General features: G+C 43.2%; 1 protein-coding gene, 1 non-coding gene and 1 pseudogene across 2 annotated transcripts; 1 reads left to right on the top strand and 2 right to left on the bottom strand.

Moving 5' to 3' along the window:
* Positions 1-12,217: 12,217 nt before the first annotated feature.
* On the bottom strand, positions 12,218-107,991 carry LOC147885004 (ephrin type-B receptor). The gene is made up of 23 exons (XM_087397902.1): positions 107,866-107,991; positions 105,788-107,033; positions 101,492-101,604; positions 58,637-58,845; positions 45,409-45,528; positions 45,016-45,144; positions 44,776-44,901; positions 31,639-31,694; positions 31,452-31,551; positions 31,221-31,338; positions 30,917-31,126; positions 30,359-30,671; positions 27,112-27,205; positions 24,928-25,036; positions 20,645-20,916; positions 20,394-20,521; positions 19,949-20,183; positions 19,565-19,753; positions 19,180-19,466; positions 18,559-18,751; positions 18,218-18,460; positions 13,012-13,103; positions 12,218-12,898 (listed from the first exon to the last, which is right to left on the bottom strand). Exons 2-23 carry the CDS (start codon positions 106,636-106,638, stop codon positions 12,751-12,753), a joined length of 4,335 nt encoding a protein of 1,444 aa, XP_087254028.1. The 5' UTR covers positions 106,639-107,033; positions 107,866-107,991; the 3' UTR covers positions 12,218-12,750.
* LOC147885005 (U6 spliceosomal RNA) lies at positions 41,073-41,175 on the top strand. The gene has a single exon (XR_015543603.1). It is a non-coding gene; the product is annotated as a U6 spliceosomal RNA (small nuclear RNA).
* On the bottom strand, positions 47,197-48,342 carry LOC147885006 (uncharacterized; annotated as a pseudogene).
* Positions 107,992-144,179: the final 36,188 nt, after the last annotated feature.

The raw sequence follows: 144,179 nt of genomic DNA on the forward strand, positions 1-144,179 counted from the left end.
CTTAGCCTCTCGGCTATGCTTGTGCTTATGCCTCCCTATCTCTCCCTACTGCGCCCCTCCCGTGCCCCTCTTTGTGCCCCTCCTCTTCCCTTCCCTTTTCCTATCAGCACTCTTTCTCTCCCCTCCCTCCCCTCACCCCTCCCACTCCCTCCTCCTCTTTGCCTCTCTGTCACTCCTCTCCACCTCCTCTCCGTTAGCCCCCCTTCCCTCTCAGTCTTCCCTCACCTCGTACCTCCCTCTCCCGTAGCCCCGCTACACTCACTCCTATGCTCCCTCTTCTCTCCCTCACCCCCACCCACCCTCCCACTCCCCCCCCTCATTCCTCTCCTCTCCTTTCGTCTCCCTCTCCCTCCCCCTCTCTCCCCCCTCTGCATCCCTCCCTCCCCCACTCCCCTCATATACTCACAAGAGGCAATTGACGCACAAGGATCTAGAAGACATGACATTTCACATATTTTACCCCATGGCGAATTCAAAATTCAGTCCAATTGCATAGTATTAGTGTTTAATCAAGCCCATTCCTCCCCCCCCACACAAACAAATTAATTAATGGGGCATTTCTCCTCACGTGGGGGCCCTATTCTCTTTAATGTGTGGTCCCTCCTCCTCCCCAATCTCCCATCCCTCCTTCTGTAATGCCCCTATCCTCCATTATTCCTTAATATATCCCTCCCCCTTTATACCTTAGTTTAATCATGGCCTTGCCCTCTTCATTTTCACCCCTCTTCCTTTCTCCACAATTACTTAATAGGAATTTCCCATTTTTCATATGAAGGGGCACCTATCCCTATTAGGGATCTCTCTCTCTCTCTCTCTCTCTCTCTCTCTCTCTCTCTCTGTGCGTGCATGTGTGAGTGCGTGCATGTGTGTGTGTGTGTGTGTGTGTCTATTCATACATGTGACATTTCCTTGCATCTTCTAGAAGTGTCTTCCCACTGCGTCTACACACCACACTTAGTGCAGAAGATTGTAAATTCTATTAATCAATTTGAATCAGTGGTTTCACCCCAAAAGTAAGTGTGTGTGTGTGTGTGTGTGTGTGTGTTTCTTCATTCCTCCTTATATGTAGCTCACGATAACTAGTTTTTCAACATGAATGCTTCTCTCTCTCTCTCTCTCTCTCTCTCTCTCTCTCTCTCTCTCTCTTTCATACTTGATTTGGATTCAATGCACTTGGCCTCCTCAACAATCTACAAGCCTATGTGCAATATTTTCTTAATTGAAGGTGCCTCACGACAAGTCTTCAAATTCGTCAATAGAGTTTTTTCCTCATGCACTAGCATGCATTAGTGTTCAGCTTCCTCCATGATTTGATGTGAATGGATAAAAACTGATTTCTTCCCTCATGCAAATGACAAGATAACACTAGCACACATTATTGTTCAGCTTCCTTTGAATATTATTCCACCATGCTAATGTCTATTCTTGCAACTCTTTACAAAGAAGCATAACCTTAAAAATATCCTCTAACACAACAAATATGATCTTACATTATTTTATGTAGACTTTACGTTTGAATATGCTCCACCATCTCATATATAGTAGATTCAAAACCACGACCACCTACAAATATGTTGGCAAATACAACGCATAGGCTTTTAGAGAGCTTCGTTTATGTTTACACATACAATACGTTTATAATAATAAGCATCTTCAAATTCCTTCCTCTTATAGATGCCTTCGAGATTATGAATTTATACATGCCTCTAGCAATGTGTGCATGCCAATGTTTATTAGAGTATCTCTCAAGATAGCCTTAAGAAATCCCATCGCACAAAAAAGATTATTTGAAAGTGCCAATTATCAATCGTGCAACAAGATTTCACACATTCAAAAATTTGCATCCTTTTATAATACATGCACCATATCTTTGTGTGTGTGTGTGTGTGTGTGTGTGTGTGTGTGAGAGAGAGAGAGAGAGAGAGAGAGAGAGAGAGAAAGAGAGAGAGATTTCTCTTCTCCTTCTTGTCTTCTCTTCTTCTTCATGCTTTTGTTAGTTGTTGCTCGTCGGATTGTGTAGTTTAGAACTAATCAAAGAGAATTAAAAAAAGAAGAGGAGAGAAAATTTGAGGAGAATAATTAGAGGAAGAGTAAAGGAGAGAGCTATTTTATCAATGACTTTGTGAAAGTACAAAAAGAAGAAAGGGGAGGACGATGAGGAGAGTAATTAGAGGAGGAGAAAGGGAGAGAGCTATTTCATCAATGACTTTGTAACGTAGAATAAGAGGAAAGGAGAGGAAGAGAGAAAGGATAAGAAGGAAGAGAGAAGGTATGAGGGGAGTGAACTTGAGGAGAATAATTAGAGGAAGAGAAAAGGAGAGAGTTGTTTGATCAATGATTTAGTGAAATGAAAAAATGAGGAAATGAGCGTAAGCCCAAGACAATGAGGGAGAGGATGAGAAGGAATAAGAGAAAGGAGTTTATGGAAGAAGGAAGGGAAGAAGTTAAAGGAAAAACACAATTCTATCATGAAATACAAGAGGAAGAAGAAATGGAAAGGCTAATGTTGTTAAATTTTCATATTGATTTCACTTTAAAATATATGTATTTTCCACTTATTTGAAATTAGAACATTGAATTTAGTACAAACTCTTGATGACTTCTGGGTGCCAAGGTTTATTCCTCTTGCAAAATTGTAAAGAACTGGTATGCCTTGTCACAACATAGTTCTTCTCTATGCAAGAAATAGATGGCACAACCCACCACACTCATTTAGCAACCACCAAATCACTTCAAATGAGTCAATACTACTTTCTCACAATCATTTGCCTAGTTTTACATCACATTCCTCCATTTTAAACTAGTTGGAAATTGATGCCACTATTCATGACATCAGCACCACATAATAAGCTTCCCAAGTCCATGGAAAAGCTATGGGACTTCGAATGGAATAAGTGCCTTGTAAAACAGATCTACCAACATGATGCTAACAAGAAATTTTTGCAACTCAACCAAGTCTTCATCAACAATTTTAGGAATGAAAATTAATATTTATGTGTTTCATTCATTTGTGGAATGAATCATCATTTAGATGAAGAAGCAAACATCTTAATTATCCAAATGGAACAACACTAATCATGCAACATGTGGAACAAAGTTGGTGATAAAGCACAACCTCACGTGTTAGCATGACACCAAAAAACCTATTCAACCTTAAAGTTGAGAGTTTAATGCACTCTTTTATTTGGGATGATGAACTCATGCGTCTCCCTACTCACTTGAACACATAGCCAAATGTTGATTGTGTTTCACTATCCCAAGCCTAGTTTGTGTCCAAATGTTGATTTGTGCTTCACTATCCCAAGCCTAGTTTGTGTAATAACACGCATACAAATTGAATTCTTGTCATTCATACTTCATCCTTAAGGCATCATCATCCTAAATATAGTATCCTCTTCAAGGAAGCTACATGAAGAGGATGGGATTGAGGTACAAGCCAACTAACAAACTTACAACAAAGCCCAAATTAGGGCAATGGATTAAATACCATATATTAAACCTCCTAAAACTTCATAGTATGAAAATTAGTCGTCCACATATTCTTGATATGAACTAATAATATACTCTCTAAGGGAGTTTGGCATCATAACATCCCTATTCTAAAGGAGAATCTCCATGTAAGACTCTTGCAAAAGGTATGGTTCTCTAGTGAGCTCAAGTGATACATATGGTAAGGATAGAATACAAGATGGTATGGGTTGGAGTATCCCAAGGATGGTGAAATTTTAGTACACATATATTTTGACGTAGATTCTTTGAAATAGTGTAGATCATCTAACATATTCAAAATGTTATATTTTCTTTTTAGACACAACAGTGATTGTTTGATGAAAAAACAAATTGCACTTTTTTGGGTATAGTGGAAAATCCCTGAGGATTGCTTTATTGTCCCTGGAATCTAAATGCATGATAGCTTGCAATGGTTTCCATGAATGTATTTGATTTTGAAGTTGTCAGGTTTTTCCATAAGTTGGACATACAATGATTTCCTTTGATAAAAATTATTGTAGTGACTTCTCAAAGAATCGTGTATTTTATGATATAGTATAACAATTGAGACCAGATCATCATTTTTTGGAGAATTAAATTGATAAAAAAAATTTACAGTTGGTGAGATAAAAGGATGAGGATGTTGATATCTTTACAAAGACTCTAGGAAAAGATACGTTTATTAAATACTTCTTGTCTATACTAAGGATGGTACCACTTTAATTGATCATTGTTCAAGATCATGGAAAACCATGCTACTTTTTTTTCTTCTCTCAGGGCCATGGATAACCATGCTAATTTTTATTATTATATTGGCACTCGCCATCTTAATATTCTATGTTAAAGTATTGGAAAAAGCTTTAAGGTATCTCGTCGTCCATTGAATTTAGGCAATTGGATTTTACCAAAATGTATTCTCCCATTGTAGCTGGTGCTATTTCATTTTAGATGAAGAATTTTCCTGCATCTGCATCATCATGTATATCTCCTTCATGTGTCTTTAATCCAGCATGTTGCTTGTGGAGGGATAGCGGTTTGATTGTTGAAGCATTTACAGGGTACAACAAAGTTTTTGAAAGCAGGCAGGTTCTAGCCTTCTTTGTGATCTGAAGTGCATACCTATGCAATGTTGTTGCTTTCACGGTGGTGATGATTGTTGTGAAGCCAGATCTTAATTTCAACCTCTCTGGACCAAAAGGTGGTAAAACATGTGGGAGCCATTGGTCAAATCATTGCCTGAATCTTGATGATTTTTGAGGTCCATAATGTATACAATTAGCTTGAAAATTTTCCTAGAGACTAGAATTTTGCACGTGTGATATTTAGGTCTAGACGAGGTCCAATTTGGTGCCCAAATGACCAAGTGATGGGTCTCAAAAGAAGGGTCCAATTATTACAACAAAGGGTCTCAAATTTTTTCAACAATCTCCTTTTTTTGAGAGGGGTAAAAGCTTAAAATAACCTTTGAAAAGATTTAATTTAACTAATAAAGGTTAGTTAAGAAAACTAACTAGTATTTAGTTAATATTTAACTAGCAACTAGTATTTAGTTGATAGTTAACTAGCAACTAGTTAACTTAGTTAGCTTGCTAACCAAACTAGTATCTCACAATTAACTAGAACTAGTTATTTTGGTCAACTGTGGTTACTAGGTTGCTTAGTTCGTAGGCTTGTATAGTGTCTTAGTAAGGGTTAAGTTTAGGGTGTTTAGCAAGTGGTGGTGAGAGAGCAACGGTGGTTGGCAAGACTGCGAAGGTAGGGTTTAAGTGGCAAATGAAGAGGGTGTCAAAAGGGAGGTAGGGGCCAAATTAGAGGACCAAGGAGGGTAAAACAAAGGGGTGCAGGTCAAAACAGATGGCTAAGAAGGGGGCAACAAAGGAGTGGAGTCAAAACACAAGGTGAGGGGGGTCTAAGCAATGAGAAAAGGAGGGGGAAATGAAGGAAAAAGGGGGTCAAAATGGAGGCAAGGGGGGAAAGGTGAAGGAGATGGACAGGTGGGTCAAAATGAATGGTGAAGGGGTGGAAATAAACGGGCAAGGAGAGGCAAACAGAGGAGGGGGGGGGGGGGGGGTTCTAAATGGAGGGGTGGGCAGGTTAAAGGGGGGGGAAATGAAGGAGCGGGGGGTCAAAATGGAGGGAAGGGGGGAGAGGGGTGGGGTGAGTCAAAATGAATGTTGGGGTGGGGACAAACAAGCAAGGAGAGGAAAACGGAGGAGTGGGGGGGTCCAAATGGAGGGGTGGGTCCAAATGGAGGGGTGGGAAGGGGAAAATGAAGGAGCAAGTGGGTTGAAACAGAGGGGTGGGGAGGGAAAATGGGGTGAGGGAGGGGGTCGATATAGGGCAAGAGAGGAAATACAAGGTGGGGGAGGGGATAAAATAGGTCAAAGGAGCAAGGGAGGGGCAACAAAATGAGCGGAAAGGGAGATAGGGTGGGGGGTGAGGGCACCCAATGGGGCAAAGGAGGAAAATAACGCACAAAAGAGGATTCAAACAAAGGAGGGAGGGGTAGCAAAATGAGCGAAAGAAGGAGATATCACAAGGTGGGAGCAAACATAGTGAGGGAGGATGCACAAATAAGTTCAGGTTACAGACAATGGAGAGGGGAGAAGTCACAAATGGAAAGAAGAAATTCTAATATGGAGAGAGGGGGAAGTTGCAAACAAAGAGGAGGGCTATAGGAATGGTGAAGAGGGGACATCATGAACAGAGAAAGGGATTGGGGGGGGACAAGAAGGGGGGGAAGCCATGAATAAAGGAAGAGATGTGGAATGGAGAGGAGAAAAAGGAAATTGGAATGAGAGGGAGGAAGAGGGGAGTAATGAAAGAGAAAGGAAGTTGGAATGTGAGGGGGACCAAAGTATTGTAAGGGGGATTTTGTGAGCAGAAAGAGAAAGGGGAGAGGGTAATAAGAGAGGAAGTGGGAGGGGAAAGGAAGGGAAAGAGAGGAATGAGATAGGGAAAAGGGTATACTTGAGTGGAGATGAAGGTGCAAGGGAAAAAAGTAAAAGGAGGGATGGTGGAGGAATGGAGGTGGAATGGTGGAGGGTAAAGTGGCGATGGATAGATGTGGTGGAGGACAAGTGGAGAAGTGGTGGTGGAATGGTGGAGTAAAAGGCGGGGACAGAGAGGAAGATGAATGAGAGATGGGAAAAGGTATACATGAGTGGAGATGAAGGTGAAAGGGTAAGAAGTAAGAGGGAGTATGGTGGTGGAATGGTGGAGGGGAAAGTGGTGGTGGAATGCGGGAGTAAAAGGAGGAGAAGAGGGGAAGAGGAATGAGAGAGGGGGCAAGGTATACTTGAGTCAAGATGAAGGCAAAAGGGGAACAAGCAAGAGGGGGGATGGTGGTGGAATGGTGGCGGGGAAAGTGGTGGAGGATGTTACAGAAGAAAAGTGGAGGAGTGGTGGTGGAATGGTGGAGGAAAAGTGATGGAGAAATGGTGGTGAAAATAACACAGGGGAAGCATATGTAGTATCGGGAGTGTTTTAAGGGCTTCAAAAAGTCACAAGGGGTGTGCAAAAATGAATGGGGAAGGATTGAGGAGTAGGGGGGTGGTTTTAGAAGAGGTGGTAGTTAGAGAGTTAATATTTTGGTGTGAATTTGTTTCATCGATGTCACCATTTTAGACAATGTAACCAACAATAATCAAACACGCCTTATTAATTTAGGAATAATCAAAAGCATTTTCATACTCCTTTTCCTTGAGTGATTTTCAATAATTTAGTGGTGGTAATCAAAAGCATTTTTACAAACTCCTTTGCCTTGAGTGATTTATAGGGGATTCTTTCTCATGCATTCAATGGGTGATTGGCTTTTGCTTAAGGTATACTAATCCCCTAACAAGTAGCAATGGCACCAAAATGTTGTCATTTTCTCTCTCTTTTCCTTTTTTGTGAGGTTAATATCACCTATAGTTACATTGTTGAGATGTTCACAAACACTAGTGTGGCATAGGTCCCTGGTCTTGTATGAAAGAAGAAGTCTTATTCATGAGTTTTGATTAAGGTTCTCACCGCCATAGAGGTTCAAGGGTTTGAAAAAGTTTTAATGGGTTTATAAGGAGATAGGATTGAGAAATTAAGCTAGGGGTTTAAGGTTGAGAAGTCTCCTTCGTGGATCAAAGGGGTTAAGGGTTGAAGAGGACTAAACAAAAGAGAGGAGGAGGAGGAGGAGTGGAGGAGGAGGGGAGAAGGCAGGAGGAGGAGGAGGAGGAGGACAAGTGTAACGGTATGGTTGCAAGGGTGAGGGCATGGTAGCACTTGTTGATAGTGTAAAGGAGCATGGACACAAGGAGATCAATCACAAGAACACCTGAAGTCAACAATACAGTAAACCCCAAAGACCTTTCATTAAGGATATTTATACATGTTCTTGAGTTTCTATCTCTATGGAAAGTATATGTCACTACATAAAATGTCTAGGATCTCTACACACTGTGCATGTCACTACACAAAATGTATGACAAGGGTCTCTACAAAAATTCTATGTCACTACACAGTCTATGTCAAGGGTCTCTACATAAAGTGTATTTCACTACACAAACACAAAGTCTATGTCATTACATAAACACGGTGTGTATTTCACTAACAAGTATCTCCTAATCTTTTCTAGAGAGAGGTTTTGCTAATCCTATCGTATTAGACCCATCAAATATACTTTTAAGTTATTACAAGAGGACATACTTCTGACTATGCTTTTGATCCTTGTGGTCACAGGTTTAACATTTGTTAAATAAGATAGGCTTGGTAACTTTGGTTAGCTATGGTTATTCGTGCTAAGGGACTATTCCCACTACTAGCTAATAAGAACAATTGGGATTAAAAGGGTTACAATTATGTTAAATCTTTAATAACATCGTACAGAAAACTTGAAAATTGAACCTCCTTAAAACAGATACTATATCGTTTTATAAAGAGGAGGAGGTTGAAGTATAGAAAACACCGTTGCTCAATGGGCATTGGATATGCTACTTGAAGCAAGGTATTTGAAGATCAAGAAACTCATTTGGAAGTCCTTGAAAATTAGCCTTTATGATTGTAAGCTCAAAGAACCAACTTGAAATGCATCAGTAAATCATATGTTGTCACGCAAAGGATCCAGGGTTTTTTGTTAAGTTCACTTACTACTTGACATAATGAAACTGGAATTGTCTTTTTAATATAACTGAACTAATTATGCCAAGTCTATTAAACTATGATAATAATATGTACAAAAAGGCCTTAATTATGGTTAACCAAGGGTGAAGTGACCATGATGATATGGTAAGTGACATGTCAAGTTGACACTTAAAGATCCTAACTTGCAACTTTTGCATGTTTGGAGGCTGACATGGAATTCTAGCAAGCTCCAAGGATGACATGTACTTTTGTATATTTTGGGATGATGCACGCAACCACAGATTCCAAATAAATGTCAAAGGTACTGGCACTAATGTCATTTTCAAGCTTGTAAAATAGTCTTGTGTGTCTTTTGTACTAGAATTGTGTAGTTCCAACTAGATATGGTTGCTTCAAATTTGCGTATGACTTTGAAATATAAAATGTGTAAGACTGGATTCAAGGATACAACAAAGGCGTATGTTATCGTTGCCAATGTATAGCAATGGTTGGCATACATTGCCATGGACATGAGAGTCGAGATGGTTTGGCCATGTGAGAGAGTCTTTTCATTCCAAGAGCATCACAATTACCTTGGTACAGCAGATCCACTTGATCTACAAATGACAATGGATTCAACAGTACAACAAATTGAAGACCTAGGCTATGGTTCCCAATGAGTGACAGGCTATGGTTGCCAATGAGTGACGTTGCCACAAACATAAGTGTGGAGATAGAATGGCAACATGACACCATTCTCGTTTTGCTGTCATGACAATGATCTTAGCACCATAGCACTGTGTGTGCGCACGTGTGCGTCGTTCATGTGCACGTTCGAATATTGCCCAAGACAAATTTAGGAGCTTCTCCAAACTGGTGGGGCTAATATTTACAGCTTCAAATTTGATAACATAACTTCCTCGTATGAGGTTGAAGTTTAACCCTCCAAGTACTCAATCGATCAGCATAAGCCATCTAGAGCCATCAATAAGGCTAGACATTTCAAATACTAACTTAGTAAAAGCATGTAAATTAACTTTAATTATACTTAAACCCATTGAAGCCTCAAAGATGGTAGCATGGCTAAGATTCACCCAATGACCTACACTTCCATAACATTATAGGGAAAAGATTCGCCCAACCACCTACATCCATAATTATGTTCCCCTGTTAGAGATTACCCTGATGCCCTCTCTCTCTCTCTGCACAATTGTCCGCTATGTATGTATGTATGTAATACATATCACTGTGTGCACAGATGTATGTATGGATGGACGAATGGACGAATGTGCATGCATGTGTTAGTGTGCGCACATGCGTGTGCATGCAGACATCCCTCCATGCCCCTTTTCTACACTAATAAGACTTTGCACTTTGAAGACAGCTTTTCTTCAAATTCAACCTTGTGAATTATTCAACCTTTGGAAAAATGTTCTCGTCTTTCATAGTCCATGAAAGTATTTCTTAAGCACTTCCATTTTAGCTTATGCCATACACATCCATTAGCTATAGCTTTTTCAGCCTTGTTATGAAATTTATCTCGCATGGGCATGATAGTTACTATGACTAGTTGAATAGCCTCTATGAGCTAGAGAGCACTCCATCAAGAGTTGGACATTCTAAATGATTGGACAAGGAGTTTGGCATTGATTCTTTGGGGGTGCATGTGCTCTTATATAATCTAGAAACTAGAGCTCACCAAAGGCATGAAATGTGAGGGATTGGGCCATTAGTTTAGAATGGATTGCTTGGGGATTGCATGTGTTCGTAATGTAAAAACTAGGGTCACATACAATAATAATGTGAATACATACATATAATCCAAAGACATTCCCATACGACAACACAACAAATCGTGCAATTTCAATCTTGTAACAATCACAAGGTTGAAAACCATAAACTCATCAAGAATATCAAGGACTAGCTACAATAGCATTGCCACCCACATAATCAACACCCCATGGTCAATATAGACTAGTCTAAACAAATGCTCTCACGCATACATATCCACACCCCCACGCACAATTGAGCGTCCATTATACACAAGTTCATATTAGCAAACTCTCCCAAGTTAAGATAGAAAGCATTTATTGATTTCTTGGTTGCAACTATGCTATTGTATTCATGCTATTCATGCTACACATCTTTTCGAGGTTGCAAGGAATGCTAGAGTATGCTTGAGATTTCAAGTGGTTTTTCAAGAAGAAAGATTCAAAGGTTCTCTCAATCCAATCTCTTGTGGGATAGAGGCGTATATCATATGGGATGAACTTCAATTATTTTGTATCATTTATCATATGATGAACTTCAATTATTTTGCATCATTTATGATACAATTATAATATTCATCTCTCTAGCTACCTTGTGTAATTTCAATAATTGTTTTTTGGTGAGTTATGTAACAAGAGAGCATATGATGTGCTCGACTACACTACCTTCAATATTTGATTTTTTATGAACCTTAAGGGTTTATTGATAGAGGACGAGGATGCTCATGAGTTGATTTAGCGCTTCGAGCGAAGGGGGGGGGGGAGAGGGAGAGAGAGAGAGAGAGAGAGAGAGAGATTAGAATGGGCATGGGATGAGTGGCAAGGAGGTGGCATAAAATAATTAGATGCACACTTCTTGGAAAAAAGCGTTGAGAGCATTTCTTGCGAGTACTAACAAAACAATCTTTCATTCATTTCTCCAACTAATATTGTTTCCATCATCTCATTTCTGCCTTACACGAGCTTCACATACAACGATGATCTGGTACTAAGGATGACCACTGCTTCACAAGACTGCTAAACTTCATGCTGTGTATGTCTATTAAGACCTAATGAGAGCTTCACACTCCATCATGCTTCAAAGTAACTACACCCCGAATTCCCCATAAGCTTAAGGGGAGCACATACAAGACGAGGATATTAATGAGTGCTCAAAAGCCAAGAACAATTAATTAACTCACCAATCACCCCCCCCTCTCTCTCTCCTCTCTTGCCCCTGCTCACCCACAACACTTTTTTTTTTTGGGTGAAAATGCGCTCTCTCTCTCTCTCACACACACACGTATCCGTGCATGCACATGCACATGCACATGTATGTACATGTAGACATACACAAGAAGGAACTAATGAGCGAGCATTACATAATATGAGTAGATATAAGCAAGACTGAGCGCACATACACGTGTGCACGTGCACGTGGGTGTGCTGCAAGCATATCCTTTGGTTTCTAGAGGAATTCCATCTAATAAGACCCAGCTTACAAGCAAAACATTCCATCGGGATGATAGGCCCCAACAAAGTTGTACCACCCACTAGCATCACGAAACCGGATGAGTATGCATCAGGCACTTGACCAAACAGCTCACGCTATTGTAAGGATCATGGCTACTTTTATATGGTTTGCTTGAGCCACAGAAGTCCAGAATATATACAATGCTGAAATTTCACCTCATGAAGTTCTAGAGGCATCTCTCTCTCTCTCTCTCTCTCTCACACACACACACACACAGACACACACACACACACTTTTTTTTTTTGGGTGAAAATTTTCTCTCACACACACATACTCTCCCCTCCCGCAGGGGTCCACACTAAGCTGACATTAAGAATAATCACAGGGCAGAGTCCAGCCAATAGATTGTACATACTCCAGATAACTCCACTGCGCAAGAATTGTCCTATATAAAATTGATTTCATTGAAAAAATCCTTACATCTGCATCTCTATCCTTCTTTGAAATGTACAAAGGGCAAGACACCTTAATGTACACCTTCCAGAGGAGGCTAAACTAGATTACATGATGCCCTGAGTGGACAAGACATGTGAACTGCTATGCATGATATATACAGTATCAGAAATTCTCCGATCATAGCCTACTTCGGTGACAAAAACGAGTATGCTTCCCTTCAAGGGCTTTACAGACTATTTCTATGAGTAGGTCTGGAGGATCATTGTATCTAAAAATATGGTGAAATACATTTTTGAAAGTACTGTAGAGCAACCCAAGAATGGGAAACTGAAGAAGGGAGAAAAGCAGGGAGGGATAAGACGTGACGAGGGCTTGGGGGCAGGGGCCTGCGCGTGCGGGGGGGGGCAGGAGAAAGGGCTTGCTTGGTGGTAGAATCCTTCCTAGATGATGCTGAAGCATTAGAGTGGAATACGCGATAATAATAAATCAAGAATCCCAAAATTTTGCAGGGTCTTTGCTGTAAACTGTACGATTTTGGATTTCTAAATTTGCAATATGTCGATCAAGAATTCGAGCTTGTATAACTTTACAGATAAAAAGAGCACTAGGAAACAGCCACCAGCCACTTTCATCACTGCAAAAACAAGGTTTAAAAAGCCTTACTTAACAGATGTGGGATGCACAATTCCTAACAAGTAAACAGCAAGAACAGTTCAGATGCCTTGCATTTGCAAAGAGAGTACATACATTGTAAAATTGAAGGCATGCATCGTTCCCGTGCCTCCACTTGACGATGACTGAACCTTGTAATGGAACAGCCCAAATAACAAGGCTACGACCTGGTAAGGTAGATATATTGTTTAGAAATGGCTGCCAATGACAATCCCTCCCCCCACCCCCTTTCTTTTTTCCCCTTGTCTCTCTCGCTCTCTCTCTCTCTCTCTCTCTCACACACACACACACACACACACACTTTTTTTTTGGTAAAAATTCTCACACACACACACACAGAAGAGGGGCCGAAGCAAAATCTAGTTTACGAGGGCCAACGAAAAATCTATATACACATCGACAATAGGAATCCCCTGTCTCAGCCTCCAAATCAGTGAAGAGAAGGGTGGGATGCATCTCTTCTTTTACAATTGCAGGGATACCCTTGTAATAAGGAAGCTGCTTTGTCACAGGAAGCAGACAGATTCTCAGGAGAGACTCAATGATCTCTCTCTCTCTCTCTCTCTCTCTCTCTCACACACACACACACACACACACATTTTTTTTGGGTAATATCCAGTGTAGTATATTTATATGCTCATAAATTTACATGATGGGAGGTCTCCGAAATGGAGAGTATCCCAAAGATCAGAAACATAAAAAGAAAAGCTCTATGCAAGAAGCATCCATATCACTCTCACGGCAGGCATCATATAAGGATTGCCGCAATGAGGCTCGGAAAGATTCATATGACTTGTGAATCTGCCGACCCAAGTATGCCAAATTATGCTCACTCCAGATTGTCCAAAGAGCCCAATATCTCACCCAAGAGAGAAAGAGTGAGTATTGAGACAAAGACCTCATAAATCTGCCAAAGAGCCAGAAATGTTTCCCAAATCTGTGACTTGGGAAACGGAGCCGAAGATAATCTGAAATTCTCCTGAGGAGGATCCTAGAACACGGGCAGTGCCAAAGCAAATGAAGAACAGTCTCTGAAGGAGCCTGACATCTTAAACATGTGGATGGTGCAATGCGACGTTTAGCAAGTGTGACCCCCACTGACAATGTGCTTGTCATACATCTCCAAAGAAAAAGTCTTTGTTTCAATGGCATTTTACACTTCCATAACATCCCGAGATTCTTCCGCCACCATGAGAGAGGCTTCCTTATATGCCACAGAGAATTAGCATATTGCTGAATCCATGGAGCAGGCTGAAGAAGCCTATAGGCTTTGATGGAGGTTAAGGCAGGAAGAGGAACAGGATGAGTGCATGTAGCAGAGTGTCAACCACAGGAGGAACAGGTAGAAAAGGATGTAATAAATCAGCAATTTTCTTCCATATAGACCTATGATGCATTCCCAATGCATAGGAAGCAGTGGCCTGAGGAAAAGATAAGACATAGCCCTGATCATCTACCACATCATGTATGTATCTAATTCCCAATTTCATGAGATTGTATGCCCGAACAAGTTCCTGTAAAGCGAGTGGAATGTCAAAGATGGCACTCCAATGAATACTTTCTTTCCTCATTGAGTTTGTCCCCGAGCAATTATCAGGAGCCCATTTGACCTTAGAAAGTACTTGTTTCCAATCAAGTATCAGAGCAGTAGAGAAAGGACAGCCAGGTATCTTCCCTACACACACACACACACACACACGGGGCTGAAGCCATTTCTAAAGTGCACAGACAGGAGCTAAGGAGATATTGGCTGAGTTACTTGCTGATGTTTGACAAATTATCGTGCCCTCGAAAGCTATCAAAAGCTGGGAAAAAAGTGTCTCCTGTAAGAGAAGCAATCTTGAGAACATTTATGTCATTCATATCTTGTCCGAGTTGGGTCTGGTGAAGTCTGCCCATCTCACTATGCCTGTTGTCACAATTCCAGGACTATTATTGCCCTCTGTTGTTTTGACCTCATGCACATCCTTGCTCTTTATCTTCCTTGATACATCCTTTACTCCTATAGCAAGGGAGTTTGTTTGGGTTAGGTGTTTAGTCAGTCATGGGAGACCAGCCTTCACCATTTCCAGTCATGGGTGTTTAGTCAGTCATAGGTGTTTAGTCAGTCATGGGAGACCAGCCTGCACCATTTCCAGCCTTTCCCATGGATGTTCAGAACAAGCTACATCAGGTGTGTCTTCTTACTCAATGGCTTCACCAGGAAAATAAATAGTTTAATCATGCTAAAGATGAAGCCCCTAGGAGCCGTGGCCTAAGCCAGCAACTACAATTCGTGGAGGGCATAATTTATCTTACTGTTCAGCAGGATCCTCCAAGCATGCACAATGTGGTTCGACTTCTTCATTGTCATGATCTGCTGACACTAGGTCTTCCACTCACGTACATAAAAGAAGAAAGGTACAGTGCAAGATCCGTATTTTCCAAGCCTGATAGATATAAAGAAAAAGCAAAAATCTGTTTTGTTGTGGTACTGTCTTAATCTCCTTTCAGCTCCTTCCTCTCCCAACCTGCATCTCTCTCTCTCTCTCTCTCTCTCTCTCTCTCTCTCTCTCAAATTTGGTTGAACCTACGAACAAAAAGTCTTTGTTGAAAATCAGTATGTCTAGACTCTCAAAGATGATTTTTCTGGAAAGATCGTGTCACGGGAACATGGTGGTGGTGGTGAAGTGTCCAAACTAACCGTCACTGAATTTAGCCTAAGGTGCCAGGCTAGGGGCCTTAGTTAATGCCCAAAAGGTACCTATGATTTCATGTGCAATAAATGCAACTCCTAGTGCTATTAGAGTGGTTTCAATTGGTTTGGTTCAGTGGGGTCATCCTTTAAAAATTGACCCCCTAGAGATCCTACAAACTAGGGTCATTGGTTCCCAAGCATTAGGGTCATTGTGTGCCAATTGACCACCCTAGGGGCATTAAATTCCCACGCCTCATTTTGCCATGTGTCTGTGTGTGGAGCTAGAGTGGCCTCTCTGCTTGCCTTGTGGCACCTAGGTGTCACCTCTGAAAGCCCCTGGAGCCCTTCCTTTCCTTTCCATGCTATTTTGAGTCTTCATCCCTACCAGAAGTCCCTAATTCTGAAGATGGCAGATTTTTGCAGCTTCTCTCTTGCTGGCTGAAGTCGATTTTGGAGCTTTCTTTGCGACAGTTCTCCTCCCCTTGCTGCTCTCTGCTGCTTGCATACTGCCTGGACCTAATCCCTCCCCCTCTCTCTTCCTCCTCCCCCCCTGCTGTACTTCCCCTCTCCAAGCCTGCCATGCCCATGCCCTGCTTCCCCTCTAGCCCGCGGCTCCCCTGCCCTGCTCCCCCTTCCTCATCCCGCCAGTTCCCCACCCTGTTCTCTCCATCTCTCAGCTCACCATTCCCATGCTCTGATCCCCCTCCTTCAACCCACCATTCCCCTTCCTTGCTCCCCCTCGCTCAGCCCGCTGCTCCCCTGCCCTGATCCCCCCCTCTCAGCCCACCATTCCCCTGCCCTGCTTCCCCTCTCTCAGCCCATCAATCCCCTGGCGCTCGTCTCCCCCACTCTGCTCATCCGCCTCTTCTCGCCCTGCTTCCCCTCCCTCAGGCCATCAATCCCCCTAACAGCTCCCCTCCCCTGCTCTGCTCATCCACCTCTCATCACCCTGCTCCCCCTCCCTCAGCCCACAATTCCTTGGTCTGATCAGGCTCAAAGAACTCCGTTATCATGCTCTGGAATAGGCCTGCCTTCATCCCCCGTCCCTGTCTCACTTAAACTTGGACCTGCGCTGCTACAGGTACCCAAAGTAGCAGGGAAAACAGCACGGTAGAAACCTGGATGAGTGGCAAATTCCAATCTGCTGTACATTGATGTCTGGACGAGACGTGATATGTTTCTCAAGAGCTATGAAATAAAGTTTTACAATCAGTTCCGGAGACGAAAACGATTAGCATCTATGGCATGCTTGAAATGGAAAACAACGTTTGCAGAGTGCCAACGAGGGATAAGTAACCTCATGCCAATGACAATGCGATCAGCCTCTTGGCTTTAGAAAGAAAGAAAAAGTTTATTAAAGTATCAAAAGACCGATGAGTCTATGAAACTATAAGAAAGCTGATACAACAAGCTGAAAGACTGAAATGAGCATCATGATGCATGTTAGATCCTACAGAAATGTCACATAGTCATATAATGTACCAGTACTACACAGTACTAACATAAAAAAGCATCTACATCATCATCATCATCATGTCAAATCAGAGCCAGTCCCGATGATTGGCGTGGCTAAGATCAGAGATGGAACGCTGATGGCTGTCTATGTGTGTGGGTCGGCTTGTCCTCCTAGCTGTGGCTCTACGCCTGACAAGGGCCATGGTAACTCCTATGGGTCGCGAAGGTCGAGCCGTAGGTCTAAACATGGAAGGGATGTCCCCAAGCATGATCTGTACATCCTCTGTCTGTCTGGTGTGCCGTGTCGCTGGCGCTGGATGTCTACCTCGCTGACCACCCATGGGACCATGATCTGTGTGGGACTTCAGGGTACTATCCTATGCACCATGCGCTCTCTCAGATTCCAAACTACGAAATTTGTTTTGTCTTGTTGATGTAGACATGAAGGTCTCTCAGCTAGTTGGGATATAATACTCCCTGGTTTTGCCGCAGCTGCAAATTTTATAATAGTAGCTAAAGCTCTCTCACATATGGTGGAACACCTACAACTCACAGTCTCTCGGATATTTAGGAAGTTCACTGCAGCTCCAAAACTTCTTAGCTAAGAAGAGTAGCTAAATCCCTCATACAAATGGTTTCCTACAGAGTTCTCCCCATTGTATCACTGCAGCTGCAAATCACTGCCAAGGTCTTTCTTATATGCAGTGGAGTTTATTCCATGCAGGCACATGCTCCTTTTCTCCAAAATGTCCATCAGGACGGATCCACAAAAGTTTGCTAGCATGCCCTAACAATATAAAGATGCACAGCCTACCATAGTGAAAGAAACAAACAAACACAATCCTGCACTCTGAGAAACTCAGTTGTTTATCCTTGACTGCTGTCAATTCAACCATGCATCTCTCACACTGGTTCAAAAGGGTGTGTAAAGATCTCCAGCCATTTTTAAAATCGTCTCATATTTTCCTTGAAACCAGCATTCAAAACAAGTAAGATACATGCCTATACAATTTCTACCAGAAAACAGACTTTTATGGACCTACACAATTTCATCTAAAGGTAAGAGTACAATCAACAGGTAGTTATTACAACAGCACAACAATGCTAACCATAGCAATCACATACAGGGATAGGCTAAAGGAAACTTACAATATTTGCAAGGGAAGTGACGTTCCAGAGTGCATAAATACGAGCATGATCAGCAGACCTTTGGGGCCCATGACTAAAAAGAGCAAAAATTCCCGTGAAAAAAGGTAGCAAGGATGCTAAAGGCAGAACAAGTAAAACTACAAGGAATGCAGGTATAGATATAGAATAGAACTGCAACAATGTGAGTAAAGTCAAACTGAAATCTCCTAGAAGCAAAATTGAAATGATCAAGCCCACTAGATCCTGCAAAAGAATAAGACCAAATGTTGTCAGAAACCATTTCTGACTTACCTTACAAACTTCTACACCAAATCTCAGTAAATTGAGGCTACATATCTTACCTGATGACCGAAAGGGCGAACATTATGCAGTATAAGTGAAAAGGGAAAGAAAAAATCTCTTCTATCTTCAAGGGTTCTCAAGGTGATTCTATCAATCACACCACCACCTATTCTTCTAGGGGAATTGTTTCCAGGGCTATAATTTTCATCCCTCTCCCATAAAAGAGGCTGGTCAATATGACCATTATTTACCCTGCTCAAAAACCAAAAAAAGATCAGAGTTTGGAAGGAGAACAATGTTCTCCCTTAAAAGATAGCATGCTCATGCAATTAAAAAATAACATTTTCTAGCTTGTAAGATTCTAAGAGACTTGTAGGGAACAAGTAAATTTGTGGCATCATTCATGCCCCGCTTGACTGACCAAAACTAGTGTTAACAAATTAAGTGCTTAAAATTCTTAAAAGATGCCTAAAAACATAGCAGAAATGTAGGGGTATATGTTAATCACACTTTCATTGGCACCATTTACATATCTACCATACAGCTTCCATTGAACACAACCCAATTATGTTTTTCATTTTTCAGAATCCAAGAGAGCAAGAATTTCTTGATTTCTCCTTCTATAAAGGCATTGCAAGATTATACAGAAAATCAAGGGAAATTTGGGACAAAAGACCAACCTAATGTCTTGGGTGGTACAATGACTATTTAAATCCAGTAGTGGCGTTGGCTGTGGGATATCACTTGCAGAACTGATGACTAAACCAAGCTGAAAATATCCAGAAGCAGTTGCTTGGAACCAAGCAAGGTCAACACGAACACCTTGGGAGCACAGCCGAGGATTGGCATGGGTAGCCAACCAGTCAACAACTGGCACCAAGGTTCTCCGCAGGCACCCCTGGCGAACTGTACGAAGATGGGCATTTAATCCAGCAACCATACGGTACCACATTGTAGCTGGAACAGCCTGCAATGACAAGCAAAAGAGTGAACCTGCTTCCAAGAACATCGGTGCACACACAGACACACACATTGCAGATACAAAAAAGGGCATCCTTCACTGACCTGACCAAGAAGGCTTGTCAGAAGATTATCACTATGAAGGTAATAAGCAGCCATATAACATCCATTTCCACCAAAAATAGCAGAAAGAGGCAGCCTTTTTAACAAAGGAGGGGGCAAGTCAGGCCTCTTCTCATCACCCCCTAGGAAAAAGTCAATATATGCCAACATCAAATCAGGGGTAGCAGCCACCTGTGAAACAAAAAAGACACACACAAAATTACACCCACTCTGTTGATGACAATCCTTACTAAGCAAGCATTCCTGCAAAATCACAGAAGCTAACAAACAGCTACACAGAAACAAAGGAATATTTGAAGAATATTAGTCTCTTCAGGCAGAAGCCCTGTAAATCCTCTTCACATGCAACATATTGCAGGTACTTGCCTTTAGACCTTCATATAAAGCACGTGAACGGCAAGACCGCAGACAGGCATGATCATATTCTGACCGGACATATTCACGCAGTTGCTGCACTTTTTTCCTTCGACACCACTGTTGCCATGTATATGCTAAGGGATAAGCAAGCACTGCAAGTATTCCATGTACAGATCCTTCCCACCACTGATAAGCAGCTAGACGATTTATCTCATCAACAAATCTGTTGAAAGCATCCTCATATCTGCAACCAAAACACTGCTGCTTCAGCATGCAACATCAAGACTTTTGCTAAAAAGGCTCATAGGTTTTCCAACTGCTATATGTTTTGATCTCAGCATACTTACTAATCTCTACCCACAGAACTCTTTCTCTAGAGGGATATCACAGAAGCATCTACCAGAAAAAAAACACTAGATCTATTCTCAACCGGGAGAAAGACAGAAAAGCAGACATGAGTTCCATGATCTGATTGGGAGGCGAATGTGGCAGATGCCATGGTTCTGAAAAGGAGTTGCTTCCCATGAAATAGAGTCTATGCACATGATTCTGAGATTCTTCCACCCGTGTTGTCTCCAATACCTGCAAACACGTCCACAGAATCTAAGTGTATTCATCAACACACACATGGCTGGCCCTAGTAGTTTGGACTATCCTATGATAAGAATGGATTGGAATACTAATGAACCAACCTAGAAACCTTACCTCGTTTAAAGATTCCAAGAAAGGGAGTGAATGGTCAATATGCCCCCCTGGTGGAGTTGGTGCTGGGCCTGAGAACTCATCTGTCCCTATAAATTTTATTCTGGCAACACTTAACACTAGAGCCAATAACACAAGTAGGCCAGAAAGTAGAAATCCAAAAATCCATGGACCTCCAAAAGTATATATCAATTCCTCCAAGGGTGTGTAACAGTGGGGCATGCGGTACTTGTCAGAGACGCACTTGTATGGACAAGATGGGAAGGTTACTCCTCCTGTGAAGATTTGAAATATCAATTAGCAGCATCATCACTTTAAAACCAAACTTCTTGAGGGAGCAACTCGCTTGATTATTAATACATCTATGAACCTCTGAAAACTAATTATATACGCCTAAATAAGCATAGGAAAAAATAAAGTAAGATCTGCAAATGCTAATCCATATTTCAGTAATCAAAGTCCCAACAAACATTTCAAGATCAACATCTAAAACACCCACGTGCACACATCCCTACGCATGCATGCATGCACAAAAGCATCCATTTACAAAGGCCTTGTACTGAGAGGCAAGAGCCCAACTCAATGATGATGGAGACTAGCACTTACACAAAACATCAATCAAAAAGTAGTCCACTTTGCTTTCATTCAATGTATATAGATGAATCCAGCAACATGCCCAAACCCATCTTCTTAAAACACAAGACTAGTGCCGTGCAGTGTGATAGTACAGTCATTCATAAGGTTGGAAACCATCAATTGAAAAAAGCAGTGAATCGACTTCAAGGCTCAAGAGGAATGAGATGGAGGATGGTGATGGAGGCTGCATCAGTGATGGGACTCTCCATCGGTCCAGGTCACATTTTCCTTCCCTCAAACCAGAGTACGGCTCTATTCCTGAAGTTTTCAAATCTTTCTCTTGGGAAAAGGACGTGGCTGACGAGATCAGCTTTCTACGACGAAGGAATTGGACCAGTCGGCCAAGAATGCGACAGCAAACTTAAATATTCAAAGTAGGCATGGAAGATTTGTAAAAAAACTATTCTCCTTCCAGGGTGACCATGCACGTCGAGGAGGGAGGCCCTCTTACGCGCAGGCAGAAAAGGCGGCTACAGGAGGGCTTTTCACACTTCCTGACAGGTCGCGAGCGACGGCTTCTACTAGCTTTGCCTTCGGTGGAGAGGATGCATTCACTCCCACAGCAAGAGGATCAGGTGAAAGCTCTACAGGAGGGCACCAAGCATTGCAAGGAAGAAAGCAGGTTTTCAAAACTTCTACGGAGGACGACCTGAGGCATCAAAACAACCCGGGCAGGTGAAGGACTGTCCACAGCTGAACGGAGAACCAAGGAGGCCGACCATGCAAGAGTTTCTCCAAGCACGAGGAGAGGCAATATTGCTGCCACCACAAGCGAAAACGCCGAAGCTCCTTGAGGAGACGAGATTTCAGCAAGACCCAAGATGAAAGCGTACCACCTCCCACATTGGCTATCCACCGGTGGAGCCACTAGTGAGCCCAGAACGAAGGAAAGAACACAGCAAGTTGCTGAAGAGAGCAAGGAATATGTGGGAACACCGACACAATCTGCTCCAAGTACTTGTGTCTCAGTTTTCCTGGATGATGTGATATACATGGACTCAGTAGACTGGCTGAGAACACATGCATTAGTGGGTTTTCTCCCAGGACCCTGACCCCCAGTTTCAGTACTAGAAACCTGGATTAGATTCAATTGGATCAGAAGGGGGATTAATGTGCTGAATGTTAGATTCTTCAAGAAAGGGTATTTTGTCTTTCTCTTTGAAAAATCAGAAATGGCAGAGAGAGCTGTAGACCATGGTCTTTGGACCATTAGAAATCAGCTTTTATACCTTGAGTGGTGGTCTATAGATTTTTCCTCTGATAATCATAGACTCACCCAAATCCCAATTTGGGTGGAGCTGCCAGATTGTCCTTTATCTCTATGTGACCAGCTACCAACCCTCTGCAGTAGGTTGGGTAGGGTCTTAGGAAAAGCAAAACTTTATTGATCCCAAGGGGTAACCCAGCAGTATGTGTGCTGATGGACATGGCTGAGGATCTACCCAACACCCTTGTGATAGTAAATAGAAATGGCTCTATTTTTAGAGAGCAAGAATTATTGTACAAAAATCTACCTAATTCCTGCATTTAGTGTGGACTACAAAGTCACAGTGTCAAAAACTGTCCTTTAAAAAAAGCCAAAACAAAACCCACAGCAGCCCCTATATAGGCTCCAGCTGCCCCTACACAAGCTCCAAGTTCCAACTCCCCGAGGAGAAATGGGTACCCAAGGAAAAGCAACAGGATACACCTCCTTCTGTATCTCCTAGTGGATCAGAGGATCCAGCAATAACTCACAGGCTATTATTACAAGAGGCAAGGACAAAGAGGTCACCATTCCTATGCCTTTGATTCCTTGATTGACAAGGAAACTGATCACTTGATCAGATAGAATGAGAATAAAGAAGTTGACATGGAGCTGGAAGAGTCTGAGGATGATGTCAATAGAGAGGACAATATGGTCACAAAGCTACTACAAGAAGAAGAATCTTAAAAAAAACTCCCACTCAATTTCTAGAGAGACGGATTTTCACTCTAGGGTAAAGTATTTACCATTGTACAAAATAAAAGAAGACAGTCACAGATTAAGGGTGTGGTCCCTCAGGTAAATAGCCCTAATCCTAGGGCTAAGAAGGGTCAAAAAAAGAATGGTAAGTAAGCCTATTTCTTTTATGACTCTTAATGTCGGAGGTCTTACTCACCCTACAAGAGCAGATGAGCTCTCTCATTGGTTGAGAGCTAACTCCCTTTCTCCCACTTTGCTTTACAAGAGGTTAAGGTAACTAATCACATCCTAGAGGGCAGACTCAAATAGATAGATAGGAGAAGAGAATGGTTATACACAAATCACCAAGAGGGAAGAGATGGGGCAGCAGTAGGAATCCTACACCCTCATGGATCCTGCTAGTAGCTGGGTTTCAGTATATTGTGAAATCAAAGGGCAAGTCTTTAATGTACCCTCTACTGGTGTTCAGGCAAAAGTGCATACTTGGGAGTCCTTGACAATTTATGGTGGTAAATTTGCATGACTATTTAAATTCAAGCTTTCAAGATCCTTTCTCAAGTTCGGAGAGGTTTCAAAATTATAATGAATATATACAAGCATAGAGCAAATAAGATATGTTATATTCAAGTTTACAGTGAATAAAGAGAAATACAAGTCAGGCACCTAAAAAGGAAATTCAAAACACAAATACATTCTTCAAATTTATTTCAATTCAAGCTCTCAATCTCCTCTCAAGTTTCAACTTTAGAGCATTTAATATTTATGGAGTCAAAACTTAAAAGCATATGGATTCAATAAAAAATGGAGCAAAAACATGTATTTTGATTTGGGCGAAACAGAGGTTTCGTTGAGAGCGTTTCATCCTATTTCGAAATGTTTCGTCTGTTTCATTGTTTCAAGGTTTCGACAAGACGAAATAGGTTTTCATGTGACTATGCACTTGACGCAATTAATATTGAGACAAAGGGGTGTAATAGTGGAAATTTTAGAAGTGACAAAGTTTTAAAAAAAGGTCATGCAATACATTGTTTCTCATTTATGAAGTAACACACTACTAAAACCACTACATGAAAATTTAAGCTTGACATGACTTCCTTAGAAGTAAGAAAACTGCCTTTGCCACTTGTATAATCTGCACATATGGCTACCATCTTGAAGCATATTACCACCAGCCTCTCACTCATAAACTCTCATTAACTTTGCATGCAGCTTGCATCAGCTAAGGGCCATATAGGCCAACTCTAGCTTGATTAACTTCTTTAAAAAAAACGACAAACTGATGAGCATGATGCAAAAAATAAGAGCACAACATACAAATAGTATGGAAAGCATTTGGTGAAGCAAGAGTATGTACTTTAAAATACAAGATGACAAGTTAGAAGCAATGTTAGCCTTCAACCAATAGCAATGACATTAGGTATAAAATGTATCTTCCTTTAATCAATCTTGACCTTACAATTCTATTGGCAACAAGGTCGATTGCGATGTGACATTTACCTTTATGTCAGTAACTCGGGTGTTCTACAAAGTACAACAACAACTAGAAAGGATATTGTGTTATATGTATTGCCTCCATGCCTACATATGGCCTTGATGGGTGGTGTTGTGACAACTATCTATACCTTCCTACCAAATAAAATAAAAAAAAGCTTCAATTCAATTAAATATAGCATGTCAATTAATTAAGGCAAAAGAAAATGCCCACCACGAACATAAGTAAACTTTGCTCGGCGTGGCAGACTTTCAAGCGAGCAAGTCTTACACAAAGAATCATCGGAACCTTCTTCATCCTTGTATGTACCAACAGGACATTCCTGCATCAACAAAATGTTCATCATATCCAAAAGTACATAATACAAACAGACGAAAATCCAAAACTGCTTACATCTCATTTGAATGGAAATAAGATTACATCAACAAGTTCTTGTAAAACTATCCTATACAGCCTATACATCCTGGAAATGTTAGCTAACTCCTCTTTCAACATGACCATTGTATGGAATCAAATAGCTTCATATCTTCATCCAGAACTAGAAAGATTAAATTGCATGACAATAGTCTCCACAAATGAGAAAAGAGAGAGAGAGAAAGAAAGAAAGAAAGTCATATTAACGTCCGCAGGAGACCTCACGGGTCTATGGAACAAAGTACAAAATGTCAAAAAGACTTGGAACATTTGGATAAGCCAGAGGGTCAAGGAGAGCACATGGCATCTCAGCTCGATTATTATATCACACCAATACATACTAGGACTATAAAACTAATAGAAGTGGCCTTCATAATATCAGTTTACGACTGAGAGTCTTTAGGTTTAGATTTGAAATCTCTAATTTGTGTTGTTCCATCTCGATACACAACCCATTTTCAGAGAGAGAGAGAATTAAAGTCTTTGAAATATTGAAAAAACCAAATACAATGGGCGGAATGGGTGGAGCCTTTAAGCAGGCATCTACACAAGACAAATACCACATCAATACAAACACTACTACAATGACACCACATCGTAGCTCCCATCCTCTCCATGGGCACAGACACTTTGGGTGGTCCTATGCAAGCTATCTAAGGAACCAACTCCACATGGTGACTGAAAATGGATAAGAGAGCTTCAACAAAGAGATGCTTCCGTGGCATGCGGGGTTGTGGCCCGTGATAGAGCGCTAAAGTCAGTTAGTATGTGTGGTCTACTATGGTCTCCCAACAAATGGCCCTGCGTCAGACAAGTGCCACTATCACATCCATCGGTTGTACCTTTGGTCCGGTGAACATGGAGGGAAGATCCCCAAGTGTGATATGTGCATCGACATGACTAATAAGTATGGCATATCTCTCACTTAGAGCATTGGCTACCCCATCTCCTTGGGCCTTCTAGTCTGTGCTATCTGGCTTTAAAAAACTCAATGATCACACTTTGGGTGGGGTCTAACTAAGCTCTGTGATCTCGTCTATGTGCCTTGAGCAACTGCTCTCTATGTTGTACGGCCTCATGAATGAAAGTTGCTAAAAGTCTCAAATCCCAATGAGACAAGAGCATGGAGAGGTTTCGAATCTATATTTGAAAAAAAAGTGGTGACAACCTCGAATCTCATAGTATAGAAGAGATCTGAAAGCAACGTGCTCCTCTGACCCAATCTCCTGTAGATCACAGAGTGCGAATGTGGCCCTCTCTAGGTATGTCCTTACCCCGTCCAATCTCAATGAGTAGTCAATGTGAGGAAACATAGAACTGCCCGATCGAAATCCTCAAAGAGTGGGGGAGGTGGATCTCTGTGTAGCCTGGTGGATCAATGAAGGTATCCTCCGATAGTTGTCTGTACAAGCAAGCTTGTTAGGGGCTAACTAGGCTCAGAATGTATGTAGTTGTATAAGATGCTCCCAAATAACCTTGTTGGGCTTGTGGCAAGCGAGCGGAACAAAGGGGGACTCAAGGCTTTATTGAAAGAGGGGGCAATCAATTGTAATAAGGGGAAAAGGGGGTTAATTTAGGGATGCTTCACTTATTTCTGGGCCCTAGTGTGGTGTTTTGTCTTCTCTCCCCCACTCCCAGAGTTCCATCTATTGCGGATCAACTCTCTCTCCTCCAAGCTAATTGTGAATTACTCTAGCTCCAAGATCTTGTATCATCTGCATGTGTGAGTGCTCAGAGAGGGAGAACGTGCTGCGATTTCTGTTTCAGCCGCTAGCACTTGCTGCAAATTCTTTCCCAGGAGCCTAACACTGCTGCGACTTTGGTTAAAAGAGTGCCCAAGACCCTTAAGTCTCTCTCTCTCTCTCTCTCTCTCTCTCACACACACACACACACACACACACAGAGCAATGAAGAGCAGCAAATCACCAAAAAAACGCAATAGCTGTATGGCATAAGCCGTATTAGGAAAAAACTTGCACTCACCTTGCAAAACACACCATAGAGTCCACAAGGGCAACCCCTTCCCGTAACAGTGCCATTGTCTCCAACTGTAGCATCGTCGCTTCCGAAGCCACCGCTGTGACAATAAGTCAGACAGCATATCAATAGTCTAAATTGTAAATTGACACATGAAATCTTTGCTTTGTAGATCTTATATTACTTTCAACAAGGTTAAAACCTTAAGCATTATAAAAACTGCTAAAGCTATACACCTTCATAAGACTAGAGTATATCCAAACTTACAAATTAAATATTTTTATAGAACAAGCGAAACAAGAAAGGAAAGGGAGTTTGTAAGCGACTTTAAACAAAATTATGAGTAACAAAGAAAAATAGAAACTAATAATAACTTAGTAAGCAAAGCTATAATTATGTCCTGAGCATAAGCTGCCATCTTCACCACCACACAAATTACTCCCCCCCCCCCCCCCCAAAAAAGCAAAAAAAGAAAGAAAGAAAGCAACAACAACTAATGCTAACACAGTGAAACAAAGATAAACCAATGTACATGTAAGAAAACAAGGAAACACCAACACAAACACAAGGAAACCATGATCACTATTTTTTGATTAGTTCATTTTCAATTTGTTTATTCTAAATTTAAAATAATAATAAAATAAGGGAGTGGGAGGAAATTTATACTAAGCAAATCTTTTACACACTTTTTTTTGGGGTGAAATCCATGTATTTTTATATTACAAGAGGCGGTCCCCAAACTGAAGACCACCAAATATGAGATCAGAAAATTTCATTGTAAGACAAGTAAACAGTGTAATCTATCTGACAAACAAACGCTTCATAAAAGGATTGCCTGAGGGCCTGAGCGACATTCGGATATAGTGGGAGAAGTAGGCTCTCTAAAAACTCTTGTGGTTCCTATCTTTCCACTTTCCACAGAGTCCAAAGTGCCGATATCAAACGCATGTGAAAAAAGGATCAAACTCTGCCCTCCGATGGTGAATGCCGATGATCCAAACAAAGCAAGCAGTAGGAAAGCGGGACAAATCTTTGTGTAGACAATTTGTGTGTGAAAGATTTTTCTTGCTGCTAAATCTTTTACACACACACTCACTCAATCCCTCTCTCTTTTTTATGAAATCCTTTCGTATTATACTGTTAAACTGCACCCCAAAAAGGAGGGGACAAATAATTACAAAAGATCTCATTATAGGACAAAAAGAAAGGATAATCCAAATCATACAAGCAATCAAAGACTGATTGCCAAAGGGAAGCACGGAAGAAATGACAATTAGACATAAAAGGGTCACCAAAGACTTTATAATTACAGTCCTTCCATAAAGTCCATAGTGCCATGAAAGAAAATATCAAATCCCTTGACAATATGAACACCGAAGATCCAGAACACACACACTCTTTTGTTTTTTTAAAGAACTTGAGTATACAATAGAAACATACTGCAATACACATTTTATAAAAAACAACACATATCCTTTGAAAAACACATTCAAGCATGCAATATATTAATTGTCATTCAATCACGCTCGATTAAAATAATATAAAATATTCATTTAAAAGAAATTGTAACAATAAGTAATAAAAATTAAGACATTGATTCATTTCTATTGAAAGAATATACTCAAATTGAAAATTATTCATTCACATTCTATTAAAAGAATATTATATATTCATTCAAAAGAAAGTGAAAGAATTGAGTAATAATAAAAAGAGATATGGATTCTTTTTTTTTTTAAGAATACACTCAAATTGAAAATCATTCATTCACATTCTATTCAAAGAATATTAAATATTCATTCAAAAGAAAGTGTAAGAATGAGACAACTAAGTCTAATAACTTTTAAAACTTTCAATTCGTACACTTTAAAACTCTTCAGCTGGACCAAAGAAAGGCTCCAAGAGAATGCGCATCTAGGAGAGGCCGATGCAAGGATGAATGAAAGAAATGGTAAACAATGAACATACACCAAAGAATGCCCACAAACACACACACACACACACACACACACACACACACACACACAAGAGCTGAGCTGAACTAAACAGGTACCTAAGAGTAGAGGAACTCCATATATAGAACAAACCTAAGAACTAAAAAGAAAATTGGGCTAGATTTTCTTCATTACTTTTCTTGTATTATAGCCTTTTCTGAAAGACAAATGCACTCTTACGTGTGCAAAGACGAGAGAAACTATATTAAAGCTGCTCAAGCTCTCAGAAAAGAGGTAGTGAGTGATTTCTTGTTGCAGAGTTTTCAGCATTCCATAGTATACGTAAAATTTAGAATCTGCATACATTTAGCAAAAGAAGAACAATTAACTACATATTTTACATCTTTGAGAACAATGTTTAAGAAACTTTGATGACAACAGCAAAAGCTCCGAAGGACTGCCTCTTATGCACACAAGGAGAAAGAGAAGAGAGGAACAAGAGCCCCCCGACCTGGGGTCCATATATGCTTGCTCCCTTCATAAGAAACATCACACATGCCTTGAACCGTTCCCTGATTTTTTTCTCAGCTTTAAATGCCAAAATAACACAAGATCACCTCGAAACCAGGAAAGTACAATGCCACACTCTTCTAAGAAAAAATCTTTCAAGGTTTTCAGGGATTCCCCAAAGCTTAGACAAGTAACATCAACTCATCCCATCCATGAAGCAAGGGGCCTCTTGGACCCCAATCATTAACAAAGTATCAATATTGGTCACCCGATTGCAAAACTTCACAGCAATGTCCACAAACCTACGTAGACGAGAGGGCTTGACGCCATGGACTTGAAGCCAAAGGGAATGTGGAATTACGAGCACTCAATAACATGGCTTCCCCACTGGTGCTGTTATAAAGAAAGTATGTTCAGTTTCTAGGCAAATTGTTCCAACAAGGCATCTCAGTCACCTCTAAGAGATGTTAAAGGCTTGCTAAGCCTCTTCACCAGTGATCCAGACTGGAAGGGCTGGAATGAATCCTACCCATAGTCCATCACTTGGGATGGCCAAAGAAAAATACCAAAGATTGTGTCATGGGAATTAGAACAACATCAGAATATGCAGAATCTGTAGAAGTTTAAAAAATCTCTAAATTATGGAGACCAATCTCTTTAGTTTTCTGATCCATAATCATGAGCATCCCTCACCTTTCCCATTTATGTACCTTTCTTATAGTGACATAAGGATTAGAAGAGCACTGCAACATAGAAGCAACTTGAGGATTAGGCATATTAGATCATCAGAAAGCACAATCATATGTTCAAACCTTAATGCTATTGATCCCTTGACACTTGCCATGGGAATGAAATCTTCTCCGACAGCCATATTTGACCAATGAAAGTGTATGCGACCACCACCACCACCACCTCCTCCGATAGAACTTCCATGACCACCAGCAATCGATAGAAGAGAACCAATTCCCAATGTCAATGTTTGTAAAAAGAACAGGAGGCTTCCACCGGAACCACCACCTGCACCTCCAATATTGGAAACATTCTCGGAGGCATAGCTTTCACCATCAGAAGTCACTGCGCCATGAATGTCCAGACTTGATAAGGGATGCTCTAGGGATCCAATCACTGTCAAATCGCCAGTACAATAAATTCCTTTGCTTTAGTGCTAGACCAAAGAAATCAAGATTCCATACAGAAAAGATTGATAGTCCAAAAAGATTGAAGGGTCTGACTTAATAATCAGTAACAAATGAAGTTGGAGGGATATGAACTAGCTAAAGTCGTGCAAGACTGTCCCTTCCCCCAATAAGCAATCACCATTCAAAATAAGAGGAGCAAAGACGAGTAGGAAGGCATTTGTTTCTGCTCACCAATAATACCACCACCTGTAGTAGCTTTTCCAGAGGTCAAATTGCCACTGCCACTTCCCAACTCACAAGGCAAGGTTGTACTTCCATATTCTTTTCCACCTTCAGCCCAGCTCCCATTAAAGTAGCCATTGCCTCCTTTCCCTCCATGTCCAGCCCCTCCTGCAGCACCTGTCCTTGACAGGCTTCCCTTTCCTATGCCACCCTTGCATCCTGCAGAATTTGAATAAGTACATAGCATTCAACCATATGTCCCAGGGTAATTTCAAATCATATAATCTTGTTCCTAAAGCATTGTAGAATTTACCCCGCCCAGATGCAGTAACTAGCCCTCCTGCATTTATCGTAACTGTTCGAGCTCGGTGTATATGAACAATACTCCCTTTCACCAAGCCTTCCACGATCACATCTTCCACTCGGCATATCTGATCGTACCCACTCCAGTTACCAAAAAACCGATATCAACTAATTAACATCTGCTACACAAAAAGGAATTTATTTAAACATGGGCAGCATACACAAAGGCTAGGTCAATCACCTGAAGAGTGAATGGCAGAGAAGTATTCAAGTTGCAATCTTCAGGGGGCTGAATAATCTCGCTAGGACAGATTGTGCTGTCACAGTAAAGAGTTGTCACCCTAAAACAGCGCGCATATCAGTTACAAAGTATCAAAATTATGGCAGAAGTACAGTTTTTTTAAAAAAAACTACTCATTATCACTCACTCGTCTTTTGAAGAATCTTCCTCCAGTGGAGCCTGCAAAACAGCTTTTTGACCAATCTGCAGACGGTCTATGTGAATTAGTATCATGTGAAGATTTTATATGCAGTAGCAAAATGAAGAATGCAAAAAGAGCATCGTATTTCAAATAACATCAGATATATTTCACTAGAAACTTCAAAAACCTACCCCTTTGAAATGATCTTCCTTCCCACCTTAATTTGAAAATTTGCAATTCAGTGATCACCTTTTTTAATCGTGATGATCTCATTTCCCATCTTACAACAAATGGAATTGAGAGAGCAATATTCACATGGCCAAATAGCACCATATGTGGCATACACTTGTACAAAAACAATTTCACCCAGGAAAATACCAACAGAGCTGCATGTAAATTAGCAACGAAGACCCAGATATGAAAACAAGCATAATCAAACCAGGTAGGGTAATCTTGGTTTAGTTCAGTGGGATGCATATTCACAGCTGAAGGGCAGAACTTTCTAGCCATTGAACCAAATAGCTCAAAGTCTGAAGTTGTGGCCCCCACCGCCTCCCCATGAGCTAGACAATAGTGGTTGGAACATGCATGCACTTCACATCAATAGCCAAGGAGATTGAAACTCAACCCAAAGCTCCAACCGGCCCTAGTTGACAGTAGAACATAGTTGACAGCATGTGTTCTACGACTGATATTCACAGGAGTGGATGCCTTCTCCCATGACAGTCTCAAGACCTAGTCTCTAGCAACAAGTCTCAATGTGGAGGGGTATGCAATTCAATAGGATTATCACTAGCGGCTGAGATATTGTAGTGTTGCAGCAAACGGGCCCCTTTCGGCATCAGCTCACAAATTCCTTATCAAAGCCTGCAACACTTTAATCCACCTTGTTGGGGAGCCCAGCTGCATTCTCTTGCCTTGTCGTCCAAGAAGGTCCAATCGATCCTATCCGTAAGCCTTCTTAGAATCCAAAGTAGAACTCTGAGAGGTATAGATGACATCCTGAAATGCAAAACTGTTGTTGAGGATGCTCTGTTTTTGGACAAAACCTGTTTGCATCTCAAGAATAATATTATGTCGGAAAGGCCACACATGCAAACTTGTGACCTTGACCAAGATCTTGAGGGTTGTGTCTAGAAGAGAGATCGGCCACCCCTACTTTGTTGGAATTATAGATATAATTCAGCAGTGACCAATGTAATATAATAAGTTAGTTAGGGGCACTTTTCCCTCATTTAGAGGTTTTTCCCCCTAACTGCAGTTAGTTCACTAACTACCGTTAGTGACTACTAAGGTTTTGTCACTATGACAAAACCTTATCCTACTCACTTTGTGTTGTACTCTTTTACACTCTATTTTTTGCAACTACAGCTTCTAAGCTTTCGACTCTCTCACTCTCTCTAGCTCTCACTCTCTTCATTTCCTTCATTTGGTATCAGAGCAGGTTCAAGAGCTTGGTGCTCCTTGCTCCCTTCAGTTCCAACACTCAGCCTCGACTTTCAGCCTGCGCCAATCTGTCCGTACAGTCCGTACGACTGTACGGAATTCTGACGCCGTACAAGTGTCGTCCATTGACGTACATCGCCGTACACGAGCTCGCCGTACAATTTCGCCTGCCGTACAGCTCCGAGCTTCCGTACATCGACGTACCACATCCGTACCGTCGTCCGTGAAGTGCCGTACACCGTACGCCGTCGTACATACCTGTTCACCGTACATCGTCGCCGTACATCGTGAAGGCCGTACAGTTCCGTGAAGTACCGTACACCGTCGCCGTACAACTCCCGTACATCGACGCCGTACCGTATTTGTACCTGTTTTTCGTACAGGTTATCATTTCTGTATAGTCTACGTACCTGTCGACGTACTAGCCGTACAGTGCCGTACAAACTGTACGGCATTTCCGTACAGTATTCAGTACAGTAAATCTGTACTGAATCTGCTTCAGTACAGCAGCAGGTACTTCCTTGGTTTTGTACAAGAGAACTAGCAGGTGATCTTTGGCAGGCTAATTTTGCAGACAGCCATTGTTTGGCTAAGTATTCTGCGAGTATATTTGGGGCATTTTGCATATTGCAGACATTGCAATCATTGTGCAATTTTGGAGCTACATCTGGAGAAAAATTGGAGATATAGTCTCAAATTTGGGGCTTTTGTATTAAAATTGCAGATTTGGGGCTTTTAGCATTTTTACCCCTTTCTGGCTGCAATTTCTAGCCACAAATTGGGGCTTTTGTGTTTGGAGAGCATTTTTTGGAGTATTCAGTACATACTGCCTTTCTTGGAGTGTTTGGAACACTTTTGGCAGATTTTGGAGAGTGTTTTATGCTTGGACAGATTTCTGACAGCTCAACTGCAGAAATCTAAGTTGCATATACAGCCCGTGCTTGGCTGTGTTTTTGGGAGTTGTGCATTTTATTCCCAGTAAGGGAATTCAGCTTTGTATCTGCTTCAATCTCTTTTTCAGATATGGCCCATCAAAATCAGAATGAGTTCCAGTTCGGTGGTCTTTCACAGGAAGACAAATTGGATGGTACCAACTACTCCCTCTGGAGTTTCATGGTACGTAATATTCTGATTTCTCGCAATTTATGGGATTATGTCAATGGGGATGAAATCCGACCAGCAGATATTGCACCTGCTACCCCTCCTCAGCAAGGAGGTGGAAGAGGTCGTGCACAAGGTGCAGCTGCAGGACAAGTTGTTGGTGCAGCTACAGTCAATACTCCTGAGCAAAAGAGATGGGATTCACGGGATGCCTTAGCCTTGTCATGCATCTCTCTTTCAGTGAAAAGATCAATCATTCCGCATATCCGGTCGTGTAAGACCTCCAGGGCAGCGTGGGATATTTTGGAAAGCATGTATGCAGCACGGAATGATGCCAGGGTATCCTTTTTAAAAAGAGAGTTGAGCAATACACATATGGAGGAGGGTGACTCCATGTCAGCCCATCTCACTAAGCTACAGGATCTCAGAGAGCAGTTGTTGAACATAGATGAAATTATTCCTGATTCAGAGATGATTACAACCGCTCTGAATTCTCTTCCTGAGTCTTATCTCAGCTTTCACACTTCGCTGAATTTATCATTGAGGGGGGGTGCAAATCCTCTTTCTTTTCATGAGCTGATAGGACTTCTGCTTCAGGAAGAGCAGACCAGGAAAAATTTGGCTTCACGTGCAGGTGAACAAGCCATGCTCTCAAAATTCAAATCAAAAACAAAGGGACAGGCAAAAACAGCAGCAAATCAGCCTTCCAGTGGGTCAGGACAGCCTTCACAAAAGGCTAAAAGTGATGCAAGCAAGCCCAAAAAGAAGGGTTTTTGTCACTACTGCAAAAAGCCAGGTCATCACATAGCAGAATGCAGGAAAAGGATTGCAAAGGAAAAGAAAAACAGCTCAGGAATGGCTGTTTCAGATTCAGCCCCTTGTGCATCTGACAGTGGGGATGCTGCAGCCAACTTTGTTGGTCAAGATTATGCCTTTTTATCTTGCATTTCTGATTCTAGGTTGGCTGTTCCAGATGCTCGGGATAGTACAGCTTCTTGCAGTGATGATACATATGCATTTTTGACTTGCAGTTTTGACTCTCCTTCAGATGCATCTGCTTTCAGTGTTGATGAAACACTGAACACATGGTATTTTGACAGCGGTGCATCCAAGCACATCACTTCGAGGAAGTCTCTCTTTACTTCCTTGCATCCACCTCCTGTTGGTAAGAAAGTCACTTGTGCCAACAACTCCTCATATTCAGTACGTGGCACAGGAGAAGTTGAGCTCACTGCAATTGATGGCTCAATTTTCAGACTTTCTGATGTCTTATATGTGCCTGGCATAACCAAAAATCTCCTTTCAGTGTCCACTCTTAACAGAGGGGGATTTCAGGTCATCTTTGAGGATGACAAATGTGCTGTCCGGGACAGGGAAGCTAACTATGCCTTAATGTTATCTGGTACTCTGCTGCGTGGGCTTTTTCAGCTTGATATTTTTCAGAAAAGAGCAGCTCATGCTTTGGCAATTTCTACCCCTACAGTTGCCATGCAAAATGCAGAATTATGGCATGCCAGATATGGCCACATGCATTACAACAGCTTAATGACACTTCAGAAATTTTCAATGGTTGATGCATTGCCACCTCTTGAGATACCTCCTCCACATGCCTGTGAAGGGTGCATTTTAGGTAAAATGCATAGATTTCCCTTCAAGAAGGATGGTTCAGTTAAAGCTGTTCGCAAATTGCAGCTTATACACAGTGATGTCTGTGGTCCCATGAGGACTCCTTCATTGGGTGGTCATCTCTACTTTGTCACATTTATTGATGACTACTCCAATTTTACTTGGGTTTATGGGCTGAAAAAGAAATCTGAAGTGTTCACAGTGTTTAAACACTTTTCAGCCATGGTTGAAAATGAAACCGGGCTCAAGATCCAGACATTACGCACGGATAGAGGTGGGGAATACCTATCTGCAGAATTTGATGCTTTCCTCAAACAAAAGGGTATTGTGCATCAGCTCACAGTCAGGCTAACCCCTCAGCAAAATGGCAAAGCTGAGAGGAAAAATAGAACCCTCAAGGAGATGGACAGATGTATGCTGAAAAGCAAACACATGTCTCATAAATTCTGGTTAGAGGGTTTGATGTGTGCCAATTACATTTTGAACAGGGCTCCCACTAAGGCTTTAAAAACAAAAACTCCTTTTGAGGTCTGGAATGACAGGAAGCCTTCAGTGGAACACTTCCGAGTCTTTGGATGCCTTGCCTATGCACATGTGCCAGTTGAATTTAGGCACAAATTGTCAGATAAAGCCATCAAATGCATATTTGTTGGATACAGTGCAGAAAGCAAGGGGTATCGTCTCTACAATCCTGCTACACGCAAAATCATTGTAAGTAGAGATGTGATATTTTCTGAAAATTCAGCTCACACTTAGGCTGATTTTCAAATGCCTTCACCTTCAGAAGATGTCTTTCAAGGGTTGCTACCCATTGCTTTGGGTTCCCCTGCTGATTTTTCTGATCCAAATCAGAATTTACAGCAACCTTCAAATGCTTCAGTTCCGCCACAGGATGTCATGCCTCCTCCACAGGCAGTGGAACAAGTGGTGCAGCAAGAAATTGCAGACATACATGCAGCAAAAACAGTCCCAAACTGGCTGTTACAGACTCTCCGGGAGAGTAAACTTGATGCTCCGTTACCTGGCAGGACTCGCAGTGCAGCAAGGCACATGGAAGGTGCTAATTCAGTGGAATCAGCATATGCAGGTACTCTCCTTGATGAAGAGGAGCCTGCCACATTTGAAGAGGCACAAGGTAATGTGCATTGGATGAATGCCATGCACGATGAGTTGCAGTCCATTGCCAAAAATCAGACTTGGGATGTTGTGGACTTGCCACAGGGTAAACATGCTATTGGCACACGATGGGTATTTAAAGTCAAACGGAAGCCAGATGGCTCCATTGACAGATATAAAGCCAGGCTGGTTGCTAAAGGCTATGCTCAGAAAAAGGGCATAGATTATGAGGAGACTTTTGCTCCTACATCCCGGATGACTACCATCCGATCAGTAATTGCAATGGCTGCACACTTTGAGTGGAATGTTCATCAGTTGGACATCAAAACAGCCTTCTTAAATGGGGACTTGCTGGAAGAGGTGTATGTCAAACCACCTCCGGGTTTTGGAATTACAGCAAATGCACTTCAAGTCTGCAAGCTTAATAAAGCTTTATATGGGCTGAAACAGGCCCCTCGTGCATGGTATGCCAAGATACATGCCTTTTTGACCAGCAAGGGGCTGCACAATAGTCCTACTGAGAGCACCCTCTACATCAAGATGGATGGGGGGGAAATATTAGTCATCCTTCTTTATGTTGATGACTTACTGCTCACATGGTCCAATGACGACAAAATTGCAGATTTCAAAACTGATTTGCAGACCCACTTTGATATGTCAGATTTGGGGCTGCTTCACTTTTATTTGGGGATCCAGTTCTCTCATGAGAGACGTGGCACTGTTATGTCTCAGTCCAAGTATGTTCAGAAACTTTTGGACAGATTTAACATGCAAGAGTGTAAGCCCATATCTACTCCTATGGAACCGGGGCTGAAACTCACAATGCATGATGCAGGAGAATCAGTTGATGCCACACTTTACAGTCAAGCTGTTGGATGCCTCATATATCTCTGCAATACTAGGCCTGATATTCAGTTTGCAGTATCTCAGGTGAGCAGGTACATGCACAGCCCCAAAACTATGCATTGGCAGGCAGTTAAGCGCATCTTCCGTTATTTGCAAGGCACCAAGTCTTTTGGCTCACTATTTCCCAGGGGGGGTGACTTGCAGATGCATGCCTACAGTGATTCAGATTGGGCTGGTGATTATGACACTAGGCAGTCCACTAGTGGCAATTGTTTCTTTTTGGGAAAATCTTGCATTTCATGGCTGAGCAAGAAACAATCTACAGTGGCTACCTCATCATGTGAAGCTGAGTACAGGGCAGCTTTCACAGCAACAGTTGAATGTGTCTGGCTGAGACGTTTATTTGCTGATCTTCATCTGTCTTTGGAGGGTCCTTCTCCAATTCTCACTGATAGTCAGAGTGCCATTGCAGTGGCAAAGAATCCAGTGTTTCATGCTCGCACGAAGCACATTGAGGTTCACTATCACTACGTCAGAGAGAAGTTGCATGCAGGAGAGATCAGTATGATCTTTGTGTCCACACATGACAACGTTGCAGATATTTTCACCAAAGCACTACCACGTGAGAAGTTTGAGGCATTTCGCAGTGCCCTGAACTTATATCCGTTTGGTGATTGATCAGCCTTGTACATGACATTGGCACTGCAGGGGGGTGTTGGAATTATAGATATAATTCAGCAGTGACCAATGTAATATAATAAGTTAGTTAGGGGCACTTTTCCCTCATTTAGAGGTTTTTCCCCCTAACTGCAGTTAGTTCACTAACTACGGTTAGTGACTACTAAGGTTTTGTCACTATGACAAAACCTTATCCTACTCACTTTGTGTTGTACTCTTTTACACTCTATTTTTTGCAACTACAGCTTCTAAGCTTTCGACTCTCTCACTCTCTCTAGCTCTCACTCTCTTCATTTCCTTCATACTTGAAGTTAGTTCTATTCCCCTTGAAAGATTGTTGCTAAGGTATAAGATCCCAACCATCTTTGGTTTGAAGTTGTAGTTCTCCTTTGGAAAAAAGGCATATTCCATTCGAGAAAGGGAGGTTGGCATCCATCAAGAATCAAAGATCTCCAAGCAGCTCAACCCTGGTACCTAAAACCGCGTTGGGACCTGGGCGCAAACCTCCTTTCATGCTCCCTCTACCTTAGGGACTGCTTTGCCCCAAACAAATGTTTGTAGAAAGCGGTGGTCATCTCCAAATGAATTGGTCATGGTGAAGGCACTAGAGCTCTGTGCCTATTAATCCAGGCCTTGTAATTTCGAAGAATTGGCAGATAATCTTATCCCCTTCTATACCCATCTACCTCTCGGTGAATATAGAGAGAACTCTTGCTGTCTGACCTCTTGTCACCCAAGCATCTACTTAGGCACACTCATACTGATCCGCCAGCCACTGGGAAGTTGTTTATTGCTATTTGAGTCTCTCAATGGAGACCAAATCCTGTCGCAAGACCCACTCTTGCTCATATAACGACAGCCACTGTGATGTGGAGGATCTATCAAGGATCAGTGTGGCCATTCATGAGCAAGTAATAAGTCGACGGTAATTGACTCAATACTTGCCACTCACCGAGCTCGTGAATGGCCACACTGCTCCTCTATAGAGCCTCCACATTACAGTGTGCCCACCATACCTATTGGGGGGATCCTTTACACACCTAACGTGTGATATAGCCACCTTGAACACATCCTCCTGGTAGAGAAATTCGGGGGTCTGCACTCTTCATTGCTGTAATCTGAGTCGTGGGTACTCAATGAGAGGAATATGGGGAAGTGATTGGGTATTGACATACTTGCTAGAATCACTGTGGAGCCTCCCCATTGCATGGACCAATCCCCAACCCATGACGCATCATGCCTTTGCTTCTCAAAACAAAAAATAAGCTTGCCAAAACATCCATCTCCCGCTATAAAAATTGAGCTCCGGCTCTAGAGAAGATAAATTACTCCCATGGCCTCCTCTCCATTAGGGAGAACTATGAAAAGGATGTGCCCCCAAGCTTGTCCTCCACAAATCCTATCCAAAGTTTGTGAACAATAGAACCATGCTTATGAAGGGCCCGGGCATCGAGTACCAAACCAAAGAGGATACATTGCTTATCAAACAGAAATTGTGTACGTCACGGGCCAAGGTCAACTGGCATAAGTCTATAGGCTTCGTGTTCCAACAAAGGGATTATTTTTTCACTTAGGGGGTGACTTTGAGCTTTTGATGGATTTCCCACGGCCAAAGCACACACCACGAAGTATTCCAAGTTGGGACTGATATAGCTCCAACCTTGGAGAGCATCAATCTAAGTTGTTTTATTAGTACTCCACAAAACTCTCACTACCAAGCCAAGCTTTGTTGGTCCAACAAGTTTTGTTGGCCACGGTCTATTACATTGCCTCTTGATGTTGTTTCCATCAAGGATGCAAGCGATATCTTGTCAAGAGTTTCCTATCGGTAGGATCAGATGGCACACGGATCATATGGCACGCGCAATCTGGGGGGGGCATTAGCTGTCATCTATCTAGAGATGCAAACTCGTGCCCTATTGGGCCAGCTTATAGTGCATAGCCTCACCCTTGGGTCAGAACTGCTCCAACATCGTCTCCCCTAGAAGATGGAGGGAGCATGGGAGCCCTTTTACATGCCAATATTTTTCAGATGTCTCTCTCATAAGAAGGGCTCCTTGATGATGCCTAGTTTGACTAGGGTGTGGAAACAGTTTGGGCGTCCTTATGTGAGACCGCCTTATACCATTTTGGACTACAATTGATGATGATGAAGACTGGCAGGTGGCTGCTTAACTGAAAAACACATTTTACATACAAGCTCAAGTAATGTTATCCTTTTACCACACTCATGGCATGGGATCATCAAATGATTATTTTAGCTAAATCTAGCATACAAGTTGTAATTTTTACCAGACTCATCCACATAAACACACTATCATTAAGTCATATGATATAGCCCCATGGGTTCCCCCACTGGAGGGACATGGCAGTTTGCTGCACTCGAAATTCCCACCGTGATTGAGAGTGGGCTCAGCTATCTTGTATAGCAAAGGAATATTTTATCATATATATCAACCTCTAATCCTACGGTAGCTTGAGAAACTCTAAGATCTAAGAAAACACAAGAATCCCCTCTTGAATTGCAGTTCAGTCCACAAGAGTCACGAAGATAGATTCCTTCTCCAAAAGCATAAGCATCTTTGTACATAAATTCTTAAAGGTCACGAACAAGATCGATCATAGGTGTCTCTTCGGAGACATCTGATAAAATTGGAACGATACAGAGAAGATTAGCACGGCCCCTGCGCAAGGATGACACGCACAAATCGAGAAATGGTCCAAATTTTTGCCCCTAGACCCTCGTGGCTGCATTTGCAGGGAGGAGGTGTGGAGATCTACACCGCGGCTTGTGCAGCCCAGCATGAGCGACGCCCTTCTCGCCCCTTTCACCGTGGCGGAGATGCAGGATGCAGTGAGCGCTATTGATGGGCAGAAATGCCCAAGTGAGGATGGCCTCTCTAGAGCTTTCTTCACCACCTTTTGGGAGCAGATCCACCGGCCCTTGCTCGCAGCCTTCCAGCATATCTTCTCCAGTGGGCAGATGCCAGAGAGCCTTGCGACAGGCCTGATTTGCCTCATCCCCAAAGGGGGGGACCGTCAAGAGATCAGACAGTGGCACCCTATCACCCTCCTCCCGACCGCCTACAAAATCCTCGCCAAGATGATCAGTAGCCGCATCCGCCCCCTGCTACACGACTTGATTCATGACACCCACACTGGTTTTGTCCAAGATCGCAGCATTTTGGACAACATCTTCACTTTCTCAGAGGCGACGGAATGGGCTCAGCACAGTGGCCAGCACCTTGCCATACTCCTCGACTTTGAGAAGGCGTACGACAGGGTAGACTGGTCCTTCTTGGAAGGTACACTCTCGGTTTGGTTTCCCGGACGAGTGGATCAAAGGTATTGCTAGCCTTTACAGATCGGCCTTCAGTCGGGTTATCATCAGCGGCAGGATGGGGGAGAGATTCACACTCAAGCGCTCGGTGCGTCAGGGCTGTCCATTAGCACCATACCTCTTCCTATTTTTTGCGGAGGCCATGACCCACTTCCTTCGAGCCCGTACCACTGGTCTTCGCGGGATGCGTCTCCCTATTCGAGTTGATGCAGAGCTTCTGGACTCCGAGTATGCAGACGACACAGCCCTATATGTGCAGGATGATGTTGAGTCACTGGAGCGAGTGAGACTGTCCCTAGAGATTTTTTGCCTTGCGACTGGGGCGAAAATCAACTGGCATAAGTCAATTGGTTTTCTTACGGATTCGAGAGCCAGCTCACAGTGGGGTATTTTCATGAGGTTTCGCTGGATCCCTAGAGGACAGACGACACGTTACCTGGGATTCCAGATAGGCCTGGACATCACACCGGCTCAGCAGTTCTTGCCGATCCTAGCCTCCATACGACGGAAGCTTGCTTTCTGGAGCACGGCTTGGCTTTCCTTGGCAGGCAGGGCCCTTGTGGTCAACCAGGTCCTTCTTGCCACTGCTTGGTATGTGGCCTCTTGCTGGTGTTTCTCGAGATCATGTGTAGCCCAGCTGAGGAGACTGGTGCGGAACTTCCTATGGTCTGGTTCAGACGATTCCAGCACCACCAGAGCTAGGGTCGCCTGACAGACGGTCATTCTCCCTCAGACAAAGGGCGGCCTCGGCATCATAGATCCAGAACTGCAGAGTCAAGCACTTCTTGGCAAGTTAGTCATCCGCGGTCTGACCCCAGGAGGGCAGACGTGGAAGCTCTTGCTACAGCATGGTCTCAGCGCGTGTACTCCCCAGAGAGGGGGTGTTTGGCAGCCTTCTATCCGATGGATCTTCACTTCAGCTCCTTTGACTCAGCCCTGCTCCCCCTTCCTCCGTAGCCTCATCTCGGTCTGGAGGAAGTTGCGACACAGCCTTTCCCAAGTTCCCCCTAGCTGCCGAGAGGAGATAGACAGACAGCCCCTGATCTGGAGCAGCCAGGTGACAGATGTTACAGGTCGCCAACTTGGAGAGAGATCCCATATCCCTTGGGCGCTCTGGGCGCGTGGGCCCGCGCGCTCGCTCCGGGTTTGGAGGGATGTCTACAGCCAGCTGAGCCCAGGCGAGCTGGCAGCAGCAGTAGGTACGGCACGTGGGCTCCAGGCTCGGCGAGTGGAGATTGATGCTGCCATTCCTGCAGGTTGGAGGATTCCCATAGTCACCGGATAGCTCTTCCCGGGAGATGAGAGGTGGCTAGGACAGTTCACTCCACGAGGAATTCCTTTGGTGGTTGCAGACCTCTTCTCGGACTCCTCGGTACACTTCTTCTCCGTCACTGATGACAGTCGCCTACAGAGCAGAGAGGCCGTGATCGACCCCCAGCTTCCCTGGCAGCGCCTGCGCATTGTAGGGCTGCAAGGGAAGACGTGGCATATAGACCCCCTGATTATGCAGGACCAGGACAGGAGAGTGGCGCTGGCCACCATCGGAGACCTCAGAGAACCCTACCCCCTTCTTTTCTTACAGTGCGCGCACGGGTCGACGTGCTCTTGGGGCTCTCCAGCGCGGGCTACCCACACAGGCACATAGGTGGTATGCCCAGGGGATATCTTTGGTCTTTCTTCGCACTTTCTGAAAGACTCTTTGGGCTAGCTGGTGGCCGAGGAAGATCTCCTACTTCCTTTGGATGGTGGCACACAAGGGGCTTCCAGTTGGCAGCTGGCTGAGGCAGATGGGGCAGGAGGGGCTTTGCCAGATGTGTTTTCAGGAGGAGTCGTCCCTGAAGCACTGCCTTTGGAGCTGCTCGCATGCGCAGACGGTTTGGAAGGGAGTCATGGGGATCTTAGCGAGGGCTACACCCGAGCTAGGACCGATCACTTGGGGAGCCGTTTGCTGGTGCAGCACTGAGACGGGACATCACTTGGCCTATGAGTTCTCTAGACAGGATCCCGTCTTTTTCATCACGCAGCCACCTGGGCATACATGGACAGCTTCCCTTGACATCTGACAGAAACAGATGCAGGAGCGACGCCTCGGCACCCAGTTTGGGAGATCATAGGGAGCATTGCAGGCTGGCATATCTGGACTTCCAGATGCGCGCAGACTGTAGGAGATCAGACTTCTTCCGTTACCCAGACCCTAACAGACATTTGGAGCACGATCGTTCACACGCTCAAGGGTCAGTGGGATCAGATTCAAGGAGAGTCCCGGGCAGGGAAGGAAAAGAGACGACGTTTCCTTCGCGACTGGGACCACCGGGAGTTGTTCTTCCAGCACTCTACTCAGAGTCTTCAGTGGCATTACGCCCCTCCACCGTGGCTGTTTGTCCACTCTCCGATGATTATGCCCTGAGAGGCTTGTATTTAGCATTTTGATTCCTTGGTTTGTGATTGCAGCCCGCTGGCCTTTAGGCCTTCTTGTACTCTCGCTTTCAAGTAATATAACTAGCACTACTTTTTGCGCAAAAAAAAAAGATCGATCATAGGTTTGAAGGAGAATAGGAGACTCTTTTTCCTGAATGCTTCGAGAGGAATTAAAAATTTTAACAATAGGAATCACTCCTACAAAGTCATTTAAAATCCAGCTTGAATGCGAGGGAACATCTGCCTCCTAGTAAGTCCCTCCAAAGTTCATAGACACTAGGCAACATGGCTTTGAAGCAGTCTCAAAAGAAGCTGCAATAAATCTTGGCTTTTTTGGAATTTTGTGAAACTTCCAAACAGCACAACGGAAAGGGATACTTGAGTTGCAAACAAACCCTGAAGACTTGCAAAAACTCTGGTATTTTGAGATGAGATCCTTTCGAGAAACTAATGTAGGGGCGTAAGTTTTTGCTAACGAGTTCACTTCTCTCAAAAGACATTCAAAGTAAAACTTTTTACAAATAAAAACAAAATTATTGGAGCCTTTGTCCATATAAGAAATGGCAACTTACATTCACATTGTAAAACAACGAAATGAATAGTCTTTGTGCTTTAATAGCATCCCCTGGCCCTCTTAACTTGAAAAAACCTTGGCCATGAACTCCAAGATTGGAATTTGAAATGATCGTCGATCCCTCCTGCACACAGAAAGTCAGTCACTAACAACGCTAAAGAACAGTTGGCTTTTGTACTCCTTGGAGAGCTCCAATCAAATATTTTTAATGAACCTAAGCATCTTCAAGGGAACATACCCGCAGCAACACGAAGTTACTAGCATCCACAGTTGAAGTCTCAACCATGATTCCCCCTCCACCATCAATTTGCATAACAGAATTCCACATTCGCAGCACTTTTACAGAAAGCCTCAGTGAACCATATACCTACAGGTCCACTTACTACATTTGAGCAAGGTACTTTGATCAATTTATCACTTATTGAAGAAAAATCTCAACAGCTCTCATTGATTCCTAAACTTGGAATCATGAAATACATGCTGTGGTCCTGAAACTGTGACATCCTACAAGGCCTCCAAATCCATGAGCTTTGGCACACAATAGACTTGTATCAACATAACCAATCGTACCCAATCATCAAATTATGATTAATAAATGGGACAAAATAGACGTAAAGCAAAATCCACTCACCTTCATTGTCGAATCAGTCATCTCCACCTCATCCGCAACTAATTCAAATTCTGAGAATGGATAATGAGCCAAGCCAGAGCTGAGAGTCCCATGGCACTTCAAAATTATCTGGCCCCGAACCTGACTTCAAAAACAACCACTTGCTCACTGTCAATGTACAAATAACAGTACAAAACAAAATAAAAACACAGCTGAAAGACAATGCACAATCAACTAAGCTCCATGGAGCTGACAGATGCCTACATGGCAAATTGGGTTATGCAGATTTCTTAGCTGGTTTTCCAAGATTAAAGAAGGCCTGCACATTTCATCTTCAGCAAAAGAGGATGTCATCTTACAAGGACACAGCCACTTGGCAGTTCACACAAAGTTTGCCAGCAAAATGTGGGCTACCAAGCTAAACTGAAAGGGAAGCAATCTGTCTGTGAAGTCTCAAGCTCTTGAACCATTTGCATGTACGAGCATACCAATAACCTCTGATCGCCTTCAGTTGCTCATTTCATGGATGCGAACAAGGCAAGCCATGGTAACTTGTGTTGGCTTGAGGCCCAAGAACCAAAATCCTTTACAAGGAAGGCAAGTGATCACCTAGAATGCTACGCCAAGCTAGAGGAGGGGGACCCCAATCTCAGCCAAAATGATCTAGTGTGGAGTTGATGGCATATACGGATCATCTATGACTATAAGAGAACCTGGAGCCTCTCCACTCGAGCCCAGTCTACCTCTGATGGATCACGGTACATGCATACTAGAGCGACCAAAGAGTCAAAGAGTAGAGACTTGGTCAAGGGATCCTGAAAATGAGAGTGAAAGCATTGCCACTCAGGCCTAGCAAGCGCGGCATATCCCTCCCTTGCTCAGTGGAGCCTGCATCATTGCTCTCATTGTACAAATCAAGCCACAAAAAATTAACTCTCAAGTATGTGTAGGAAGCGACGATCTCCACCGTTATCATGTCTAAGGTGAACCAAAATCCCTTACAAAGAAGGCATGTGATCACCTAGAATGCTACACCAAGCTAGAAGAGGGGGACCCCAATCTCAGCCAAAATGATCTAGTGTGGAGTTGATGGCATATACAAATCATCTATGACTGTTAGAGAACCTGGAGCCTCTCCACTCGAGCCTAGTCTACCTCTGATGGACGACGGTACATGCATACTGGAGCGACCAAAGAGTCAAAGAGTAGAGACTTGGTCAAGGGATCCTGAACATGAGAGTGAAAGCATTGCCACTCAGGCCTAGCAAGCACGGCATATCCCTTGCTCAGTGGAGCCTGCATCGTTGCTCTCATCGTGCAAATCAAGCCACAAAAAATTACCTCTCAAGTATGTGTAGGAAGCGACGACCTCCATCGTTATCATGTCTAAGGTGCACAAATGGATGTACATGACTGCCCTGGACCTGTTGAAGATCATAATTGTCACGAGGGCATGATTTCTAGCGCTTAATGCGGGCTTGCATGTGGGCAAAACCCTATGAAAAATGAGGGGCAAGGCCTAGGTTGTTTTGTGTGAAAAAGGGGACTCCTGGGCATTAATTATGCCTTGCAGCAACTTGCATATTTTTTTCCATACGTTACCATACGCATACGTCATACGAGTACGGAAGTACGATTGGAGTATGGTTCAGCCCTTGGGACTGAAACATACGTGACCCTAATTTTACCCCCAAAAAATCAAAAAAATATAGATTGATCATTGTAATTTGTACACAATGCACATTAAATTGACATAGAGGTATTAAACTTTCAGCTTGAAACTTGAAACTTGTATTAATTTTAAAGTCATCACTCATGAGTTGTGAATCGTGATTCATCATTCATGAAAGACTCCAGCCTCCAAAGACCGTAGTCATCTGGATTCTAGATTTTGATACAGTGTCAAATGATGGAATCATAGATCATAGATCAATCATCAATACTACACCCAAACATCATGATCAAAGGAAGTAGGTACTAGTAACTACACCAAAACATGAAAGGCAAAACATCATAAAGAAAAGCCGGGAAATAAAGCCTGAAATGCATGACAATTCACAACCGATGAGGCTCAAGCCTCAAGCTACATCTTCATCCTCATCCTCTTGCTCATCCTCATCCTCATCCTCATCATCATCTGCATCAATGCTTGCACCCTCCTCATCCTCCTCGTCCTCCTCATCACTATCATCTTCATCTGCCTTGCCATGGGACTCCAAAAGACTAGAGCTGCTTGAAGCTGCAACAACATCCATCCTTCTTGTAAGTGTAACAATAGGGGCTGCAATCTCTTCTCCCTCTGTATCTGCTTGCAAAGCGAGCAGCCTATCAACATCCTTCTCCTTGTTGATCATTTCCAGGGTCACTTCTATCTTCTCAAATCCCCTTTCCTTGATTTTGGAGATAAGACGCAAATTAGTATGGATGTATACTAATTTCTCGGTATTCTTTGGAAACAGACTATTCCTTCTTTTAATATGAATAAGAGAGAATTTGCTCCAATTCCTCTCACAAGGAGAAGGACATGTGCCTTGCGAGCGAGAGCCCTCAAAGAGCTAACCGCTGCAAATTTGGTGTGTGAGCCCCAAATGTCTCCCACCATTTCACCCCTTGGTGCATTCTCTTTTCATCCTTTGCAATCGCACGAGCAAATGTGCCTGACATGGATTTGTAAATATCCAACTCATCACATAAGGTGCCCTGGCTGTCAACATCATACTTGGCGTACCGCTCTATGACATCCATCCACCCATCGTGCACCTCCTTGTCACCATCTAGATTTTTCTCTCTTCAAATAGGATGGAGAACAAAAGCTGCCGCATGCAATGGAGAATGCATTATATCCCACCTATCAACACATAAGGCTCTAACATCAGCCAGCTTTGAGGAGTCAATCCCATCAATAGTTGCTATCTTCTCGACCATCCAATCAGTGAGCTCATATACAAGTCCCATGGTAGCCCCTTCCCTATCAGCCAAGGGAAGGATCTTCAAAAATAGGTGCACAAAGCTTTGGAGTTCTTCGTGAAGATGATAAGTTGGATGGCACCAACTATCCGATGTGGTCTTATCTCATGAAACATATTCTTGTTGCAAAGCATTTGTGGAATATTGTTTCTGGGGCTGATCTGAGGCCAGCCAATGCTACAGTGGTTGCCTCTACTGCTGGTCCTTCTGCAGGGGATACTACTCTTGATGCCTCTTCCTCTAGCACTCCTGCTGCTGCTCTTCCAACTCAAGAACAGTCAAGATGGGATCCAAGAGATGCAAATGCACATTCATGCATTGCTTTATCATGCAAGAGAATCATTATTCCATACATCCGGTCTTGCAGGACAGCAAAGGATACTTGGGATGAATTGGCTTCTCTCTATCAGATTCGCAATGAAGCTGGTGTTGCATATTTGAGAAGGCAATTACAGGAAGTCAGTATGAATGAAGGTGAGTCTATGGATGCATACCTGACAAAGGTCAAGGACCTCATGGAACAACTTGCCAACATTGATGAGGTGGTGCCATATTCACAACTCGTCAGTACCACATTGAATGGACTGCCAGATACATATCAAGGGTTTGCTACAACCCTTCGATTAGTGGCCATGGGTAATCCAGACCACTATTCTTTTGATCAGCTAGTGACTTTGCTTTTGCAGGAAGAGCAAAGTAGAGCTAATAGACAAGCCATTATTCCTGATCATGCATTTGCTTCACAGCAGACAAGAAGAGGCAAGGCTTCCAAGCCTATGGACAAGCCAAAATCTGCGCATAGCAGCTGCAATTCCTCCCATGCATCTAAAAATACAGCAGATAAGTCAAAGAAGAAAAGATGCAACTATTGTCGCAAGCCTGGACATGACATTTCAGAATGCATGAAGCGCATTGCTTCGGAGAAAAAGAAAGCAGGATTGACAGTTAATGCCTCACATGCTATTGAATCCTATGAGCCAGAAGATGCTTCACATGCACATGCTCTTCAGGATGATTGGGCATGGGCTGTCCATTGCTCATTTGATCCCTCCAAAGCTGATGCATTCTTTACTACTAATGATGCTCAGTCCTGGTACGTTGATAGTGGTGCTTCCAAGCATGTCACATCTTGCAAACAGTTGTTTCATTCTTTAGCTGATGCACCTCAAGGGGGGACTGTCACATGTGCTAATAATCCTTCATATGCTGTTAAAGGAATTGAAGATGTGCAGCTCACATCCATTTCAAGCCATCCTGTTACTCTGACAAATGTTCTTTTTGTGCCTGGAATTGAAGTCAACTTGATTTCAATTTCAGCAATTGCCACTTCAGGTTTCAGAGTTATTTTTGATGGCTACAGATGCCTAGTTTATGATCTTCGTGATGACAATGCCATAGTTCTCACTGGCACTTTGCAAAAGGGGCTTTATCACCTTGATCATCACTCAGCTGCACTTTCTATTGAAGCATTTGCAATTTCAGATTCACAGCTTGCTGAAACTCATCTTTGGCATGACAGAATGGGTCATCTCAATTATAGAGCTCTTGCAAAGCTACATTCACAGCAAATGGCAAATGATGTACCTCAAACTCACACAGTTTCCAAACATGTGTGTGAGGGTTGTCTTTTGGGTAAGATGCATCGGTTTCCTTTTCAAAAGAATTGTCCAAAACTCTCACAAAGGAAATTGCAGCTAGTACATAGTGATGTCTGAGGCCCAATGAGGACAAATGCCATTGGGGGGTATAAGTATTTCATGACTCTCATTGATGATTTCACAAGATATTGCTGGGTATATCCTTTAAAAGCCAAATCTGAAGTTTTCTTATGCTTTCAGAGACGGCTGAATATGGTTGAGAATATGCAAGCTTGTCACCCTCAACACAGATAGGGGGGGAGAGTATATGTCAAAGGAGTTTGATGCATTTCTGTCTTCACGGGGCATTCTTCACTCATGCACAACTCCTTACACTCCTCACTAGAATCCTGTTTTTGAAAGGAAAAATAGGTCCAAAATGGAGATGGCCAGATGCATGCTTAAGGCCAAGTCTTTGCCCAATAAATTTTAGCTTGATGCAGTAATGTGTGCCAACTATGTGCTGAATAGATCACCTACACGCGCATTGAAGACTGTTACACCTTATGAAGCATGGAAAGCCTTCACTTTCACACATGAAAGTTTTTGGGTCTCTTGCATATGTTCATGTACCATCTCAGCTGAGACATAAGCTTGATGACAAGGCAATCAAATGCATATTTATTGGTTACAGCCAGGAGAGCAAAGGGTATCGGTTATATCAACCAAATACTGGGAAGATTATTGTCAGTAGAGATGTAATCTTTGCTGAACATTCAGCTTCTCCTCTTGTGGACTGCAAAGTAAAGCCAGATGTTGACATGTTTGATGCCTTTGAATCTTGGTTACCTCTGCCATCATCAGAAGAGGATTTTGACCAGCAACATGAGCCTCCTGCAAGCCCTCCACTAAGCAATAATCAGCCACAACCTCATGCTGATTTGCAGGTTTCTCTTCTGGCACAAAATGATCCCACTATTCATGATGCAGTCATTGAAGAAAGAGCTGTCAATAGACAGCAAAGGCAAGTTCCCAGATGGCTTCTTGATACATTGAGGGACAGCAAACAAGATCAACCTTTTGCTGCCCGGACAAGATCAGGGAATAGACAGCATGGTCACTTTCTTGAGTTTGCACTCCTTGCTACAGTTTGCAATGAAGAGCCTCTGTGCCATAAAGATGCTTTTGACACCAAAGAGTGGATGGATGCAATGAGAGCTGAGTTACAATCTATTGCCAAAAATGACACATGGGAATTAGTAGATCTCCCTCTCGGCAAGCATGCCATTGGAACACGGTGGGTCTACAAATTAAAAAGGAAATCTGATCGCAGCATAGATCGATACAAAGCCCGTCTTGTTGCAAAAGGGTATGCCCAACAACAAGGCATTGACTTTGAGGAGACATTTGCTCCCACATCCAGAAATACTACCATTAGATGTGTCATTGCCATTGCAGCCCATCATCATTGGCAAGTGCACCAGCTTGACATCAAAACTGCTTTTCTTCATGGGGATCTGCAGGAAGAAGTCTATGTCACACAACCTCTTGGCTTTGAGGTTGTTAATTCTGAAAATAAGGTATGTCGGCTTAGAAAATCCCTTTATGGTTTGTAGTAGGCACCCAGGGCATGGTATGCCAAAATTCATGCACACTTACTATCCCTTGGTTTTCAGAATAGTCCCACAGAACCCACTCTTTATGTCCGTGGGAGTGGATCTGATTTTTTAGTGCTGATTTTATATGTGGATGATATGCTCATCACGGGCCCAGATACTCAGCAAATTGCAGCTTTCAAGGCTGATTTGCAGCAGATTTTTGACATGTCAGACATGGGACGGCTCCATTATTATTTGGGCATTCAGTTTGCTCATGTTGAGGGGGGTATCATGATGTCTCAGTCCAAGTATATTGGACAGCTCCTTGATCGTTTTCAGTTTGAGGATTGCAAGCCAATCTCTACTCCACTGGACCTTGGCTTCAAATTCTCAGCTCATGATGGGAGCCCACCACGCGAAATCACTCTTTATCAGCAGGCTGTTGGATGCCTTATTTATTTATGTCACACCAGACCGGACTTGCAGTATGCAGCATCTCAGCTCAGCAGATTCCTGCACATGCCCATTTCACAGCATTGGCACACAGTGAAGAGAGTCTTCAGATATCTCAAGATTTGGCCCTCTTCTATGGTGATCAAGGTTTTCTTACCATGCATGCTTACACGGATAGTGACTGGGCACGATGTTCCGACACCAGAGTGTCACATACTGGCAATTGTTTTTTGCTTGGCAATTCATGTATCTCTTGGCTCAGCAAGAAGCAACCAACAGTTGCCACGTCTAGCTGTGAGGCTGAGTACAGTAGGGTGTGTTTGGCTTCGACAGTTACTTACAGATCTTGGTATTCGCCAGACATCCTCCACTATTGTCTACACTGACAGCCAGAGTGCTTTGGCCATTGCGCGTAACCCAATGTTTCATGCGCGTACCAAGCATATTGAAGTTCACTATCATTATGTTCGAGAGCGGTTGTCAGTAGGAGACATAGAGTTGTCCTATCTTCCCACAAAGGACAACATAGCATATATGTTTACAAAGGCACTTCCTCATCCCAAGTTCGAAGTCTTTCGACAGGCTTTACACTTGGTTCCCTTTGTTACATGATCTGACATCCCTTGTATATTCATAGGTGGCTATATCCTTTTGGATGAACATGTGCCACCATGACTAGAAAATACCAGGTATTCTGAGACGTTTCCAGAGTACTTCAGCCCATCCCATGGAGGGGGGTTTGTAGGCCATCCTCTGGTTGTTCTAGTGATGCCCTATAGGCCATGGTATGTGCCTTGTAGGCATAAATAAAGACACTTATAGTATTAGTGTCCTTTAGGCCACATAGGACACTTAGTCCTATGTGACACCTAGGACACTTAGTCCTAGGTGTAGGTACTTGTACCTTGTACTCCTTTGTTTTTGATTATCTAATCCAAGTTTAACGTGACGGCTAAGGCTTGTGCTACGTTTTGCTATCTGTACTCTCTCTCTCTCTCAAGCGATCCTAGACAAATCCGGTGAGCAGGAGACGAGTCTACCTCAGCTCTGATACCACTGTAGGATCGAATGAAAGAGAGAGTGCAGGTAGCAAAGAGTCGCACGAGACTTAGCCGTCACGTCAACTAAGATTATGAAAATATAGAGTACAAGGTACTTGTACCTAGACCTAGGACTAAGTGTCCTAGGTATCACATAGGACTAAGTGTCCTATGTGGCCTAAAAGGTACTAACACTACAAGTGCCTATATTTATGCCTACAAGGCACATACCATGGCCTATAGGGCATCATTAGAACCACCAGGAGATGGCCTACATTCACTTGCCCGCACACAGTTAGATGCATTGTCCATACACACATGCACCACATTTTCAGCCCCAACATCAAGAATGGCATTTTTCAGTATCCCAAAGATGCCTGACTTATACTGCCCACTTGTGTCCACGGACTTCAAGAAGGCTGAGCCAAATATGCATGAGACCTTGATATTGATTATAGGCTGGCGCCGAGTGTTAGGCCAGCCATCAGAAGTTATGCTACAGCCATATTTTTTCCACTTATCCTGAAACTGTAGCATCTCTTGATCTATGCATACTGCTTCATTAGTTAGCTCCCGTGTGCGCAAAACATTGTGGGATGGATGCTTGAAGGTAGGCCCAACTTGGCCAATGGCATGAACCATCTCCAAAAAATAAGGGCTCCTCACCTTCCAATACCCTCTGCAAAGAAAAAACAACGGAGAGCAATGTATGCATCCTTCCGTGCCTGTGACTCCCATGCCTTGGCCAAGGCTCCCTTTGACATCTTCTATTTGTTTTGCTTTGGCTAATATGCACTAGCAGATGCATTTCCACTTGCAGTACCACTCACTGAGGCGTCTCCCAAATCAGCTGAAATACATCTCGCTCTTCTGAGAGACAGCAATTACTGTGAACGAAACCTCCTTCGTAAAGGCCAGCAAGCACACTTCCTTTTTTTTTGCTCTCCCTCTCTCTCTCTCTCAACAGAGACACTAGGGCCCAAGACAACATGTCGGGCTGAACCCCCCCGAAGGTATTTTATTTCTTGAAGAGAATCTGTTACAAGAGTTCAGCGTAGAGCTGTCTGATACCACACATTCAAAACGTGAATCCTTACAAGAGCTTCAAGCTCATTTCAAATTGGCAACATGCCACTTGTCTAAAATCTAGACTAAGTCCTATTACATGCCACTAAGGGCCATTTTGGAGTCTTCAAAGCACTTGGTCACACGAACCGCCTCCTAGATGCTTATTAGGCTCCCGTAACGCTTAGGAAAAATAACTCTTCCTAGTACCTGCAACAATTAATTAAAGTGCACCACCATGGCACCCATTAATTGTTAGCGCTTTGCATGTAAATAACACACTGTGGACTAATTCTAGTCACGGTGGGCGTCCCCACTGAATACATGTGCACACCTAAACAAATATAAAAATATATATTTATTCTCTTGTTGACCGGAGTCAACACTCTTGATTATAATTAAGGAGCTTTGACCAAGGGTCGAGGCGCCTTAATTATAGCCAAGTCTCTCCAACCGAAGTTGGCACAACTCTCCAACCGAAGTTGGCACATCTTGGTTAACCGTAGTTAACCCTCTTGGTAATAAACCAAGTCTTCCCGACCGAAGTCAAGTATCTTTGACCGTAGTCAATCCTTTGACCATTAAAATAACTCTTTGATCATAATTAACACATATAAAACTCTTTAATTATGATCAAATAAATGGTCAACTGTACTTTGACAATGCTCCTGTACGTCCCTCTCCACCTTGCTCTGAAGAATATGCTTAGTCTCGAATCTAAATTGCCAACATAATGCTTTACACTCATCATCGTACCATCTATTGCACAGAACTAAGCCGAGGGGTGGTAGGCGAGTGGAAGAGGTGGTATGTGCAAAAGTGTGCAAGGCTACCTCATGAATGAAACGGGTGGTCAAAGCCACTCAATCTTCCAGGAGTGGAATGTCCTCGAGATCTACAGGTAAGGTGGAAAGACGTGAGGAATCCTTAGGGGAGAGGCAATGATCGAAGTGGATGTCATGATATGTGGTGTGTGTGAATGGTGTCATGATGTCTAGTGTGGTGGGAGATGGATACACTAAAGGACAAATCTGGTCAAATCCTAGTGGTAGTGAGGAGACAGAGGAGTCAGTGATGGGCACGGCGAAGGTTGGGGATACCACAAGATAGTCAACTACGTTGGAGCCCCCCTCGTGTGGAAAACAAGGGAATCCACATGAGAAAAGCCATCAGGCTAGACCATTTTATATGAGATGATCCATCATCCTTTCCCGAAAAGCATGCTCGTAAGAGTTAACCAACACTCGTGTGTCTATAGATACTCGCAACATCCCTGCCTCATCTAGATCATTATTTGGCAATAAAATTGAATTATCTCGAAAATCAAGCAGTGGTACCTATCCTTGCGTGAAAGGACTTTCTCACGAGTTGAGAAATACACAATGTTGGATGTAGGGCTGCATACGGAAAGGTCTCAGCCTCCTCACAAATATCTCTAGCAGAGTGTAAGGTCATCATCTCTCGACGGCGATCATCTCGATGAGAGATGTTCTCTATAGCATTGCCACTCCTCCCAATCCACAAAAGATAGAGCACGATAGATTTATCCATAGACTTTATAGGTGTTACAGCTCCGTAAGGAGATCGTTGATGTATGGCGATAGCCCCGAACAATGGACCAGCAATGGGGGTACAAAGAGCCACCATGCAGTCAGCCATCAAGGAGACCTCTCAATAGGTAGACAAGAGCCTACAAAGGCCACCGTTTCGGCCACCATTGTTGAGCAGCTGCAAAGAGCCAGCAAGGCTCTGATTCCTCGTAGCTCCACCACTGCCATCGATGACGTGATAGCTTCATGGCTTCCACCCTGGAAGTCCCGGAGCAGGGATTGAGGGCACATGGCGCATATGACAAGACCCACTTGGGAGCATCTTCTGGTCATCTAATTCACAGACACAAGCTCGCCTTGCAGCATTACGCAGGCAAACAATGATACGTTACCACTCCCATAACTATATGGATTAGGACCTCACACCCTTGTTGGTGGGCGGCTTTTGATAGGCCCAACAGGCATTTGCTGCTTACATAAGGGGATGAGATCTATGAGACTCCAAAGCGCCAAGAACCTAACCTGCGCCACAAAGATAGGGCCATAGGGGTGGAGATGACAGAGGACAGAGAGGGAATCTATGAGATGGCTGACATGAGCCCAGCAATATAGGGAAAGGGTGGTTGGCAAAGGGGTAGGGGCGACTAAGAAAGCAGAAACTGTAAGGGAGCAAGGGGACGTAAGGTGGAGTTGGGATTGGAAGGGCATATAAAAGCCAACACTGATGCTGATGCTGACACTGACGTAGATGATGATGATGATAATATGGATAATGCGATGTTGAGGCTGCTGCGACTGAAGGCTTATGTACGGTGGTGCTATCCACCTGAAGACGGCTGCGTGTCTTTTGATTGTTGATTTCCTCTGTGATCTCTTGTTGTTTCTTGCTGTCCTTTTCAATGTTGTTTGGGTTGCTGATTTCTTGGCTTCTCCACCTGTTCTCTCTCTCCTTTGGCCATGTTGATCCGTTCTCTCTTTCCTCTTTTTTGCAAATTCTTGCTGAATTTTATGGTGAAGAGAAGGGCACAAAACCCTTTGAACCTTTCATGCCTGTGGGCCTTAGGAGGGCAGCCCACATGAGGCTGTAGGCCTGCAAAAGCTCCATATGAGGTGAGAGGAGAGCACAAAGTTGAGGGGCTCCACGGTTGGAGAGCAGCTCCAACCACCAGTGCAGTAGTTTTATATGACGTGAGAGGATTTAAGATCTTTACTGACCAGCTTTTAGCACTATTTGGGCACTTTTTAACAATTTTAAGCATCTTTTTAGTGCTTTTCTAGCATTGTTTGACCAAATTCTAAGCACTCTTCTAGCACTATTTGACCATGCTAAGTTTCGGATTCAATAAATAAGTATAACCGCCACCAGCACGGTGGACTTATGATTAATTTCAACCGACACAACTATTGCACAAATTAAGTGATTCAGGATTAAGCAATTCCAATGCAGTAAAAACGCATGCTGAACAAACAAGGTGTCATGTTCCCTATCATCCAAAATGTAACAATGGTACGTGCTTTGCACCTTCTTGAACTCTATGAGAAGAACCAAGCAGATAACTATACATGGTATCCACTAAAAATGTTATTTGCTTATTGCACTTTGTATCTCATCTTGTTCTTGAAATGTATAATCTTTAGCAAAATCTATCACATAGATAATTTGTCATGGGCGAAATTAGCAAGGCACGTGCGGAATTGCTTGTCTTGCCAGTTAAGCGTGAAATTGTGAAGCGTGTATTTTGGGATAGATTTAGCCGAGTGATCTATAAGATAATGGGGGAAGCTGGAACAGCACGGGAAGGGCTGGAGCAGCAACAGGCACATTGGAACTGCTTGCTGTAGAAAAGGGGAGGGCTGGAACAGCAAGGCAAAGGGTTGGAACAGCAAGTGGAAGGGTTGGAACAGCAAAGGAGAGGCTGGAGCAGCTAAGAGCAGCACGAAGGAGCTGGTGGAAGCATGGGGAACAGGCTGCTCCTCCTCATAGGAGAGGGGTAGTGACTCCCAAAATGGAAGGGTCCTGGAAACTTCAAGCCAAAAGATTGGTGAGAAGATGAGTGTGTGGTAGATTGGGGCAAAGTGTTTGATGAAGGGAGGGGAAAATTTGTAAGGATTTCTCAAGGCAAGTGGTGTAGGTGGTTGAAGAATGCAATCCAAGTGTCCTAGAAGACACCTGTCACATAAGCCTTCTCACATCACCGTGGATGCCATATGTCCTAGATGGCTGCCATTTGGCAAGAGTCGTTGCATGGCTGCCATGTGGTTGCCACATGGCCTGTTGGCCAAGTGTCACCGCTGCCACATGTCAACCTGCTTAAATGTCTATCTTTAGATTTCAAGAACTGCCTATTTTTAGCATTTTTTCAAAAATAGCAAGTTTTTACGAAAACTTTTCTAGTATTTCTAGCCGGAATAGTCTCCCAGTTAAGGTTCTCCATGTAGTTTCTAGATATCATTTATTAAATTATAACAAACTTTGTTTTTATTTAGAGGCATGACAAAGAAGGGAACACACTGCTAGACCTCAAATACTTCATTGAAGCCAGACCAACTTTGTGTACTTGAGAATTAACTGGTTGTATTTGATCATGACAGCTTAGTTTTAGGAGTGGTCCCTAAGTTCAAAGCCATCCACAAAGCTTTTTAAAGATGGTAACGGCAGTGATACATATAGCAGAGGAACTTTTAGGGCTGAACAGACAGACCATTATTTGACAGAGCGCTTTTTCAATGATGTGTAAAGCAGAGGAGAGAATTAAAATCTGGGACAGAATTTTAATCTGAACACCCTATACCACCATGCTTTTTCCTTTCAATAGCAATGCTGACTCCGAATTTTACCAAAGACGACATCACCACATGCAGTATCTCAAATTTTGTACATAATATGTTGAACCTGCTAAAGCATGATGATAAATGTGTGCATCTCTACAAGACATTATACGAGTTCCTACCGTAGAACAAAACTCATATTGTACACGTCTTTAAAAACTATAGCTGACCTGGACTCTGCTCCAAAGTAAAGGAATAGCCACTTTTGCAAAACTTTCGACATAGACATTTTCCCAAAGAGGATATGTAGGAAATTCCATCAGCAACGTGTCAGTCTCTGTGGATTTATTGCTGTTGCTGATTATCAGACTTTGCAGGACATGATCAAACATTGTGCCTGCTGCACCAGCATTATCTGGGCATCCCAAGCTGTCACCTCCTGCACGAAGAGGTCAGGGAAAGCGGATACCTTGATTATCTCACATGTTACAGCTTTTGAGCAATATTTGCATAAATTAAGGTAATTTTGTTGTGAAAATAGACAGAGATGTGCAGCCTTCACTTCAAACAAATACAGTTGCAGACTAAACTTTATTGTGCATGTAAAGGACTAGCGCTACGGCATCCCTACTTATGACACCAATTGCCATCAATTTCTCCAATAATAAATTTATTGCTTATGGCCATTCAGCATCAAATAAGCCATGTGAACTGGAACTTCAGTGGCTGAAGCAATTGATACCTTGCCAGTTATTACAAACAAGGGAGACAAAAGAATTCATGCAAATGCATGAAACTCCTATCACAAATAAAAATTCCATGGGTATCCATGCAGGTGTGCTGTACCAGCCTAAGAGTCCAAGGGTGGTAGTCTAAGAGTCCAAGGGTGGTAGCCCAAGAGCCCGTGGTAGTCTAGTAGCCCAACAGTTCAAGGGTGGTAATCCAAGAGTTCACTAGTCCGTTAAAGGTCCAAGAGTCCAAGGGTGGTAATCCAAGAGATGCTCATGGCAAGGGTATTCAAGAGGGGTATGGCATGAGTCTAAGAGTTCATGAGTGCATAAAAGTCCAAGAGTCCAAGAGTGGCAATCCAAGTGGCAGGGGTATGGTTGTCATTACATTTGCCTTCACTCTACAAATGGAAACGTTGCTTTAATAAATTGTGTGAGCTAGAAACTCGAGTAGGCACACGTTCAGTTGGTGACACGGAATTTGAGAGCAAATTGGAGCCTTTCATAATGCTTACAAAGGTACAAATGGGAGCACATTTGCAATTAAGTATATGTATAATTCTTGCTCTGAAACACCAAAGTGGACAATAACTTTGTGTTTTTGCCTTAATAGTACCATGTGCTCTTGGACTACACTCTTGGACTACCATCAGCTCTTGGACTACCACCCTTGCACTCTTGGACTTATACACATGCATACACGTACACAACACACATATCAACATGTATACATGCACGCACGCACGCACGCGCGCACGCGCACACACACACACACACACACAAAAGCACACATGCACGTGTACATATAGGCATGGGGTGCGCACATATACATATGCGCATGTGCAAGCACAGACACGCATATGCACATAGGTATCAGGTACACACACGCACGCGTGCGCAAGCACGCACACTCATACACACACACATGTAAGTGTGTTCGCAAATGCACACATTGTCACACATGCAAATAGATGCACTCAGATAGGCACATGTACATGTGTGAGTGCATATGCACACATGGACATGCACATAGACATGGGGTGCACATACTCACGCACACACCCCACACACATGCACACAGAAATAGTTTGACCAAACAATCATTTAATTGATATAATGCCCCAGCATTCCGTGGGCTCCCTACTAGTACAATAGATCTGGTTCATGAGATGCAAGAATGTGGCTAAAGCAAAGTGAATCCAAAAGGCACCATTTTTAATTCAGAGTGTCCCTTTCGGTCCTAAAAGCAGTTTCATGCTCATCTCCACCATTGATTCTTATTTGGTGGTACCTAGATCTCTAACTAGCTCCTTCAACTGATCCAAACAATAGGCAATGCACATTCTGAAGACTGTCTTTCTTTTTACCAGCTCTATTAAATGATATTTTTATCCAAAACAGTCGTTGCCACCTCTTCCTTCCCCAATTTGGACTGCCACCTCTTCCTTCTCCAATTTGGAGAATTTCTATGGTGTTTCTTCACTGATCTGAAGCCTTCTTCCGACATAATTGCGAGTGTCCACACTCCTCACGGGCGGCACTCCTTGTGGGAACAGCAAAACTGATTTAACGGTTGCTACATCTACACTAAATGCCTTGCGCTTGCCATTATCTTTTGGAGCCTGTATTTTGGATGCATAAATTCCCATGGACTTCCGTGGCCAATTCTTGATTGCAAATAACATGCGTCTTTGTTAGAATTATTATTATATTCTAGGCAGTGGCCAATGTAATGTAAAAAGTGGGTTAGGGACACTTTTCCCTCTTAGAGGTTTTTCCCCCTAACCACAATCTAATCTCTAACTACGGTTAGTGATTAGATAGGGTTTTGTCACTTAGACAAAACCCTCATCTCTTTCATTGTTCTTCTTCACTTCAATTTAGTACAGTTTTGGGAGTGCCCTTCAGCTCACTCTCCATCTTGCTCACTCTTGTTTGCTTCCCATTTTCTCACATTTGGTATCAAAGTGGGTTCTTCCTGTTCTTGCTCCTGCTGCACATTCGCCTCCAACTCCAGCCCATTTCGTACAGTCTGTACGACTGTACGGATTTCGTACCAGCTACTTGCTCCGTACTCTGACGCCGCACGTGCAAACGACCTTCATCGCCAGCAGACCTGAATTGCCATACCACCGAACGGATTTCGTTGGTGGTCGTACAGTCCGCATTCTGTACATCCGACCATACTGCACCAGGTCCGTACAAATTGACGTACAGTCCGTACACCAGCTGCTACACAGTCCGTACATCTGCACCACTATTCTGTAAAGGCAATTCTTATGGGCACAATGATCAATAATAACGGACAGGCTATAAAAATAGCTATCCAGAGTGCAACTTCTGCATGTCAAGTGTTACACAGCTCAACAACTGACAGTTTGCTTCACCACCACAAAGTACCCATTATATTTTTTTGCTCGATCACTACCTCTGGACATTCATCCTTTTGCTCGATCAATACCTCTAGACATTCATCCTTTTGCCTAACTAAGCTTCTACCATTGCTTTGAAACTTTGAACATTTCAAAAGTTTGGGTGTCATGGGGAGTGGAAAGTCTTTTGTAACTCAACCCGGGGTTACACGTGGTTAAGTCTAGTAGTAGTTTGGCCAGGAGGGACTCCTAGAGGAAGTACAGACTTCCTAGAAGTCCCTAGGGACAATTTCTAGGTCCTAGGGACAAAGCATAGGCATTAAAGAGGGGTCTTAAAGTTGGGCCCAAGGACAACCGACGTTGTCCTTGGTAAGGTGGGTTAGGACTTTAACGAAGGGCCAAGTGGCATGCATGTGAGTGCATGTGCTCCCTCCAACCTACCATCTCTCTCCCTCACCCTCCTGGAGCATTTCCAATCTGCAAAAGCTCTGTGTGTTGATTTGTTGCATCTTCTTGCTCTCCCTGCCTGCATACTACTGCTCTAACCTCTACCACAACCCTTGCACACAACCAGAGGCAGCCCTGCTGGTGTACATACCTTTGGCAAGAATCTCGAGGTAATATGATTGTCGTACGAACTGTATGGGCAGTCCGTACAGCTGAACGAATCATTTGGCGTGTGGTTCAAGGTGGGTGCGCTCCTCGAGGAGGCCCTGACGAGGATTCCGAGACATGCACCCTTTTCGGGGAGGCTTTTTCAGCACAAATCAGGCAGAGACTTCGGGGCAGATCTGTTGGCTTTCATCCTCTACAGCACTTTCTTGCCTGACTTCCGCTTTCTATCTCTTCCTTTTTCTCTTCACTCGAGCTGGAAGCCTGGACTGGGGATAGGTGGGCAACGCTCACCCCTCTTCCACGGACAACGGGTACATGGTTGTTGTCTTCTTTTTGTAGTGTTTTTCATGTGCTTGGAGTCTTGTCTGGTTCCCATAGAGTAAGCACTCAGAGGCAAGGGTGTGCCTGGGAAAGGCCAAGGGACAAAGTTGTTGCATGTGAAAGCCTTGAGGCTGCCTTGATCACAGTTGCATGTCGGTTTGGATGCTTAGATGCCTTTCAATTGGGTCAAGTCAGAAGTGGATGCCTAAGATTGCCTTGCCAGTGGGATTCTAGTGGTGCACTGTGGAATAGAAGCCCAGAAGATAGTCAGAGGATTTGCAAAGAGGAGCAGTACAGGGGTGAGCCCCTGGTGTAAAGCATTTCCATTCAGAAGCATTAAATAAATACCGAAAGGGACGCCAAGGCATTTGAGGCCAGTGGGTGTATTGTTTTCACTGAGCAGGGCACTCTAGCCTCCCCATTGTTGTTGTTGAGTTGAAGTTTATTTCTAAGTAAGTTAAGAAAGTGTTTGGCATGATGCATTTGTGGCTGTATTTGTGGCAATTGATAGTTTGGCAAAGGTTTACCACCCTTTAGTTATCTGAAGGCTGGTTACATTGGGACCTCTTCTTCATAAAGTAGATAAATACTTTCTTGGTATAGTTATTAGTGAAAGTAACAAAATATTTGGTGCCTACCAATGCTAGTGTGTCTAGCATGTATCTTACAATATCTTATATCTGAGGACCACATGCCCTGGTTCCTCCTCAAGTAGGAATGATTCCATGAGTTGCTTGCCATACACACATCCTCTACAAAATTCGGATCTTGGGTAAACCAGGGACCAAATTGTTCTTCTCCATTACTTGAAGAGATTAGAAATTCAGGTGTCCGAGCCTTTGATGCTAAAAATTAGCTTCATTGTGAGCAATTATGCATGAAATTTTGCCAAGTTGCATCATTGCCAGCCTGTATAGTGTACCTTCTCTCATACCATGTGCAAGAATACGATCCATTATGCATTTCTTGCATCAAAGAGAACTTGATTTTCTTATCATTGATTCTCAACATGGATTTACATTCTCCACTACTGTTGGTACACATATCACTTGACATAGTCTCTCTATGATCCATCAATGAGATTCACTGTTATATCTCCAATGCCTTCAACAATCAGTAATTTATTGTCATCATGGAGATACAAATTACGGGGCTTCTCCGACGGCTCAATGGTTTTGAACCAATTTCTTCTGAAATTCGTGTGTGCAGATGTTCTTGAATCATTATACTAAATGTCTGAATCAATATATATTGTTTGGTGAAGATAGCATCTTGAAAATGCTATGATGTCATCTGTGTTAGAAAAGACCCAACAGAGGGTACGCACAGCGGAAGACTTATAGTAATGCCCAAGACCTCACACAGTGTGCGTGTGGGGTGTGGAATCACAAACTTCTTTACTTAATGTGTGTCACATAGATTAGATGTGCAGACTCATCAATAGACAATGAACCAGCCAAATAGAGAAACCACCAAAATATATTTCCGTCCAAAACTATGGACACAATACAAAAGATATAGATCCAGAGTCCCACCAATGGTGTGGTCCTCTGATCTTACCACAAGGTCCTTCTCCTATCAGCTGGCTATCTCTAGACTCGAGCCCACGTGCTCCACCTCGAGCTTCTGTAGACTATCCGTCCAGATCCCTTCTACCTTGCTGTCTTTGCACCAGCCTAGGTGGGCAGCTCTCCCAGCTCTTAGTCTGCAGCTCCTTGCGCTCCCTTCACCTCCTGAACATAGGCCCAAGGGAAGCTCCTTTGCTGCTCCTATCTGCTGGCTGTTTGCTGCTGCAAGTGATCAGAAGTGAGGCCTCAAGGACCTCCTTTTATAGGGCCCCAAGGGCTGGCAAAAATACCGACCAGCCTGCAGCAAACTGGCCGACCAGTCTGTGGCTGGTCCAGCCCTATAAGGGCTCACAACCCGGGGCCTTTTTGGGCCCACACTTCTAGGGCCTTTGGCCCTCCAATCTAGGCAAGGGCCCAGCCCTATATAACCCTGCCTGGCCAACCTGTGTGGGCTATAAATATGCCCCCCAGGGTCAGTCCCTTGCAGCCCTCCTTGCTGCTGCTTCTGGACACCCGGGTGCCCACTCTCCAGCCCTAAACCAGGGCCTCCAAACAGGCCCAAAACCTGCTCCACATCTGCGCTTATCCATCCTGCACATCCTGCCATCATTGCCATAGTCACAATGAAACACGTTTCATTGGTAACGAAATGTTTCGAAACTTGCAACACGTTTCGAAACGTTTCATTACCAATGAAACATGGAGTACCTTTACTTGTACTAACCTAAATCAAAGATATTAATATTTCAGTAAACTTTAGTTAAAAAGTTTGAAAGCTACTCGATCTTGCCCATCATGTTGCTTCTATTTGCGTTGGCAGAATTCGCCGGCCTTGCAATCAAGGCACTTTTAGAGTTGTAATGTGAGTTTTGGAGCAGTGGCCTATGTCACAGCTGCTTCAGTCTACCTTTGAGTTGCAGGTAATGCCCTCCAAGCATCACCATGTTGTTTTCTTCAGAGTCCTAGACTACATCCCGTAAGCAACCTTTAGGACCAACTCCTTTGCAAGGCTTTTAGATGGTATTAGAGCTTTGTGCAGCTCTAGTTTGTGAGTAAATTGAGGTTCAGGGCCTTGGAGAGGTTAGGAGTGAAGGTGGCCACAAAAGCTGGTCAAGGAGTTTGGCTACAGTTCATTTTCTGTTCAATGCAATAAATCGTGAGGACCTTTTACAAAAATTGAGTATGAGAGAGGGGGATTGTAGAGCACAAGAATGAATACGAGACACACCACAATACCCCTACAATGTACATCTACATTCCCATAAAACGCTAGTGAACCCCATTATCCACACTCTCTATTAGTCTAACCACACACTAACCTATGCACTCTAATTACATTACATGAAACCTTAGTAATTAACAATTGTAACAAGGCCAACGAATTCTTAAAACACCACCCCGAGTTATTCCAGAGGCCAGTGTCTGGTAGGTAGACTATTGCTAGCATCACGACCTCGAACATTCGGGTAGAGCATGATATAGCTTGGTAATGGCAAGCCAGCAGGTTCATTCTACCACCACTCTCGTCCACATATATCTGGATATTTTGTATACCTTATGTACAAATCTAGGAGCAAGATAAAGAAAGTTCCAAGAATAGCACCTAGCAGCATGAAGTGTCTTCACAAACAAGGTATCTTCTATATTATCACGGATCAAGGAATCTGTTGGTTGTATAGCCCACTGCTCCCAGGTACCATAGGTAGTGAGCCACGACCTGGAGAAGGAGGTTGCAAGATAACCAAGAAACGAGATGACTGGAGATGAGGAGAGAGGGCACAGCAAGAGAGTACACTACAAATGACTAACTTTACACTAGATTTAGTTGAAAATGTAGAATATATACAAACCCTTTTAAGGTTAGGGCTAGGGCTAGGGCTAGGGCATCTAACCCTTTCCTTTATAGCACTCTATTGGGTTGGTGCTATGCACATATCAAATACATGATGTTGGGCATGGTTTCTCAACAAGGGGGCCAATGAAATAAAGCATTGCCAAGTCCTCATTAACAAATCAAGGGTACCTATAATGTCATATCCCCTCATTGGGATGTGTGCCAACCCCTTCTTATATTCATGTTTAAGATAATCATCTTTAATGATGTTGCACACCATGCTGATGTTTTCCATTGTTTTCAAAGATTTGGCTTCATGGGATGTGTGCCAACCCCTTCTTCCATTCATTTTTCATGAGATAATGTTTCCAAGAGCGATAAGCATGTACAACGGCAAGAAACTCCTTATCATAAACCGGGTATCGGGTTTGGATATCAGAATGTTTATGGCTGTCAAAAGCAATAACTCTGCCTTCTTGCATCAAGACTGCTCCTGTAGCGATGTCGGAAGCGTCGGTCATGACCTCAAATGGAAGGTTTGGGTCAGCAATAGCCATAACTGGTGTGGTAGTGAGTGCTTGCTTGAGTTGTTGGAAACTACTCTGTTTCGGGAAGCCACTGAAAAACTGCTGTGCTTTTCAATAATTCGGACATAGGAGCTGCGATTTCGGAAAACTGATAGACCTTTGTATGGTAGAAGTTTGCCAATCCGAGAAAAGAGCGGACATCATGAACATTCTTAGGAGTAGGCCAGTTTCGGATTACCTCGACCTTCTTGGGATCCACAGAGATGCCTTGAGCTGAAATAACATGTCCCAAATATCCGAGTTGGGTCTTGAAGAACACGATCACGAACTTATCGAGGAAAGGCCTGAAGATGTCGTTCATGAGTGTCATGAATGTGGCCGGGGCATTGTTTAACCCAAAAGGCATGACCAAACATTCATAGTGTCCATACTTTGTTCGAAAAGCTGTCGTGTACTCATCGCCTTCTCGTATGCGAATTTGATGATAACCTGAACGAAGATCAATCTTTGAGAATTGTGTTGCGTGTAGAAGTTGATCAAAGAGGTCATCGATGCGAGGCAATGGATACTTGTTTTTGATAGTGAGCTTGTTGAGGACTCGGTAGTCGATGCAGAGGCGCATTGACTTATTCTTTTTTTCCACAAGTAGTACAGAAGATCCGAAAGGGCTGCGACTGGGTCGAATGTGACCTTTGTCGAGTAGTTCGGTCACCTGTCTTTGGATTTCTTCATTTTGAGTGTAAGAAACCCGATAAGGAGGTTTCGACGGTGGATTACTGCCGGGAATAAGTTCGATTGGGTGATCCACTGGTCGTCGAGGTGGGAACTGCTTTGGCAATTCCTGTGGAAAAATATCTAGGTAGGGCTGAAAAAAGGTTGGTTGAGGTATTCAGGAGGATTCTTTGTTGGTGTCTCCTCTACTGCCGTAACCAACAGAAGTTAAGTCTTTACTTGACGTTTACGAACCCACTTCTTTACTTGTAGAGCAGAGGCAACTGGGGTTGAAGGAGAGTCCCTAGAACCAATTCGCTCAATAAGTTTTCCCTGGTGGACAAACTGGATAGTATGGCTGCGAAAACTGATTGATGGATCATAGTCGTAGAGCCACTGTTGTCCAAGTATGACATCGTACCGAGAAAGAGGCATGATGTCGAAGTTTAACTTGTCCGTATAATGTTGGATGCGAAAAGACAAGTCTTTGATTCTGGTGTTGCACAAGAAAGTAGTTCCATTTGCGAGTTCAATCTGATAGTCCATGAGACTAGGACTGGTGGTCAATCGAAGTTTGTCGACCATAGAACTAGCTAGGAAGTTATGAGAGCAGCCACTGTCGATGAGGATAGTGACCGTTGTTCCACGAATCGATCCTTGAACACAAAGTACTTGAGTGGCCAGGGAAGGTTCGGGGTTGCTGGCAAGGCTCAGGTGGATGATATTTGCCATTCGAACAGCTTTGCCTTTCTTGTCTTGTGCTGGGGTAGCATCTTCTGTTTGAGAAGTGCTAGGTTGCATATTGGAATTTTGCTTTGGTCGCCTGGGACAATCGAACCATCTACGGTCGCCTGTGCAGATGGTACAAAGTCCTTTTGTGCTGGAGTTGTTCTTCTTGTCAGTGGCCGCACCTTTATGTTGGGGATGACGGTAATGACTTTGCGAAGAAGAAGAAGAGGCGCGATCCTTGGAGGAGTGCTTCTGTTGGAATCCAGCATATGATTTCTGAGACTTCTGGGAATCTTGAGACTGTCGCTGACCTTGATAACCGGAGTTTTTTCGAAACCTGGTGTTATCTTGAGGGCGAGCACCTTTGGCCATAGTAGAGTTCTGTGTGCGATTAGCACTCTGCTTCCCTGTGTTTTGGAAATCTGTAATGCGCTCTGTGTAAGCAATAGCGCCAGCTGTGGTGGTGATGTTTGCTTTAAGGACATCAATGCGTAACGAGGGATTTAGACCTGAGATGAAAGCATGAAGGCGATCATCCTCAGTTAAACCATCAATCTCCAGCACCAATGTGGTGAACTGAGAGATGTAGGAAGACAGGGAGCATGTTTGCTCCAACTGTCGGAGTTTTAAACGTGCTTGAAAGTCCGCATTGGCAAGTATGAACTGCTTACGGAGCAGGTGTTCAAAACGTTCCCATGTTAACACACTTTTGCCGTCCTTTAAGCGTCTTTGCCACCATAGAAAAGCTGTATCCTTGAGAAGGGAGGCTACCAAGGCGATCTTTTTGCCTTCAGTGAGGTCAACTGTATCAAAATACATGCGCATTTTTGCGAGCCATTGGTCAACTGTTCGACGATTGCGTTGACCAGTGTAGGCTTCCGGAAGTTTGATGTCAAGTCTTTTAGTTTTGGAAGCTTGAAGTAAATGGTAGAGGGCACGTAGTTCAGTGTTTTCTACCTCTGGTGGGAATGAATCCGCATAGTTGTCTGGTTGCGTCACGTCATCCTCTGTATGTGTGGTACTGCGAGAATCTTGAAGTTGTTGAACTTTCTGGACCAAGTCGGAGATGTTGTCCTAAAGCTGGGAAATTTGAAGTTGCAGTAGTGTTTCGCCTTGTACATTGACTTCAGGGGTCTTTTTTGGACTTGAGTCTTTGATCTCTGGAGAGGCTTCACGCGAGCATTGCGACATATCGGAGATCCTTGTGAGAAAAGCGCAAACCTGCGCTCTAGTTTGTACCATTCCTGGAAGAACATTCGGGCTGCTCCCTGAGGTTGCTCATGTTGGAGGGGGTAGGCGAGGCAGGATGGAACCACCCGTGGAAGTCTGGTAAAGGAGGTCATGTCTGAGATAACATTGGTGATGCCGAAACTGGTACTGCTCGTGAGAGGACAGGAGTAGGTTGCAGAGTCCACGGATCTGAGAAGGGATAAGGAGCTGCTGTCAAGAGAAGGAGTGCCTTCGGAGTGTAAATACTGTCGTGGGGAAGGTACAACCTGTATAGGAGGATATCTAGGAGCTGAAGGAGGTGGAGAGTACCCTGGAGATGCCGAAGGTGAGGGGTAAAATTCTCTCCAAAGATGGACAGCAAACTCGTGAGGAATATCGGGTTCTGGGTATCTTCGTGTCTCGTGGAACACAACCTGGACTGTGCTAAGGAAGTAATGTAACTGAGGTGCCTCATGCAAAAGGTATAGGATGTGGTCCAAATCACTAGGAGGGCACGTGACACAGTAGACCCAAGATGCCAAAGCTCCGAAATGGGCTGGTTGTGCAATCTGAACACGATATTGTGTGGTAGATAATGCCTGAGGTGTCCTTGAAATGTCGGGTGTATTACCAGGGGTTTCCATGCTTTAAGGAAGCGTCTTTCATTTGCTGTAATTTGAGAATGACAAGAGAATCCTTAAAAGCAGAATGGAAAGACTCCACCTTGCATTGATTTAATATGCCAAATTGTTGCGTAGAAGAGGCCTGCAGATTTCTATCCAGAGGTCCATGTTGCAATGGGTGGCGAGGAGCAGATCTGGGCCTGGCATTTAACAGGCTGTCTTCATCGCGATAGGAGGCTGAAACTGCTGCTGATCTGGCAGGAAAATGTAGCACCACAAAGGGGCAGGTTGTCTATGGCGCAACAGGCTGCAAGGTACCCAATTCTGGATCGCGATAGGGGCTGGCGCACCAGGCTGCTGATGTCAGGAAAGACTGGCGAAACAAAAGGGGGGGAGGCAGGCTGTCAATGGCGAAAACTGATTGCAGGCTGGATCGCGGCAGAAATGGCGGGCTTCCAAGGCTGCAGGCTGATTTGCGGCAGAAAAGGCTGGCTGGCGCTGTTTTCACGATGCAGGCTGGCAGGAAACAAGGCCGGAAAACTGGCGAGGCTAAGGCTGCACATGGCGAGGGGAGCAGGGCAGCGAAATGGCTAGGGGCTGCGCAGGTAGGCTGAGCGAAATGGCGAGGCTAGGGGCTGGCAGCGAGATGGCGCAAGCAGGGGCTGGCAGCGAGCAGGGGCTGGCAGCGAGACCAACCTTATTTGACGAAAATCTGTAGGGCGTTGAAAAGGTACGTCCCTTTTGTCTTTTCGTTTGGGCTGCCTACATTGGGTGGTTGCCCAAAAATTAAAAGGTGGGTTTATTTAACCCGTGGGTAGCTAGGGTAAACCTAAGGTTTGGGGCTGGGTTTTCCATTTTAACCCCTCTAGGTACCCTTTTTATAAGTGCTTGGTGCCTAAAAGGTGTGCCTATTCGAAGGGGTGTGACCCTTGGAATAGGTGCACCTTTTCATGAAGGGGTGAGTCCCTGTTTTTAAAAGGGGTGTCCCTACATGAATAGGTGTGTCCTTTTGTCCACGATGGGGTGTGTCCCTTGGGTGAGGAGTCGAGACTCTTCATCAAAAGGTGTGTCCGATGGTGGAAAAGGTGCGTCCCTTGTTTTTGGGACAGCCCAAGCACCTGTAAAGACACAATTTTTGTCGTGTCCATTCACATCAACTCGTGATGTGTGGGAGATGGAGAGGCCATAGATGACTTTAGGCAGGGTTGGCGCGAAAAATTTTTACGCTCATCCTCTCCATCTCTTCCATGCACAATGTGCACGGATATCCTTCTAGCGGATGAGATGTATCAGATCGGCGCTAGAAGGTGGGGGGCATTTCCTACAGGCAGGAGCGAATTTTGCTCTGATACCACTGTAAGAAATCCTAGATTTACTATATTTAGAAATGTGCTAAGGAACAAAAAGGAGACTGAAATAGCAGAGAACAAGGAATAATTGTATTGCTTGAGTGTCTGTAGTGTAGCTGTAGTGTGTCATCCATACAATTGGGCCTCTCTTATATAGAGAGTGAAGAGTCACACATGAAAAGGTGTGTACTCCAAAGTGTATGTGCATGAAAAGGTGTGTACCCCTTGTGAAGGGTGTGACCCTTGATGAGAGGGTACATTACAATAGGAATGTCTCTTCAATAGAATGTCTCTTATGAAGGGTTGTGCCTCATAGGAAGTGTCCCGTCGAAAAGGCATACCCTTCCACAAGTGTCCATTCATCAAACCATCCATAAGTCTAGAAATAGAGAAAGGAATACGTCACAGATCGTGACAATAGCTTATGTTTTCTATTGATTGAAGGTACTATATCTTTGGCAAAGGGGGAAGTAGATCAATTTTTGCGGCAGCATTACTAAAAAGCACATTCAATCAAGCTATTCTTGTGCATACTGGGCATATCACTCTTTTAATTATTGTTGGAGATATCATAGCCAAAGAGTGTGTGGAATGTGGTGTGTTGTACGTATTGGGAGATCTCATGTGAGTCTCATGTGTGAGTGCCACGTGTCACTATGGGACTCATCCCATATGCACTTGGTGCTAGTGTCTGAGTGTGTAGCCTATAAAAGGCTTGTACTTAAATTTGTCATTTGATACTTGATGAATGAATATGAGCCTTTCTATTATGTCTTCATTTGAGTATCATTTCCTTCCTATTAGAAATTACCCAACAGAGGCTACGCACAGCGGAAGACATAGTAGTATTGCCCAAGAGCTCACACAGTGTGCGTGTGGGGTGTGGACACTTCTAGATCTCTAAGCCCGCATGCTCCACCTTGAGCATATGTAGACTCTCTGTCTAGATCCCTTCCACCTTGCTGTCCGGAAGCCAGCCTAGGTGGGCTGCCACTCTAGCTCAGTCTGCAGCTTCTCCTGGGTCACCTTGTCCTCCTGAATGTAGGCCTAAGGCTCCCCCTTTGCTGCTCCTGTCTGCTGTCCTGAGGGCTGCTCCAAGGAATGATGATCTCAGCAACCTTCTGCCCTAGAAAACAGTTTAGGTTCAGCCTCTCCCTAGAGCTAAGTTTGTAGCAACACCTCTCTCCTTCACTTCCTGTGTAGAGGCCCAAGGATGGTGGATGTGCTGCTCCTTTCTTCCCCAAAGCTGCTTAGCTGGATGTGAAATGAGGCCTGAGGCCTCTCCTTTTATAGGCCCCCAAGGGGCTGTCATAAAACCAACCAGCCAGCCTCATCCTGGCCGACCAGTCTGCTTGCTGGCCATATAACCGACACGCTACTGAAAGACAGCCATTACCACTCATAAAAGACAGTAATTGTGCTTTCATAAGCTCTCCCTCACTCCCTCTCTCTGAAGATGCACTAGGGCCCAGGACAAAACGTCGGGCTGGACCCCCCCGAAGGTTTTTATTCATGAGAGAAAATCTGTTACAAGTTCAGCGTAGAGCTGTCTGGTAACCTCTACATTTCAAAACGTGAAAAATCCACTTTATTACAAGAGCTTCAAGCTCAATTCAAATTGGCAACATGCCACTTGTCTAAAATCTAAACTAAGTCCTATTACATGCCACTAAGGGCCATTCTGGAGTCTTCAAAGCTCTCGGTCACACGAACCGCCTCCTAAATGCTTGTCAGGCTCCTGTTACGCTTAGGAAAAATAATTCTTCCTACCTGCAACAATTAATTAAAGCGCACCACCATGGCACCCATTAATTGTTAGCGCTTTGCATGCAAATAACACACTGTGGACTAATTCTAGTCACGGTGGGCGTCCCCACTGAACACATGTGCACACCTAACAAATATAAAAATATATATTTATTCTCTGGTTGACCGGAGTCAACACTCTTGATTATAATTAAGGAGCTTTGACCAAGGGTCGAGGCGCCTTAATTATAGCCAAGTCTCTCCAACCGAAGTTGGCACATCTTGGTTAACCGGGGTTAACCCTCTTGGCGCATGCCAAGTCTTGTTGACCGAAGTCAACACTCTCTGACCGTAGTCAGGTTTACTTGACTAGAGTCAAGTATCTTTGACCGTAGTCAATCCTTTGACCATTAAAATAACTCTTTGACCATAATTAATGAGAGGGGAAGTAGAGTGAAGTTGAAAGGGGAGCAAGAGAGAGTGAGTGTGAGAGAGACACACTATTGCGGGTGTGAAGTGATGAGTGAGCCACACCACAAACTCACTTAAGTTTTATTAGGATTAGGTTTACCCTATGACTGTCTTAAGACAGTCATAGGTGTCCTATCTTTAATTCTTTAATATAAGGGTTGGCAATGTGCCTTTAACCCCAACAACCTCCCACCTAAAGGCCAATGTGCCTAAAGGGGAGTAAAGAATAAAAATTACAGCAATATACAGTTACTGTATACAGGACCATAAAATAAGAATGGTCTCATCCTAATCCCATGATGTGGCGGCAATGTGCAAACCGCTCTGTAGGCAAGCTCTTAGTGAGCAAATCTGCAGGATTATCATCAGTATGTACTTTCACAAGCTCAAGACGCTTGTCTTCCAGTACCTCCCTGATGAAATGATATTTCACTTCTATGTGCTTGGTCTTCTGATGAAAAACCGGATTCTTTGCCAACATGATAGCACTCTGACTATCACAATGCAAAACTGGCATATCTCCTGTAATGCCCAAATCTCCCACCAGCCGAGTAAGCCATATTGCTTCCTTGCAAGCCTCAGTGGCTGCAACATATTCAGCTTCTGTGGTTGACAGTGCAACGCATTTCTGCAACCGAGACACCCATGATATAGCACCTCCTGCAAATGTGAAAATATAACCGGTAGTAGACTTCCGGTTATCTGCATTCCCTGCATAGTCTGAATCTGTAAAACCATGCACCAATGCATCCTGCCTACCATAGCATATGCACAAGTCTTTAGTACCTTTGAGATACCTCAAGACACCTTTCACTGCTTCCCAATGCCGCTTGCCTGGATTTGCCATATACCTGCTGATGACTCCCACCGCAAAAGCAATATCCGGACGAGTGGCAACCATGGCATACATCAAAGATCCAACTGCAGATGCATACGGAACCTTGGCCATTTCAGCCTTATCATCATGTGATCTGGGGCTGTCCTTACTGCTGAGTTTTAAATGTGGAGGCAACGGGGTACTAATGGACTTCCCCCCCTCCATTTTAAACCTCTGCAGTACTTTGTCAATGTACTCTTTCTGTGACAGAAACAAAAGTCCCTTGGACCTGTCACGAGTAATACGCATGCCAAGAATATGATTTGCATCACCCAAGTCTTTCATGTCAAAAGACTTATGCAGTTGTTTCTTCAAAGCACTAATCTCATGCTGAGATTTACTGGCAATAAGCATGTCATCCACATATAGAATGAGTAGCATCAAACTGCCATCCTTTGCCCGTTTGGTGTACAAGCAATGATCGGTCTCACACCGATGATACCCTTGGGACTGCATGAAGGCATCAAACTTTTTGTACCATTCTCTTGGTGCCTGCTTGAGTCCATACAAGCTCCTTTTGAGCTTACACACAAGCTGCCCTTTCCCTTTAACAGCATATCCCTCTGGCTGACTCATATAGATCTCATCATGGAGATCTCCGTGAAGAAAAGCTGTCTTCACATCCATCTGACATAATTCCATGTCATCATGAGCAACAAGAGCTAACACTGCTCTTAAAGTAGTCATCTTGACTACAGGGGAAAAAATCTCATCAAAATCAATGCCCTTCTCCTGCTTAAATCCCTTGGCAACCAATCTGGCCTTATACCGAGGTAAAGCATTTGAATCCACTTTGACTTTGTAAACCCACTTGCATGGCAAAACCTTTCTGCCTGCAGGTAATTGCACCAAGTCCCATGTATCATTCTGAAGTAGGGAGTCCATTTCAGACTGCATGGCTTTCTCCCACTTCCTTTTTTCTGTTCTTCCCATAGCTTCCTTGAAGCTGGAAGGCTCACCACAATCTGTCAGCATGATAAAATCAGCCACATTATTGGCTCCTGGAACAAACCTGGAAGGAGGCCGTTGTGCACGGGTGCTCCTCCTAACAAACTGTTCCGGATTAAGCTGCTGTCCAGCCTGTTCATCATGCATGACGGGTGGCTGTACCACTATATCTGGCTGTACTACAGCCCCATCTGTTGGCACATCCAATGGTGCATCATTGGCAAAATTTTGTGGCTGATTTTCAGCCTGTATACCCTCTTGAACAGGGTGATCTGCAGCAGCCTGCTGCTGCATATATATAGGCATTCTTTGCTGTCCAACATCATCATAAATAACCCGCCTGTATTCCACAGGTTGCACGGGTTCCTTGTGTACACAATCTTCTTTAAAGATGACATCATTGCTGCGTATAATCTTCCGTTTAACGGGATCCCATAATCTGTACCCCATTTCACCTTCATCACCATATCCCATAAAGATGCATCTGATAGACTTTGGATCCAGTTTGGTGCGGAGATCTTTGCGTACATGAGCAAAGCACTCGCAGCCAAATACCCGTAAGTGTTTATATGAGGGTGGCTTGCCAGACCACACCTCCTCTGGCACTTTCAATTCCAAAGCCTTATTTGGTGACCTGTTAATAATGTGAACTGCTGTTTGCACGGCTTCTGCCCAAAAGCCATGGGGTAATGCAGCATAAGACAACATACATCGAACCTTTTCCTGAACAGTTCGATTCATCCGCTCACTTGCACCATTTTGAGATGCATTATGAGGGGCTGTGAGTTCCTGTTTGATGCCCTTAGCTTGGCAAAACTGCACAAAAGCATGTGACACATACTCACCCCCATTATCGGATCTGAGGCATTTCAGCCTACGACCTGTCCGATTTTCAACCTGAGCGACAAAACTCTTGAAAGCATCTAGGGCATCTCCCTTATGCTTCAAGAAATAGACCCACACCTTGCGTGTGGCATCATCAATGAAAGTAATAAAATATTTGGCACCCCCTAGTGATAACTGTGGCATCTCACACAAATCAGTGTGCACTAGATCAAGTGGTGCTCTATTCTGGGGAGTTCTCCTTTTATGAGGAGTCACAGAATGCTTGCCAAAAATACAATGATCACAAGTAGGCAAATCTGAAAATGAAAGAGACGGCAGATAACCCAAACGTGACAGTTCTTTCATTCCTTTAACAGACATGTGTCCCAACCGGCTATGCCACAATGAAACCTTTGGCAGCTCGGTTATGGCAACAACATGATTACCCACGCTGGAAACATAAAGAGGGTACAAGGTATCACTCTTAAAACCCTCAGCCACTACAGTATGGCCATCAGTAATCACCCATTTGGAATCTCCAAATGTGGTGTGGTAACCACTGTCATCTAATAAGCCAGTGCTAATCAGATTTTTCTTGATTTCCGGCACATGGCGAACACCATCAAGCATAAATGACTGTCCATCAGGAAATACTATCTGTATGCTGCCAATCCCTGCAATCTGACATGCATAGTTGTTCCCAAGATGAACAACTCCATGAGTACCTGTGTAGGAAGTAAACCACTCCCTGCGAGGTGTAACATGAAAAGAGGCACCTGAATCCAAGAGCCAGGTGTGCATGTCATGGCCATCAATAACCAAAGCATGTGCTATTACAGCAGAAGAGCATAAAACATCATGTATGTCACTGTCACTGTCCTCTGCTGCAACATTCACTGCATCCAATTCAACTAGCGTGGCCTTGCCTTTGCCTTTGCTTGCATTTCCTGCATCCTGTGATTCAGCCTTCTTGGCTTTCTGATCCCGTATGAACTTGAAGCACTTCGACTTCACATGTCCCTTCTTGCCACAATAAAAGCATTCAATGTCCTTTTTGCCACGGGACTGACTGCGGGATTTGGACTTACTAGCAGATCTCCCCTTCTGCTGAGTCCTGCCTCTATCCTGTACCTGCAAAGCATTTGAAGACTTGCTGCCCGCATTATTCTTCCTGCTCATCTCCTCCATAAGAAGAGAGCTCTCTACATCAGCATACATAAGAGTAATATTCGAATTAGACAGGGTGGTCTTGAAAGTGTCCCAACTCTCAGGGAGGGTACACAACAAGAAAGTGGCCTTGAACTCCTCATCAAGATTCAACCCCTGTGCAATCAGCTGTGTAAAGATAGCATTAAACTCACTCAAGTGTGAGGTCATAGCTGTACCTTCCTTCATGCGAAGATCGACCAGCTTCTTCAGCCAATAAACTTTACTGGCTGAGCTCTTTTGGGCATACAATTCCTCTAGTCTCTGCCATAGACCATAAGAGGTCTTTTCAGCCTGTACATTGAACACAAGAGTGTCTGAAATAGTGAGCATAATAGCTGCCCTCGCAGACAAATCAAGCTCTTCCCAATCATCAGCTGCCATATCAGATGGCTTGACACCCTTTACCCTTATGGGCTTAGCAATCTTCTTTAACAGAAGAACATTCAAGCACTGTTCTGCCCATAATGCATAGTTATGTGCTCCTTCCAGTTTCTTTATGTTCAGAATTGAAGAATCACCTCCTCCTGATGCCATATCAGATGAGGAAAGTACCTGACTCCCTGGAAGTAAAAAGACTGAATAATAAAGTTCTGATTTCTCAGAAAAGTCTGCTCTATTCAAGAGCCAGTAGCACTCTCAAAAGTGCTGTTTTTACTGTCAGTAAAATCTGCAGCAAAACAGTAAATGTCCCTGCAAGTACTGTACCTTCTGACAAACTGTTCTGAGCTTAAAAAAGGCATAAAAAACAGTGATTTCAGACTGCTGCTGCTGCTCAACAAGAGCTTAACAGTGCATACTTATCTGACAAAACCACTCAGACTGCTGTAAACACTGCTGTACTGACTGTACTGATCACTTCTCCCACCTCAGATGAGGTCTTGCACTGAGTTAAATTGCAGAAACCACTTGACAAACACCCAAAAAACAGTAAATGATCCTTCAGCCTGTCACAAAACCTGCAACAGTAAATGGGATAAATCCCAAGCAATCACCCTTATACCAAGGGGAGAAAATGCATCTGAAGATCTCTGTAGGTAACTAAAGTGCTGTCAAACAAAGTCTGGGCAAAAGCCCCTTGATCTGACACCTGAATCAAGTGCAAAATGAAAATCTCTCTGACTCTTGTACCTGACAATGTGCAAAGCATAAACTGCCTCTGTGTACTCAGTAACAACACAAACCACAAAGTACAAACACCCAGAAGAAAATCTTTTGAGCACTGTCAACGATGGGCAGTTAGGGACCGAGTAAACTCGATGCGCCCTGACCAAGCGTGGCTCAACTGAGATTTTCAGAGTGTGTACAAAGAATGTGATCTGCAACAAATGTCACCAAATGCACTGCGGAAATAAAGCAAATGTGTGCTCCCTGGCTACACACTGCCTCAAGGCATAGACTGCAAACACATCTAGGCAAAAGCCCTTTGATAAGATCACCCAAAACTGAGAATTTCACTCAGTAAATGCATATATCCTCTTGCAAAATCAAGGCATTACCTTCCCAGAACAAAATAGATGTGCAATCAACCACACACTGTGGTTCTCTTCACCTCAAGCACGAGATGAAGGAAAGTACTTGCTGTACTGTCAAGATAGCACAGTTCTGAGAACAACAAAAAAAAAACCTTGAATCAAGAGCAGAGAGCTTTTGATCTTTCTTTTCTTCCCAAAAAAAAAACGCGGACTCAGATCCCGGATGAATCGAGATGGTGTATCTCCCTGCTGTGCAAAAATCCGAAAACAGCTTCCTGTACCTGCGTGGAGATTCGTACGGCTGTACGGCTCCTGTACGGAATCCGTACAGCAGGTACGGAATCCGTACTTGAGTGTGCGCGCTGCGCGCTCTGGTCCCGCACAGCCTAGTGCTGTGCACAGGCTGATCCTGCGCACCCTGCGCAAGCTAGCAGCTAGCAGCTGCTATGCAAAAAAGCCCGCGCCCGAACTGCGCCCGTGACCACGCCTTGATCTGCTGCCCCGCAGCACTGCCCCACACCCTGCCTTCGCAATGCGCTGCCGCCCTGCAGCCTGCGCCGCCGTACTGCCTTCGCGATGCCGCCCTGCAGCCTGCGCCGCCGTACTGTCTTCGCGATGCCGCCCTGCACCACAGTTCGCTGCTCGAGCTCCGTCCGTACGGTTGTACGGACGCCGTACAGCCGTACGGATCTGTCCGTACGGTGGGTGCAGTTGAGGGTGGGCTAGGAAGGAAGGGTAGGCTAGGGAGTGAAGAGAGGTTAGGCTCTGATACCAGTTGAGAGGGGAAGTAGAGTGAAGTTGAAAGGGGAGCAAGAGAGAGTGAGTGTGAGAGAGACACACTATTGCGGGTGTGAAGTGATGAGTGAGCCACACCACAAACTCACTTAAGTTTTATTAGGATTAGGTTTACCCTATGACTGTCTTAAGACAGTCATAGGTGTCCTATCTTTAATTCTTTAATATAAGGGTTGGCAATGTGCCTTTAACCCCAACAATTAACACATATAAAACTCTTTAATTATGATCAAATAAATGGTCAACTATACTTTGACTTAGGATATTTACATTGTGGTGACATCCCCTCGGCTTCTATTCAGTTGACCTCAATTGAAAAGCTTCCTTGTAAACATCCAAAAGCTGTGGATGATCGGATAACATGTCTTCGTCCATCCACTTGGCATCTAATGCCGTATAATTCTTGAATTTTACAAGATACTTGTAAAATTGCTTACCCTGAGGGCCTTTACGTACAGTATGGTTCATAATTTTATCTGGCTAAAGGACTTCCTCCAGCTCATCCACTTTTGGTGGATCCTCTGATACTGGTTCTGTAGGCTCTGGTCCCTGGAATTTTTTTAGAAGACTCACATGGAATGCATTGTGAATCCTCCAATGCTCTGGCAATGCTAATCTGTATGCAACCTCATTTATTCTTTCTGTAACCCTGAAAGGGCCATAGTATCTGAAAGATAACTTTGCATACACTTTCTGTTTGCCTTTAAACTTGCGGAGCCTAGCTTTTTCAAACCTCAAAAGTACCCAATCCCCTTCCTTGAGATCTAACTGTCTCCTATGCTTATCTACAGCTCTTTTATGTTTCTCTTGAGACCTTTCAATTGCTGTTTGGACTTAGCTGTAAGCTGTCTGGAGGTCTCTCACAAACTGATCAGCTGCAAATATTTCATCTTTGGTCCTCAATATAGGTGGCAAAATCACCTTCCCATATATGACCTCAAAAGGGGCTTTCCCTGTAGAGCTATGTACTGTATTATTGTAAGCAAACTCTACTAACGGTAGATACTTTTCCCAGTCTGAACTTTGGTCACCCACGTAGCATTTTAGCATATCCAAAATTGTAGAATTTGCTACTTCACTCTGATAAACCTTCTGTAGTAAGAACACAGGCCTAGGAAACTTCGAACTTCATGCACAATTTTCAGCTCTGGCCATTCCTGAATGGCACGGATCTTCGCTGGATCCATTTGTATCCCATTCTTGGATATTATATGCCCCAGATAGTGGATTTCTTCCAAGAAGAATTCACTTTTCTTGCTGTTTGCATAGAGCTGATGATTTCTCAGCTCTTGAAACACTATAGCAAGATGTTCTCTGTGCTCTTCTTCTGTCTTAGAAAAAACTAAGATATCATCAAAGAAAGTACCCGTAAAATGCCTGTACTTCCGGAAGATGCGATCCATCATTCTATTGAATGTGGCTGGAGCATTTGTCAACCCAAAAGGCATCACTAAGTATTCATACAACCCGAATGTAGTGCGGAATGCTGTCTTGTGCACATCCTGAGGCTGTATCCTCACTTGGTGATAGCCACTCTTTAAGTCTATCCTGCTGAAAACTGAAGCTCCATTTAATTGATCCAGGACATCATCAATACGCGGAATAGGGAATCTATTCTTGATGGTCATTTTGTTCAGTGCACGATAATCGACGCACATATGGAATGAACCATCTTTCTTCTGTACTAACAGTACAGGGGAACAAAAAGGAGACAAGCTGGGCTGAATCAAACCTTTGGACAGCAAATCTTGTACCTGGGCCATAATCTCCTCTCTCTGAGTCGCACTGACTCTATAAGGTGGTCTGTTTGGTGGCTCACTACCAGGCATTAACTCTATCTGATGATCTTCTGGTCTCTCTGGGGGTAACTCCCCTGGCAAAGTATCAGAAAAGCAATCTTTAAAGTTTATAAGAAACTGAAACTTATCTTTGTCTGCATCATTCATTTCAGCATGCATTTCATTCCCTTTTTCTTTTACAAAAACCATGTACACAGAAATTGCAGACTTTATTACTTTACCACATGAAACATCAGATACAATGGGGATAGTGTCCCCTTTATTCCTGGCAATTAAACGCTGATTTTTCCCCCTATGCACAAACTCCAGCACTCTTTCAGAAAGAGTCAACTTCACTGCCTTGCGGTGAAACCAAGGCATTCCCAAAACTACATCATAATGTTTTAGTGGAGAAATGAAGAAGTCTTCCTGATCCACATAACTCTGAACATGAAGACGGAGCTTCCCTATCAAGGGAGTAACTGGCACAGGATTCCCACAGAACATTTGATCGGCATCCAAAGCCCTGCCTAACTCCTCCGTCTTTATTCCCAGCCTCAGGGCTAGATCCTCTGATATGAAATTATCAGTAGCCCCTGGATCAAATAAAATTAGCGCTTGCTAGTCTCTAACTTTGCCCCATGATAGCAGCAATTCTCGTTCTTCTGGGTTCAAAGCATGGCCCAGTATGTCAAGAATTCCCCCCGCCATTGGCTTTTGCGGTCCTCGTGGCTTCTCTGCCTCTTTTCCCTTCGAAGTTGAAGGCTTTTCTGGGCACTGGGCAGCCACATGCCCCTCTTTGCCGCACCTGAAGCATTTCCCATCTCTACGGAATTCCACTATCTGTTCAGGGGTGAATAGAGATTTGCCCTTATAAGTTCTTGAAAACTGAGTACCCCTCGGCTTCTGAGGCTGAAACCCTTTCTTTTCAGCCTTGGGGTACTCTTTCTTTTCTGATTTTGGAAAATCAGTTTTCTTTTTATCAGCACGTCCTGCATGCAAGGATGGCACTGTAGATGGATCTTGTAGCGGCACAAGGCTAGCTACTGAAGCTGAATGCATAAGGTCTTGAATATTCTTTGCCCCCAAAGCATTCACTACTGCCTGAATTCTTGGAGTGAGACCTGCTCTGTACTTTCTCATTTGGGTGCCTTTGGAGATCTTTTTGAAAGGTGCACCCTGCAAATAAGCATCCCAAAACTTTTGGTTGTCCAATATAACCGACTCGCTACTGAAAGACAGCCATTACCACTCACAAAAGACAGTAATTGTGCTTTCATAAGCTCTCCCTCACTCCCTCTCTCTGAAGATGCACTAGGGCCCAGGACAAAACGTCGGGCTGGACCCCCCCGAAGGTTTTTATTCATGAGAGAAAATTTGTTACAGAAGTTCAGCGTAGAGCTGTCTGGTAACCTCTACATTTCAAAACGTGAAAAATCCACTTTATTACAAGAGCTTCAAGCTCAATTCAAATTGGCAACATGCCACTTGTCTAAAATCTAAACTAAGTCCTATTACATGCCACTAAAGGCCATTCTGGAGTCTTCAAAGCTCTCGGTCACACGAACCGCCTCCTAAATGCTTGTCAGGCTCCCGTTACGCTTAGGAAAAATAATTCTTCCTAGTACCTGCAACAATTAATTAAAGCGCACCACCATGGCACCCATTAATTGTTAGCGCTTTGCATGCAAATAGCACACTGTGGACTAATTCTAGTCACGGTGGGCGTCCCCACTGAACACATGTGCACACCTAACAAATATAAAAATATATATTTATTCTCTGGTTGACCGGAGTCAACACTCTTGATTATAATTAAGGAGCTTTGACCAAGGGTCGAGGCACCTTAATTATAGCCAAGTCTCTCCAACCGAAGTTGGCACATCTTGGTTAACCGGGGTTAACCCTCTTGGCGCATGCCAAGTCTTGTTGACCGAAGTCAACACTCTCTGACCGTAGTCAGGTTTACTTGACTAGAGTCAAGTATCTTTGACCGTAGTCAATCCTTTGACCATTAAAATAACTCTTTGACCATAATTAACACATATAAAACTCTTTAATTATGATCAAATAAATGGTCAACTATACTTTGACTTAGGATATTTACATTGTGGTGACAGGCCAACCAGCCCTATATAAGGGCCCTAGCCAGGCCCTTTTGTGCTGCTGCTAGGCTGCCCTTTGTTGCTGCTGGAGACCCTGCTGCAAACTATATACCTGCCCATAGACCCCCGCTATGCTGCGCCATGTTGCAGCCCTTTGCTGGCGCCATGTCCTGCCCGTACTCCTTCCATACACCGCCCTGCAGCAGCCCGCACAGATCCGTACAGTGGCTGACATCACCGCACCTTGATTCCTTGATGGAGATGCTGTGCAGATCTGCTTTGCTCTGTCCTTGACAGTCACCTGGCCATTCTCTGCCAAATCTGCCCTCGAGGCAAGCTTCCTTCTGCCAGGTACTCTCCTTTCTTTGTGTGAGGTGCTGCCCATGTGGCAGCCCCCTCCCTCTTTCTTTTCCTAGGTTCACCCCCCCATGCTCTCCTCATATGGGGGGCTTACAGATGGGGAGGTGACCATTCCAACACTTCCTCCCTAGCCTATCTCCCTCTCTCTCTCACACAGCATGTTTCTAACATGGTATGAGAGCAGGTTAGTCCTGCCCTAGTCAGCCCTGCAACGTCATCATCATATCCAGCCCTAACCCTAATCTGCCTATGTAGTCTCCTTCTGCAACGTCATCATCATATCCAGCCCTAACCCTAATCTGCCTATGTAGTCTCCTTCTCTCAGCCGCCTCATTTTCGCTTCATTTTGCCTTCTTCTTTCAGCTGCTCCTACCCGACTAGAGTTTCTGCACAGCCTGCTGCCTCTTGTTCTATAGCCTGCTATATCCATTGCCGCTTCCTCTTTCATAGCCAGGCGCCTTCATCTAAGTTTCTCTGGAGCATTAGGCAGCTTGATTACCTGCTGGTCGGCAGCTTTTGCAAGGAACGCCAGCACGTGTGGTTTCCAAGGCCGTTTTGGAGCTCTTCGTTGCCAATTTTAGGGTTCCTAAGCTGCTGCAGCATAGCCAACCACCTCTGAGGACATTTCCGATCTATTCTGAGGCTGCTGCTGCATAACCGCCTTCAATAGAGGCATTTTGCCTTCAGCACATATACCTCAGCTGTTTTCTGCATCAGAGACCTGCTACAGCACCTGCTTTTGCACTTCGGAGTGCCCTGGTGAGCCATTTTGAAGACTTCAGATCAGGAGTTTGTTATTGTGTTTTGAAGCCCGAGACCAGCCCATTCCTTTGCTGGTTCTTCGTCTCAGCTTGCCCACCTTCACCAAGGCATTTGCCATCATGACTTCATTGTCTTCTAGTTCCTTGCTCGTGGAGAAGTTCAAGGGGGAAGGTTATCCCACATGGCAAACCAAGATGCAGTTGCTCCTTATGTGTGAAGGAGTTTGGGATGTTGAGGATGACAAAGTTGATACACTTGATCGGCAACAACGCAAGCTTTGGAAGCAGCAAAATGCAAAAGCTATTGCCCTCATTGGTCTTTGCTTGGCCAACTCTCTCATCCATCATGTGGACTTCAAGTCAACAACTAAGGAGATTTGGGATCGCCTTGAGAAAGTCTTTTTGAAGCTCAAGTTCTATGATTTGAAAATGGAAGAGTGATGAGTTGTGTCACCACAATGTAAATATCCTAAGTCAAAGTACAATTGACCATTTATCTAATCATAATTAAAGAGTTTTCATATGTGTTAATTATGGTCAAAGAGTTCTTTTAATGGTCAAAGAATTGACTACGGTCAAAGATACTTGACTCTAGTCAAGTAAACCTGAATTCGGTCGGGGAGACTTGGTTTATTACCAAGAGGGTTAACTGCGGTTAACCAGAGAACTACAGAGCTGACTACGGTCAAAGAGTGTTGACTTCGGTCAACGAGACTTGGCATGCGCCAAGCGGGTTAACTACGATTAACCAAGTTGTGCCAACTTTGGTTGGAGAGACTTGACTATAATTAAGGCACCTCGACCCTTGGTCAAAGCCTCTTAATTATAATCAAGAGCGTTGACTTCGGTCAACCAGAGAATAAATATATATTTTTATATTTGTTATATGTGCACATGTGTTCAGTGGGGACGCCCACCGTGACTAGAATTAGTCCATAGTGTGTTATTTGCATGCAAAGCGCTAACAATTAATGGGTGCCATGGTGGTGCACTTTAATTAATTGTTGCAGGTACTAGGAAGAGTTATTTTCCTAAGTGCTACGGGAGCCTAACAAGAGTCTAGGAGGCGGTTCGCGTGACCAAGTGCTTCGAAGACTCCAGAGTTGCCCTTAGTGGCATGTAATTAGGAAAGTAATGTAGAGTTTGACAAGTGGCTTATTGCCAAGAAAGGGAGCCTAAGAGCTCATGTAATAATTCATTCACGTTTTGGAATTGGTAGACACAGCTTCCACGCTGAATTCTAGTACTCAATTTTCTCTCAAGTAATAAAAACCTTCAGGGGGGTCCAGCCCAACGATTGTCCTGGGCCCTAAGTGTATCTATTGAGAGAGGGAGAGAGGGAGAAAAAATGAGAGTGTCTTTACTGTCTTTTACGAAGGAGGATTTCATTGGTATCAGAGCTCAGATTAAGCCCTTTCTTAAGAGGCTGATGATCCAAGTGCTGGAAATGCCTCTCGAGATGATAGGTCAACGCTCCCTCTAACGCTTGGAAGATCTACAGTGTGTTTTGGTGCGATGGTGAATTAGTAGTGCTACGAGGACACGTTAATCCTCAGTGCAAGCGTCTGGTGAATTAGCGCAGGTCCAAATCATCCGATGGGATCTGTGAATTGGGACATTTTCCGTTTGATTTTCTGAACGTTCTAGCGTTCATAGGCTAAGCAACCGCTGGATTACAATGGAAGAGGTCCCGTGACTACGAATGGTGGAACCTCTCCAACGAATTGACGGAAAGACTTCCACGGGAATTCCCTGTCAGATTTCGTCAGCCAGCGACGTCTTCTGTGTGTCTTAGTATACATGGCGACTTAGGCAGGTGAAATTGACGAAAGCACTAAGGTGTTGAGTGATGGCGGATGCCCGGGATGGTCAGGCGCACGCAGAGAACATTCCGCAACGGATTATCCAAAAGGCGCGACACGCGACGTCAGTGAGCCAGCCAAGGTCTAAACCTTAGGCTGAGGTGGCTGCCAGCGTGACAGCCAAGGTGACGTGGCACTGAGGATACCAAATGCTGACGTGGCGCTGACACATGCGAGCTGATGTGGCAGTGTACAGATCAGATGCTGATGTGGCAGTACACATGGCAGCCAGCTCAGATGCTGATGTGGCACTGACATGTGGCAGACAAGTGGCCAACCCGTGGTTAGTGTAACTCTGGTTAGTTAACCCCGTTCAGAGGTCCAGTTAGATGACCCAACCAGACCAATCTGATCACTGTAACCAGACCAATCTGGTCACTGTGACCAGTCCAGTTAGTCCAGTTGTAGACTAACCAAACCAAAATCAGTCAGTCTGGTTAGAGTAACAAGTAGTTACCCATCTGGTTACTGTCACCCAAAAAAGAAAAAAGACAGTTGCAGAGACAGTTTCTGCTAGCAGTTTTCACCTATCTGAAAGAATATTTACTGTCAGAAAAGCAGCAGAAACACAGTAAAATCAGAGATTTGCAGAAAAAGAATATGCATGCCTTTGTGCTCAGGAAAAGGGAATCAGAGGCATACTCAGTGCTTTTTGCAGCAGCCAGAAGAGGGGCAATATAGTTGTTGATGCCTTGGCAACTTTGTGGGTATATGCCTTGAGTTGACAGCCTAGTACTGGCACAAGTTGTGAATGCAAGACATCTCTTGTTGAGGTAATTTTTCTCTTTGAAAAGCAAAGGTTGCGCGCATCAGTTGCATACACAGTGTGTGTGAGAAACTTGCAGATCTCAGACGAGTTGTAAGAAAATGGCTCAATCTCCTATCCAATGGGATTCACAAGATAGGGATGCACATCCAAGACAAAGAAGTGTGCAGCAAAATCAGCAAGAATTTGAGCAGATGGTACGCACTCGTATGCAAGAGATGGAAAATCTCAGAAGGGATCCAAGAGCTCAACATTTGTTTCAAGTAGAAAATGTGCCTAATGCAACTTATGATGTGCCAATGCCAGAGGCACACTCTCGTGTACAGCCAGAGAGAGAGAGAGATCTCATAGGGGACGGTCTCATAGCAGGAAGAGATCAAGGCGTCATCACCGATCTCCCAGTCCTTCACCGTCTACCTCGAGGTCGACTTCTATATCTTCTTCTTTATCAGATAAACCATCCAGGAAAAGAAGGAAACACTAGAAGTCTAGGAAGAGTAAGTCTTCCAAAGAGACCAAGGAATTCAAAGAGGGAGGTAAATCTGTCAAGTATATGACCTATAATGGACAATATGGTCATACAGACAAAGCATTGCAGTTCATCAGGCAATTTGATGCTGCATTCGGTAACAAAAAAGTTTTCAGAATCCTCCAAGTTAAGAATGGTTAGTTTGCACTTGACAGCGACAGCTAATGCATGGTGGAGTGAACAGACCACAGATGGGTCAGCCCCAAAGAGGTGGAAGGACTTTAAGAAAGCCTTCTACCAACAATTTATGCCTAAACAGTTTAGAGATCATGTTCTTCAAGATTGGGAAGGACAGTTTGCATATGGATGCAGGAGATACAGTGGATGTGTACAACCAAAAGTTTTGGGATGCTTATTTGCAGGTTGCACCTTTCAAGAAGATCTCCAAAGAACCCAAATGAGAAAGTATAGAGCAGGTCTCAGTCCAAGAATTCAGGCAGTAGTGAATGCTTTGGGGGCAAAGAACATTCAAGACCTTATGCATTCAGCTTTAGTAGCTAGTATTGTGCCATTACAAGATCCATCCACGGTACTATCCTTGCATGCAAGACGTGCTGAAAGAAAGAGAACTGATTTTTCAAAATCAGAAAAGAAAAGAGTATCCCAAGGTTGAAAAGAAAGGGTTTCAACCTCAGAAGCCGAGGGGTACTCAGTTTTCAAAGTCATATAAAGGCAAATCCCCATTCACTCCTGAACAGATAGCTGAATTCCGCAGAGATGGGAAATGCTTTAAATGTGGGAAAGAGGGGCATATGGCTGCCCAATGCCCTGAGAAGCCTTCGGGTTCTAAGGAGCAGAAAAAGCCACAAGTACCATCGAGGCCAATGGTGGGAGCAATCCCAGATGTTTTGGGGAGTACCTCAGACCCAAAGGAAAAAGAGCTTTTGCTATCATGAGGAAAGATAAGAGATCAGCAAGCATTAATCCTATTTGATCCAGGGTCTACAGACAATTTCAATCTGAAGATTTAGCCTTGAGATTAAGGATAAAAACTGAAGAGCTAGGCAGAGCTCTTGATGCTGATCAAATGTTCCAAGGGAATCCAGTGCAAGTTACTCCTTTGATTGGAAAGCTTCGTGTCCATGTGCAGAGCTATGTAGATCAGGAGGACTTCTTAATTTCTCCTCTCAAGCAGCATGATGTTGTACTTGGTACACCGTGGTTCCATCGAAAGGAAGTAACAATAGAATACCCTGAGAGGGTGCTGAGTTTTATCCATAGGGAGAAAGACTAGCATTTAGTTGCCAGGAATAAAGGGGAGACTATCCCCATTGTATCTAATATTACATGTGGTAAAGCAATAAAGTTTGCAATTTTTGCGTACATGATTTTTGTAAAAGAAAAAGAGAATGATATGCATGCTGAAATGAATGATGCAGACAAAGATAGATTTCAGTTTCTTGTAAACTTTAAAGATTGCTTTTTTGATGCTTTGACATGGGAGTTACCCCCAGAGAGACCAGAAGATCATCAGATAGAGTTAATGCCTGGTAGTGAGCCACCAAATAGACCACCTTATAGAGTTAGTGCGACTCAGAGAGAGGAGATTATGGCTCAGGTGCAGGACTTGTTGTCCAAAGGATTGATTCAGCCCAGCTCGTCTCCTTTTTGCTCACCAGTACTTCTAGTACAAAAGAAAGATGGTTCTTTTCGAATGTGCATTGATTATCGTGCATTGAATAAGATGACCATCAAAAATAGATTTCCGATACCACGCATAGATGATGTGCTTGACCAGCTCAAAGAAGCGACAGTTTTCAGCAGGATAGACTTGAAGAGTGGCTATCATCAAGTCAGGATACAACCACAAGATGTGCATAAGACAACTTTTCGCACTACATTCGAGTTGTATGAATACTTAGTGATGCCTTTTGGGTTGACAAATGCTCCAGCCACATTCAATAGAATGATGGATCGCATCTTCCAAAAGTACAAGCATTTCACGGGTACTTTCTTTGATGATATCCTAGTCTTTTCAAAGACAGAAGAAGAACAGGGAACATCTTGCTTTGGTATTTCAAGAACTTCGAAATCATCAACTTTTTGCCAATAGCAAGAAAAGTGAATTCTTTTTGGAAGAGATCCACTGTCTGGGGCATATAATATCCAAGAATGGGATACAGATGGACCCTGCAAAGATCCGAGCCATCCAAGAATGGCCTGAGTTGAAAACTGTGCATGAAGTCCGTAGTTTTTTGGGACTTTGCTCCTACTATAGGAGATTAATCAGGCATTTTGCTGATATCGCAGCTCCATTACATGACCTTACTAAGAAAAATGCAGCCTTCACATGGGGAATATCACAAAAGAAAGCATTCAATACACTCAAGGAGAAGTTGACTACACTCAAGGAGAAGTTGACTATTGTCATGTGCACGGATTGGTATCTGACGTGTACTAGGTACACAGGACTAGCTCAGGTTAGCCTGGGGAGGCTTAGAGCTAGGCAGGCTTAATTCTCGGGTTGAGTGGCAAGGGTACGAACTATTTATAGGTCTTCGCTATTTTTGGCGCCGGGGCCCGAGTCTATAAAAGAGGCCCAGGGGGTTCAGTTCTCGGTGTGCAGTTGGGAGCAAGTCTCGTTCCCAGGTGCTAGGTCTGATCCTGGATTGAGTCGCGGACGCGCGCCTGCATCTTAGCGTAGCCCAAGGCCCAGTGGCAGATCCGGGGCTTCACAGCGCCACCTGGTGGTATGGGACACCAGGCTGGTTTGGATCTGATTGGGAGTTCGTGCCAGTAGCTCAGCTCGTGGCTCGGAGGGGACATCTTCTGATTCGGGATCACATCCCGTAGATGTCACGGTTGGGTGGTGAGCAGCCTGCTCAGATCTGATGTTATGTGTGGTTGTTTTGCATATCAGGGGTTTCAGGAGTGCTGGGACGTGTCAGTTGGTATCAGAGCCAGCTCCTAAGGTAGGAACTTCTGACGCGAAAATTTTGACGGATTTCTCTTCCAGGTATGCCCTAAATTTCGAAATTTCCTGCTGCGTTTTTGCTGGCTACCTGGGATAGAAGGGGTGAAGAGATATCTGGAGAAGAATAGGAGAGAGAGAAAATCGAAATTTCTGAAGGGCTCTGAGAGAAGTCTAGAGGGTGGAGAAATAGAGCAGAAAAGTAGGAGAGATGTGCAGGAATAGGACAGCAAGGGAGACGGGGATGCAGTGCTTAGGAAGGGGCGGAGTAGACGGGGCAAGTAGAGGCTTGACAGCCTGTGCAACAGGCTGTCAACAGTCTGCGCAATAGGCTGACTACAGCCTGCACAACAGGCTGCGAACAGCCTGCGCCTAGGGCTGCGTGCAGCCTGCGCAGGGGGGGTTGCTTTTTCCGAAAAAGCACCCCTCCAAAGCTGGAGGGGCTTGGCCTTTTTTGGAAGCTCGGCTTCCAAATAAGGCTGCCCTGCACCCTATATAGGTGGGGGCAGGGTACTAACCTACCCACAAGCAGCCTAGATCTTCGAGCCTCTACCTCGATTTCTGTGCCAGCCAGCCAGCCAGCCTCGTCCGTACATCGCCTGCGTCAGCATCGCCCTGCCTCGAGCAGTCTCCCGCATCTGCCCCTGCTTGCGTCAGCCCTGCGCAGCCTTCGAAGGCCCTGCAACAGCCGTACAGCCTGTACGGACTGTTTTCGCCAGCCCCTGTACCTGCTGCTGCACCGATTTGTGACTGCGCCAGTATCTGCAGAACTGTACGGACGCCGTACAGTTACGTCTGCACTGTACGGCCTCCGTCAGCCCTTGTACGGCCTACGTCAGCAGCCGTACAGGCCACGTCAGCAACCGTACGGCCTGCGTCAGCAGACCGTACAGCTACTACAGCAGCACGCGCATCCGGCTTGCGGGTTCGGGGAGGCTCCGGGACTCACGGGCTTCTGATTCGCCGGGTTTCAGCATCTCCTTCCGTCTGCATCATTCGGGACGGTTTTCTTCTGCTCCATCCTCCTCTGTGCTTCGTTTCAGTCAGTTATTTCTCTCAGTTCGTATTCAAATCAGATTTCAGCCATGTCTAATGCTCCAAATCCCGAGTTCACCATGGGAGAGCAGGACTTGGATTACACTCCTGTGGGAGAGGAGGATCAGGGTCTCTATGACGACCTGATAACTAAAAAAGCCTTCAGTGAATTTACGACTGCTCTTGATGGAAAATTCGAGCAGGTCAATGCTAATCAATCGGGGTTGGCACAGCAACTCCAGGGGATACAAGCAACTCTTACTCTTCTGGCTAGCACTGTACAGGCACTCACGCATGTGGATGCCATGGCTTCGGTGCTAGGCCCGAATATAACTCCAGATCCTTTTCCAGGTGACCAAAAGTCAAGAACAAAGGAGGTAGTTGACACTTGGTTGCACAAGTGGCAGGTACACTTCCAATTAAAGATTCAGCTTGCAGCAGGATTTATGTCAGGAAAAGCCTTGCTTTGGTGGAAAGAACTCCAACCTAAACCTGATACTTGGACAGATTTTGAGGGCATCTTCAGGAAGGAGTTCCTGAAGAAGGAAGATGACTACGATATCGTCGGCAAGCTCAAGGCCCTCGATATGTCAAAATTGAATTTGACCTTTGAAGTTTATCTTCAAAGATTTAGGGATCTGCAAACCAGGGCCACTAAAATGGATCCAGTAACCTTGTTAGGTTTCTTCGTGGATGGTTTGCCAGACTCCTATAAGTTGCAGATAAAGAACAACAAGTGCACAACATTGCAGGAGGCCATGACATATGCGCGCATATATGATGATACCATGGCCGGTACCAAGGCAACCACAGTTACCGAAACGAGTGGAAAGAACAAACGCAAGTTCTTTCAGCATGCGACTGGTATTGGGGAGACGAAGTCTACGGACAACGCCTCCAGGAAAAGCTTAACTCCAGCAAAGAATGGTAAGGCCCGTTTCCTTCGCACTCTCAGGCTCAAGAAAGAGGGCCGATGTTTCTACTGCGAGGAGCGGGGCCACACAAAGAATGAGTGTCCTAAGCGGAAGAACCAAAAATTGGTGCTAGGACCGAAGCTCCAGGCGGGTCCACGTACCGCAGCCAAGGGAGCCAACCAAGTCACGATGACAGGTATTTCAGTAAATGTCATTACCTGCCCCCTTTCTTGTAATTGTACCTTTAATACTTCATTGTTTGGTTCCAATGATCTTTTCCGAGTTTATGGAGAAGTTAGGGACCAACAGGTTCACATTCTCTTTGATCCGGGCAGCTCTCACAATTTTGTTAATTACAAATTTGTGCAGAAGATGGGGCTGTCCACAGTACCTAGCGACCACACCTACGAGGTGCAGCTTCCAGCTGGGAAGCAGTTTTGGGATCGCAAGGTTGAAGCGCTTCCCATCCGGATTCAAGCCTACACGGGAGCTCTCACATGTTATGTTATGCATCTAGAGCATGTAGACTTGTTGATCGGGATAGAGTGGTTTAAAACCCACAATATTCAGATCGGATGGACGAAGCATACGCTTTCTTTTGTAGACAAGGACACCCAATTTTGTATTCAGTGTGATCAAATCCCCCCTTCTCAGGGGCCTATTGTATCTGCGATGCAGCTTCGGAATATATTAAACAATTCTCATTATGATGTCTATCAGTGTGTTTTGATTCCACTTTCTTCATTTGTTGTTTCGGTAGTTAACAAAAATGAATTAAGTGTGTTTGAACACCGTGAATTGAGAATGTTGTTAGATAATTTTAAGGACGTCTTCCCAGCTCAACTGCCGGTAGGTTTACCTCCAGAACGGGCAGTAGATCATCGCATAGACTTAGTCCCATGGGCTCAACCTATCAGTGTACCACCTTATAGGATGAGCCAGGTAGAGGAGGATGAGTTAGCTATCCAGCTTCAGGATTACCTGAATATGGGCTATATCCGCCCAAGTAAATCACCTTGGGGTGCACCTGTCCTCTTAAGAAAGAAGAAAGATTCTTCCTGGAGAATGTGTATAGATTATAAACGATTAAATAAAGTCACAATTAAGAACCGCTATCCTTTACCTCGTTCTGATGATTTGATAGACCGTTTGGCCGGAGCGAAGTATTTCACTAAGATTGATTTGCGTACCGGTTATCATCAAATCCGTATCTATGCTAAACACATAGATAGGACCGCATTCCGGACTAGGTATGGTCATTACGAGTTCCTCGTATTACCTTTTGGTTTGACCAATGCTCCTGCTACTTTTCAGCAGATGATGAACGATTTGTTCAGGGATTTTCTGGGCAAATTTGTTGTAGTGTTCTTAGATGATATCTTGGTATATAGTAAAACGCTTAAGGATCATATAGGACACCTTCGGGTTGTCTTACTTGTTCTAAGACAGCATAAGCTTTATGCCAAGATGAGTAAATGTGACTTCTTTATGAAGGAGATCATTTACTTAGGACACAAGATTTCTTCTGAAGGTATTAGCATTGATCTGGATCGTATCCAGAAGGTTTTAGAATGGCCTATCCCTCAGACTGTGAAACAACTTCGTTCTTTCCTAGGATTTACGGTATTTCTTCGGAAGTCAGTGCGTGATTATTCACATATCACGGCACCCTTGACCAACATATTGAAAGGTCGTGGACGCAGGTCTACTCAGCCGATCCCTTGGAATGATGCAATGAACAAGGCTTTTGAAACCTTGAAGTTTTCTATCAAGGAAGCACCCGTTCTTGCATTACCCGATCCTACCCGGCCTTATGTTTTAGAGGCCGATGCGAGTGATTATGCGATTGGGGCAGCTCTATTCCAAGAGGGCAGACCTGTAGCTTTCGAGAGTAAGAAGCTAGACGACACTCAATATCGTTGGCCCACACTTGAGAAGGAACTTTATGCTGTAGTGTATGCTCTCAAGGTTTGGAGACACTACTTGTATGGTTCAAAGTTCCTTGTATTGACTGATCACCAGTCAATTAAGTATGTGTGTGATGGATCAGAATTGAGAGGAAGGAAAGCTAGATGGGCAGAGCTAATGCAGGATTTTGATTTCGAAATACGTTATCGTAAGGGTTCGTTGAATAGTGTGGCGGATGCCTTAAGTCGAGTTAAGTTTGTAAATGCTTTGTCATTTACGGAAATATCCTCAGACCTATTTCAATCCCTGAGAGGGCTATACGCAACTGATAGTCATTTCAGTTCTTATTGGCAGAGAGTCCAGGATGGGAATTCCATGGTTGACCAGGACTCAGGGATTGTGCCACCTAGGATACAGGCGGCGGGAGGTCATGATTAGGAACGGCTTGCTGTTCCAGAATGAAAAGATTTGTGTATCTGATGTTCTGGACCTTAAATCCAAGATTCTCTGGGAGTGTCATGATGCTCCTAGTGCGGGACATCCAGGTATACATAGGACTCTGTCTCTTGTGAAGCATACCTTTTATTGGCCTAAGATGCGTGCATTTATAGAGAACTATGTGGTAGGTTGCCGGGTTTGTCAGGTTACTAAGGCTGAACGCCTTAGAAGCGCGGGCTTATTACAGCCATTTCAGATTCCAGGTAATAAATGGGAAAGTATTTCCATGGATTTTATTACTGGTTTACCTCGAACGCGCAAGGGTCATGACTCTATTTGGGTCATAGTCGACCGTTTGACAAAAATGGCTAGATTCTTACCTACAAGAACAACTATTTCAGCTGTTCAGTTGGCTCACGAGTTTGTGGACCACTTGTTCAAGCTGTATGGTTTGCCATCTGACATAGTCAGTGACAGGGACTCAAAGTTTACAAGTAACTTTTGGACACTTGTATTTGAGAAGTTAGAAACTACTCTAAGTATGAGTTCCTCAGATCATGCACAATCTGATGGCAGTACAGAAAAGGTCAACCAGTTGGTTGAAGACATGCTTCGGGCATATGTATCTAAGAGACAGTCTTCATGGGAAGATTATCTACCTATGATTGAATTTGCTTACAACAGTGCAAAGCATACTAGTACAAGTTACAGTCCTTTTATGCTTATGTACGGGTTTCAACCTAAGTCACCAGTTATGGTTAGATTAAAAGGGATTCAAAATGATGCTGCTAAGAATTTCTTGCTAGATATGCAGGAAATGTTGCAGTTTGCCAAGGAGTCTATTAGAAGTGCCCAAGATCGGGACAGATTTTATGCTAATAGACATCGTTCACCTAGAGAGTTCTCTGAAGGAACGATGGTATATTTACGAATTCCTAAGGAATCCAAGAGCCTAAGTACTGGTTTGGTTCCGAAATTATCCCCCAGATACTGTGGTCCTTTCAAAGTCATTAAAAGAATTGGACCAGTTGCATATCGACTAGAATTGCCTCCTGATGTTAAAGTACATGTCAGTAGACTGAAAGAAGTATTGGGTGCAGATGATCAACTTGTTTCTCCTCATGAGATTATAGAAGTTACAGATTTAACTTTTATTCCTCACGAACCTGAGTGTATTCTTGAATTTCGTCAAAGACAGATTCGAAATCATACTATCACGGAATACAAGATTAAGTGGAAGGATCGTGTTGAGGAGGATGCAACATGGGAGACATTACAAAACCTCCAAAGAACATTTCCAGATTTCTTAGCGAACTCAGGAGTGAGTTCTTAGAGGAGGGGGAGTATGTCATGTGCACGGATTGGTATCTGACGTGTACTAGGTACACAGGACTAGCTCAGGTTAGCCTGGGGAGGCTTAGAGCTAGGCAGGCTTGATTCTCGGGTTGAGTGGCAAGGGTACGAACTATTTATAGGTCTTCGCTATTTTTGGCGCCGGGGCCCGAGTCTATAAAAGAGGCCCAGGGGGTTCAGTTCTCGATGTGCAGTTGGGAGCAAGTCTCGTTCCCAGGTGCTAGGTCTGATCCTGGATTGAGTCGCGAACGCACGCCTGCATCTTAGCGTAGCCCAAGGCCCAGTGGCAGATCCGGGGCTTCACAGCGCCACCTGGTGGTATGGGACACCAGGCTGGTTTGGATCTGATTGGGAGTTCGTGCCAATAGCTCAGCTCGTGGCTCGGAGGGGACATCTTCTGAATCGGGATCACATCCCGTAGATGTCACGGTTGGGTGGTGAGCAGCCTGCTCAGATCTGATGTTGTGTGTGGTTGTTTTGCAGATCAGGGGTTTCAGGAGTGCTGGGACGTGTCAACTATAGAGCCTATTCTTGTAGTCCCGGATCTTTATCAACCTTTTGATGTTGATTGCGATGCTTGTGGAGAGTGTGTTGGGGCTGCATTACATCAAAATAGACATGTAGTAGCATACGAGAGCCGAAGATTGCGTGATGCTGAAAGATATCTGGGAATCTATGAAAAAGAATTGTTGGCTGTAGTTCATGTTGTGAACACATGGAAGCATTATCTTTTGGGTGCAGATTTTACTGTTAAAACAGATCACCAAAGTCTGAGATATTTTCTAACTCAGACAAAACTTTCCGAGAAGCATATGAAATGGGCAAATATGCTATCAATGTATCATTTTCAGATTGTCCATACCCCAAGAATTCGAAACAGAGTGGCAGATGCCTTGTCCCAAAGACCCCAGGTCAACAATGTGACTATTGCTTATCATCAGGACCTGGAAGGCATGAGGGAGCAATATGCTAATGATGCAGATTTTGGCGAGATTTTACAGGAAATGCAAGAGGGGCAGTCCACCAGTCACTATTCCCTCAAAGATGGGTATCTAATGAAAGATGACTGCCTATGCATCACCCAAGAGATGAGGAAGAGATTTTGGAGGAATGCCATGCACCTGCCTATGCTGGACATAGAGGAATTACAGCAACAACTCTAGCACTAGAGGTATTTCTTTTGGCCAGGGATGCGGAAAGATATACATCAGTTTGTTACTGAATGCCTTACGTGTCAGAAAGTGAAGTATGATAGACGGAAGGCACCTGGCCTACTTATGCCTCTTCCCATGCCTCAGGCACCAGGGAAAGTATTACAATGGACTTCATTTTTTATTTGCCAAGATCAAAGTCAGGAAATGATGGGGATTTGGACTATCATTGATAGATTCAGCAAGCAAGCTCATTTCATTCCGGTTCGCAAAACCATAAAGGCAGATCATATGGCTAAGCTTTTCATGGCACAAATCTTTAAACATCATGGTATGCCCAAGTCCATTGTCAGTGATCGAGATCCCAGAATGACCAGTCTATTCTGGAGAGCTTTATTTGATAATATGGGGACGAATCTGAATTTTTCTTCTACTTTCCATCCCCAGACAGATGGTCAAAGTGAAGTAGCAAATTCTACAGCATTGGATATGCTGAAATGCTACGTGGGTGACCAAGGTTCAAACTGGGAAAAGTACCTACCATTGGTAGAGTTTGCTTACAATAATACAGTACACAGCTCTACAAAGAAAGCCCCCTTTGAGGTCATCTATGGAAAGGTGATTCTGCCACCTATCCTGAGGACCAAGGATGAAATATTTGCAGCTGATCAGTTTGTGAGAGACCTCAAGACAGCTTACAGCCAAGTCTGGACAGCAATTGAAAAGTCTCAAGAGAAGCATAAAAGAGTTGCAGATAAGCATAGAAGACAGTTAGATCTCAAGGAAGGGGATTAGGTACTTTTGAAGTTCGAGAAAGCTAGGCTCCGTAAGTTTAAAGGCAAACAGAAAGTGTATGCAAAGTTATCTCCCAGGTACTATGGCCCTTTCAGGGTTACAGAAAGAATAAATGAGATTGCATACAGGTTGGCATTGCCAAAGCATTGGAGGATTCACAATGCATTCCATGTGAGTCTTCTAAAGAAATTCCAGGGGCCAAAGCCTACAGAGCCAATATTAGAGGATCCACTAGAAGAAGAAGAAGAAGAAGAAGAATATATTATCGTCCTATGAAGACCAACAATCGGCCTATGGGACCTGAAACAATACAAAACCTTACATACATAAAGACTCCTCCCTCAAAGGGGAGGGTAATAAGAGAAACTACCTTTATGTCTAAGTGAGTTTCTGTGCTTGAAAAGCTTAGATACAAATGTTCCTAAAGCTGAGGGTGACGCCTTATGTAGCAAATCAGCCAGTCTGTTATGTCCCTCAAGAAGAGAGCTGAACTTTTTCCTAATGTGTGCATAGTAAGGGCATATCATTACCATGTGTTCTTCTGTTTCTGGCATACCCTGGTCACATAATTGGCATATTCTGCTCCCTCTTGGCATGTCTTTCCATCCTCCTATTTCAATTTGTAGCTGGTGTGATCGGGTGCAAAGTGAAGCCAAAGCCCTCCGCTTATGCATTGCCATAGGTGTGCAAATGTACTTCTGCGTGGCTGACTCCTCTGCCGTAGAAGTGGATGAGTTGGAGGAGGTCCTTCAGCCAGAACAGATTGTGTACCATACTGTACGCAAAGGCCCGCAAGGCAAGGAGTTTTACAAGTATCATATAAAATTCAAGAATTATACAGCATTAGATGCCAAGTGGATGGATGAAGACATGTTGTCCGATCATCCACAGCTTTTGGATGTTTACAAGGAAGCTTTTCAGCTGAGGTCAACTGAATAGAAGCCAAGGGGATGTCACCACAATGTAAATATCCTAGGTCAAAGTACAGTTGACCATTTATCTAATCATAATTAAAGAGTTTTCATATGTGTTAATTATGGTTAAAGAGTTCTTTTAATGGTCAAAGAATTGACTACGGTCAAAGATACTTAACTCTAGTCAAGTAAACCTGACTTCGATCGGGGAGACTTGGTTTATTACCAAGAGGGTTAACTACGGTTAACCAGAGAACTACAGAGCTGACTACGGTCAGAGAGTGTTGACTTCGATCAACGAGACTTGGCATGCGCCAAGAGGGTTAACTACGGTTAACCAAGATAAGCCAACTTCGGTTGGAGAGACTTGACTATAATTAAGGCGCCTCGACCCTTGGTCAAAGCCTCTTAATTATAATCAAGAGCGTTGACTTCGGTCAACCAAAGAATAAACATATATTTTTATATTTGTTATGTGTGCATATGTGTTCAGTGGGAAAGCCCACCATGACTAGAATTAGTCCACAGTGTGTTATTTGCATGCAAAGCGCTAACAATTAATGGGTGCCATGGTGGTGCGCTTTAATTAATTGTTGCATGTACTAGGAAGAGTTATTTTCCTAAGCGCTACGGGAGCCTAACAAGAGTCTAGGAGGCGGTTCGCGTGACCAAGTGCTTTGAAGACTCCAGAGTTGCCCTTAGTGGCACGTAATTAGGAAAGTAATGTAGAGTTTGACAAGTGGCTTGTTGCCAAGAAAGGGAGCCTAAGAGCTCATGTAATAATTCATTCACGTTTTGGAATTGGTAGACACAGCTTCCACGCTGAACTCTTATACTCAGTTTTCTCTCAAGTAATAAAAACCTTCGGGGGGGTCCAGCTCGACGATTGTCCTGGGCCCTAGGGTATCAGTTGAGAGAGGGAGAGAGGGAGAGAAAATGAGAGTGTCTTTGTTGTCTTTTACGAAGGAGGATTTCAAGTTGAGTGATCATCTAGCAAGGTTTCAATCTCTTGTTCAACAACTCTTAAGTTTGAAAAGCGCGCCTGATGATGAAGATAAGATGGTTGTCCTTGTGAAGGGTATGCAAGGGATATCACGCTTTGAGCAAGCTCTTGAAGTTCTACGCCTTGCCACTACCACGTTTGATGATATGGTGGCCCTACTCATTGAGAAGGACCGTCGTAATAAGGAAGCCACTCTTGCCTCTCCTGGTGATCAAGCCTTTGCTTCCACAAGCAAATGGAAGACCAACAAGAATATTGAGTCAATAAGAGGTACTCTGCCCTAGGTTGTCCCCAAAATTTAAGGTATTGTCTTTTACTTTGGTATGATGGTATTGCCCACCCAGTTCAGAGTAAGGGGGGGTGACGAGTGATGGTTTGCCCTTGCCGGTCGCAAGCTGACTGAGAAGCCACTATCACACAGGAGGTGATGGATAGTTGGACTTGCTCTTTGCAGTATTGCAGTGGAGGGGGGATCGGTCTACTCCTTGTGTGTTGAGTCTCACACTCTTTGCTATGAAGGGGGGTGTTGGAGATATCATAGCCAAAGAGTGTGAGAGATGTGATGTGTGATGTGTTGTACTAGGAGATCTAGTACTAGTTCATGTGTGAGTGCCAATTGTCACTTGGAGCTAGTGTGTGAGTGTGTAGCCTATAAAGGCTAATACTTCACTTGTCATTTGATACTTGATAAATGAATATGAGCCTTTCTATTATGTTTTCATTTGGGTATCATTTCCTTCCTCCCTAGCCTATCTCCTTCTCTCTCTAAAACACACCATGTTTCTGACAATTATATCACGTCCTTAATGGTGTGGTTTAAGGATCCTTATCTCCCATCTATGCTAATTTACTTCATTGTGAGTTCCTTCACCGAGATAAGTTTTACTCCATGAAAAGTCAAACTAATCTAGGAAAACCATGTTCTTAGGCTCTGACAGAAGTCCTTAGTTGACACTCAATTAAACAAAACATGTTTGGTCATCTACTTCATTCAAGAATATCTAGTACATAATGGTTACTTGTTGTGAAAAAACACAGTACCATTGTTAATAAGTAAGTCAAATATACCTAGATGAATCCAGGAATATTCCCAAGCTCATCCTCTAAAAACACAACATAGTGCAGTTTCAATCTAACGATAGTCACTCATAAGATTGAAAACCATAAACTCCATCACGCATCGCAGGGACTAGCTACTATGACATCCCCACTGACGTCATCAGCACCCAACAGTGGGTATAGACCATAGTATAAAAATATGCTCTCACACATACAAATCCACACACCCCCACATACTTGAGCATCCTTTTATACAAAGTCTTCATACTGAGTTTCTATCGGCACTGCGGAGGTGAAGGGCAAACACAGCCATGACGAATGACGAAGGCTAGCACTAAAGGAGAAGGCTAGCAATAAGTAAGTCAAACTTTAAAATTTTAAAAAAAACACCTTAAATCTTTACTCACATTGAAAATTTACAAAGTTCACTCTAAATTTAATTTCAATAAATACCAATAAGAGCAATGTTCTTTCAAGCTCCTCTTAATAGTTTTGGTGAAGAGAAGGAACCCACCGTGAATAGAAATAGTCACACCTTCTTGATTTGTGCTGTCAATCGCGACTCTGCCACCACCACCTCCAGCCCAACCAGCACCTCCGGAAGCACTAATTTTCCCAGTGCCATTCCTGCATTCAATAAGAACTCAATCCCCTTCACAAAAAACACCCCAAAAAAACATACCATAGAGAGACACTACATGCATGCTCTCTCTCTCTCTCTCTCTCTCTCTCTCTCTCTCTCTCTCTCACACACACACACATCATCATCATCATCATCATCATCATCATCATCATCATCATCATCATCATCATCATCTTATTCTTTGCTCCTTGCAAACCATGATCTTTGTCTTGAACTGAGCTGTCCGGAGTTTGTTTTATGGTTGTTCCCTTGTCTGCTAGCTCCCCACGCCTTGCTCTCTCGCTCTCCTCTCCCCTTGCACTCCCCTTACCTATTAGCGCTGCCCTGCCCATAGCGCCCCCCTCACCTCAACTCCCATTACCCAGCCCGCTTCCCCACTTTCAGCTCTCGCCTCTCTCATCTGGCTGTTTTCCCGGCCCGTGCCCATGAGCCCGCCTTGCTTCGCCCTTAGTCGCTCTCTCCTTGCCCTTCCTCCCTAGTGCACATTGCTACTCCCTCAAACCCCCCCGCCCCGATCTTCTTGTTTCATACAATCCCAAGAAAGGCCCTAGACCGCTCAACCTTCTCATCCCAAGAAGAATGGGGGGGGATAACAATGGGCCCTCCCCCCTTCCGTAACTAAAGGGAAATCAAGAAAACAACAAAGAACACCACAGCACCATCGCAAAAGGAGAGAAAGGAGACGCAACTCAAAACAACCACCGAAACTAGAGAGATCGATGATGTCAACTACAGCGGTTTGCAAATGGATAGCATGGTTCTCAACATCTTAGTCTCCTCATGCCTTGGCACATACTTCTTGAAGGCTGTAGACACAGGGAAGTGCGTGTTAGCACTACAGGAGAGGTTATCTTTCAGCACATCCGCGACGCTATTACTGAGGTGGGTCCTGAGAATGAGGTCTAGGTCATAACAGATAATGCAAGTAACTGTTTGAGGATCGGTGAGCTTGTTGAGCAAGAGTTTCCATCCATTGTATGGACACCTTGTGCTTCACATTGCCTAGATCTCGTCATGGAGGACATAGGCAAGCTTCCATGGATTGCTACTACCATTACCTCCTTTAAGAAGAAGCCAAAGGCATTGGCTATTTTCAGAGAGCATAGTATGCTTGATATCATTCGGCCATCGAAGACACGCTTTGCCTATATGCACATTGTGTAGGGGAATCTTCTTGCCATACATGCAGCCCTCCGACAAACAGTTGTCACAAATGTGGTTGGAGTGGAATAACTCTACTCGGTCAGAGAGCATGGCAGTTCAGAGGATGTGCTTGGATCATGCATTTTGGAGTGATATGCTAGCCATAGTTAAAGGCCTTCATCCTCTCTTTGCTGTCTTGCGGATATCTGATATGGAGGGAAGCACTCTTAGCCTTGTTACTCACTTTATGGATCAGTTGCGAGCCTCCCTAGAGCGATGTGACACACTCACACCTTCGAGGTAAGCGTTTCATGTTTTTCCCCTATATTAATAGTATTATAGTTTATGCTTTAAATTTTAATAGTATCATAGTTTATGCTTTTTGAAAGTTGAATCTTATGGTTTACCAATGCTGGATGGGGTATTGACAATTATAGGCTGCAAGACATGAGAGACCTTGTTGAGAGTGGATGGAGGTGGATGCGAAGGCCTATCCATGGCCTTGCAAATATGTTGCATCCACTCTTCAGGTCTCCGGAGCTGTTCAATAAGCCCACATTGCTTGCAGACTTTTTCCGTGTCTACAAAGACGACATGCAGTTTGAGCTTGACTCGCAGTTGACGCAGTACATAAACAATGTGGGTGTTTCCTTCTCTCGACCCACTTCGAGAAGAAAGGAGATTTGTGTGAAACCCATAGAGTGGCGGAAGACATACGGGTACTCCACTCCTCAGCTGCGAGCTTGTGCTCTTCGTGTTTTGTCACAAGTGGGGATTAGAATTTAGGATCTTCAATTGTTTTACAATACTTTTATAGTATTCAAGATTTATTATTTTACGTAACTATAGTATGGTTTATAGTTATTGCTTTAGCCTTTGGCACTTTGCATTGATCAAGATTCAACTCCAATGTCCATGGCAATAGGAGTGCTCAGCAGGGGCATGTGAGAAAATGGAGCTCTTACTCCCTCACCCATACAAAGATAAGAAACAAGTTGACCACGAGCCAGCTTGAGCGACTTGTATACTGTCGTGCCAACTTCAGCTTGTCAGAAAGTTGAAGGCATTGGAAGGTCCTATGCAGGTATAGTAAATGTTATTAGTTAAGCAAAAAATGGTTACAGTTTGAACAATGTTTAAGAAAGTAGAGTATGTAATCCATCCATTTTTGAATTGGAATCTATTTGCAGGTAGATCCCACTACGATTGACATCAACAAGCAACGTGCTTATGCTCCATTGCAAGATGATGAGTAGATATACGCATAGCTCCATAGGGAGCTTGAGACCATTGACAGGCGTGTCACTCGTTCACGTCATAGAGCTGTAGTTACAGCATTCAAAGGCAGAGGCCTAGGTAGAGGTCGTGGACGAAGAAGTGGATGTACTATTCGACGTGGTTCAGGAGGATCTCAAGGAGGAGTGAGGACTTATTCTCGTCGAGGCAACGAGGAAAGAGCCAGTACTTCACAGTCCTTGACAGATGGGGAGGTCTCCTTGCCAGATGATGAGGCGTTGTTGCTGGGTGACGATGAGTCAGACTCAGAGCAAGATGACATTGATGTGGCCGCAGTGGAGCCACAATAGGATAGTGAGGGCAATAGTGACTCCTCTGATGAGGATGAGGACCTGGTATAAAATGAGCCAAATGAGCTGGTACACTCTCCTATGGACAAAATGTCTCCAACCAGGTCATATTCCTAGGTACAAGTTGGGGCACCTCATCAGAGACAGGTATCAGCCCTCAACCAGGTCCTTGACAAAATAGGTGTAGCAATGCCTGGCTAGCAGCCTTCATCCATGAGGCCGTCTGACACAGAGAGCGGTTGCTAAGAGCACGTAGGGGTGATCACAACACACAGCCATACCCCACTCGGTGTACGATCGCTGAGTTTTTCCAGCCAAACAGCACCAACCAGGACCCATGGAGATGTCGGCCTCAAGGACCAGAGCCAGCCTCCATGCTCACCAGATCAGGCACCTGACCCACAAGAGTGACGATGGCACTTGTTCGTCGCAGGACTACAGCCTAGAGACCACAACAGATTACAGACCACACATGTCGATCATCGCTAGCAACCTATCACAAGCTATATGTCACCACATCAGCTTCACACACCGACGCCCCCCTCCCAGAGTTGATGCCCCTATTGGCTCCCGCTCCGAGAGCCCAGAGAGTTCTCGATACATATATGCTCACCAGACCGGGCGCCCAACCCATAGGAGTGATGGTGGCACTTGTTCATCGCAGGACTATAACCAGGAGACCACAACGGAACACACATGTCGATTGTCGCCAACGACCTATCACAGGCTATATGCCACCACATCAGCTTCGCACACCCACGCCCCCCTCCCAGAGTTGATGCCCCTATTGGCTCCCACTCCGAGGACCCAGAGAGTTCTCTTTCTATGTATCGATGCCGTTATGTTCAGGACTTTGGGTTTTCATTTGTATTCATCATGGGTGTTCATGCCCGCTTAGTAACTCCACCCTCAGCTCATTGTCTCAGTTTCCTTTAGCCTTGTAGACCTTCCGAATACTTTTAATGAAATCTCTCTCTCTCTCTCTCTCTCTCTCTCTCTCTCTCTCTCTCTCCACCATCTTTCATGTCTCACAATTCTCCTCCTCTCTCCCTCTCCCTCTCCCTCCCCCCCCCCTTCCCTCCCATCACAAAATAAGTACTTGAATAGGAGGGGAGAATATGCCCTCCTCCTAAAAAAGAAAACAGAAACAAGAACTCCATGTATGGAATAAAGCTAATGCCTGCCGTATCTGCTCAAAAAAGGGAGAGGGAGGCTGACTCCCGAAAACCCAAATTCCCATGATTGGCAATCCTCGTGATACAGAGGCCGATTTCAGATTTGTGAGAATGAAGGAGAGATGTAAAGTGATACATTGGTGCATTCTAATTTCTATCAATTCAAAGTAACATGAGGAGAGGTACTGTCCACTATATCACTATGTAACAATACATGATGAGAGTAAAAAAGTGTGCAAAGGCAAAACAGGAAACAGACTTACAAGCTAGAGGCCTGAATCCTGATGCTGCCACCCGATCCTCCCCCACCATAAACACCTGCATAGCCCCCATCTGCACGTAGAGTGCCATCTAAATTTAGCCATACACTTGCAATAAAAATTCTACCTCCCCCGCCACCTCCTAGTTCCTCCTCTCTGCTTGTAGTTCCACCTCTGCTTCCGTAACTCCAAGGAGCTGAGAGAGAAGACCATGAATAAACGTCTCCACCCCATGCGTCCTCCTGATCCTTACCATCACCTTTCACACAGAAAGCCCCCCTACCTCCATGGCCGCCACCTGCACCATCGAGCCCAAGTGGAGTCCCACTGGTCTGTGGAGGGGGAAGCCCTCCCAAACCTGTTGTATTGAGTGACGATTCTTCTACCAACTGCACATTCTCTGCATCTATTACCAATGTTCCCGCTATGATTGAAGCATTTCTCCCCATATACAGATCTCCTGATAGATTGATCTCGATGGTGCAACCACGAACCGGACAAGTAAGGGAAACATTGGCTGTGAAAATCAAACTTCCTTCGCCTCTTATGAAAGAATCTTGATCCAAAACTACGCTGTTATTGAGTGTACACGTCGTATCTAGCGATCCATATCCTCGCAAGTCTTCTTCACAGGAGAGAGTCTCGTTTGAATCGTCGCCCAAAAAACGGGGATAAATCTCATAGAACGTAGGAAGTGCCCCATCCTGCTTTCTAGGAAAAACTGTGGCCAAAACGTCTGCAATTGAGTCTTCCAAGTCGAAATGAGGTATAATAGGGCTTTTTTGAGGGTCGCAACAACCCAATGGAAGGAAAAGTGAAAGCCAAGCGAGGTAACTTAGGAAAAGAAATGCCATGTTGGAGCCTCGGACGCATTACACTACGTGAGGAATATTGCAGATAGGTATGGAGATGAATTCCCTTCGTAACCAGTCTCTTCCGTAGAGGATCCTAATCGACTGAGGTAGCGGACGAAGTCAGACGGCAGTATTTGGGCTCTCTAATTCGTAGGCTGATCCGATTTCCCGCTTCATCTCCTTGTCGTAACAAGTGCCTGCAATAGAAATTCAAATTCCATACCACAACGGTAGCCCAGGAAACTCTGCACCTCGCATTGGAAGATCTGCTTCACAGTATTTAGACGTATGTGCATGGAAGGCGTGCTTCACTGGTTGAAACGCTTCATTTCTGGACCAATCTGTAGCATTTAATACTGACAATCCAAAGCCGCAGAGAGCCCCCGATCAACCTTCTGATGATTTGAACAGTAGAAAGAAAACAGCACTTATCAGAGAGCGGAATCTGACACACACTTGAGAATTAATCCCTACATAGGAATTAAACGTTTTGGACAGACGTTAATGGAACAGGTCAAAGAAGAAACCGGAAAAGCGAAGTCAATCCAGCCTGTAAAGCATGTAGCGTCCTTACGTTCAGGAATTTATCCGACTTCGTTTGAAAGCTCAATAATCGTGCTAAGCTAATTGCCCTAGACCTTAACACACGTCTCTGATGACAATCGCCCCGAGGCTTCGCTATTCCAAATTGATGCTAATGGAAGGCTTCTCAGAATTTAGAGCAATTGCAAAGATAGATATGACTAAGGGACGAAGCACTAACGTGTGCAACAGGTGAAATGAAGAATCGTCTTAGAAATGTGGTTAACATATATGAGCATTGGAGACAGTAAAGCGAAAAAACTGAAAGCAAATAACTGCGGCGTGTTACAAGCGGGCCAGCCGATCATTCCGCCCTACAAACCTGTCTATCTCCTCTTTCTTTATCAGCGTTTCTGTGCGCCTTTTACGGAGTTGTACAGCAAGCGGAGCGAGGGGCATATGCGGCGATTGAGTCGAAACGTTTTCCCTTTTTTTGTTGTATTGATTTGCCAAAGCGCTCAACCAGGATCGCGGAGTTCTTTCCGCGATGCTCCTAAGTGTGCGCCTCATGCTCTCCCTCTGGAAAGGGGAGGAGCATGCGAGGATGAGGCGATGGAATGGAGCGAGGCGTGAAAGCGAGGGATGGAAAGGTGAAGAGAGGGGAGGAAGAGAGAGAGATGAAAGGGGGAAAGGAAAGGGAGGTACCTGGGGGGGAAGGAGCCATGGAGAAGGAGGAAGCAGGAGCAGGAGCAGGAGCAGGAGCAGGAGCTTGAGCTTCGAAGGGCAACAAGAAGAAGAAGAAGAAGAAGAAGAAGAGCAAAACGCAAAAATGCAAAGAAGAAGAAAGAGAAGGAACGAAGACGAAGATTATAAGTCTCCATTTTTATTATTATTTTTTATTTCTATTTTTTAACCTAACAATATACTAAATTGCCACTCCCTGCTGTTTCTTAGAATTTTTTCGTCTCCCTCGCCACGTGGCCTCCCTTCCCTCCCACTCCCCGCCACGTTCCCCCCCTCCCCGCCGTCCGATCCCCCATCCACGCCTCCCCTTCCTCCACGTGCCGCTCCCCGTCCGCGCTCGCGCCACGCTGGCACTCCCGCTTTGCCTCTCTCTTACGCGTCCCCACTTTTCTTTTGTTTTTTTAATAAAAATTTGTTAAAAATGAAAGTTACTTACTAATCCCCCAGAAATAGTGGCAGCTTTACACTCGATAAAGTGCAGCCACCGGCCCCCCCCCCTCCTCTTTTCACACACATTCTTGCACCATGCTACACACACACACAAGTTTGCAATGTGCATTACCCTCCACCGCTTTTGCACATTCGCTCCCTCGAGAAGCCCCCTGTTGCCTAGAAGCCACTAGCATTTCACCAACCATTGGTGGAGAGGGCAAAAGCTGCACACACAGTCGCCAAAATTAGTTCATTTGCACATTCTCACTTACTACAAAGCACAAAGACCCTCATTTGCTATCCGACCCCAATAAATTCCAAGGCTCCAAGCTTGCCATAAGCAAGGCAACCATTATTGCAAAAGATCCCATACAGCTTCATTGAAGCTCAATTGGCTAAGGGACAAGGGCTTTGCATTAAGTACTAAGGACCATTCCTTATGCAAGCCAAGCTCACTCACACTAGAAGTCTAGAGCGCCAACACCCCCACTCAATATGATCACATCCCCACTGAACCCAACATATCCTTTGTAAACTCGCCTTTAAATGTTCACAATTACTTTTGAAAATCTACCCTTCTTTTGTTTTTTGCCTCTCTCTTCGTTTAAGGATAAAATGGCCACTAAGTTAGGTCCCCCCAACAAGGCATGAGGTCCATTTCTCGCCTCATTTTATGCAAATACCACATGCCTTCCCCATTGATTCATGCTTCACAAGCACGAGAGGATTGTTATTCCACCAGCCCAATCACATTCCATGCTTTGGGGATAACGGCCCCGCCACCACTTCTTAGGGTGAAGGGTTGTGATCAATGATCCATCTTTCAAAGAGTAGGGCATGTTTTGAATTGTCCACCTTGGTCCCTCTCCTTTTTACCATCCTCAATCCAAAACGCTTACCCTTTAGCCCACAGACTCTATGGATTATGGGTCTCATTCCAATCTTTCTCAAGGCGTGAAGAGATGTAGCCCCACCAGAGTACTTTCTAGGGTAGGTGTAGCTACAGAATTGATGCCTAGCCAATGATCATACCATTAGGCCAAGTCACACTTTATACACACCTTTCCATATATGGTAAAAATGAAGCTCGCCTTAGCTCCCTTTCCCTTATAATGGGAAATTTTTCCCTTGTCTCTACTTCATTTTATTGACTCTTCCTTCATCATGGCATTCACCTTCATCATGGTTTACCTCTTCCCAACCAATTCTTTGTCTCTCCTTTGTACAAACCTTCATCATGGTTTACCTCTTCCCAACCCATACTTTGTCTCCCCTTTGTATAAACCTTCATATATATCATCCTTCCTTTTTAACCTCCTTTTCATGGTAAGGCTCCCCACTTATTGCCCCCTCTAATGATCTCTCTCTTGCATGCCCCCCTCCCAAGGATGTCAAACTACCATACAATGAGAGAAGAAGCAAACCTTTTTGAAGAGCTCCTATGCCTTGAATAAGCCCTAAGATGAGGTGAAATCATTTCTTGAGCAGCCAATTTAGCAAACCATGTGCCTATTATAATTCCCCCTCCAATTTTTTGCATTGCTCAACCTAGTGCACAATTTTTATACGCCTTCACTTTTTCTTATAATATACACCTTTTATATGGATTTGTAATGGCTTAAACTATGTTGCCTACCTGCTATAGTGTGCAACTCAATGTTTGTATTTTGCTTCATTTATGCCTCAAGCAAGTTTGTTGTTATAACATGAGCTCCTTTACCCTATGAGATCCTGCCATTTGACCTAACATCCATACCACCCACAAAATTATTTTGTTAATGCATTGATTGTTGGGTTTTCCTACCTTGCTTCATTTTTACTCTCAAGTATCACCTCTTCATTAGCTTAACACACTAACCAAGGAGTGAAAATATGTGCCATCTTACTAAATAGACCTGTATATAACAAGAAGGACTAGATGGCTTTTCTTTAATAAAGTAGTGCTTCTCAAAAAAATGTCCATGATAGACATTAAATTGGGCTCAAATATATTCCCAGCAAGCTTACGGTTCTTGTGGTGCTAGGGATTAAATTTTCCTTGTATGACAATATGCTTCTTGTAATAATAATCTTTCACACTCCAAAGCTTTAGTAGTTATCGATAAGATGAATTAATAAATAATTTATCAAGAAACTTGCATTTTTTGTTGCCCCAATAAAGAGAAGAATATCAGCACATGGTTAATAAAACCACACGTCCTTCATGATAGATTGCCATAAATAACCATCATGTGTTTCCATTCTCACGAGGATATTCAAATTATAGTGTAGCACCACATGACTCCAATGTTATTTGTATTTCTTTAAATTATCAAAACTTATGCTTTGTGTTCCATATGACATCTTCCATGCTCGTACATGTTTTTTCTAACAAAAAGTAAGGCAAAGAATATCCATCAATAGCATCATTTCCAAGTATATTGTCTACTTGTAATGTTCTACCCTCATTTCCCTCAAAGCATTATAGCTTTTCCAAAGGTTGTTATGCTAGTCATTATCATTTAGATACGTCTCATGGATTTCCCATAAAGTATGCTAGGTTTTCTTAAACTTTGTAGCTTTGTAAGTTACAATAGGACTGTTCCACATAACATAGAAACCCTCAATAGACACCATAAGAAACCATATTGTCCACTTCACTCTTTTGTTGAGCATATTGCTTTCCTCAAAATGTCATTTTTCTACTTCTATTACCACTATGCCAGCAACTAGCTTAAATCGTAATCAAATCATTTTCCTTCCCACTTTTTAATTGAGTAATTGTAAGCACCAAAACTACTCCCAACTAGACAGTTCACATAATTGATTTGTAATTTTTCACATTTACTTCATGAACATGGATCTATATAAACTTCAATATATTTTCTTATAAAAAATGAAAAGGTTGCCATATGTTTTGGTAAAAGTGCATCATTCTTTTGTCAATATAGAGGTTGAAAGTGTCACATAAGTACGTCAATGCTACTAGAGCAATTAAAAAGTTCCACAATTGTACAAGCCACTTCGATTGTACCCGCAAAATTTGATGGTGTATATGACAAATATATATCAACAGTAAGAGAAAATGACCTTAATATTGTACGTAATTTTAAAAATGACCTTATCAAGTTGTATAATTGGCTAGATGTTAATAGCCCACACTAAGCATGCTTTAGAAAAAACAAAAGTAGACACTTATTTAAAATATATTGCATGTTGAGAAATGCATATCGAGCAACTCTTCCTACAAATGCAAAGAGTGTATGTGCGTAGTGACATGAAATGGTATTATTATATCCATGCAATGAAAGTTAACCTAACCACTACTAGAATCACATATTTTCCATTTCCCATTTCTTACTTTACTCAATACCAAACTATGGGCAATGGGATTTCTGTCCTCTATATAACAACAGTTTATGTTCTGATGCACCATTCATTAATTCTTCAGTAATGAAAAAGACACTCATTAAAAGACCATTATGATTAGCTCATAATTTGGTTTCATCCCTCCTAATTGATCCAATACTAATTTAGGTATCTGTTACACAATTTCCACAAAATTTTGTAGGTTTATTGACAGTTGTTGTCCAAACTTGCTATGCAATATTTTGCATTTTCTTGACTATCAATCTACCTCCTACTACCAAAAAGCCACCATATCTCCATGTATCACCAAAAAAGTCCCATCCATATGTTCCCAAAGCCAGCATAAGTGTTAAACATTAAGCTTTTAAAATAAAAAAGTTATAGTTCTATAGACAGGTAGACAGTAAGGTAGTCTCAACTTCTATGTCCTTCACGGTGCTCACTGCAATCTTTTCCTTCATTCTTTAATGCCGGGTATGACCGCAATCAAGTTTTTATAGTGTTTGTATCCTCCACATATCCGTCCTAGTGTTCCTCATGAAATCTTGTAGAGAAGCGTAGGGACTCACGTGCCACCATCCAAAGAAAACATAATCGGTTATTTTTCAATGGGAAGGTAGGCTTCACAACCCCAACGCAGTTGTTATCCATGTCACGCCACACGATTCATAAGAAAAGGTCTAGGAGCTCTCAGATCTTGAGGAATACATCATTTCTTCAATAAAAACTATGTAAGTGTTCTCCCATGTCTTGCAATAGGCAAAAGAGCTATAGTGGAGCGAGCTATTCTTTTTTGTAATCTACTGCATACTACCAACCCTTCCAGTAGTAGCATTAGTATAGCATGTGTCACAGTCAGTAATACAACTAGCAAAGTAAATACTTGTGTTATGCTTATCCCCAGAATTACAAGTGTTAGCGTTTCCTAGTAAACATAGTCTAGTGTTTAGTCGTAAAGTTTAAGTTGTCCAAAGTTCCTCAAGACATACAAAAAGTATCCATATAATGGCCTATATTATTGCTTTTTGCTGCTGGTTACAAATCCTGTTTGCACATAAGCATTTGTCAATTCTCATTACTATCATAGGTTTTAATGTATCAAGACCAGTAACCCCCTATTCTATTATTTCTAACTAAGCATTTCCGTTTTCCTTGCTATCTCCATGCACTCTCTGTCTTTTTTCCTTTGTTCCATAGTAAAAATGCTCCGACTTTTTCCTTTTTACACGGGTCCTTCCCAGAGTTATGTTTCTCAATTATAGTTACGCTTTTCCACTATTTCTCTAAAATAGCTACGCATGATCTAGTTGAGGCATACACATAACTGGGGCCAATTTTCTCTGTTTTATGTCATCTCTTTTACACATATGCCTATACCGCTTTGCATATACTCTCCAAGCTGTGGGATTATCTAGTTCCCCCTAGGTTCTGTACTCTGCCTACCTCTTAGAGACACAACCCAATACTTGAACATCATGCAGTGCACAGACTTTTGGGATAACCGTTTATGACCCCATTATTGGTGCTCAGATAGCAAGAGATGTAGTAACATTAGAAACGCTCACTACGGGAAACCCATCCCCACTTTTCTTTGAAAAAGGGCTATCTTGCGCTGCGTTGCATATCACAATATCGATCGAGCTTTTTCTATAGCATCACGGCCTCAGTGGTCTAACTAATCTTCTGTAGCTTCGTATATGGTTTTTCTAGAGGCTATCAAACCGCGCCGAATACACTATTGTTTGGCTGTCACAAAACAAAGATCATTGGCCTTAGTGGGTGGCGACGACGGGCCTTTGGTGTATACTGGCTCAACATGTATGTTTGTTATCCATGTCTCAAGATAGCCAGATCTTCATGGTCTTTGTGTACTGACGACTGAGGCCTATTTCCTAGACTGCCTCATGGACTTCGTGAAAAAAGGATTGAGGTCTACGTTTATCAATTGTCAATACGCGACTCATCCAAACCTTGCACTGTAGAGCAAGATGGGCTCGTCCAAGTAACTGCCAACATTTCTTCACCCTTAAGGGATCAACTAGTGCATGGTCATATCAGAGTTTACATCGTCTCTCCCACCAAATAGCTCCAAAGGCATCAGTACCTGTGAACATTTGTGCATGGAGATCCATGTGTATTTCTTGCCTACCTAAACGAAGTGGGCTCCCTTTATCTACACGTATAAGTGCAAGAAAATGCTTTGCTGATGAAGTAACACGGTAGTACTACAGTTTTCTCTTCCTACTTCGAAACGATGAACGTTTATAGCGTATCTCGAGATGAACGCAGGCCTTCATGGGGTCTCAAATGCCTCTTGATGGGCTCATCCTCATCCTACCTTACAGTCTTTCACCATGAGAGCTTTCCCCACAACGTGCATTCCAGTTTTATGCCGGGCACGTCGGGTCCTACTCTATCCCATGGTCCTATTAGGCATATGCCGTAATCGTAACCCTTTCTCACTGGAGAATGCTTAGCTCTTTGCACGCAGGTCGTCCTTGTGCTTGTGAGCACTCTGATCTCAGAGGTGGAGGGAGGCGACCACTTTATCGAGCCAAGGCCGTGTGCCCCTTCTCCCCCTCACCGTGAGGCATGGCTCTCCAGCTAATATGAGCGTTATGTTATTCAACTTGGTCCCAGGCTTCTTACTTGGTTATCCTCCATCCCGCTCTCGGGGGTTGGTGTGTCAGCTCAATGTATTGTAATACGTGCTTCCAACTTCGTGTCAAAAGCTCCTCCCAAGGTCTTTGCTCCAGGTACCATTTGCTGGCACCTGACAGTGCTCCTTGAAGGTAGTGTAAGGCACCTCTCAGTCTCGCACTCCGCACCAATGGCAGTTCTCTCCAGAATATGCAGTTGCTGCCTCTAGGGCCTCCCCTTTTACTCTTGAATAGTGCCCAAGGTATCCAAGGTACCTCAGGGCTTGAACTGAAGCTCATCTCCTCTTTAATGTCTCCAAACTGCTGGGTTTTGTCTCTCAGTTGCCCATGTTTCTTTTGGCACCAATGCACTCCCAGGCTAGCACGTGCCACCTTTTACTATATATTCAATTACTTCCACTATCCCTTCACGCATCGTATTTCCAACGGTGCAGTCATGTACCACGCGTACTTCACTTTACCCCTCATGTATATCTCTCATCCAACGTGTATTTTCCTTTGTCCACCAGTCCCCAAGCTTTCATTCAATAGGGTGCTGGTATTCCAAAGTGCTCCCACTATCACACACTTTTGCCCCCCTGTTATACGCTACCATCCAAGGGGGTTTGGGGAGTACCCTCTATTCGGTCCCTTAGCTCTCCCCATGGAACTCTCCTATTAATTATCATCCTTCCCAATTCTTTAACCAAATCGTGAATAACCAATTTTCACCCTGGTCTCAATTATCCCTAGGTATTTATATCATTCCCTCTATTGGGTTATGAGGTCCTCGTTTCTACCATGACCCCCCTAGTGCTTTCATAACTCATGGTTGGTCTGAGGGTGGGCATTTAGTCCAATATCTAGTGTTTACTATTGTGTGGTCCATGCCACCCCTAATTAATTACCCCATCTTCTCTACTAGTGGTTATAGAATATTGGCATTCTTTTTTTTCTTTATGTCCCACATGGTCAAATCTTAACCCATTCAAGGGCCTTTTTGACATAAGGTCGGGGATCGTGTGTATCCCTCCTATTAGTTGTTCCAATGTCTCATGTCAATCCTACCTTTCCTTGTGCCTCAGAATGCGAGGGGATAGAAAGGGGTAGTGTGTGCGTGCGTGCACGCACATGCACGTGCATGCATGCATGCTTCCATGTGTACATGTGCATGTGCATGTCAAAAGCTTGGTCATTTTGTCTAACAATGTTCTCCTAATGGAAATCAAACTTCTCCTCCTAATCCGACACAATCTATAGTACACCCCGCAAGTTTGGATTAGAGAAGCTATTGCTCAAAGTTATCATGAAGCCAATTGAAGAAAGTTGAGAAGAAGCATGTTTCTACTCAAAGGTCACTATTAGTTCTTTCTATTCACATGTCACTACCAATTGATTGTTGAGCCTTTTTTGTTTCCAATCCATTTCAAGCATTGAGCTTGCATGCTACTTGTGATATGGTAGATCAAGGTCCCCCCAATTGTGCTTTCTAGTGTTGTGGATTCTCATGTCCCTCAGGGGGTGTTTTGCGATGTCTCTCGCAATGTGGAGGAGGTAGTCACAGATGTAATTCATGTAGATATGCCCATACATATTGTTGTGGATATGACCACGTATGTTGTACAACAACCACAAACATATGAATTCAGTCCCAAGAGCCTCATGTGGCTAAGTCTAGTGGTATGCATGTTCCTAAATTACTGGATGTGGCACCATCTACTTCACTAGTGCTTCTTGTTGTGTCACTTACTTAGGAGCCAGCATAGGCAACTTTTTAGCCGTCAATTTATCAAAGCTTATTATATAACTAGTCAGTTAATGAAGGAGGGAAGGCTTCTTGTGCCAGCATGTGCCTTCCACCCCGAAGGAATTAAAACAACTCATTTGGCTTTTGAGGATGGCTTGATTACCCTAGCCTCCTATCTATTTCTTTTTCAAAAGTGCCCCATTGCCTTCTCTTTTATGACAAATGGGCTTTGTAACCTTTTACTTTTGTAACTTTTTTTGTGCGGGTTTTCACCTCTTTTGAGGTTTCCCACCAATAGTATAAAATATCACAAAAAAACTCATGTGTGGGTATGCGTGCACATATGTGTGTGCGCACTTTTAGAAAAATAAGTGTGTGTGTGTAAGCTAGAGTAATCAAATTCTAGCCCAGGTTTGTCAAGTTTATATACATTTTGTTATAAGTAGGCATGGGCTAAGGATTCTCTTAACTTTTGCTATCTCAAACGCAGAAGATGGAAAAATCTACATGGGCAATGGATTTCGTCATATCCTAAAGGTAGGTTACTCACCTGTTGCTATTCCACAAAAGATGAAAGTTGCTAAGGTTCATTACAGTTAAGAAGATGTCATTCAAAAATGACTTACAACTGTTATCCATGTCATGATAATAAAGAAAACATGAAAGAGAAAAGATTTGCTAAATAAGATCAAGCATTAACATAATGAAAATTGGAAATGCAATAATTTGTATCTCATTTTAAAAGATTCAACATGCTAAAGATTGTAATTTTGAACAATCATATTTCGTCATGAAAGACTCAACATGATGAAGATTGTAGCACTCACTAGCAATAATTATAGCATAAATAATTATTGGTTAATAACTTATGACCTAGGATTATCCCATGAAATCAAGTTTGAAATCCAAATTCTTGAGTAATAGATAGCATTGATATTTAGTGGCTATTATTTATGTGTATGCTCAAATGATCCATTCTCTTATAATGCAAGCTCAATTATCAATTCTCTTATAGTGTAACTCAAACAAGACGCTCCAAAACTAGACAAAAAATAAATCTACAACAACAAATGCACACAAAAGACAATGAACAACAAAAGAAGGCACTACAATCATGCAAAGATCACGCCACAAGCCAACAAAGAAGAACAAGCAAAACCAACTAGAACACATATAGCTCCACACCCAATCCACACAAAATTGAATAGTAGCAAAATTTGTAAACATGTGTGTCAAGAAGGAGAAGAAGCATGGGAGAGAGGTGGAGGAGGAGGAGTACTGCACATGCAAGAAGGAGCAAGGATAAAGAAGTAAGCATCCTCTCTATTAGAAACAACATAACACGAGCTTCTATACAAACCCTAATTGGAGCCCTATCCTACTCTTCACACTCACCTTTAGAGATTGCCTTTTCTACCACTCTTTGTTTACACTTGCCCATATATATGCATCCTCAGCAGTCCCTCTTAAATTGCACTTCATAAGATGTGGGTCACTTACAAAACAAAAAGTGCTTCAAACTTTTAGAAGCTCAATGGATTCTTAAATATATATGCAGCATGTTCACTGGGTGATCAAGCACGATATCAATTCAGTTTCTTTAAGCTTAACTTTTTTAAAAGTGAATTGATAATGAACCTCTGTATACTCGGTGCTTTGTTTTGTTTTTTTTCAATAGAGCATTTGGGCAAGATATAGGGTACAACTGGGTTGTCGAGAAAGATATCAATTCAACTTCTTAAACTGTGTCTTTTCTCAAATAAGCGATAATGAACCTCAATATATTTGGTCTAGACATAAAATATAGGGTTTTTGCTAGAGGCATGTTGCTTATGTTGTCTAATTGATTAAGGTATAGGATCTCCTTCAAAAAGTCAAGTTTTGAAAACAATATGTAAAACCAAGCTTATGCGATGAGACTATGCTAGCTATATTATTACTCACCTTCTATGGATGGCAATGCCACTTTGGGCTATTTCATGCTTTGTTAAGAGAGTATTTGTACTAATCAAGCAATGATATAAAACCATCGGTGGCTCTTTGAGCATTGAATCTGTAAAGGCATTCAAATCCAAGTTGGATTGGGAATTGTGTTTGAAACCAAATATCTATTGTTTCTTTCATATTATTTAGCACTCTATGTGCAACTAACAAATGAACATCTTTTAGGCTTTTGTATGCATTGGCTAAAAATTATAATGGTACAACTGTTGAGAGTTCACGCTCAACATCATGTGATCATGTGTGCATAGCACCATCACGTGATCATATGTGCATAGCACTAACCTTATAGAGTGCTATAAAGGAAAGGGTTAGATCCCCTAACCCTAACCCTAAAAGGGTTTGTATATATTCTATTTTTCAACTAAATCTAGTGTACAGTTAGTCATTTGTGGTGTGCTCTCTAGCTGTGCCCTCTCTCCTCATCTCCACTCTTCTCCTCTCCCCTCTTCATATTTTGTCATGGTATCCAGAGCATGGTTCTGCCTTCTGCTGAGGCGCCATCCTTCTTGTGAGAGTGATTGAGAGATTGAGAGTTCTCTTGAGTGTTCTCCGTGAGAGTCCACTTTCGGTGAGAGAACTTCTTCTTTGATGAAAGAATTCCATCCATTTGAGAGAATTCCGTCCATGAGAGATTGAGAGATTTTCGTTAATCTCCTTCCATTCGCTTCATTGTTTCTTTGAGAGTTTGAGAGATCCTTTTGTGAGGGAGAGTTCTTGAGATTTCTGTCATTTGACCTTTAGAGGTTGAGAAAGAGATTTCAGTCATTTTTTGAGAGAGATCTCTTTGAGAGTTCTTCTTCTTTTCCTTGAGAGAATTTTGGATGAAAGAGGAACTGCTCTTCTTGAGGAACCACTCATGGTAGCTCCAACAAAGGGAGCCTACAACACTTTCTGCAGATTCGCCTCTACAACTGTGACTTCCAAGCATAGTCAACCACCAAGATTTTAGAATCTCAACTGACCTCTCCAACTACGAGCCACTGGCGCTCCAAGGCTCCCAGTAGCCTCCAACGCCTAGCTCACGAGCTCATGCTCTACTATCTATTGCGACTAGCACACAAAAACCGCCAGCTCCAAGCTTCATCAATGGCTCCTCCATCTGTGCACTGCTACCTCTTGCGCCTCCTACAACTTGCAATGAACGAGCTCCTAGAGATGCACAATGACTAGCCTCCATCATCAATAGCTACCCTAGACAGCACCTGCGCAACAATGCATCCGCTTCAAACAATAGGCTTCCATCGACACGGAAGAAATCTTCAACCCTGCAACAAGGCTCCATAAAGCCTCTCAAAGCCACCTCCAACAAGCTTCCACGGTATGCAAACAACGCTTCAGCGCCTCCAACGCCCTCTACAATGAAGCGGACAACTCCTCTACAGCCCACCCGATTGTGTGTATCGGCCTCCCAAAACTGCAACGACCGTCGACAACAAGCTCTGCACAAGCTACACCTTCAACCTCCAGCCACGGACTTCAAACGGGCTCCCGAACAGCAAAGCTACCTCCAACCAGCACAACAGCGAGAGCTTGCATCTACAATTGGCCACAGCAACTTCTCCTTCAATCGACAGCCGCCCTCTTAGCTCTTAGAACATGGACGTCAATTGTCATAGCCAGAGCTCCTTCGAACGATCGGCCGACTCCCACAGGCAGCAACGGACCTCCAAGCTTCTGCAAGTAGACGGGAGAGACGACGACGAAGGATGGAATCTTGAGATTCTGTCAGCATCTTGAGAAGATTCCGTCGGTCCTATCTCTACAAGACACGTGGCACCCATAGAAACTAAACATGTGGCACCTTATCTTCACTACCACATTAGTAGTCTCCAGCGCTTGCCACGTGGCAACCTTGTCTTATCCACTACCACATCATCAGCTTATCTACCATGTCATCGCCCTCGTTCAACGTGCCACATCATCACAGCCGACTGACATGTCATCAACCACATCAGCAGCCCAACTCAGCAGACACGTCACCTATGCCACATCATCAGGCCACGTAAGTAAGCCACATCATCTTGCCACATCATCAATGACACGTCATCAACCACATCACTTGTGCCATGTCAGCATTGCCACGTCAGCATTGCCATGTCACCTTGCTGACATCATTTGTGCCACCTCAGCACTGACCCTCTGTAGGCACAGTCCCTTGTCAGGCACACTGTGCACACACTACATGTGCACAAAGCTGCCACCTCAGCACAGGGCTTCACAGGCACACCTCTTGCTAGGCACAGTGCCACATCATCACTGCATGTGACTCACAGTGACACATAAATTTGCACTCCTTTTGCCCCTCCACCTAGATCAAGTCATATCTCTTGATCCAGGAAGAATTTGAGGGCGCTCCAAAAAGGAAAGTCGCTCGTTTTTTCGTGCTCTACGTGCTCTTTACATCATGTGCACATTTCGATGCAAGTTACACTCACATTTGAGCCTCGCCGACAAAACCACTTCCTTCACGCACATTTGCCTCTACATCGACGCATCTGACCTAGCACTTAAAAAGAACAAAAGAAAAGGAATTATTTGCTGTTCTTTCATCGATCGATGGTTGATTTAGATCTAGATCAGAGTAGACTAGATCGCCATAGAGGGGACGCTTTGAATTCCCCAAGTTGCCAATCTAAGCCATGCCCGAAATTCTCGACTAGTACTTACTCGGAGTCAGTCCATATGCTCACATACGGTTTCACATCATTACATTACCTGAAACCTTACATTCATCAGTTCAGTGAGCAGACTTCAGAGTTCAGAGGCAGTGTAGTTTGATTCAGTGGGTAGATAGCACTTGATTTCACACACACATGCCACCATTGTAAAGCCTATTCGGCTATCTCACGGCATCGTGCACATCATTTTTAGCCTTGTAAAGCCTCTTGGCTATTCTCGGCATCATTGCCACAAGCCTTGTAACACAGATCAGATTTTATATACTGCAGTTTTATCTTCACCGACGCTATAGAGATTTCACTTGGCATCTTCAGTGTATTTGCAGTTGATTCATACAGAGATTTTCAAGACACTTTTTGAGTACATTTTTTGCACCATGTCGACTAGCAACCTCAATCTGGAGGCATCTGCTAAGTTAGACAACTCCAATTACGGTACATGGAAATACCGAATGGAGACCATTCTTGTGCTTCAGGACAAATGGGAGTATGTCGATGGGTCTACACCTAGACCATTGGCCGATCTAGCCACCAGTAGCTCTACTCCATCTGTTGTCATAGCACGAGCAACGGAATCTACATCGGGATCTACATCTACACAAACAATTTCCGCACTAGTAGCAGATCCTGCCATTGCCCGAGCTCAAGCAGAATGGGATAAGAAAGACAAGTATGCCTATCACCTGATCAAGCAGAACGTGCAAGATGTCATGCTAGGACAACTCAACATAGTCAAGACATCAAAAGAAGCATGGGATATGTTCGCAGCTCTCTACGAGTCTAAGAACACATCTAGGATTCTCACCCTAAGAAACCAGATCAACCAGAGTTTTTGAAATAGCAATGAAATCGGTCATGCTTATGTACTCTGCATAAAAGACTACAACAATCAACTTGCAGCAGCAAGAGAGACAATGAACCCCGTAGAAATGGTTCAAGTAATCCTGAATGGACTAGGAGAGGGATATGAGAATCTAGTCCAGAGTATTGCCATCCAACGGCAAATTCCAACACTGGAAGAACTTCAATCAGTTCTACTTCGTGAAGAACTCAGGACTCAGGCCATTCAAGCACATAAAGGTCATTCTAATGATCAAGCATTCACAGCTTCAGACAGAAGCAGAGGCAAAGGCATAAACAGAGGTAGATCATACCAGAAAAGTGGTCATCATCAACAAAATCAAAGTCAGAATCAGCATCAGCATCAGCATCAGCATTAGCATCATCCTCAGCAACATCAAAATCAGCAAAGAGGAAATCATTCCAATCGAGGAAGATTCCAAGGACGAGGGAATGCATCCACCAATGTGTCAAACATTCAGTGCAACTACTGTCACAAGTTTGGACACTATGAAAGAGATTGCCGCAAGAAGCAGTACGACCAAGGTGGTCAATCCAGCAGTAATTGAGGGAATTCCCGAGGAAGAGAAAATCATCGTGGTGGACATTCTAGTCACAGTCATTTTGCAAATGAACATGGAAATATGTTTCTTGCAAGCGAGGAATTGCATCAGACTGATACAATGCACCTAGACACTGATTTCAATCCCAAAGAAGATTACAGTTATCAAGTCGACCAAGTGGAACAGGATCCTTGGTACATCGACAGCGGTGCATCATCTCATATGACAAATCATCAGGAATGGTTCACAGAAATGAAACCATTAGAAGGTCATAAAAATATCATCTACACAGCAGACAATACACCAAATCCGGTTCAAGGCAATTTCACTGGTACAAAAGCATTAGTCAAAGATGTGCTCTATGTTCCGAAGCTTAGCAAGAACCTTTTGTTAGTACGTCAAATGACAGAACACAACTACAAAGTCATCTTCGATGGTGATGAATGTATTATCAGAGACAAATCCAAAAGATGTCAGCTAGTAGCAAAAGGTGTCAAGGAAGGACGCTTATATAGAATGCTAGCTATAGTACCAGATAAGTATGCCATGTCAGCTCAAATGCAACAGATGCCACTATCTGCAAAATGGCACAAGAGATATGGTCATGTCAACTTCAAGTACTTGTTAGATCTCAGGAATCAGAATATGGCAATTGGGATTCCGAAGCTACAGTTTCTTGGAAAGGTTTGTGAAGCATGCTGCTTCGGCAAACAAAAGCGAAACAACTTTGTCAGAAGTACCTCTCGTGCATGAGGTATTCTTGATTTGATACATACAGATGTATGGGGTTATGCCCAAACCCGCAGCATCAATGGTTCACTTTACTACTTGACCTTCATCGACGACTACAGTAGATATTGTTGGGTCTACTTTCTGAAAGAGAAATCTGAAGTGTTTTCCAGATTTCAAGAATTCAAAGCCATGGTAGAAAACCAGACAGGCAGAGCACTTCATCAGAGAAAGAGTGTTACTTGGTGACATCACACTGCAGCATTGTGATAGCAAAGAAAATGTTGCAGACATCTTTACCAAACCACTCGGTAAAGAGCTATTCGAGAAACACTGACTAGCTCTTGGAGAGAAAGGACATTCCCATTAAAGGGGTGTGATGGAATGTAATGCTCAGTCCTTCTTCGATTCCCCAGAATCATCATCTTGAGGGAAGGCCTACTTCATGATGTTGATCTTGAGGGAAGGTGTTGAGAGTTCACGCTCAACATCATGTGATCATGTGTGCATAGCACCATCACGTGATCATATGTGCATAGCACTAACCTTATAGAGTGCTATAAAGGAAAGGGTTAGATCCCCTAACCCTAACCCTAAAAGGGTTTGTATATATTCTATTTTTTCAACTAAATCTAGTGTACAGTTAGTCATTTGTGGTGTGCTCTCTAGCTGTGCCCTCTCTCCTCATCTCCACTCTTCTCCTCTCCCCTCTTCATATTTTGTCAACAACACAGATATGGGCTTGCATTATAGTCAAAATAGATTGAACCATCTATACAAGATATTGATAGTCCTTTTGGACTAGGGAATTGTCATACTCTAGGAAGTTGACATGGATTCAAGCATCCTAAACTATTTGCAAAATTTAATTGGCTTGGGTAATCATTTGCCCTCGTTATAAGATAGTAACACAAGACTTCATGTTTTACATTGAGGATTTGACTACAATTTTGGATTCGTTCTTCATCAATTCTCCACATGAACCTATGAAGCAACTTATCCACACATCTCCATGCAAAATGATCACAACAACTACTTTGTGGATGTATAAACATGGATCACAACAATACTTTATCCTACTTTGCATTATGCATTGGCTGAGAATTCTAATGGTATAACATAGATCTGGGTTTGCATTATAGTCAAATAGATCAAACTATCTATAAGAGATATTGATAGTCCTTTTGGAGTAAGGGAATGGCATCGATTCAAGCATCCTAAACTATTGCAAAATTTTTTAGGCTTGGGTACATTGAGAAGTGGAGTGCACACATGAAGAGAAGATGCTCACAAGAGGGAGAGGAGAGAGACAATGGAAGACCACACAAGAAGTGAGCCAAGCAACAAGATTTGATTAGCTATTAGCCTTATCAAACAAGGCTAAGGTGATCCACACATACAATGGGGTGAATGCCCACTAAATAGAACTAGGTCTCCATCATCTCCACATCCAACCCCTTTCCAATATCCACTTCCACCAAACACATGAAGATGGATTTTAGACCCCTCTAATCATCTTGATGCACTAATCTCAACAGGCTAAGCATATAATGGTTATTTGACAATCACTCTAAGAAGATAACACAACTCTTCATGTTTGCATTGAGAATTTAACTACAATCTTGCGTTTGTTCTTAATCAATTCTCCATATGACCTTATGAAGCAACTTATCCACATGTCTACATGCAAAATGATCACAACAATACTTTATCCTACTTTGTGGATGTATAGACATGGATCTACAAATGATGTGTTGAATTAAAGGGAATCCACGTTTATGGTAAAAGCTATCGATTCTTGCACTATATTCCCTGAGTGCTTGCTTCAATCAATAAATCCAATGCATAAGTTTAGTTTTCAAATGCTCTTTTGTTGGGACTATATAACCTATATGTTGATCCATGTAAATTTCTTCACCACTAGATCCACATACATACAATGAGCAAGTAGATTGTAATGCGCAACTATGGTAATAACTATCATAATGGTAGTTTTGTTTGCTACTAGAGAAAACATTTGTCTATCCTATACTTTTCAGGATAGTCTCTAGCAATAATATTGGCTTTGTGTTAGTCAACTTGACCGACTCAGCTTTATAATCCACTTGCAACTGATATCATCCCTCTCTTTAGGCAATTCTTCTAGTGTGCAAATTTTGTTTTCCATGATAGATTTGTATTCTCCATGATTCATTGCTTGCAACTTTGTCATGTGCAACTTGCTAATAAGTTTCAAGCCCATTATTGTCCATCATATTTGCCACGAATGCATAATTTGTAGTATAATTCACTCCATCATATTTGCCACAAGTTCATGAATTTGTGGTATAAGTTGAAGCTACGGAGGGTAGAAATGGAATGTCATGAGAGGGATAGGAGCCAAAGTGAGCAAGACCTTGATAATCTTTCCATTAGGAGAAATGCCTTAATGGAAACACAAGGTTACATGATCTGTCTTATCCACTCAAAGACACATGTTGCAATCTAATATTCTCTATCTGTTCCATCGAATCATTATTTCTCTCATCCATTTTGTAATGTAATTGGTCTAGTGCTGAAGTTGTAACTGTGTATTACTCATTGCTAGTTGGCTTGGAAAATGATATGTAAATGGAATGGCTCCAATGGTTCCAATGGTATCTTCTTGAGCTCAAACTTTCCTTTCTTCCAATGCTCCTTGTGAGCCCAAAGTGGGCATGACTAATTCTCTTAAATAGCTCTTCCTCCAAATCAAGTCTTTTTTCACAATTCGTCAAATCTTTTATAACAGCCATGAACTATCAATTACATGTTCCTCAAATCCCATTGAAAACTCAACTTGAATGGATTAATCATATAATCTTTTTTGAGTTTGATTGGTGTTACCAATCCATCATTTCCTATTTAAATTCTATAGTGCATAGTTGATTCATATAGTTTATTACAACCATGCCCTTCCTATTCATAGTTGGACAAAATTTTGTTGATAATACACATAATTCACACCACTCCCCATTTGAACAATATTGGCATTAGCGACGTCTCTCTCACTCGTGTCCTCAAAGAGCCACCATATTGCAAAGAGACTCTTTAAGTCATACTTTGGGTCCTTTCTACTTCATTGCAAACTTGGCCGTATCTATCTCCTTCTCCTTAAGTTTCCTAGCCTTTTCCATATCACGACGTGAGGTAGTAGAAGGCCTTTTCCTGCCTCTTGAGCCACTAGACCCTCTTATAGTGGGAGAAAAAACACATATAAGCAATTCCAAAACTTGGAATAGATGTATACATAGGTAGCCCCAAACTTAAAAATGTAGAAAAAAAAAACCATAGCTTTTACAAAAAAACAAAAACATTTATAAAATTATGAGATGTGTGAATGTGATTTGGAAGAGAAAACTAGAAAAAGAGACCCAAAATGAAAGAAACATTCACCCCTTCCATAGTATAAGGTGTGCGAATGTGTTTGCTTTGCAAAAACTTTGAAAAAAGTCCCAAAAACATGAAAAGGATAGAAATTGAATGCATTTCTCTTGATAATGTTAGCTTTTGTCTAAATACCAAAAACATTAATCTCTTAAAAAACATGAGGTGTGTGAAAGTGCTTGCAATCCAAAAACTTAGAAAAAAGCTCATAAATAATTATGAGAAGTAGAAGCAAACATATATTTTGCCCTTCTCTCTTTGCTTCTTGCTTTAGCCTTACAACTTGGAAAACCGTTATGAGGTCTAGGACAAGTATCTTGATAGCTTGGGTGAAAAGAGTTGTGCAAATAGAAAAGGAATAGCTTAAAAATGATAAGCAAGCTGATGGCACCTCAAATTCTTCCTACTAAAGCATCGATATAAGTGTTGAAATGTGCCTTAGAGAAGTGTTGAAAAAGGCCTCAAACAATAATAAAAACAAAATTTCCTTATTGCTAAATCATTGATATAAGCATCAAAATGTGCTTTAGAGCGGTGTTGAAAAAGGCCTTTAAAATTAGTTGAAACAATTTCAAGCCCCGATTTTTAATCTTATTTTAACACTGCATATGCATGCTTTAAGCATTTATACTGACACTATTATAGTGGCAAATTTTTATTGCTTTTAGCACATCTCATATATTGATTCTTTCAAATAAAATCAATTTGGATATCCACTTGCATTCTACTTTGGAAGTCCAAACTTGATGGGACTCAATGAAATTTCTACCTCTATAATCCTCCCAAATCTGGTTTTATCTTGATGAGTAGGGGCTCACATTTAAATACATGTCCTAATTTTTAATCCTAACCCTCCCTAGGCACTAAATTGTGACCTTCATTTTGTAGACCCATTTACATGGCAATGCTTTCTTTCCATGTGGCAAGGAAACCAAGTCCCAAGTCTTATTCTTCATAAGTGAACTCATCTCTGATTGCATAGCATACTCCCACTTGCGTTGATCCTCGCGCATCATAGCCTCTCTATAGCAAGAAGGCTCCCTGCAATCAGTAAGCATCACACAGTCTACCCCTGTAACAAACCTATCAGGTGGTCTAGACACTCTAGATGATATTCTCAAGGGCATTTCAGCTTGTTGTCCCACCTGCATATCAGCCACATTTGGCTCATCATTTCCACCAATAGATGATCCATCATCTACCCTTGATTGTATGCCTGTGGGAGTACTTGGTGGCACCATTTCTTGCACATTTGGTTCATGGACAGCTTGCTGTCTATCAACATATGCAGGTGGATTCACATCTTGGAAAGTGATTCTCCTCATTTCCACATCCCTCATGGGTGCCTTATGCATCTTCTTCTCATTGAAGACCACATCATGGCTGCGTATGATCTTCTTTGCTTCTGGATCCCAGAGATGATAGCCCATCTCTCCACTTTCACCATAACCCAGAAAGATGCATTTCTTAGACTTAGGATCTAGCTTCTTTCGAAGCTCTTTTGGCACATGTGCATATGCCTCACTCCCAAATATATGCAAATGAGAGTAAGAGGGCTCCTTGCCACTCCATGCCTCTTCAGGAATACCACCATCCAAACTCTTACTAGGTGATCTATTGATCACATGTACTGCAGTCTTCATTGCCTCAGCCCAAAAACCACCAGAAAGACTTGCATTGGAAAGCATGCATTGCAACCTTTCTTGAATGGTGCAGTTCATCTTTTCTGCAATTGGATTTTGCTCTGGAGTACGAGGGGATGTGAGCTCCCTCTTAATCCCACGTGTATCATAGAAATGCTGAAAGTCATGAGAGAGATACTCTCCACCATTGTCAGTCCGTAGGCATTTAAGCGTTCTACCTGACTGATTCTCAACCAAGGCCAGCCATTTTTGAAATACCTGGAACACATCACTCTTCCGAGCTATAGCATAAGCCCACACTTTCCTAGTTGCATCATCAATAAATGTCACATAGTATTCAGCCCTGCCTAATGACCGTGTAGGCATGGGACCACATACATCTGAATGCACCAAATCAAGCTTTTCAAACTCTTTCTTTCCCCTTCTTTTATGGGCTGATTTAGTCTGCTTCCCATAGAGACAATGCTCGCAAAATTCAAAATCAGAGAAACTCAAATGCGGTACATAACCCAAATGGCATAAGAGTTTCATTCCATTCTGGCTCATGTGCCCCAACCTGCAATGCCACAAAGAAGTGCTTGGCTGCTCGGTGATTGCAACAACATGATCAAATACCCCTGATACATGTAAGGGATACAAAGTCCCACACTTGGCACCCCTGGCCAAAAGCATAGAGCCCTTCTGAATTTTCCAACTCTGAAAGCCAAAAGTGGTGTGAAAACCAGCATCATCTAGCTGACCCACTGAAATAAGACTCTTGGTCAGCTTAGGCACATGTCTCACATGTTTCAAAATAAATGCAGACCCATTTGCAAAAGAAAACTTTATGTCACCTACTCCCACTATGTCACATGCATAGTCATTTCCAAGATGCACAGAACCTGTCTTTCCACTGTCATAAGTGGAGAACCATTCCCTATGGGGAGTAACATGGAATGAAGCACTAGAATCCAAAATCCAATCCTGGGAATATGCATCATCTGAAGTGGTAAGCAACTCTGCGGATAAACTAGACATGAAGAGAACGTCATTGTCACTATCATGTGTGACTGCATTGATCTCCTTGATCTTCACTTTTCCTTTTTCCTCCCTTGGACTCTCTTCCTTCTGATTTGCACCCCGATTTGCATTCTTTTTCTTATACTTTTGCTCTCTTTTTACCTTGTAGCAATCCTTTTTCATATGGCCCTTCTTGCCACAGTGGTAACACTCAATGTTCCATGCCCTGGATTTGCTACGAGACTTCCCTCTTTCTTGGGACTTCCCCTTGAACTGTGATTTGCCCCTTTGCACATTTAAGGCTGCATCCTGCTTGTTGCCATCCATAGACTTCCGTCTAATCTCCTCGGCCAACAAGCTACCCACAACATCATCAAATTTCAGTACTCCACCAGGTACAGAGTTACTGACAGCTGTACGGAAGGTATCCCATGAGGATGGCAATGAACATAAGAGAAATATTGCCTTAGTTTCTGCATCAAAATTCATTTTCTGAGCCTGAAGCTGGCTGAAAATAATATTGAATTCATTCAAGTGAGAAGCAATGGAGACCCCTTCCTTCATCTGCAGCTCAAACAACCTCTTCATGAGGTAAACTTTATTAGAGGCAGTTTCCTTTTCATAAGTGGCACATAGTTTCTTCCACAAATCTTCCGTAGTCTGCTCATTTACTACTGTGAAATAGACAGACTCTGCAAGATGAAGTCTAATAGTAGACTTTGCTAATGCATCCAACTCATTCCAATCATCCTGAAACATATCCGCAGGCTTAGCTTCAATACCTGCCAAGGGTTTAATTTGCTTCTTTTGAATAAGCACATCCCTTATTTGTTCTTTCCACAAAGAAAAGTTTGTCCCATCAAACTTTTTAATGCTGAAAAACTCCTTTTCAGACATGGAAGAGGATGCCATAATGCAAATAAAGCAAAATCCCAAATGCTAGTGCCTGCAAGAGAGAATCACACCAAATACCAGGTGCACCCAAATGTGTATGCCACAATAGACTGAAATATCACCAAAACTCAAAGCTCAAAGCATCAAAAGATGCATCTGACTCATGTGCATATACTATGCATCCATATGAGCAAATTTGGCCCAAAAGAAAATGCCAACTGCAATGGCAATCCAAAATGCCAATAAGTGCCGAATGACTCAAGCATAAACACCGTTCCACTGGCATATGCATTAATAATATCTCATCCAAGAGAGCATAGCACTATCAGTGCATCACCTGCAATGTGTCAAAGCTGTCCCTCAGCATAAAATAGCATCCATGTGCAAAGCGTCCATAAAAATAGCATCCCACAAGGCAATTTGGGCCTATCAGCGCATCCAATAAGGACCGCAATGCATCCAAATGGCCTATAAATCATTCATTGCAACCCAATGCACACCACGAATGAGCGCACACTGCTCAAACTGTAACCAGAGTGATCTGCATAAGGTATGCTCAAGAAATCATGGTCCCACGGTAATGACCGCTACTAAAAATAGAACCTGAGATGCCTCAAAACATGGGCGCCATTGCATAATTGGACTCAGCAAGAAAATCTGCAAATATCTCTCTTCTGTCGGAACTCCAAAATCCCAACTGATGAGTGAGAAATGGGAGTCAACACTTATCCACTGCCATGTGGCATAAATCTAAGGTTTCAAAACCTTAGAATGAAAAATGCATAACAGAGAGACGAAATCGAATACACAGAGATCTATAACTCTGAAAATCCTCCACTGAATCGCACAAGAACTGACAGGCAGGGGTTTTTGCGCGTCCGAAACGCAATGGGACAGACGGTTTTGGAAACTGTGGTCTCAATCACTGGGTCCAACACACGGACTGAAAAAACGTTTTTGGAAATAGAGCTATTTGTAAACTCCATCGGAGTGCGAATGATGAGCAACATAGAAGTTTTAGGACCTCCTGAGTCCACTGGAACTGACAGATTTGCAAATGGTTGCTCCAAACTTGAGTTCCAACACCCGGGCAAAAAAATGCAGGAACTGACACAGTGAGTCAGAAATCCAATGAAATGATCCGAGATTCAAGAATGAAGGTGTTTCCAAGCTCCTGAAGTGAAGTGGACACCAAAAGCAAGCAATAGTTGCATCTACAAGTCAATACGGAGTCTCTGTCATCGAACGGAACAGGGAAAAGCTCAAAAAACGACTTTTTCTTTGAAAACACTTAACAGGCTCTCAAAGCCACTTTGCAAAGCCAAAGTAACTTTTCCAAAGGTTCCTCCAAGGTCTCTACACACTTGGATGCAAGTAAAGTCACCCACAAAGCTTCCCACAGAGCTTCTTCTTCCTCCCACAGAGCTACTGAGCTTCAAGCATTCACGCATGCTTAGCTAGATCACCCGGGCTCTGATACCAGTTGAGAGTGCTCTCAACGGAAGCAAGAACGGAAGAAGGATAGAGAGAGACAGAGAGCCACACAAGTTTTGGTGGGTGTAGAACCACCCTAATCTTCTTTTTCATTCATTTATATATGTGTTTGAGTATTGTACATAACCAGGGTAAAGGCACAGTGACCTTTAACCCCCACAGTGCTCTCTTCCTATGATTGTCCCATTGTCTTTGGTTCTTTGCAACCCACTTGCTTGGTTTCCTTTTCTTTCTTTCCACCTTAGTCCATTTTCCTTGCAAGGGCTCCACCCAGGTGTTTGGGACTCTTGTTATTGTTGCCTATGAGGTTGTTGGGTCCTATCCACCTTAGGCTCCCTCTACTGCCTCTATCAATCTTGAACTGTGGGGGGGGGGGCAAGAGCGGGGGGCTACTCTGACCTCTAGTGAAATCCCTAGCTAGGTGGTGCATCTGCATGCATCAGACACTATCTTGATAACCCAGATACCTCTGGACTTTTCTCGAAGTGTTCCCCCCTTAAGGCTCTCAAGGACAATCACCTCTAGAAGGGACTCTGGGTCCTTTATGGATATCTTGAGTGAGAGGACACCATCATTTGCCACAATGAAGCTGTAGACTCTATGGGAGACTTTAGTACAGTACCAAATGCTAGGATGGCTCTACACTCTCGCAAGAGCCTAAAAAATTAGAGCATCATTGGGAAGCTCGGGACATGGCGGGTCAAGTCCATGTCCTCCACTATGAATCTGTGGTATTAGGGGAAAAGATAAACCAAGTGGGGTCCAAGAAGAATGGTGCTCTACTCCACGTGTCACAGGGTGGTGGTGAGGGAGATCAGGTAAAGGAAGAATACACCTTTGCCATAGATAGTGCCCTCTTGTATGTGGTCCTCATCTAGTGCCAAGCTTGCGTCCAATCTCGTATTTGCCTCCTCATGGGCATGAGGCTGACTATTTTGCCTGCCATTGTCTTGTCTTGAAGTGAATGAACTACGCGCTTCACCTATTGCTTGTCTGGTGGAGAAAGGAGAACCTTAATGGCTATGGGATTTGAGGTTGCTACCATGAGAGCCCCTCTGGCTAGACCACTAAGGTTCTTTCCTCTAAACAAAGTAGAAAACTATCCACTGCTACAAGGAAGGGGGCATCAGTCACAGAAAAGAAGAAAACAAAAAGGCCAGCCATCCATTCGAACCCAAAGCTGCTCCAAGCACTAAATGGACAAGCAAAAAAGAACAAGAAAGACGTGCCTTCAGAAGTTGAGACAAGGAGAAGTAAAAAAGCCAGTGAGCCCTTCTACAAGGGCCTAAGAAGAGTAGTCCAACCTCAGTAAAGGTCTAAAGCTCTATTGGCTGCACATGGAGCTACTCTAAAGGCTTGCAAAAGGTAGGTCCTTCAAAAAAACCCTCATCAAGATGAGCATAAGCTAAAGGGGTTATAGTGACTGAGAGTATAGTCCAACAGCTCTCCAAAAAAGGGCACAAAGACTTTAAACAAAGGGTGTGAGGAGCACTTTAAGCTTTGGAATAGACTTGTAGGCAAGCCACCATAAAGACCACCTTTGATATAGACTTCTTGAAGTTATGCCATGAACTAGTACTCCCCACAAGGCTGGAGAGCAATAGCGAGACCAACAAAAGGCTCCTCTTGAAATGCGGGCTAAAAGGAAGATTGGAGGGCATCCAAAACATCCAGTGAGTAAGAAATCCATTATCTAAGCCAGGAATTCTCTCCCTATGTACAGTGGATCTTCAATCTTGGGTGAATTGAGAGCATTAAAGGCCTCTATTTGGGATGTACCACCTACTAAAAGGGAGCCAGAAGGGCCATAAGTTGCTCCAAGAAGCCCCATGAGAAGGGCAAGCGGCTCCATGAGTCCATGAACTGAGGCTCCCAATGGGATCTTTTGGTTGTGAATGAATGTTGGCTTTATTCATTCTCGACTCCATTGGGTCCATTGGGGGTAGAAGTGGACATTCATTCTTGACTGAGAATGATCCAAATGGCATGCCTAGAAGCATCTATGTGCACATGGAATATAATATCCCATCTACGTTGTCAAAGAATTGGCATCATGGTTACTCACTCTTTAAGGTCTTTAAGGGCATCAGCTTGGACCTCAATCCTAGAACTTTGTTTTTTGTTTAGTGGTGAGCTCATATGATAGTGCAACTATCTGAGCAAGGTCTTTGATAGACCCACAATAAAACCCAAGAAAGTTGACAAATGAGTAGAGTTCATGTAAATTGCTTAGCTCATGCATTCACTTAGTCAATTCAATCTTAGATCTTTTGATCATTATCCCTTCTTAGGAGACAAGAGGATTCCATTTCTTACATAATTTAGGCATTTAGTAGGACTTAATGAGATCCCTACGTCTTAAAAATTTCTTAAGCAATGCAGCTAACTCATTTCATTTGTATAAAAATACAAATCATCCTAGTATATTTCAAGGAGTTCCATTAGATAGTCCTTGCATGAACCTTTAGAATTTGGATGGTGCATTGCATTGCCCTAATGGCACAACTTACATGCATATACACACCCATTCTATGATGAAGGAAAAACTTTATGGATTCTCCACAATGATCAAAATTTGATTATACCAATTGTAGCCATCCATGACTGAGTGAACTTCATACGTAGCTACTTGATTTAGGATGCTATTTGTGAACAAGATTGGAAATGGGTCTGGTATATTCTAGGAATTTACTTTTTAGTAGTCAACACATACTTGGGGCTTGCCATATTTTTTGGAAATACTACTACTGGAATCAACTAGTTGCTTGAAACTAGATTTGATTAAGTGGCCTAACTCATATTCTACCTACCTTACATAGTTCGAATTCATGTAATACCATTGTTGGTGTAGTGTCTTCACATTAGGTATCAAAGGGATTTGATGTTGATAGATCTCATGTAATTCTCCTCAAAGATGTATATATAATCCCAACCAACACATCCCTATATTTTAGGAATACAACTTTAGTTTTTTGAAGCTGAGGAGGACTCTCTCCTTGGTTTACATTAACCATATGGGGTGCCTCCTCAAGTCCCAAGTTGAGATCTTGTACTAGCTTGAGGATGAGTTTCTCATTCCCTAAAATACCCTATGGTTGGTCTTTGTTTATGATTTTTCTTTTGCCTTCTTGATCTTCCATGAAATACTCAAGATATAGATTCTTTTGGTTGGATATCCATGAGATTTATTGAGCTTGACTATGACCTTAAATAAGTCAACATATAGATTCTTTTGGTCTTCCATGAAATACTCAAGATATAGATTCTTTTGTTTGGACATCCATGAGATTTATTGAGCTTGACTATGACATGAAATAAGTCAATTTCACTCATAGATAGAAGGTCGATTTCCATAAAGCACATCTCTACATGCTGTGGGGACTGATCCTCCACTTATAATTTTTGCAACTCATATCCCTTTGGGATGGTGATCGAGTTTCTTGGGGTCCAAACGTCAATGTCACAATCCATATTCACCCCTTAGATATTGTTTCTTTTTTTAGAGTAATAAGGGGCCCACCTTGTCTACTACTAGGTCATCTGTCACAAGAATTGGGACCAAGTTGTCCACTACGCTGGACGTTGGTTGTGACATCTTTGCAAACTTTTTGGCTAAGAAAACTATGCAAAATGGTGAAAATTGTAACAATTGTTCTATAGTAATATTGATTTCAGGTCTTGAAAGGTATCCCGATGCTCTTGTGGTGTTGTTCTTTTTTTTTTTTCTTTTGAGTAGAAAAAGTTGTAGTTCTATATTATATCAAAAAGTTTGACACAATCCAGTTCCTATCCATAGCTACCTCTCTAAAGATCTAGCAAGGTGGTACTAAAGAAAAAACTTAAGCATTACATTGTATCTCATGTTTGAGATATGCTCAAAATAGAGAAATTCATAATAGTCAAACATGTTCTTCCTTGACTTGCTTGCATTCTGGAAGATGTCTTGGATTCCCTTCCAGCCAAAGTACTGGTACTCCTTCTCATGGTTCTCAATTTCCTTTGAAGATGCTTGTACTCTTGATTGAACTAAAGGCTATGCCTAAAAATCCAAATAAACCACAATTAATATCATCTATTGAAGATGCTTGTCCTCTTCATTGAGCTAAAGGCTATGCCTAGAAATACAAATGAGCCACAATTAATACCATCTATTGATAACATTTCACCTTATTCTAATCCCTAGAAGTACGACCTTCCAATTGACTGGCTTCCCAACCCATATTTGCACTATCTTCCATACTTTCCTAGCATTTAGGCAAGCAAAAAAAGATGAAAGATGTCCTCTCTGTGTCCCAAGCAACTTCCCCCCTTCCTAATGGACTCTACTTTGTTGCTGGTCGAGATAGCCTTGTGCAAAATGAGCCATACTATTTTTTAAGGAATGTCCTTATCTAGTTTCTATCCAGTCCAGTCTTCCAACCAATCTTGGTGTTAGCTAAATTCCACCTATCATTTATTACTTTTAAATATTTCCTCAATGTCATTGGTGGGGGTGGGTATAGGAAACTAATGTAAGGGTCCAACCCCGCTAAACTCTTTGTTGTAGATCAAAGTGAAACCCCTCTCCAATGAGTGATGTCAATCCAGAGAGCTAATTTGCCATAATCTAGACTATAGAGCTTGAATTCCCTTGTAATTTCTAGCCAAGACTTCCATCTCATATCTTCTCTGAGCCACAACTTCCCCTAACATTGTAGCCCCTTCTTAAAAAGTAACCTGGTCTTATCTATATCCCTGTCATTGACAGGATATTCCTTCAAATTACAAAGATCTAAATGGAGTCAATGTTCATGAAAGCCCCTTTGCCAGAAAAGACAACTTGACTTTTCAAGGATTCAAAGGATCTCCACACAGACCTCCGCAAGAGACTGCCTTTTGTACAACAAGGTTCAGGGTTGCAAGGTGCCGACAACATTGGTTGTTTCTTCTAGTTAGGAGCCCTCAAAGTTCTTACCTATAGAAAGTTTCTCAGTAGCAATTGAGCCCAATCCATACCCGGGTTGAGAAAAGCCTTAAAAAATACAAGAGGTACCCAGTTTGTTTCTGGCCTTCTCGATGTCTGCAACTCCTAGACCTCCTCATCCTTGGGTCTTATACAAAAAAACCATCTTACCTTCACCTTGCTTCAGAGGGGGGCCAATTAGAAAGGTAGAAGGTGGTTATAGGATGAATGTAGTGGTTTAAAACCATTTTCCTACAAGCTAGGTTAGCAAAGACGAAGCCTGGTTTCATAAGCTTGACAAGGGTAAATCTCCACCCAAAACTTTCTAGATAGATAAATAGTCCAAAGCCCTTGCAAAAGGACCATGTCAGCCTTTTTGATGAGGAAGAACAAAGTATGCTTTTCTAAGAAATCAAACATTCGTTATGACCATCCGCTTTTTCACCTAGTTCGACTCGACCCTTGTTAATTGAGTTCAACTTGACTCGGGTTTCTAAGAATGCAGTGGGGGGATGACACCCCAAAAGGAAACTAACCTATGCATGCAAAGTGTGCCAATGACATTTCTTTTTAGACTTTGGGCTAAATAGGCTTGTGGCTACCACACAGTTAGTTTCCTCATTGTCCTTGGAAATTCTAGAATGTGGTATGTCTTTTTAGAGTTGGAATTGCTAGAGTTACTGCGTGACTTGGGGAAAGGGGCCTAAAAGAAGACTCCCCTGCTAATAGTATGGAGCACAAATGCTTAACGTAGTGGGGACTCGGCCACGTGCTGTGGTCTTTGGCTGATGATGCACTGAGACTTCTAATGCTGACTCATCGTGTGCTGGTTTTCCATAAGCTTCTGGCTATTGCTTCATTGTGGGATCCAGTAGGAAAAGGATGAAGCTGCTTTCTATAAGCAGGGGACGAAAAAGGAGAGAATCTTCTAGTTCTTTATCCCATGCAAAAGGGGACATTGGAAGTTCTAGTGAACTACTACGTCTTGAGAAGGGAGTCAGTCCAAACTTGTCTCTAAGAGCTTGAGTCTAAGAGTCTACATGGGAAAGGGGGGGAGAAGATGGGTTGTCTCATACGAGTTCTAACTTTTCTTCTCACTAAGTTTGCATTTGGTGTCATTGTTATTTGGCTTGTCATATCTCTTAGCTATGCTTCCATGCTCGGATGTGAGGGTTGTCTATTTGTTGGTTGCTTGAGTTTCAAACTAGTTTTCCTTATGTTCAGTTCTCAGCAGTTAGAGGGTGGCAAGTCCTCTATTGGATGGGCTTGACAACTCTTAGAGCTACATTCTAGATGTTTGCCCTCTATTTGTTCTTAAAAATGTCCCGTGTTCCGTAGGATATGCCTTTGGTTGCTTAGGGATGGCTTCTCAAGATCAAATTAATACACGGGCTTGTGCTAGTGGTGCGTTTATTAATTCTATTAGACACTCCACATCACTTTTATTGAGAAAACATGCGTGCCTCAGGATCTATGGAGCACTCGAAGGTGGATGGAACCTATGTGTAAACATGATGAAGAGAGTGCTCATGACATGTACCTCAAGTCAATTAGGTTCCAAGATAGATTAGCTTGGACTCATAAACATAATCTTAAGTGTATGTATATTACTCTATTAAACGATACAAGATAGGCCTCTTATATAGAGAGAGCCCTTAGAATAGTCAACACTTGTCGGATCCTCTGATCCACATCTCTCCTTGTAGATGCCCTCAATCCACATCCTCACATCATGTAGTCCACATCCTAGGGTGGCTACTTTAATACATTCCTATACCATACCTTAGCCTTTAATTATGTGCACATGGCACCATATCTCAACACCTCCCCTTGGTGCCATGATCCATTGGCTATTGCAAGGTGGTAAGATGTGAGTTTACATTCCATAACCTCCCCTTAGTGCATACCTTTCTACATAAGGTGGTGTGCCTTTTACATGTCAATACCTCCCCTAATTTCATTCATAGCTACTCTTAGGTGGTCAAGTTTGATTACAAGAACATAGGCTACAGGTCGAAAGGCTTTTTCTTTTCAATACATGTTGTTGATGGCATTCTCTTCTTTGCTTGATGTAGCTTGATGCATGATGCGTTGTTCTTCCTATGTCTTTAATGCTTTATGTGTAGATGCCATGTTCTGTGATATGGTCATCTCACGCACTTGTGCTTTCGGCATGCTTATGACAACGATGTGTGGAATATGCTTTGATTTGTCATTTGTTGCAAAGGTCTTACCAATTGATTTCTTTCAATATTGGCAGTGTCTGATTGCATGTCTGATTGCATACAATCATTTTGACTTGACTGGCACATAGAGCTTAAAAAGGCAATCACTTTTTCTTTTTGGAGCATGGGAAAATTATGCTTGGATTGTAAGTTATGGCTTGTCAAAGTTTTATGAAGAAGAGGTGCAATTGATGATGTGGCAGAGGCTGTTCACATGCAGCTTATAAATTGTGCTTAGGTGGCACTATACCATGTAATTGAGTTAACCCAAGGAAGCAGACTTAACCATGGTTAACTGTGGGGTGAGTTGGTCCTATCTGCCATGTGTCAATTTATTGACCATGAATAGACCCTAACCTAACCTCACCTTAGTGGATTTACTTGACTAACCCTGACGGCAAAGGAGGTACTGACCACATGGGGGTTGGCTGACACCACCCCAACCGCGGTTTAATCAAAAGTCTCCAAAGCCGAGGGATTCAGATGGGTGAGCGAGGCGTTGAGCGAGGGGAGTTTGGTTGAGTTCTGTAAGAAAGGGATCAAGTGGGTAGTCAAGTAGAGAAGACAACAATCCTATTATCCCGAACCTTAGAAAAATGAGGAAATCTGTTTGCAGCAGGGAGCTCGGGGCGATGTTTAATTATGAGGTGGTCGATGACGAGATCGTCTCATGACGTGCTGGATTTGCAGTTGGCTGGAGCGTAGGAGTCGGGTACGCTGTTAAAAGGAGCTTGGCTGTTGGCAGGCGTAGAAGCCCGTGTACGGTGTTGGAGCTTTTGGCTAGGTTGGAGCTTTCATCGTCAGCCGTGAGCTTTGCAGAGAGTAGTCGGTAGAGAGTTGCATGCGGTCGTTGGGCGCCTTGGTTGGCCGTTGAGGAGTTGAGGTTGGAGGACGTTGCAAAGCGCTCGAGCCGTTTGTAGAGGCGGGTCTTTGATGGAGCAAGGAGGCGCTGAGTCGAGGGCTGCAACGGAGCTCGTTGGTGGCAACCTTTGGTGTGCAGCTAGTACTCTGGGAGAAGATGATGATTTCCACCACGCAGAAACTGGATTGCATCCAGCAACAACAAGCAGCGATGTCGGATGCCGAAAGGGAAAGGTTTCTTCACGACTCACACGATTTCACCTCGCTTATGAAGGGATTGTGTAGCCATGCTGGAGCAAAGTCAAAGTGCAGCGATGGTGTGAGGGGTAAAGAAGATTAGCAGCAGATGATGGTGTCTAACCTGGCCAGATCGTGGGGGATGGTGGAGTCTCTATTGCAACTCCATGAATTTAAAGAGCCGATTCAATAGCATCAACCATAGGAGCGGGCGATTGTTTTTGCTGCTAATGATTGCGTTGAAGCCTGTGGCTACCTTCGTGTGAGGCATTGAGTGCTAGAGTTGATGGTAGAGGTACTGAGCACGGGATGGGCCAAGAATTGTTACTTGTGTTGATTGTGTTGGAGGTTCTTGCAGGAGCCGCTTCTGTCGGTATAGCCTGTGAAAGCCGTGATTGCATGTAAGAAGGCTATAAAGTTGTAGCCTCTGCTGTTGCTTGCTTGCCCACTTGCTTGTGAGCCTTAGTCCTACTTGCAAGCTTTAGACTAAGGTAGTCTAAGATTCTTGATAGCCTCTCAATCAAAATATGAAGACTCTCTAAGAACCTCTCTCATGAAATTCTCACAAGAAGGATTAAAATGAGGAGAAACCTATGGACGGAAATTTCTCTCATAGAGAACACGCAAGAACAACACTCTCAACATAGGAGAACTCATGAGCTCCTAAGGCATGCCTATAACTGATCTAGGAGACTAGACCTAAGCTCTAATACTATGAGGAAACATGCGTGCCTCAGGATCTATGGAGCACTCTAAGGTGGATGGAACCCATGTGTAAGCATGATGAAGAGAGTGCTCATGACATGTACCTCAAGTCAATTAGGTTCAAAGATAGATTAGCTTAGACTCATAAATAAAATCTTGAGTGTATGTATATTACTCTATTCAACGATACAAGATAGGCCTCTTATATAGAGAGAGCCCTTAGAATAGTCAACACTTGTGGGATCCTCTGATCCACATCTCTCCTTGTGGATGTCCTCGATCCACATCCTGACATCATGTAGTCCACATCCTAGGGTGGCTACTTTAGTACATTCCTATACCATATCTTAGCCTCTAATTATGTGCACATGGCACCATCTCTCAACCTTTATATCCTCTCAATTGACCAATTTCATAAAATTATCATTGCACATTGGTAGAGGAAAATGTAATTTGGATTGTTGTCATGTCAAACTAGAGTGCTGAAAAAAGCTTAGATTTTATATGGAATAGCAAATAAAAATCCAATTTTGAGTTTAATAAAAAGCTTAAAGGCTATGTTGCCATCTGAATTACAAGTAATGTTTTCGGCATAATGTGCATTGTGATTGTTTTCTGTGCTTTTCAAGGCCTCGCACTTTTAGCACTCTATAGATATAAGTTGGCCTAATAATAGAGCTAATTTTAAAGCTATATATTCAGTTATAGTAGATATATTATTTTTTGAAAGTGCTAACAGCAAGGGTAAGTTTGGCCTTTGGTGAAATCTTTCACTTAAATACTAGGCTCCATGTTATATAAGATTTCTTATGTACATTTTACATATGGTCAAAGAATAAATTTGAGTTATAGGAGGTCCAATCATGTGCATAAAAAATAGTTTGAATCACTATATTGCCATCTAGCTTGGTCAAAGAACATACGAATATGGAGAATAGAGGCCTAAGACTCATTGTCAACATTAAACCTTAACAAAATGGTCCCTATGATGAGTGATGAGTAACCCCAATAGAACATATGAAATACGTAATTCAAGTCGATTATATCATCATGAATCAACATTAGAAGCTTACAAAATGGTACATAACAATGTCTTATTTGGTTAATTACAAAATAGGATTATTACTTTTGCATGTATAATTTGTATTTCCAAATTGTTATGCTATTGAAGGTTTTATAAAATTATCTAGCACAACTTCCTCACCCTTGTTTTTCCATTTTACATACAAAATTATAAATCCTTATTTGGTCACACACAAAATGTTGCACATATGTCCATTGTGAATGGTCTCACCATAAAGTTCAAAAGTTTAATTTAAAACAATTAATTTAAATTTAAAATTTAAAATTTGAAAATAACGTGCCTTGCTCTTTACTCCATTTAAAAAATTTTCATATACCTTCAGTTGTATAAGTGTCTTAGGAAAGAGTTTGGAATTTTTCTTTTTTGTGAAGGAGCTATGAATTTTTTCCTAGCCCCTCAAAAGGACACTTCTCTGTCCTCCACTACTATCCAGCTAATGTTGAAAGAAGCAACATAACTTATTGGGACTAGAGCACTACTACACATGGATCCTATTGCGACGTTTACGTACCGACGCTTAGCGCGGACGGGGCACTAATCGTCGGTATGAAAAGCGCGTCCCGTAAAGCGTCGCTATATAGCGACGTTAAGCAAAAGTCGCTATATAGCGACGGTTATAAAGGTCGCTATATAGCGACTTTTAAGAGTCGCTATATAGCGACACTAAGATACTATGTTATAGCGACGTTTTTCAGAGATGTTTTTTACTCATATAGGCCTTAAAAGTTAGTTTTTTCCAATGATAAAATTTTTTAAATTTTCATACATGTTTGATCTCATAGAGAATAAAAATACGAGAGCATGTACATGTTTGATCCTTTAAAAGAATAAAAGTACAAGAACATGTACATCAAGTTCGAAGCTCATATATTCATGTCTACGTTTGAGACTTGGTTTCATCCTGAGCCAAGTCTAGTGTGCCAAATAAGTCTATCTCCAACTCTATATTGAGTTGATCTCCTATATCATCATCGTACGTTCACCATAGACTTGATCATCTTCTTCAATAAAGTCGGGTGATTCTTGATGATTGTCATCTTCTTCCTCAATATCATGATCTCCATCTTCCTCCCATATGATGTCATTATGCACATCTTCGTCTTGGCTCATATTGTGATCTTCATCTTCTTCTCTAAATCCATCTGGATCAATTGGATCCGGCATTGGTAGTGGCATCTCCATATCCACATGATCTCTATCTTCATATCCACATTGGTAGTGTGAAGGTATATGCACACCACCCTCCTCATCCTGTCTCAAGATTTCGTGTCGTGTACGCATGCAATATTAATCATGAACTCAAATAGCAATGACTTTTTGATGATCCATCACCATGTGCACCACCATGTCCCTTCCATCTGCACACCTCTAAAGTCACAATACAAAATGCAAGGAAATCCTTTAAGATCCAAAAATTAGCCACCCATGAGCTCCTTCCCTCTCTTCTTAGATCAAGTGCCTTGAATTGATACTTTTAAGGTATAAATGTCGCTATATAGCGACACTTAGGGTTAAAGGTCGTTATATAGCCACTTTTAGGGTTAAAAGTCGCTATATAGCGACTTTTAGGGTTAAACGTCGCTATATAGCGACTTTTAGGGTTTGAGTTTTTTAATGTTAAAGGTCGCTATATAGCGACGGAAAAGCGTCGCTATATAGCGACGCTGTGGATTTAAACCAAAACCCGTCGCGATGCGCGGCGCTTTTCTTTTTGCACTCTCTAATTTCTATTGTAAGCAAAGCGATTTCTCCTCCCACCTATTTCCGACGACCTCCCACTCCATTCTCCACTCCTCACCACTACTCACCCCTCTCCTAGCTCTTGTGCTCCCCCTCCACCCTTCTCCCTCTTTGGTTTCTTGAAAGGAAGTTTTTGAAGAGGTGAGTCTCTTTGAACAATGTAGGTAGGTTTTCTGTGAGATTTCGTTTTGTGAGTGCTTCTCCTTGTATTGCTAAATCTCCTTACTAGTTTTCATGCTTGATTTCAAAGGATTGAAACAAAAAACGAGATTTTAAGAAAGAAAGAAGACTCTTCTCTTTTGTAGGGCCAGTCCACAAAACACCGAGCGGGACGTACTATTCCAAGTAAGTGCTTCCTCTTTTTTCCATTTGTTATTTTTCTAATTTTCATTGGCTTGCAGCTAGCGCCTTAAGTGCTAGCTGCAGTGATGGGCGTAGGAACCTTCTCTTCCCCTCTCTTCCCTCTTCTCTCCTCTTCTTTCCTTCCTCTCCTTCTCCTTCTCCTTCTCCTTCAATCTTTCAATCTCTTTCCCCCTCTTTTTTCCTCTTTCGTTTCCCTCTTCTTCTCCTCTTTCCCCCCCTCTTTTCCCTCTTTCATGCTCATGCTCTTATGCTCATGCATAAGGATAAGCATAAGCATGAGCATAAAAGAAGGAGACATATGTCTCTTTTTCCCTCTTTCATTTTCCTCTTCTTCTCTCTTTCTTTCCCTCTTTCCCCTTTTCCAATCTCTCTTTTCTTTCCCTCTTCTTCTCTCTTCTCCTCTTTCCCCTCCTCTTTTCCCTCTTTCATGCTCATGCTCTTAGCTTATGCATGAGCATAAGAGCATGAGCATGAAAGAGGGAAAAGAGGAGGGGAAAGAGGAGAAGAGAGAAGCTTATGCATAAGACTCCTCTTATGCATGAGCATAAGAGAAGGAGACATATGCTCATGCATAAGCATGAGCATATGTCTCTTTTTCCCTCTTTCCTTTCCCTCTTCTTCTCTCTTTCTTTCCCTCTTTCCCCTTTTTCAATTTCTCTTTCCTTTCCCTCTTCTTCTCTCTTCTCCTCTTTCCCCCCCTCTT

This window comes from Dipteris shenzhenensis, chromosome 26 (genome assembly GCF_047967505.1).
Source record: "Dipteris shenzhenensis isolate YYH24624 ecotype China chromosome 26, Dip_SZ_1.0, whole genome shotgun sequence".
Lineage (NCBI taxonomy): Eukaryota > Viridiplantae > Streptophyta > Polypodiopsida > Gleicheniales > Dipteridaceae > Dipteris > Dipteris shenzhenensis.

What these genes read in the sequence shown, in the direction of transcription:
- LOC147885004 (XM_087397902.1), bottom strand. Translation starts at nt 106,638, where the DNA reads ATGGCATTTCTTTTCCTAAGTTACCTCGCTTGGCTTTCACTTTTCCTT. An exon ending in TGACTGATTCGACAATGAAG is followed by an intron (nt 45,145 to 45,408) that starts GTGAGTGGATTT and finishes GTGGACCTGTAG; the next exon opens with GTATATGGTTCACTGAGGCT. An exon ending in TTCGCCCTTTCGGTCATCAG is followed by an intron (nt 18,461 to 18,558) that starts GTAAGATATGTA and finishes ATTCTTTTGCAG; the next exon opens with GATCTAGTGGGCTTGATCAT.